This window comes from Plectropomus leopardus, chromosome 7 (genome assembly GCF_026936395.1).
Source record: "Plectropomus leopardus strain MGB_pleo_1.0 chromosome 7, ASM2693639v1, whole genome shotgun sequence".
Taxonomy (NCBI): domain Eukaryota; kingdom Metazoa; phylum Chordata; class Actinopteri; order Perciformes; family Serranidae; genus Plectropomus; species Plectropomus leopardus.
In genome coordinates, this window is record NC_142182.1 from 12649271 (window position 1) to 12772032 (window position 122762).

The 122762-nt window shown below is 40.0% G+C and overlaps 7 protein-coding genes, 2 long non-coding RNA genes and 3 other non-coding genes across 18 annotated transcripts in view; 5 read left to right on the plus strand and 7 right to left on the minus strand.

The window, feature by feature from the left end:
- The window catches only part of znf469 (zinc finger protein 469), a 225122-nt gene extending 224155 nt beyond the window's left edge, over positions 1 to 967 (minus strand). The window contains 1 exon segment of the mRNA XM_042496092.2: positions 549 to 967. The gene's annotated coding sequence lies outside the window, so the exon portion shown is untranslated.
- A 4139-nt stretch (positions 968 to 5106) lies between these two features.
- On the minus strand, positions 5107 to 47697 carry banp (BTG3 associated nuclear protein). 3 transcript variants are annotated; one of them, XM_088079966.1, is made up of 14 exons: positions 47378 to 47696; positions 45161 to 45239; positions 44618 to 44733; positions 44299 to 44498; positions 43962 to 44054; positions 43589 to 43761; positions 41944 to 42183; positions 39399 to 39557; positions 35585 to 35709; positions 33303 to 33374; positions 30431 to 30475; positions 11985 to 12125; positions 9020 to 9057; positions 5107 to 6672 (listed from the first exon to the last, which is right to left on the minus strand). In XM_088079966.1, exons 2-13 carry the CDS (start codon positions 45228 to 45230, stop codon positions 9022 to 9024), a joined length of 1470 nt encoding a protein of 489 aa, XP_087936092.1. In that variant the 5' UTR covers positions 45231 to 45239; positions 47378 to 47696; the 3' UTR covers positions 5107 to 6672; positions 9020 to 9021. The 3 variants fall into 3 exon arrangements, with proteins under 3 accessions (XP_087936092.1, XP_042352503.2, XP_042352502.2); XM_042496569.2 differs by lacking the exon at positions 9020 to 9057 and having other exon boundaries at positions 35585 to 35706; positions 47378 to 47697; XM_042496568.2 differs by lacking the exon at positions 9020 to 9057 and having other exon boundaries at positions 47378 to 47694.
- Positions 47698 to 49138: 1441 nt separating this feature from the next.
- Positions 49139 to 49211, minus strand: trnar-acg (transfer RNA arginine (anticodon ACG)). The gene has a single exon. It is a non-coding gene; the product is annotated as a tRNA-Arg (tRNA).
- Positions 49212 to 50593: 1382 nt separating this feature from the next.
- Positions 50594 to 55750, plus strand: ces2b (carboxylesterase 2b). Its single transcript, XM_042495699.2, has 13 exons — positions 50594 to 50850; positions 51780 to 51972; positions 52061 to 52202; positions 52447 to 52580; positions 52698 to 52851; positions 53484 to 53588; positions 53671 to 53769; positions 53901 to 54044; positions 54171 to 54248; positions 54337 to 54484; positions 54600 to 54752; positions 54837 to 54909; positions 54991 to 55750. Exons 1-13 carry the CDS (start codon positions 50775 to 50777, stop codon positions 55175 to 55177), a joined length of 1686 nt encoding a protein of 561 aa, XP_042351633.2. The 5' UTR covers positions 50594 to 50774; the 3' UTR covers positions 55178 to 55750.
- Positions 55751 to 56138: 388 nt separating this feature from the next.
- Positions 56139 to 65978, minus strand: fbxo31 (F-box protein 31). Of its 2 annotated transcripts, XM_042495697.2 has the most exons (10): positions 65444 to 65978; positions 62962 to 63033; positions 62399 to 62485; positions 61898 to 61974; positions 61557 to 61724; positions 61323 to 61397; positions 61057 to 61166; positions 59663 to 59816; positions 58952 to 59364; positions 56139 to 57985 (listed from the first exon to the last, which is right to left on the minus strand). In XM_042495697.2, exons 1-10 carry the CDS (start codon positions 65865 to 65867, stop codon positions 57763 to 57765), a joined length of 1803 nt encoding a protein of 600 aa, XP_042351631.2. In that variant the 5' UTR covers positions 65868 to 65978; the 3' UTR covers positions 56139 to 57762. The 2 variants fall into 2 exon arrangements, with proteins under 2 accessions (XP_042351631.2, XP_042351632.2); XM_042495698.2 differs by lacking the exon at positions 62399 to 62485 and having other exon boundaries at positions 65444 to 65974.
- Positions 65979 to 67447: 1469 nt separating this feature from the next.
- Positions 67448 to 67520, minus strand: trnar-acg (transfer RNA arginine (anticodon ACG)). The gene has a single exon. It is a non-coding gene; the product is annotated as a tRNA-Arg (tRNA).
- A 697-nt stretch (positions 67521 to 68217) lies between these two features.
- Positions 68218 to 83028, plus strand: fanci (FA complementation group I). The gene is made up of 38 exons (XM_042495720.2): positions 68218 to 68391; positions 68513 to 68612; positions 68705 to 68777; positions 70242 to 70372; positions 70937 to 71090; positions 71239 to 71296; positions 71505 to 71546; positions 71759 to 71882; positions 71985 to 72070; positions 72169 to 72301; positions 72388 to 72465; positions 72554 to 72690; positions 73422 to 73602; positions 73693 to 73780; positions 73894 to 74024; positions 74152 to 74222; positions 74379 to 74493; positions 74630 to 74752; positions 74958 to 75026; positions 75118 to 75219; positions 75305 to 75487; positions 76893 to 77014; positions 77119 to 77280; positions 78035 to 78214; positions 78305 to 78471; positions 78559 to 78635; positions 78903 to 79019; positions 79098 to 79149; positions 79232 to 79359; positions 80447 to 80512; positions 80628 to 80724; positions 80851 to 81035; positions 81131 to 81187; positions 81276 to 81335; positions 81447 to 81521; positions 81712 to 81807; positions 81978 to 82079; positions 82314 to 83028. The coding sequence occupies exons 2-38, from the start codon at positions 68520 to 68522 to the stop codon at positions 82368 to 82370; spliced, it is 3972 nt and encodes a 1323-aa protein (XP_042351654.2). The 5' UTR covers positions 68218 to 68391; positions 68513 to 68519; the 3' UTR covers positions 82371 to 83028.
- Positions 68779 to 94834, minus strand: polg (polymerase (DNA directed), gamma). 3 transcript variants are annotated; one of them, XR_015776967.1, is made up of 25 exons: positions 94565 to 94834; positions 93516 to 94113; positions 92574 to 92769; positions 91634 to 91801; positions 91343 to 91489; positions 91117 to 91196; positions 90808 to 90990; positions 90497 to 90639; positions 89882 to 90005; positions 89579 to 89803; positions 89344 to 89461; positions 88019 to 88102; positions 87688 to 87801; positions 87433 to 87593; positions 87024 to 87077; positions 86819 to 86936; positions 85930 to 86065; positions 85467 to 85713; positions 85231 to 85353; positions 84930 to 85098; positions 83932 to 84140; positions 83672 to 83832; positions 82506 to 82586; positions 69389 to 70366; positions 68779 to 69297 (listed from the first exon to the last, which is right to left on the minus strand). XR_015776967.1 is itself a non-coding variant. In XM_088079968.1 (24 exons), the coding sequence occupies exons 2-23, from the start codon at positions 94085 to 94087 to the stop codon at positions 82522 to 82524; spliced, it is 3597 nt and encodes a 1198-aa protein (XP_087936094.1). In that variant the 5' UTR covers positions 94088 to 94113; positions 94565 to 94834; the 3' UTR covers positions 68779 to 70366; positions 82506 to 82521. The 3 variants fall into 3 exon arrangements, 2 of the variants coding, with proteins under 2 accessions (XP_087936094.1, XP_042351656.2); XM_088079968.1 differs by having other exon boundaries at positions 68779 to 70366; XM_042495722.2 differs by lacking the exons at positions 68779 to 69297; positions 69389 to 70366 and having other exon boundaries at positions 82505 to 82586; positions 94565 to 94833.
- Positions 94835 to 95049: 215 nt separating this feature from the next.
- On the plus strand, positions 95050 to 95122 carry trnar-ucg (transfer RNA arginine (anticodon UCG)). The gene has a single exon. It is a non-coding gene; the product is annotated as a tRNA-Arg (tRNA).
- A 112-nt stretch (positions 95123 to 95234) lies between these two features.
- Positions 95235 to 97960, plus strand: LOC121950601 (Golgi apparatus membrane protein TVP23 homolog A-like). 2 transcript variants are annotated; one of them, XM_042496646.2, is made up of 7 exons: positions 95235 to 95395; positions 95544 to 95626; positions 96560 to 96704; positions 96845 to 96934; positions 97285 to 97413; positions 97506 to 97634; positions 97721 to 97960. In XM_042496646.2, the coding sequence occupies exons 1-7, from the start codon at positions 95393 to 95395 to the stop codon at positions 97745 to 97747; spliced, it is 606 nt and encodes a 201-aa protein (XP_042352580.1). In that variant the 5' UTR covers positions 95235 to 95392; the 3' UTR covers positions 97748 to 97960. The 2 variants fall into 2 exon arrangements, with proteins under 2 accessions (XP_042352580.1, XP_042352579.2); XM_042496645.2 differs by lacking the exon at positions 95235 to 95395 and having other exon boundaries at positions 95405 to 95626.
- A 2581-nt stretch (positions 97961 to 100541) lies between these two features.
- Positions 100542 to 111147, plus strand: LOC148189153 (uncharacterized). Its single transcript, XR_015776968.1, has 4 exons — positions 100542 to 100727; positions 102243 to 102432; positions 104883 to 105196; positions 110740 to 111147. It is a non-coding gene; the product is annotated as an uncharacterized LOC148189153 (long non-coding RNA).
- Positions 111148 to 115724: 4577 nt separating this feature from the next.
- LOC121949788 (uncharacterized) lies at positions 115725 to 118677 on the minus strand. The gene is made up of 3 exons (XR_006106298.2): positions 118553 to 118677; positions 117254 to 117322; positions 115725 to 116218 (listed from the first exon to the last, which is right to left on the minus strand). It is a non-coding gene; the product is annotated as an uncharacterized LOC121949788 (long non-coding RNA).
- Between the last annotated feature and the right edge of the window lie 4085 nt (positions 118678 to 122762).

Genomic DNA, 122762 nt, shown 5'->3' on the forward strand with positions numbered 1-122762 from the left:
TGGGTGGTGCACGGGAACGCTGAAATGAAGCGCACTCACTGTATCTGTGCCAGAATAAAGATCACATGGACATATGAGGACAGTGACGTTAACGCTTGAAAGAGACTTAGGTTTATCTATTTTCATGCATAAACAGAAAACAAATGAGCCTTAAGAGCACCCAGGGGAATGTTCTGAGTACATGGGTTCATTTTCTGTTTCATAACCGAAAACACTACAATAGAATAAAGACCATTTGTGTATAAGACAGAAAACAAACCACAAAATCAGTCTCCTATTCATCGTCTACGGAGCAGCTTCATACTTTTACTTGATGACATCACAAGTTTGAGACTTCAATCTCTGGTTTCTGTCTTTGAGAGAGAATAGCTCCTGTTTACAAGTAGGCCACTGGCTGAACTTTAATGGACCATGGGAAAAACATATTCTCTACATGGTGTTCCCCTTAAAACCACAAGACACACAAACACTGATAACATCTCTTTCAAATAAATTACATCATGTCTAGTTTTTGACGTTATGAAAAATAAAAGGGAAGCTCTCCATACCTTAGAAGCTGTGCAGTGATTCCCAAAGCAGAACCAACTTCAATTGCTGCAGGAGTTTTGCACCAAAACAGGAGACCGTTGTTAAGGAAGGTCTCACTTTTCCACCTTTAACTCATTATATGCAGGATATAAAGTGTAATCCCGTGTGCCAAATCACTTTTTTTGCAATCTTTAAACGCTTCTTTGTATGTCAGTGTAAGGTTTGGTGTCCTTGGCATTATGCACCTGCTTCATTCCTCGCATTAACACGTTTGGTAAGCTGTCAGTTGACGCACACTGTGAGCCGGAGCACCGTGAAAAGCCCACCACAACATTTGGACTGAGTTGCGTTGGTTTAAACGTTATTACCGGCGATCTAATTCAGGAGAAAGTCACAAAGAGAGCTGCAGGGATCAGGAAGCACCTCGTGAGCCCGTCAAAAGCAGTTACCCGCCTCACGTCATCACGTCTTAAGTTCACCTCACGTCTTAAGTTCACCTTCAGTTCATCGACGTAATGCGCATTTCAGTACACACGCGGCCAATAAAATTGAACTTACCTTAGACGGTGAAATCAGAGGCATTCAATCGACGATCCGAGCTGTCAACTTATACAGTTTGTTTCTAACAAAGTCGTTGACCAGGAAGCATTTTGTACCCGCTGTCTGGATGTGTTTGTACCCCTCCTCTCTCTCACATCTGGTCCTTAAACTGAAGGAGTACCTCCCATCCACGCAGCCTCAGCTGAGCTCTGCAAACCCTCTCCTCACACTTTTTACTGCTTTTCAAGAGCCAAGGAATTCCCTGCTGCATTGTAATTGAATTATCAATCGTACCTTTGAAGCTTGACCTAAACTAAAAAGATGGAAATGGATGTTCTTCAGACCTGTTTTCAGGTGACATCACCAACAGCGCGTGCACAGCTCTTTAAAAGCCTCGTGCTAGTTGGTGCATGATTAAGTAACAAAAATGTTAAAGGGACAGTTTACCCCAAAGTCAAAAATACATATTTTTACTCTTACCTGGAGGGCTATTTATCAGTGTAGATTGTTTTGGTGTGATCTGCTGATTGTTGGAGAAATCAACCATAGAGATGTGAACCTTCGCTCTGATATAATTGAAGTGGATGGCACTCTTGTGGTGCCTCAAAGTTCTGAAAAAAATATTTGTAAAGTGAGCGAACTGGAGAGCAAATCTCTCTCCAGTTACTCAAGATAATCTATAGGCCTTGTTGTTAGCAGTTTCATGCAGGAACTATTTTGTTTCTACAAAACTACACCCACATCACATCACAGAAGGAGGCATGCATCCACTCACAGATAAGAAGCTTCAGCTTGTGACAGCACAAAATGTGTTAAGCTGTAACATTAGCTAGCTCAGTGCTGCTGCGAGCTGGCAGTCGATGCATGCGTCCCTCTGTGCTGTGATTTTGCTTGGCAGGTTTAGTTCAGTAGAGAGAGAATAGCTCCTGCATGAAATGTCTGTGGATTATCTTGGGTAACTTTGACGATCATTTCTGGAAAGAGACATTGCTGTTGAGTTTTTCAAGTATTTTTTGGCATTTTGAACACCACAAGCCAAGTGCCATCTCATTCCATTGTATTAGAGAGAAGGCAGACATCTCTACATCTCTATCTCCAACACTTGACGATCTAGATCAATAAATACCACTACAGGCAAGATGAAAAATAGCCCTATGTATTTTTAAATTTGGGGTGAGCTGTCCCTTTAATAAAATACCACGCTGTAGTTTCAAAACTGTGGTTGTCATTGCGGCAGATACAGATATAGAAGTACACAATGTACCATATTTACATCTTTGTATTGGTAATAATAACTACATACATAGTTTTCAGAACCCTTTTTTTACGTGGGGTCTATAAGTTGAAGCATTTTGTCAAATTCACAAAATTACTCTCAGTTGTGAGGGGAACTCAGTAAAAAATAAATTTAAATTCTGATTTATAGATTTGGAAGAAATGCATCTTCCAGTAAAATAAACATTAAATTGTAAAGTATACTTGGAATAATAAAACCTGATTTACTGTAGGATGGAAAATGCCATATACATTTTGAAATGCTGGAAGAGTTAAGTTTTCAGATCAGTGGATTACTTCTTCCTCCCATTCTTTAAGGCCCTCCTGGATCACTCTCCTTTAGCATCTATTATGTCTATTTCTACATATGTATAGCTTACTGCTGTAAAAAGTGATCAGTCATATGCAAAGCAAAACAAAGATAATAATGGATGATTAGAAAAATATCGTTTCAGCGGCTTTTCATCTTTTATTGAGCAACCAAAAGGCCAGTTAAATTACTGACCACAGCTACAATTTTTGGACGTTCAGCTTCCCATAAACTGACATCCAGCAGCTCTTTCCATTTTATGATGCATGTAGCAACAGCCATGTTGCTAAGTTTCCCCTCACTTACTGCAATGTAATTTGGGAACAGAGCCACACATACATCCAGAATCCCCATAATTTAATGTCTATATAAAGCTAAATACTCTCTGCTCTCATGCAACAGGAAACAGACAATAGAGATGTTTCTAAGGCAAGGCAAGTTTGCATGCCTTGCTTGTGAACTTTTGGAATATTGAGCAAGTGAGAAAAAGAAATGTGCATACCCTGTGGACTATGACCACTGCTCTGGAGTAATCTGTCCGCTGGCATGAGACAGATAAATTCTGACTTTGGGGAGCTTTGTTTCCCCAAGATTAACAATTGCTGATTTATGATACTGGACACACATTCTGTTTCAACATTTTTGCTCCAACAAATATGATCACTCATCTTTACACATCCTGAGATAACCACCACCAGACTTGTAAAAAGTTTGAGCAAGGGGGACATTTTTAGGGGTCAACCATAGGCCTTTTGGTTTTTCAGAGCTGATACCGATACCAATTATTAGTAGTCAATTAGACAAAATTGCACATGCACATTGGTTCCAATATTTGGAACCAATGTGCATGTGCAATAAAAATGAAAATCTTTTTGTCAATATTTATAATTTGGAATTTAACAAACTCCAACACAAAACTTTGTTGAAATGCCTTTAGCAAATGTTTAATCAAAATTGAAACTGTCAACATCATATAAAGCAAGTTCTCAGCAACTTTTTTTATAAAGTCTAGTGAGAAAATAAAAAAAGAATGAATAAAAATAGCTCCCTGAGGTTTCTCCCATGCTGACACTTTCTTTGCCATTTTACTATAATTAAAATAAAATGCCAATACAGATAATTGTCAAAATGCCAATTATCAGCCCCAATAATTGGCCAGGTCAATAATCTGTTGATCTCAAGAAATTTTGCAGGCGAAGTGAATGCCGCAGAGGTTAGTGCCTGCATGTTGAAGCAGATTTCAGCAGAGCTGGCGTGACTGCAGGAGAGCACAGAGCTGCTGAGAGAAGGAAAGGAAAGATACACCGCCTGCTCTCTGTTCATCACTCCACTCCTTCTTCTCAAACATGCCGTCTGCTTCCAAACAATCTCATCTCTCCATCTATCATTCATTTCTGTTTTCAGCAGGTTATCTTGGAGGCAGCCAGAGAGAGGGCCAGTCGCGATGGTAACCACTCCAGCTCCTGGATGGAGCCCAGGGTTGTAAAAGTGAAGAGTAAAAGGCCGTTACGTGCAGTTCCCTTCCAAGTCCAAGATTTAATGGAGGGGTCACTGGGGGAGAGACAGTTGTCCAAGCCAACATTTTAACTCAGCTACATCAAGATTATTTTAAAGGGATGGACCACCAGTCTACCTCATTAAATTTGGACTTAAATGTACTTTAACCCTTTAAAACCTGGAACATTGTCACTTTTTTGAGCTGCATTCACGCGGCTTTCACAAGTGTTCAAACTTGTGAATCCTGAAAAAACTGGTCTGATTTCTTTCAGAAACATGGGAAAAAGAGGCAATGAGCAACTTGGCCACAAATGCCCCCCAATTTTCAAGAAATGTTAGATTTTAAAAAAATATTGTTTTTATAAGCTAGGCTAAAATGTCAAGAGAACAATACTTTAAATTGTCACAATTATATATTTAAAACTTTACAGAATTATACTTTTTAAGCACTTTTTTTCCCAGGCTATTCCCTTGCTTTTTCTTCTTTGATTTTGTTTTTTTAACATTCCCATGTTTTTTGTTTGTATGTTTGTTTTGTCTTGGTTTTTTTTAAGTAAGTAATTTTCTTGTACTTTTTTAAAAAAATAATTCCTTGCTTATTTCTAGGTCATTTCTTCTTAAATTGCTCATTGCCTTCTACCCATGTTTTTGAAAGAAATCAAGCCAGGTGTTAAAGGGTTAACACAACTCCCAAAGGAGAAAGAGGAAAACACAATTTGAGTGGGAGAAGAGGAATACGTAAGCGAGTCGGTGAGGGGAGATGCGGAGGCAGTATAAAGCGGGTCAGAGACAGCAACAACAGACTGAAAGGAAACAAGAGGAAGCAGCCAAGACCATGGATGTTGTTTTATCAAGTTCATTTTGTCGCCTGGTTCTTTCCCCCAACTCCAAAATACACTATTACATCACACCGAGCATGGGAAAACTTCCCCAAACTAACACACAGTCTCAGAGTATCTTGCTTATCTCTTTTATTGCTGACTGCAGAGATATTCATCATTAGCGGAGCATCACTCGAACACAACACAACACATTTTCTGTGTCTTGTGACAGAAAAACAAAACCATGCAGTGAGCACAGAGAGTGGATGCAGAAGAAATGTAATTACAGTTCTGCTATAATGAGGCCAACATATTAATTTTATCTTTTAACAAAAACCTTGAGACCATGTAAAAGCTTAGCTTAAAAGATCAGTATTCCTGGCAACACCGTAGCCTAATCCCATGGTTATTGAAGTTAACATGATACATATTTACTTCAAAAATAGTAAATAAATAAGCTCAACATGAAACAAGACCTCAAAACCAAACTATCATTTCACGCTTTCTTCAATTATCTGTTTGGGATGGATGAAAGCAAAGTAATGTCTTGGAAAACTTTGAAGGCATTTTGATGGCCACGGATGATGGAAATAAAGAGAAAATACAGTGAGAAACCAAAATAAAAACACACTTTTATGGCAACCACAAACATGTTTTATTCACATGAATGTATCTTTCACAGAGACAAAACGGGGGGATAAACAACTTCAAGGTTTCCTCGGTTTTCTACAAGCAACTTGTACTGTCTACCACTGGCACCATCTCTTCTATTTCATGGTCTTCTACCTCCGAAATTAAAGCTCCCCCCTTAAATTTCGGCATGTTACAATTAGATAAATCAAACAAACAAACAAAGATGTGCGGCTACAGCAGAAGGAAAAACAAGAGGAGCGAAGTAAAGGAAGGCAGGGCTCAAAGCCGGGAGACACAGTATGGACTGAATCATGGAGAGTGACAGGAAACCAAATTAATCACAACCAAGAGTAGCTGTACTCAGCTAAATCTACTTTCCACTGCAGTCCACCGTGACAAGAAATGACGAGAAAAGGAGCACAGTACTGGTTGTTTGAGGTGGGATTTAGGGGTTTTACAAACCCTCATGGGGGTTTTGGGGTTAGCCAAGCAGCTTAACTCCAAATAACTACTATTTTCCAAAGTTGATGTAAACAAGCGTGTGTGCTGATGAAGTGGCAGGGTGATGGTCTGCATAAGCAGCATCCTCCCTGGATAGACAATAATCCCACTGTGTACTCTGTGGTGGGCCAGGTCCTTCTGGTGATGAAAACAACAGAAAAACCACAGTTGATTTTGGAGCATCATGGTCTTTTCAACTTCTCTGTGAACATTTCCATATTGCGACATATGGTTGGCAACGGATTGAGTTTGCAGGGAAAAACAAAAAAAAAACATAAAAATGCTTCCTCCCTGTGTTTCATCAGTGACCTTCAGTATTTATTAAAAATGCTCTCTGACTTAATCGCTTGTCAGACTGTATGCATTTGTCGATTTCTGATGTTCCCATTGAGACTCGTCAGACCATGCTGTGGAGCAGAGTTCTGGGCTGTGTTGGACCAGATGGGGCTCTCAAGTGGCCACAGACGTTACAATCTGGACCACTTCGCCGTTCTCTCCCTGGATGGCGCCCTGGATGGCCTCTTTCACCTCCATGTCCGTCTGCAGGGCCGGGGCGAGCTCAGCAGCCTGGAACACATAAGAGAGAAGAGCGAAAAGGTGATAATTGAGAAGACTGCGAGATCTGATGTTGCATCTTGCTTGAGCCAATCAGTGCAATTATGAAAAGGCAGAGTGTGTTTCCTGTGAAGTAACAGATGGAGACCAAACCGTATAATAGCCCCTACGCCCCTGTGTCATTGGAGCAAAACACCGAATGGACCAAAGATAGAAGGAGCAGAGGAGTGACAAGAGAGATTAGAGGAGAGATATATCAGAGAGAAGAAAGAAAAAGGACCGACTGACAGGTGGAGAGAGACTTGACAAGTGATGAGCTATTTGTATTTTAATGCTCTCTGACTGTCTCTATAGTCGTGTCAGACAGAGCGAGGTATTGTGTGGGTAAAAACCCCTCAAAAGATGAGAGGTTCATGACTCAGTCCTGGATGATGACCATGAAGAGTGACTCACTCCTTCCTCAAATGCACGCCAAAGGTTCTCTCAAACACACCTGCAGCATTTAATCCTCCCTCCAGCCCAGCGTGCTGTCACTAGACAACAGTATTGAATGGAGCACAGCTGCACCACAGCAGCACTCACAATGCAACAACACATGAGGCTGACACACTGTAACCACTGGCGGCGAAGAGGCCAAGCAAAACTCATATGGATCCATGTTTTTCTCAGAATTTGAAACACTGAACACGTTGAACTGTCACAGTACGGGCCTTGTTCCCCATTTGGAAATACTCACGTATAATGGATGCACTGCTTTTTGAAGTGTATGCATCACAAATTGTTTTAGCATTTTTGACAAGAAATGTGGTTAAACAGGCTGTTGGTGCTGTTGTCTCGACTCTCTACCTGAGCTGGAGATAATCCAGGTTGCGTCAACAGACTGTCACCAGCTCGCAGACACGCCTCTTGGAAAGCAAAAATATCACTGTGCATTGCCCCCTACTTCATCTAGTTTAGGTAATGGAAACTATTGAATAAAGAGAGGGGAAAAATGCAGAGATAAATAAATACAAAAGCCTAAGTAATTTTTCAAGAACTTGTATAAATGCAACCATATGTCTGGAAACAGATGAGAGCAATTCTCTTGATTCAACACTTTACAGAAAAAGAGAAAAAAGAAAAGTGCTAACCTTCCTCTGAACTTTGAACTAAAAGCCAGCAATGTTTACACTCCGGGACATCAAAACCCAACTGTGATAATAACCTACCTCGTACCAGACAGGCCAAGCCAAGTATCTGTGCTCACACGTTGACTGCTTCACTCAATAGTTCTTTGTAATATTTCTAGCATGCAGTTTCAGTTTTTATCTGTAATTGATTAATGCGATTCAACATCTTTGTTTAGTTTCTTGTGTTTTAATTTGTTGCGATACATATGCCATGTGATCCATTAGTGGTTGGATAGATCTAGGTAAGGTTTTACCCAGTTAAGTCCTTCACGGCATGCTTAAAAAAATTAAAATTAAAAGAAAAGTCTACTTAAACATACTGGATTTATCTTATCGCCAACTCATTTTCTTGACATTTAGAATCTTTTTTCGTTTGTGCACAAAAAATTCGTTTTTTAGGACTGAAGTGTAATGAAAATCTGATTCTGACATGTTTTAAATATTGTTTGATCAATAAACAACACATTGTTAACAAGCGGTTTCATTCTATCCTTGAGCATGTCCCCCACGCCCTGACTGAACCCAAACTCCACCGAACAGAACGCTGATGACTGATCAGACCTCTGCCTACTTTGTTGATTTCTGTCAAGATCTGTGTACAATCAAACATTAGGAAAAAATTAGCCCTTTTTAGACCTAAAAATCCATTCAAACGAATCAGTTGAGTAAACAAACAGTTTGATTGCCAGCTGCGCCAAGAGTCATGGAGCACAGACTTTGGAATACAGTGTATGGGGTAGCAATCGTTTTGTATGTTTGCTGGAGTCCATCAGATTGTGTATGATCCACACCCAAAACAATTAATCAATATAGGATGCTTTAATCGCCGGGGCAAGGAACCAAATACCTAGACAACTACAGACAACAAAAGGACAACAAAACAGGGTCTTGAGAGAGCAAAGTTTGAAAGCTGACATGCAAAAATGCACTAATATGACTTCATAATCTGACAAAAAACGCCACCGCCTTTCCAAGCTAGGTGACCATCCCTGCCTACAGAGTACCTGCTGAATCTACCACACTTTACACTCAATTGTTCCATGTAATCATTATCTTCCGCCATACTTGATTAATTTGATTTTTCATCATATTTTACACTTTGTAGCTGTTTCCATAACTAGACATTTAAGGTGATGTTGTAATAAACTATAACTTTTCTTTATCATACTGTCATTCATATTTTATCTCACCTTTAACAAGGAAATCCCAAAACTTGATGCGTGGCTGTCTGCAGGGAGAGTCATATCAGGACAGGACTGGTATTTTACAAAGCCAAAAATCATTTGAAGTTGTCTCTGTTTACACTATAACAACACAACAAAGGCTCCCATCAGGGAAAGACGCAGTAAGGAGAAAATGTGATATTCAACATATTTGGGGAAAACAAAAAGCAGAGAGAACAATGGAAAAGTGTGGTTCTTTTATATGCTTTGCAGAGTTTAACTGACCACTTCAAAGGCCACTATGCCGTGTGCCTGTGCACCATCCTGATCCCACATGTGGCTGTTGCTCAAAACGCTCGATCATCAAGGGATTTTAGGCATATCTACAAATTACTACTCTTCTCCTTGTCACACTCCATCCACTTCACTTTATTATGTTAAATTACTGTTTGTCCAAATAGCCTTCATAATGACGGAAAAGCTGCATGCATTTTATTTGAGCAAAATTATGACAACAGGGGAAAAGCAGAGCCATTGTACCTGCAAGTGGTTTAGCTAAATTGCAGAAATTACACTCATATTTCCATTTCAACATTACAGTAATTATGAAAGAAATATTACAGGATATATTCTGCCTCATTATAAAACTGATCAAATCATTATAGCACAAAATATGGCAGGTGTCCGCCCCAACAACCAGAAACTTTGGCTACAAGTAAGCTCACAATTTTCTAAAAAGAAGAAAAGAAAAATTATACAAGGGAAAAGACATGTACTGATTTCTAAAAAATGAGCAAGTTTTAGGTGGATGGATATAAATGATTAAGTACAAAGACACTCCTTTAAAGGCCTGTATTTTCAGCTTTGGAAAGAAAGTATTTTTCAATTCATCACCAGTTCTATGTCATGATTTATGGAACTCTGACCTTTTTTTAGATTAAATTGTTCACACATTTTCATAACATACACTGCAGCACTTTTCTTAAGCACAACAAAAAAGTGTTTTTGGGGGTTTTGACACAAGCACAATGATCCACTGTTCCAATTGGATGGCTGTTTAGTGTTGAAAACTGGGCGACAGGCAATGTGAGGTGACTGGCCATCGAAACGTTTCCAACACTGGGATGGGCATGATATTCTACTGGTTGAGTCATCAGTACAAACAATTAGCAACTGTGATGAAAAGGTTATGGTTCACTTAAAAAAGACAAGACTGTGTGCGTGACTTTAAGCAAAGTATGAGCTCCAACTAGCACAGCGATATGAACTTAAATCACCAAACTTCACCATGAATCCAGTTTCCTGTGGCACTACCAGCAGGCTGGTGTTAGAGGCTGAACTCTGCAGGACAGTTTCCCACACATTCATTCATTCATTCATTCATTCATTCATTCATTCATTCATTCATTCATTTATTCATTTATTTATTTATTTATTTATTTATTTATTTATTTATTTATTTATTTATTTATTTATTTATGGCGGCCTGCCACAAACAAAACAACCTGCTGCCACAAATTGATTTTACATTTTGGAGCTGGACTGTTCATTAGGAGCCCTGTAGAAATATATATAAGGTTCAGCTATGCATTGCTCCACACTCTCACAGTGCAGAGCATACTCTGGGCACAGACAGAGCAGCAGAATGTCAGATGTGGTAAAAGTGAAACTTAACTGTTCATTATGCTTACTCTAAACGGTTCATTCATCGCCTCTGCAGCAGCTTCTCCCAAAACAAAACAAAACACTACATAAAACAAGGGCTGCCCCCTGAAAGTCAGTTGTCCAGCAGTTGTTTTTTTTTCTGTGGGGATGTTTTAGTCCCCAGATTTTGCTGTGGAGTGAGTGCTCTTGACTTTTACGTTACTCCTTGGTACAGGGAGCAGCAGACAAGCAGGCAGCAGCAAAGAGGCAGAGAGAAGAGAGACTTTCTGCTTTGAAATGGTAAATTTTCAGCTCACAGCAACTTAATACGATTCAGTCTCTTGCTTTTGTTTGATATCCAGTGTAGTTAAAAATGCTGTTGCACATTTACAACCTGTCGTTAGCGCAATTAGCTTGTTTACTATATTACCTGAATGTCGATATCACATTGAACGTCCCATTGAGCCTGTTTAAACTTTAAAACTTTGTACGTAGAAAAAAAAGAAAGAAAAAAAAGGATCCTCGAATATTTTCATGTTGATCACCCATAACTGAGTATACTGGCATAATCTGAGTTAGGTACAGCCATAAACAACACCATGTGACCTATCTATAATGCAATAAAAATATTTGTTTCTTGAAAAAGTAAGTCCAGTATTTTTTAATTCCATTTTATAAGTTTACACTAGTCTAACAAAAAAGTGACTATTGAGAAACAAAGCTAAAATATTTCGCACTGATGGGTTATAACATAACCCAGTAGTATCAGGATATGATCCAGAAAACTCACATATCTCAATAAAACTGAAGTTACTTTTAAAAGTAAACTTTCAGATCTAAATTTACATCACAAAGAGATACACCTTCAACTTCCTATCCTATCACCTTTTCATTTCACATATGAAGAGTGTCTTAATATAGCATGAATAGTAACAACAGAGATTTTCCTGATTGTGATCAAAGGCACTGACTGTGCTTTTTAGTATATTTATGTTACTTTTACAAATCAGAGAGTTAAAATAAGCAAAATCTTGGGACTTGTACCTCCTGGCAGAGCACTGAGTATACAACACAGATTAAAGGAATCACTGAAGGACTGATCCCTGATCTAAAGTATGTACTTCAGATTGGGGAAAAGAAGTGGAAAACAGTTATTTATTATGGATTGCTTGAAAAACAAACACGTGTAGTGTGACTGATTTAGATTAGTACTCGGGGTCTGTTTTACCTCAGACGATAGATGCATACTCCAGCACTTGGAATGCTACCCATTTACAAACAATCTGTGTCCGTGTACACGTGTACGAGAGCTTGGAAGAGGTTGTGTTTTGTGTGGGTGTTGTTTTACCTGTACGGCAGCTGTGTGATCTGCGACGGGGGCTAATTGGACGTACTGCACTTGGATGTCAGGGGGGAGAGGGGAGCCTTCTACTGCTGTGGCTCCGCCATCAGCTGATGCCACCGCGATGAGCTGAGCCCCGCGCAGCACCTAGAACAAACAAGGAGGTAAAGGACAAAAAAGTCAACCATAACTGTAGCTCTAAGTCCATTCTCAAATTATCATCTGTCAATCAATCTGCACTCATTTCCTCATAAAAGTGTAACAGATCCAATTGAAAGCCCCTCATCAGCATCATCCAGCTGAGTTTATAAACTAACAATCAGGCTGGCTCTGCAATGATCTACAGCACACAGCACTGGAAACAAGAAACAAATAAAAGCAAACAGCAGACAGTCTCATTTATGTCCTATCTGACGTGTTTATGTTCTTTTATTGATTGCAGCCATCACTGTGTACAAGCACGGTGTCACACAAACACACCAACTAACTTTGCGGCAAGGAAAGAGTCCTGCGGCTGTATCTGAGTGACGTAAATAAACATTTTAGCCTTGCTGTTCTCACTGCTTCTCATCCCTCCCTCTGTTTATACATTGAATTTGAGATAAAGTTTATGGTCCATTCAATTCAATTATATTTTTACAAGTTTCATTTTCCCTGGCTCCATAACATGATATGCTAGTTAGGAGTAGTTTTTATTTGGCTTCATTTAATTTATGTCATACTTAGACAAAGAAATAAAAGAAATTGGCAAAGAATGGGGAGTTAGACATCGCAGGGGGATCCTAATCTCCCACGGAGTTGAAAGTCAGCCAGGCGACATTAGAGCTCTGTGGTTTTGACGCACTGATTACAGAGCAGCACAGTGCAGCTGGAGTGTTGTGGGGTATTCCTATAGTTTGTTGAGGCTATTCCTATAGATAGACTGTAACCACATACACAGCATGTATGAGTGTGACCTCATGCACACACAGGCACACACACACGCTTTGGGATTAACAGAGAACTGCTGTTAATTTGGATCACATAACCCCCATGTGACAACAGACATTCAAATTAACATACAATCATCCTGTCAACACGGACACAGAAAAAGACGAATGGAGGGAAACATTCACTCAGCTTTGTGCTTGTGCATGTTCATTTTAATCAAACAGAGGTCAGAGACCACACTACCAACCTCAAGTGTGGCCCAGAGCGTTTCCATCAGAAGTTTCTCAGCAATAAAGGGCAGTCCTACATGAACTGACAACATGGTCACATTTATATTTTTCCAAGTTTAATGGCCTTGGACTGAACACAGGCCTCTTTCTGTGTCTCCTGTCTGGCAGATTTCATATGTATGTTGTCCTTGTGTGCTTTCTCTGAGATGTTATGTGAGGTCTCTGACTCCAGCTAAGTCCTCTTCCAGCTGCGCTTGGTACTGGGACATGCTCAACAGACATTAAAAGTTTAAGGGAGAATATGCAAGCCTGCAGAAAAACCCAAACCTCACAAACCTCAATTACAGATGATGTTTGTTGCCCCCTAACCCTTCCAATCCCAGAGTCCCACACTGCATCCCAACCCCCGGGTCAACCTTTGCTTTGAAGTTCTGAGTTAGTGACGGGCCCCAAAGGTTCAGTTAACCCCCCCCCAACCCGCCGGCTTGCCTTGTCATCTCAGAGACTCTGCCAGTTTCACCACAAAATCTGCCGCCTCATCACCATAATGCGCCAGGCCCGGCCGGCCCGATGGAAGCTATTAGTGTTAGAAGTCTGCTTGACTCACCCGATCAGACAACCAGGACACTTTAAGAACAGACATAGATTGAGGCAGGGTGAGCTAGACTCTGAATATAACAGAGGACTGTTAGAACTGGGTCAAATGAATCACTGTGTTTGAGGACCCATAAAACATTCCTGATCAATTAGAGCATTATCCTGGATGGTTGGTGTAAACAGTAATCAGACGGTTAAAGGAATAGTTCAGTATATTTGGAAATATTCTTTCCACTTTCCTCCAAAGAGTCAGAAGAGAAAATCGATACCACTCTCATGTCTGTGCACTAAATATGAAGCTGAAACCAGCAGCCGCTAAAGCTGAGCATACACTGTATGATTTGAACTCGTTTCTGACATGATTTCTCATTTTCAAGATGAACAGAGCTGCAGAGCGTCGTTTGCGGTACAACGTACATGAGGTATAGATGTATAATGATTACTAGATACCAGATGACAAGATGGTGCCTATTCATTCCAATGCCTGGTGGATACACCCAAAATGTTTTTAGCTTCCGAGTTTACATCTGCGATATGCAGATAACTGAACATGCGCAGTAGTGTTTCTCCTACTGGCCCCGCCCATAAGTTCCCACTCAGCTAACAGACTTCACATTGTGATGACATCACAGATTTCTAAAATAGTTTTTCTTGGCTCAAGGAAAGTTTTACAAATATTTAACCTCCAGGCATGAAAAATCCATAATAAAAGTATCATCATTGATCTTGTTAGCCGTTCGAGGTGTCCCATCAGCAATTTTACAGACGTTTCTTTTATAATAGTGGTCTACAGGGAAAATGCTTTTAGGGCCACAGGGCATTTTTTTTACTGCAATATAGTGATGGGCCACTGGGAAGAGTTGGAAGTAAGCCTGAGCCGCGATCCTGGGGGCCTGATGGGCCTGATGGTCTGCCATCATCAGGCTCTTGTACAGTTAAAGCAAAACCACAAGTTGACTCCCTGAGGTCAGTGTTTTTTTTCCCCCCAACTCAATTAATTATACCCAGCTGGTTTGTTGGTGTGGATAACTTGCAAACCTGTGTGTAAGAGAAACAGACTGAGAGATCGAATCATAACTTGTACTAACCAGTTTTTACAGAAATGGACTTATAACCTCTTTTCGGAACATCTGTCTCTACATTATTGTGAACCGTACCTCCACTAGCAAACAAACTTCTACCAGCCTGCAGCCCCAGGGCTTTCAAATGAACTTTTATTGATTATTGTCAATAGCAGAAAAGCCCACAGGGGCCAAAGGAGCGTTTCATTGTCTATTTTGTGAGCACACAGGCTGTGGCTTGATGATCAGACAGCACAGTGTGAGCACATATATGTAAGCTTTGACTTTGCATTGCAGATGATATAGTTATACAGTGGGAGCTGGAATTAAACAACAAAATTGTTAAAAAGTCTCAAATCATACGGCGTATGGCCGGCTTTAGCTTAGCTTTGCACAGAGACTGGGAGCAGGCTGGAACAGCTAGCTTAGCTCTGTCTGAGCTGGCTGTCTACTGGCACCAGTGAATGAACATATTTGCCAAAATGTCAAACTTCCTATAAGTTGTACACGCATTCTTTAAGTCCCATAGAGCCTAAATCCATTAATATATTGCTCAATCAGTCATCTCATTGAGAACAGTGGGAACCTAAATGTATAGCCAGCTGTTCAAGTGTTTCCTCATGGCAGATATGTATAAATATCCATCTTTATCCCCACACTTCATCAATCTGTTGTCTTATTGGGAATCAATTGCAGCTTTTGCCAAGTGCTCATCTGTCTCCAGTTGTATGTTTGTAAGCATATGCGTATGTGTGTGTGTGTGGATGTGTGTCTAAACCCAAGCATGATCATGTGTCCTGTACTGTAAGTGTATAATTACTGGAGTTAAAGAGATTCTGTGTTTGATACTTGAGATGGTAAATGCTTGTCTCATTCAATTAGATTCTCAACCTCCATTTGAGAGCAGTTTGCATTCTCAGCTGTGAGGAGCAGCACACAGAGGCTCACAAAAGCATTTACAGAGTTGGAACAGTGTGTGAGATCTCTACAGCGATTACACAGGAACTTCTCGGGTCCACATCCTGTCCCACGACTCGTTCTGTCAGAGCAACTCCTCTCAACTGTCTGGGCGTAATACTGTCACGCTTGGCTTTAAAGTATAACTCAGTCGTAAACAATCAAAGGCTAAATCGACGCTCAAGATATGTGCATCTACTTCAGAGAAGATGCAAGGAAAGTGTGCTTAGATGTTACATTTCAGTCTTGTAATATTTTTCTCCTAAAAGCATACATAATTGATTTGTTGTCTGTAATTACAATAAGGTTAGAGGTTCATATGAAACACTACTGAGCACCGTAATGTGATCCTGCGAATACTGATAATGATAATTACTCCTCATTCAGCTAATAGACGTAATCATCATTAAGTTGTTAGCAATGATGCAAAACAAAAATAATCAATAAATTATATCAAGGAAAGGTTTCATGAGGTATAAAGTTATTCTGCTTGAAAAACAACTCAAGATTGTGAGTAGAAACTAATGCATCGGACAACAAGGTGAGAAATGTTTGAAGGGGCTTTCTTGGAATAGACAAGTCCCCAGACTCTGGGAAAACTTTACAGTCTTGATTGATTGCCTAACTACCTCAGTTTTCTGCTAAGAGCTTGGATGACTCACTTAAAATGCAGCCCAATATATTCAATTTGACGTCGTGGGCTCAATTTGTCAGAAACAGGGGCCATCAGCAGATCTTAAGTGTATTAGTTAATGTTGACCTTAGAGTTTTAGGGATTGGGACCCTTAAATAATCAGCACCGGCTGGCTGGCCACCCCTGTGCTGAAAGTCCAAAGAGCAGAGCGGACAAGCAGGATTAAAGGGGTATGATACTGCAGCACCATACTGGAGAAAAGAGACCTGAACAATCAAGAGCATCTTAAATTCTCTGCAGGCTTTGCTAGCTGCCATGGCCTTGAGAAAAAAATAGGAAAGAAAAAAATAAATCTTTTGCTGATGCTGTAATGCTTTCAGTAATGGATCCAGGACACTAAGGAAACACAGCAATGAGAGTGAGGAAAGACTCAAAAATGAACAACAGCAGCTTAATGCAAAAAGCAATCATGATTCCAAAACTGAAAGACAATAGCCAACTAGATAAACAAGGCTTCGTTACCCAGCCCTCATCTGTGCTTGTCTGAGGATTTTAAATTACAATTTTCCTATGAAACTAGTTCAACTTGAATAGAGACTGCTTTAAGAAAATATGGGTTGTTCAGAAGTTCAACAATGGCTCTGAATTTCCATCTCTATCCTTGGTAAAAGTCTCACAGTAATGCATCAACCAGAAAATCTGCTTCCACATTGCACATAGTTTGTGCAGGCTGGCATCAATTCCCAGGCTCACAGGAGGTCTCAGTTAAACTCAGCTGTGAATCGGATGATACTATGAGTCATCCACTTAGTGTGCATGTGTGTGTTTGTGTCTGAGTATGTTTTTAAAGATTTTTATTTCACCCTCGCTGTAATCAAAGTACACCGGAATCCCCCATAACACAAGATCCTCCTTTTAGAGGAAACAAAAATCCATACACACTAGACAGGTTTTTCTGCGGTCTCTGAAAAAAAGAGCAACACAAATCTGGTTCCTATCATTCCCTAAGGAATACCGCCTCTTCTCTCAGATCTGACAAAAAAAAAAAAAAAAGCCCAAACCAAAACAGGGAAATGAGAAAAGAAACATTTGGACTCTGCAGTGGCTGGAACTTCCTCTCAGCTTCCCAGCCGTCAACAACATCTGCAACTGCCAACCGTGGACAGATGTCCAAGCAGAAACACTAGCTCCGGGTGGGTAGGTGGGGCAGAGGGAGTGGAGGGAGGGCGACTAAGACTTGGCTGCAACATGGCTGTAAAGATGCCCATAGACACAGCGGTGCGCCGAGTGCTTGTTTAGTGTAGACTGGGAAAATGAACACACTGGCCTAAATATGTCTCACTGCAGGCATTAACTCTTAGTTACATATGCCTTTTATTTTACCTCAGAGTCCAACGACTGTTCTGATTTCAGCTGGGCCTCAGCTCATAGTGTGGGCTTGTGATACAAATCAAAAGTTGAAACAGAAGCCAAAGAGTATCATGCTCTTTTCCTCTATTCTTTGTGACTTCTCTCACTTATTTGCAGCTGTATATTCAGATTTTTGACAAGTGATTTTACCACACATTACTGATAAATCCATCTCATGTCCACACAATATTCTTTCAAATGCATCCGTGTTATAAATCTATACGCCTCAAAAGACCTCTGAACTTGTAACCTGGTCCACAGCTTCCCATCCCCACCCACAGCCTGACACTGTTTCTACAACAGAGCTCAACACCTGCATCCAATCAAACCCTCCCTTGCATCCTTTGCTCCACAACTCCCACTAGCACACTGGGAGTCAGATTCAGACAGAGAGGTTTTTATGGCAAAACCAGCTCGACTTGAATTCTGATCCAGCACCAGCAAATCAAAAGGCGACTGATGACAAAAATAACAGCCGTAATTAAGAGCAAGGCCCCTTAAAAAACAAAAGGACCAACATTCCATTGAAGGTTTACTCTGTTCTCTAACTCGAATCCAAACTTGGCCTAGCTAATTGACAAAGGCATTTTTACAATGACGGTAAATTTCATGATTTAAGATGATGACTTTGTGTTTCCAATTATCCTTTTCATTTAATGGAGTCAGTGGAAATGATATACACAGGTTGTAAAATGCAACTAACAAAATACCAGAACACACTGGTCTTAACAAGTAATTTCATCTAGTATTGAGACATAATCCATAAATGCAAAATGATGAAGGCCAACGCAGTTCTTCAGATCAAACATGTCCAAATGACCAAAGACTGACTTTTAAATCAGTACATCCAAACCACCAAAAATCTCTCTTACAGACAGCTCAGTTGGTGTTGAAATCGGCACCTCTGACACACAGCAGCCAAGAATCCAAGAATTCTACTTCAAGCTTCAGATCTGCCATGACAGACATCCGTCATCTTACATCAGCATGCAGCACACAGGAGTCTTTAACTCACCGAGACATCACATCAGATACAATCACTTTAACTGCTGCCTGTACACTCGCCAGCACTGGTTAAAGAGGAAACAAAACAGACCATTCAGAGTACTCTCTACTGAGTAACATCCATCGCCACCATCTGGCTTGTGCTGGCATAATTATTTAATAGTCACGTTAATGTCCAGAAGAATGTGTAGCCTGATTTTTACACCTTTAGCTGCAGTGTTAGTTATAAGCTGTTTTTTCTATCATTTGTACGAAAAACAAGTTTTATTGTTCCCCCACTGCTAGTCATGCTGCTTTTTGCCAAATACGCGGCTTTGCAACCATTTCACTTCATTTTTATGGTGCATGTGCAGACAAAAAAATAAAAAAATAACAGAATCACACAGAAATTAGACTGTGCAGTTAACATGCCAGGAGTCTTTGTAAAGACTGAGCAGTTATCTAGCTCTGTTGATCATAATTTTGCTTATTCTAAATATGTGTCAAATATCCTTAAGTGGTTTAGATCAGTGGTTCGCAACCAGGGGTACAGGCACCTCCAGTGGTCCTCAAGGGAGTTCCAGGGGGTCCTCAGAAAAATGGAGAAGTTTATTTTAACTACTTTATTTACGACAGAAATGAACCCAATGTGAGTTAAAGTGAGAAGAGTTAATATACTGGTCACAGTTATCTCTCCAATGTAGGGTACTTTCTGAAATGCTCACTCTGTGTGACAGAGCACACCCTCGCACATACTGGGCTGCTCCTAAATTTCGGAGCGCTGTTGGAATGAACTGTTTGGTTATCCAGAGCACTGCACCTTTTGGAGTGGCAGAGTGTAATCTAGGCACTGCGTCAGAGATGGAGCAACAGAGCGCCGAACTGAGTGAATATGAGATTAACTAAAGACAGAACGATTCTTCAACAATATCTCTTTCATTTTAGTTTAGAGTATCAGATTATATTTATGAATGCACCCCTAGCTGACAATAGCACTGTCCAAATCACTTTGGGTTTTTTTTGCCCATGATCCTAATCAGTGTCATTAATATTAAGTATCTGCAGATACCGTGTACTAGATAATACAGCTGCACAGTGTACGCTTTATCAAATGGGAGTCTTTGACCTAATGTGTATCAATTTAAGGGTCCTTGACATGGAGAAGGCTGAGAACCACTGGTTTACATGACAGGAGTATAACCTTAACCAGGTTATAATCAACCTTGAGTCCACGTAAATGCACTAACAATGTACCCGTCAGCATCCTGTTGAAGCTGAAACTGATGGACGATGAGCACTGCAGGCCTGGGACTGGCGAGGCAGGGCTGCACCAGGCCTGTGCTGATGGTGAGTCACGATGAAATGCATCTAAAACATCTGGTCCCTCTTACTCACACACCCCGACGACCCGGAGCTCTGCCCACAAAGACAAAAGAAAACACCACTGGGGGCACCTCCTCTGCACTGCTCCGAAATGCTGAGTAACACACACCAACGCACGCATTCAGAACTAAGGATTCCCCCGATGTGTGGCCTTTTATCTCCAGGCCATGATACCGCAAGGACACAAAGCAGACGACTACTCCTTTGAAACACGATCCACTACCAGACCTCTAAATCCTTCACTGCTTACGTACATCCCACTTACACTAAACATTGGTCATAAAACATCTTGTTTGTATCTTTTCATCTCAATTTTACCCTCCCCCCGGACAGTGAATCACAGGAATTTCAACAACCCCTTACACATTAGAAACAACATTCTTGAGAAAAGAGCAAAAAGGACAACTGAGGAACTCGGGCCACGAGCCAGCATTTTGATTCCAGCACAAATCACACCCTGATTCTCTGAGGTTAATCTTACAGATTGTTCAAGCATCTGCTTTGAGTGTAGAAATGTCCTAGTACTGTCCTAGAACACTGGACCTTTACTGAAGCTAACTGACAACAGGCATCATGAAACTGATGTTTCTGGCACTAACCGCAGAACTGGAACAACACCAAGACTTGCACTTGAGTACAACACGCACTAATTCATCCATTTCCTCTTCATCCCTTCTTCACTACCTCACTTCATTCTCTCATTTTTCCTCAGCGTCCTCAGTGCACCATAACATAAACACAAAATGCTGCCTGTGTTTTTCCTGGTTCTGGACGGTTCTGTGTTTACATGTCCTGGCAGTACAGACAGGAGGACTAGTGCCGAGCTGGACTTTCTGTTCTGTGACCCAGTTCCCACACTGACCATGAACAATGCCGCTTGGGAGGGTCCAACAGATGCACCGCAACATGTGCTGACAGGAAGGGATGGCAGAGGTTCAACTAGGGGGAGGATGTGTGGTGAAGAGGGGGGCTGCCTTCTGACTCTTGACAATCACGTCTGAAGCCCCCGATGGGCGGCATTCAGGTCCATCATCGGTACATGACGCAGACGGATGACAGGATGAGTAAATTTGGTAAAGCTTTATAGCCGTCCCTTGAGATGTGCTGGATTTCTCAGACTGACACGGCAGTGGTTTACAGCTCTGGCAGCTAGAGTCATCTAAAATCTGTGAGCTCACTCAACTGGAAACTGCTCCTCTGTATGTTTTATTGCTGCATTATTTTCTTTTCTGCTTTACATATTTACAAAGAGAAAAATGGTATTTGAGGCTATTGGGTGCCTATTGTCTTTGCCTTTGCCATTTCAGCTAGCAGAGGACACCAGCCCTTTCATTTTTTTTATGTAGCACCTGGTATCATGCATGTGTTTTTATCGATTCACAGCTAAACTGGCCTCAGTTTTCAATCATGAACGGGACAAAACATCTCTTCCAGACGGTCTCCCTTTTTGGCTCTACTCTCCCCATCTTTTTTCTCTCTCCCCTCCTCCTCATCAGTCGCTCCTTTCATCTTCCAATCCTCCATTTGGTCTGCATCAGTGCAGGGTAAGATCACAGCGCGCAGAGTGAAGGGCACTAGATAAGAGGCTATGACAGACAGAGAGTGCAGTAAAAGACTAGTTATTTTATAGTTTCATGGGTCTGCCTTCTCTTCCGTCTGCATGAGAGGGTTTTTATAGGCTGCTGTAGAGCTTTGGATCTAGTTTTGTTCAGGCTTTGAGCTGGCACAGTTGTGTTGTGTTTAGGGCTATGTTGGCATAGACTGCCATAGAAACGGATACAGAAACATCTGCAGTTGAATTACACAGATCTGATGTGTGCATAAGCAGTTAGACAAACAAAGTGTAGTGTGAGATGTGTGAGGCACGTTGCGTTGCTCATTGCCAGCAGTAAATCTCCAGTGACAGAATAGAGCAAGATGGGTGGACAGAAGGCTGACAGAGGGGTCAGTCTGCAGCCCTTTCAAAATTTAACACAGCCTGTGTCCTCAACTACAAAGTCACCTCAGTTTCTTCAGCAGTTAAGTTGGAACAGGGGTTTGACCCCTTAGCCTTACAAAAGGCCCCAAATCCTTTCACTGATCTATTTTTTTTTAATTCTTGTTCAAATTTCATTCTGAAGCATTAAGTAACAGTAAGCAAAGCACGGTTAGTATTGGTTAACTTAGTGGACACACAAATTTATTTTAGCAATGCAGTCTTATCTGCGCAGCACTAATCATACTTAAAATGCATGACGACACTTATCAACACCCAATCTATTTCCATCATAATGCAATCTTAATGCTCAGTGTATTGCCAATAAACACAATGGATATTATTCTTAGAAATGTGATTCATGAAAAAAGGCCACACTTCAGAAAAAAGAAAAATGCATCCCAACTATGCTACAACAAGCCATTCAGATCATTATAGAGCATTTAGCACAGTGAGTGGCAGGCTTTTAAACAGAACTAAAACAACTCAAACAAAAAGGCATATACCAATTTTGATCTTTCATGATATAAAGTCTTGCTGAGAAAAAAACAGTTTGTCCACATATTTTAGGGACAGTCCTCATATGTCTGCTGACAATATTATGACAGCTTTGAGGGGAAGACTCAATATGTGTTATTTGTATAAAAAATAAAACAAAACAGAAAAACTAACCCACTGGCTATCAGTCTGACAATGATAAACCTCTGGGGGTGATGGTCAGTATTTCAGGCTGGTCCAGTGGAGCCAGCAGATATCCAGGCCAAAACATCCCTTTCCTGTCGGTCACTTTGGCTAATCTCTATAAACAGCTATCTACATACAAATGCAAAAAAAAAAAAAAGAAGTTACATCAGGCTAACTTATCGTCAGATCATAGTCAATTTTCAGTGCTTTCCGCCCCTCCAAGTGGACTGTTTTCCCTGCCGTTCAAACACAACTGGTCAATACTACTTGGGACCAGAGATACTAAATGAAAACACTTTTGATACCAAAATCTTGTCACCTAGAGATTCTGCATGCACATGCAAAATCTGTTTATATAAAAATACAAAAATACTGATTTGGCATGAAAGTAATTAAACGATCAATTATGCGTACTAACCCCTAGTGGAGAATTGAACTGTGAAGCCCTCTGAGGGAAACATTTGATAAAGGGCTTCATAAATAAAATTGCATTGAATTGAGGGGTAAAGAAATCAGTGTAGGGAATAAGTAAACCAGGGTTCCCACAGCTCAAGGCAACTGCGATACAGTAGCCAATACTAAAGAAAAAAAAACATGTACTGACATCAATCCCTTAGGTGACAGGAAATTTTATTGTATTTTTCAAGTATTTATTGATACACAAAATAAAACATGACTCTTTAGTGATGTTATTGCAAGAGGAATTTGGTAATTATTATTATTTATGTTACCAACTATTTTGTGCCTTCGCAATATGAAGTCAGAGAAAAGATTTATCAAGAACCCACCTCTAATTTGTAAGCATTTTGTAAGACTTTTGAAAGATTTATTCAAGACATTTTCATGCCAATTATGGCCTTATTTGTAGATTAGTGGATTCAATGCCTTTTAAGACTTTTTAAGGATCTGCGGGAACCCTCTAACCACTTCCATATTGAAGCCTCAGCACCCACATCTAGACTCATCTTCGCGATGCAATTTGACTTCTTAATTTGAGATTTTGATCAGTAAATGAGTGATGCTTCTTGCAGTCAGATTGTGGCCAGACACAACTCACATGACATCACACACAACAGAGATCTGATAGAAGAAGTTTGAGCCAGGCCACCTCAGAATGTGGATCTTGATAATGACTCTCAATAGGACAAATACTGCGGGGAGACACAAAATAAACAAAGTGCAGACAAGCATGAAAAACATGCAAATAAATTAAGAGACCCTGATGGAGCCACAGAGTGCAAAAACATCTGTGTGGAGCTGTTCAAAAATCACAACCAGGGAGTTTGACAACATTTCTTCATTTATGTAATGGATCTTAATGCAGCCAAGATTGGACCTGAGAGTGTGAACATCTGACAAGATAATGTGACCTGGCGTAATTGGATGCGGCAGGTGGCCTTTATAAAGCAGGTGTGACCACAGCTCCATTGCAGAGGGAAGATGGGAAGAAGAGAGAATGAGATAGGGAGGAGAGGATAATCACCCAGAGGGGAAAAAAAAGAGGAGAGAGCTCTTGTGTGATAAATTGCACATGCTAGGTTAGACTAACACAGCCTCAGCAATATTCTGCCAGATTACAAAAACAGTGATATCATGCTTTTGCCTTTTTGATGTAGTTCTCCCTGTAAACACACACATTAGACATTTAAGAAAGCACTGATCAGGATTAAGTCTGATCTGTTTTGTCTTTGTCTGAGGCTCTTAACAAATTCTGGTCCAAGATACACTACACCAATCATGATAAAGACATGTTATGTCATTTGTATGCAACCATATCTGGTCAAAGTGATTTATCTCCTTGAATAAGTGCTATCACTAATATCTTGCTGGCTTGGGCCCCGTTTCCCTCGAGTGTCTTAATGTGCTTTCTGGGGTTCATCAGATTTCAGAGCTAACCTAAAGGACGCCCGCCTTCCGCTCCATGAGAATATGAGAATATACAAGTGGAGGGGACGCTGCCACTGTAGTGTATCACTGCATGTGTGTGAAAAGCTCGACCTGCAACATGAAGTTTAAAGAATAAGTCACTGTGTGTTTGTTTTGGCCATGCACGCATATCACTTTACAGACCCAATCAAAGTATGGGCTAAAAAGAAAAGGAAAATAAAATAGCTTTTTATTGGACTAGGCTCCCAGACACTGCCAAGGGAATAGCAGCCTTTGTGCAGCTTTTTGTTCTTGCATCCTTTGGTGTCTGCAAAAAACTAATGCCTATGCATATCCCACACTGCAGTTTCATTCAAGCACCCAACCCTGTCCCCTGCTAGACGTGACAAAGCTGTTCATGTACCCTGTGAACCAACAACAACTGCAAGACATGTGTGTTGTGGTGCAAAATCTAAACCAAATTTTGGCCAAAACTTCCAAGATCCTAGAGAGAGAGACACACAAAGGAATGCTGCTGTCAAGCTCAGCAAGCGGGTCATTCGAGGACACGAGCAGGCATGTGTGTTCCTGAGTGTGTGAGAGAAAAGGAGTGTTGGGATGTGTGGTGACTACCTTAATGGATTGAAAACACACACAGAGCTCAACAGCCAATAAAACAATACAAACAACAACAAAAAAACTCATATAAAGCAGATGCATTCACACACAACAAACGTGCACGCTCACAGACAGCTAATGAGGATTTGACCCAATGAGCGAACTGGATGATTGAAATCTTTATCAGACTGTAAAAGTTAGAAATGAGCAGTGGAAAGCACACGGTTTCACACGGTGGGTGGCATGTTACTCTTTCACCCCAAATTTTGACATATTACGGAGAGGGGGTGATTATTGTCTTAGTTTGAAGCTCATGGCTGAAGCTCCAGCAATTCCTTAGAAATTAATGTTAGTGTAATTACATTAAATACTGCATTTTTGCAAAGTAAGGCATTACTTTACTGAGTGAACAAATAGGTTGTTACTTGCATTACACTCCTAAGCCTCTTAAGTCTCTTCATTGGCATAATATTGACGGAAAAATCTCCTTCGTCTTTTTCAGACTTCAGTTAATGCCAGAAATTTCTGAATTATGAGTAGAGTCATCAAACTGAGCCAACAAAGTGGCAAATATATCTCTAAAAGTCTGAATTTAAGACTGTAGATCTATTTTTGCCTATTTTCACTACAAACCTTGGAAGAATGCAGTGATGTGGTCTTCCTGGGTTTTCAAACTCAAGTTGCTGCATTGGTTGAGGCCTGTCGTTTAAGGTACCGGTGAGATGATGAAATATGGCTCTTTTGAGTAATAGTTCCATGAGTTTTGAATCTAATCAGATGCCATGGTTTATAATACTACAAGGAAGAATTTTACAACTCTGGAAAGGTATCAGAGTGACAGTCACTTCATGCTCTGTTTGGACATCACAGGGAAAACAGCTGAACGACTAATAATAACAATTAAATAATAACGATAATTATCTCAATAGAATTTTCCTCGATAGGGATATAATATGTACAGTAATCCTCCATATAATTAAACAACCCATACACCAATAGAGAGGGGGCAGTAATGCAGCATCAATGCCAGTTACCATTCATCATTAACCAGAACAAGTAGATAGAGCAGCAGCTGTGGAAGAGGAAGAAGACGGCAAGACCGAGGGACCGAATGACCGGCCACCTTTCGCCGACCACTAATGCGTATGGCAACGTTTTAAGATTACAACAACATTAAATGCACATAAAGTTATTTTTAGTAGGAGTGGTTGACCGCAGATAATGTCTCCTACAGTAGTTGTGTATTTTACTCATCTAATGCTAATGGTATATTAGCAGGTTAACGTGACTGACTAACCAGATATAATGATATGACTTAACACGACTAAAGGTAACATGGATAAAATTTTCATACATTAACACATCTGTAAACATGATTTCTGTCTCAGTCAAGTCAAACAGACTTTATTTCTACTTCATGATGTCATCAAAGTCTGTCTCTTGTTATTGTTTTGTTTAAGACAGCAGAAATTATAAACTGGGGGTGAAAAACTTGTACAGAAGTCGAAGTTTTTGTTTTGTCTATTTAGTCTGTTTCCATTGTCACTGAAACACATACAAAATGTTTTAAACCATCTGTACAGAATTAGTCGAGCTGCTGACCAGAGTTAACATTTCTTCATCTGTTTATTATTTCTTTTATTAACATTAATTTGATTATAATTGTTTTGAAACTACCACAGATTTGTGAAATGATCTGCTGTTTGTCATGTTCTGACAACAAATAATAGTTTAAACCACAATTAACCATATGATTTCTTTAACTTTCACATAGAGAAAAAAAAATCAGCCTTTTTAACTTTAATGATTTGACTTTTTTGATAGATAATTAACAATAGACCAATATGAAATTTTTATTTTGTTTCTTTTTTTAGCCATATCGCTAAGCCTTAGAACAACTATGTTCTTGTTAGAGGGGGGCCGAAGACACAGAGCACAGTGGTGGGGTTTACACAGTGCTTTTGTCTGTTTGAAATCAGCCTTAACCCTAAAACATTTAGTAACACAATTTATGCAAGTACCACGACTGTATTTGGGCATAGTGAAAAAGTAATGTAATGACTAGTGTAGCTTCTTTTCTGAGGGGGTCATGTGGAATTCATTGACTTAAAAAAAATGATGTGTAATTTTCTTGTAATGACCCCAACAGTGAATATATGTAGCCTTTATTGAAACTTTAGACAAAAGACACCTGTCCTAACAAAGTAACACAAAACAGTTTAACCACCAGATGGGCAGCATGAGAATCAACTTCCTTTCCTAAAGCCGTGCTTCTAGACAAACATGATGAAATCATGAATGTGAAATTATGTTAGTCTGCAGGCGTCCTTATGTGGCCTGCAATCGTCATACACGGGCTGGCTCTGCTTTGATCGAGGCTCACTTGGATCTCAGAGGAAAGAAAAGAGAAACAGGAAGGGCCCTCAGTTCAAAACATCCAAGACAGAGATGGGTGGGTGGGGGGGAACAAAGACATCTACACCAAGATGACACAGTGCGTGTGTGTGTGTGTTTGTGTGTGTGTGTGTGTGTGTGTGCTGCTAGTGCTGTGTGGGTGTATGTTTCTAGTTAGTATACCATTATTACATCCAACTGTACAATGTTTCCGAATGCCAAAAAAAAGATATCTGTGGATTTAACTATTATGGTTTTATTATACATGTTAGGCCGCTGCGGCTCAGGATGTAGAGCGGGTCGCCCACTAATCAGAAGATTGGTTCGATTGGCTTCTCCAGTTCACATGTCGAGGTATCCTTGGGTAAGATACTGGACCGGTTCGGCTTGTGGCCTTCATTGGGGTCAAGGGTTCATCTGGGTTCATCATGATCCTGATGAAGGCCACAAGCCGAATCACACCGGTCTTATGAAGTTGTTCTTTAAACTACAAGTGTTGCTGGAGCTCTTTGACCTCTTCAAGGCCTTCTTTATTCTCAATGAACTTTGGAAGTTGGTGAAGTTGTGCCAGAAACCTCCAAGTGATTGGCTCAAGCCGTGTCACAAAGCTGCTGACTGTTAATGGTCTTCTTCATGACCTCTAATGTAGGCCCACAGTTCAGTTAGGGTCATGTTATCAGAGGCTGCGCCCTCTGCTGTTCATTCCAGTTAGCAGGAAAAAGCTTTTTCCACATGGAGACAGAACCTGTGTTCCTAAATGTCTGTGTTTAACAAAATAAAAAAAAGTTAAACACCAAAGTAAATTTTATGGAACATTATTTTTCTTTACCAAATATTATAGTGGAACAGCTTTCTCAAGCAGTTTGTGATGCATTTTCATCATTTAGATAGATAGATATTATTTTGAATGTCTTTGGCAAAATTCAAATCTATAATTTTAATCTAGATTAATCTAGATTAACTACAGGATTGCAGTGAGATTAATCTAGATTAAAAAAATTAATCTATGCCCAGCACTAGTGTGAATGCATGTGATCGGTCACCTGTGTAGCCGGGTGGCACCTGGTATGGTAGCCTTGGTCACCAGTGTGTGAGTGTGTGAATGGGTGAATGTGACATGAAGTGTAAAAGTGCTTCAAGTGGTTGAAAGAGAGGAGCTATACAAATGCAAGTCAATTTCCCTTGAATTATTACAGTATAAGAAGTGCTGACAAGATCATGTTGAAAATGTGCTGAACTGTTTCAAGCTTCTGTATTTCGAATAAAGACGAAGACTGGATGACAACTGGGTGTTGTATCTTTTTAGGTGATAGCTCCCCAGTGTACATGGGAAAAGCTTTAACTGACCAAATGAGCAAAATTAGGGAGGGTCCAATGTCAGAATGAACAGATTTTCAGGTAAAGGTTATCTTTAGCGTTTCAGATCTCTAGTAGCACAATGAGTCTGTTTTTATATATTTGGGTCCCTGTTTTGTTAATCTTGTGTGTAGGTGCTGGAGGAAAAACGTGCACACCCTCACATACACGAGTGATGCACATTCCTGCCAATCGTTTCACGATATCCCCCAGATCTACAGGTGGTAGTAACACTGCAATGCTGCAAAGTACCAGAAAAGGGATGGCTTCTAGGTTGTAAACATAGATGTAAACAATGCTAGATTTTAAACACAATAATCTGCTTTGTAAATGTTTTATGAGGAGAAAATGCATTCAAAACATTAGTTAGAGGTCAAGGATACACACAATGCATTTTGAAGAGTACCACTGAATGTACACATAACTTTTGTTTCAAAAAACTCCACAGGACGCCCCTTTATATACCCAATACTACCAAATGTAAGTTAGAATTTCTGCCTTTCTAAACTGAACATTGATGTAATACAAGTATTAGAAAACCCTTTTCTCTATTAACTTTTGGCTTCTATTGCATTCTATTTTACCTTCTATCTTCCACTTTCAATGTAGACTAAATAAAAGAGGATAGGTGTAATATTTGTTAGCTGGATGAATATGGCCGTCATGAATGCTGCATTTAACAAACTTGTAAAAATATTCAGCAAAATATTCCTAACACACCCACATCAGGGTCGCCACACTTACAGCGGCAGCTCAATAAAAGGTATCACTGTGACATCGCTGTACACAGAAGTCACCATGGTTCACTACCTTCAGTGACAAACATTCAGCATCTGCTGGGTGCGGTCACATGGAAAAACAAACATTGAAAACACGGCTGAAATGATAAGGAGCCGCTGTGCAATCACTGCAGCAAAAGAAGTAGGACATATGTTTGTCATAACCACCACTTAAGGTTGCAATGCATGAAGAGAGACAGAGATACAGCATCACTAGTGTTTAGAGAGATAATTCAAATCCTGATACTGAAACTGGAGTGACTGTCATTGTGTGTCCAATATGTTAAATTTCTGAGAACAGGCATAATGTCATTGACGGAGAATTTTGGAAGGAACATGGTAATGCATAATCAGAGGAACAAAGTGCCTGCTCAAGCGGCCCTGTGGGTTTAGGGCTATCAGACACATGAATCACTTGTGAAAGATGGGATGAAGACTATTGTATAATGCTGACCACAAAACCACACATATCCACCATTACTGTAATCCAGCTTTTGTTTTTGAAGGATTAATACTTTACATAAAAGAAGCAGTGATGCAAACATATGGTTCATCATCTACAGCATGCGTTGATTAGTGTTAGTTTGTTCTTACCTGTCCATCCTGACCAACATGTACCTGGTGGATCTGAAGATTTCCCTGAGATAGAGAAGAAAAATGTCATGTCAAAAGCCTGATGCCATATTCTATACACACTATTATTTTGCTGTTTCAACCAGCAAACATAATGCCAAAAAAACTATTCATCTTGCTCATTTCTTTGCACTCCTATTCGCATTAAAGGTGTACTATGCAGGATTGTTGGTTACTGTTTGTTATGACGCTCGCCAGTAAAAGTAAAAGTTAAAACCAACCCCAGATCCTCTCTAGTGTGGCATTTTGTCTCACTATATATTTTTTTGTTTGTTTTGTTTTTTTGGTGTTTGTCTCCTAGATGTCTAATGCACCTGACTGCTACCTTTTTTATAAAGCCTCGACCTCACCTGAGCACTGTGGGGACACTACCATAAACGTCCTGAAAACTGAAAATAAGAAAATACAAGCAGGAGGCAGAGTTTCTGCAGAAAAATATACTGACATACACTTCTGTGGGTCAGAAGATGACTGAGAGGGATTACTTCTGTATGAGCCTATACATTGTTTTTTTGGAAAATCCTGCACAGTTTATCTTTTAGAAAATATTGTTAATATCTTTAAAATATGCATTCAGTCACACAGTGATTTAAGCCATTAAATAGAGCCAAACTTGAACTCTCTTGATCAATGTGGTAACTGACAGCATGATGGTGTCAATATCTGAGAAGAATCAGAGCTGTTTTTACAGGATGGTGAGCAGTCAGGATTTGGCAGAGGAATTTTTTTTCATACACAATGACATAAGAGTGAGAGGTGGAGGCTTTGTCCTTGTATATCAGTCATTGATTGTGTCATTTCTGGCTACATCAAGGCTCTTGTAAACAAAAACAGAAACCCATTCGCAAAGGCACAAACCCATTGCAGGCTCAGAGGGATGCAATGACCATCGTTAAGTCTCTGAACACCCACAGTGAAGTTTACAAGACCACATAAGAGAGGACATCATATAAGCCATATTTACTCAACCCCAACTTTCAGTTGTTTTCTCCTGCTAATTGTATTTCATGTATATATCAAATGCTGTCTGAGCTGCCATATGGCCAGAGAGCGGTGTAATCTCTCAAACAGCTCATTTCCTTTTCAAGCACGCTAAAACCAATGTCTTTGATGAGAGGGCCCCATTCCTAATGAAAACATATTCCATGAGTGGCAGTTGGGAGAAGTGGGATTTTGTTGCTAAGCTTTGAACTCCAAAAAACAAACAATATCATGGAATAGGAAGGAGAGGGGAGAAAAAAAATCTGGGCTCAGCCACAAAGAGCAGGAAAGGCTTTAGAGCTTTTCTGCCTCCAATTCACTCTGTCTCTCTCACTCAATCCTGCATTTCTTCCTCTGAGTGTCCTTTAGCACAACTGAACAGGAAATGAGAAAAACACTTGTTCAAGGTGTCAATTGCTTTTGCATAAATGTCAAGCTGTCATGCATGCGTGGCAAGTATCATCTACAGTATGTGATTAGATGTGTATGTGTGTACATAGACTGGCGCCTTGCAATAAATCTCTCTTCCACATCCTCGCAAAAAATCACCAACAATGATGCTGATGTGGAAATTCCTCTTCAGCAATCTGTGTGGTTTGGAGTTAAATTTTGATTTCAACTGGCAGGCGACCGCTGTGTGTGCATGCAGAGTGCATGTCTGGTGGGGGGACATGAGACATCTGGGCATTGTGTGGAAACAAAAGTTATAACTCCATGCAAAAGCAGGCGGATATATAAACATTACAGAACATCTGCTTCTGCTAAAACTCACTAATGACTTAAATGTTGTCAGGTATTACTCGGGTGCATAATTCTTGACTGGGATGGCTATTTGCACGGGCAAACAGCAACATGTGGGGAAACAAGCATATGGTCATAGTGATGTCAGCCAAATAAAAAAAGTGCAATGTGAGTATTTTGTCCTCCTTAACTTAAAGACTTGCCATGTGCTACATTTTAATTTTTTTAGAAACATACAGGGCTCAAAAGATACCAGTGTTTAATGACCTTACATGGCAGATGGAAATAGCAGTTTGCTTGATTCAATGGCTATTCCTTTGATTTCTTTCAGAAGTAGACACGCTTATAGTCTCATAAATGTGAGTTGTGCATAAGGTTTGATCAATCATCTGAAAGTGCATGTGGTTAAAAATTGGAATAATTCTTCTAACACACTTGGCTGCCTCCAGCGTGAAAGGGAGCCTCATCAAAATGAACCTGTGGCTTTATGGAGTAATGCAAAGGACATCAGTTCATCTTATTGACCCAAATACTGTAAAACTTTCTGCACAACTGTAGTTTATTCATGCAAAATTATATATCCACCAGCACCCCTATGTTTATGATTGATTACTGTACAACAAAAAAGCTTCATGAATGATTCAATTAAATGCAAATCTAGCATTTTCACTATTAACTAGCTAAATAAAACAATTACAACAAATACTTGTGCCTGTAAAGTTAATTAGAAATTTCCTTATGTCCGATGGGGATCAAGAGTGCATTTGCTGAGTCTACATGCTCACACAGATATCATGGTTCATTTTAAATAGACAGTCAAATAATGCAAGGCGTCAGCTAGCCTTAAGTGGACCAAATTAGGCTTTAGACACAATATACTGACATTCCCACACTAAAGTAGACAACTTTTTCTTTCCTGCCAGTAATCCACTTCTTTCTCAAGCATGAGTTCACTGTAACAGTTATTTACTGTCTGGAGACAAATTCTCCTGACCGACGACTTCTGCTAAGAAATTTAATATACCGGGAAAAATGACTCAAGTAAAGGAGTGGCTGATTGTTTCTCTTTTTTCTCTCTCATTCTCACACAAACACACACACACACACTTGCCTCACTGTCCTGTGTGATCTGCACCTCCTCTCCTTGTGGCACCTGGGCGATGTGCAGCTGACCCTGTGGAATCTGAGAGACACAGATGAGGGATGAAAGACAGCTGAGTTGGATCAATTACATAAATGTGATCAAGAAATCAAGAAAAGCTAAAGTGTATCTAATGCAATGGATAGGGATCAAAATCCACAGTCCTTGTTTTGTGCTTTTGTATTCAAAGGCTTTTATGCGGCTTTAGTAGTCTGAGTTAAACAAATTAACTGGATGTATTCCAGAAGTGAGACTTTTTGGTCTTATTTGTGTTTCCACTGACAGTGTTTCCCTGTTGAGCTGCAGTGGAAGAATACTAACAAAAAAATATCTTACATTGAAATAACAGGAAGTAAGGGATAGAAAGGGATTTCTTAATAGCCAGTATGAAGCTGAGGAATGATTACAGCAAGCCTTACCCTAACCCTGTATCAATATTCATGTGGGCATATGACTATTACTTTATGACAAATTTGAAAAATGGTGTCCTTTAGGGTTTAATCTAGCTACAGAATGTGATTAAAAATAATTGACAAGCAGACCTTGTGTGATACGTGTAATATGGCAACACATTGTGTTTAGCAATTATAAGGCAATTGACGCAGCGCTGAATCACAGTTTGTAAGTATACTTGATTTCCTCTGCTGTATTAGCAGCACTCATAAATTTCAGGCTCAGCTGCACCCTTTAATACTCTGCAGCGTGTTGGGAGGGTAAAAAGTGCACACTGAGCTCCTGAGAATTATTCTCTCCCACTCTTCCTCAACTTCACTTCCTGCCTGTCCGCCCTCCATCTTTTATGCCTGTTCTTTTCTTTCTCAGGCGAGTCACCTATCATCAGTGCCTCCAGACCCATGCATCATGTAGCAACCTATTAACAGCAGAAATACTCCACACTGTAAATTATAAGGTGGCTTTGTAGCACTGTTATTACATACAGTGGGTGTGCCAATGAGTAGAGGTGGAGCCTCACAGCAGAATAGAAATGATCCAAAATGTTAATGTAGTATAATCAAAATGTGTTTTATAATTACTGACATTTTTTTAGATGGTAACATAGACTTTGCAAACTCACACACTTATACACTTGTAGCACTTAGAAGAAAAACATTTTATTCAATTTCCTCATGCAAAACCCCTCATGACAAACTCACAGCTTGTGTGTATCTGTCACCAGCTGTCTGACTATACAACATGTAAACAAGACTGGGCCAAGCTGCTCTCACTCCATTAATAATTGTAACCTCAATGATAAACCTTGAACTAATACATTTGATCCATCGGATCAACTACAGACAGTGTAACTTCACAAATCTGATATCTTTAAGACCTTCAACAGGCTGTAGTGTTTAATCAAGTGGCCTGTTCCTCGCCTGTTAGACAGAAGCATTTTGTTGGATTTAAGGGCACATGGAAGATAAGATATGAGAATTGCACTCACTTTCTCCTCGTCAGCCCACCCATAACGCTGTAGTGGGCCTGACTGTGACCTTTGACCATCGCAGCTGTAAAGGGTCATCCAACGCCTTCATTGACATAAGCTGCACTATTTTTCTACAGAATGCCGTGTGTGTCATTGTGGTGGGTGGGATGATCTGCCCCCCCTGCACTATGAACCAAGCTTTGGGACCCTCACATGACAGCAGCAGGGAAGAAAATGGAGGCTAAGTGTGTGAAAAATATTTGATAATATTGTGAGAAGGGGATGAGAAAGACTCTTATCTTAAGATCTTTTCAGACAGTGAGCAACTGATGCTCCTTGTGATTCATTTTCAATGAGAAGCAAATCCGACAAGCCAAGTGCAATCTTATGAACCTGTCACAGTCATGCTCATCAAATGCACACACCTGCTTGCCGCCAAAGTTAAACTGTCTTGACTTTTTCTGACACGCAGTGCAAATCAATGTATCAATGTCTCTTGGTCTATACACTTTTTTAAGGAAAATTCTGCATAGTGTATCTTTAAGATAGACTGTCAAAAAATGCAGTTGTACGAGCAGGAAGACAGTTATGCAAAGAAGACATTTTATGGTTATCATACATATAGGGCCTAGCGTTAACAAAGGGAGCACTTGCCTGTCTGTCTGTTCACATGAGGAGTGCAGTGAGACCCCCCCCAGATTCAAGTAGGCACATGATACTGCTAACCATCTTTGCTGTTTGAGCATATTAATTGTGTACTTTTCCCATTAGTAATAATGTTTCTGTGTAGATTCAGGAAAGACTGAGTGATAAAATGTGCAACACTCACCACCTGAACTTGTCCATCCTCGCTAATCCGGTGGAACTGGACTTGTTGATTGGCCAGTGTGTAGTGCAAGGTCTGCTGGGTGGCAGTCTCAATGTGAGCCGTTTCTTCTGCCATGCTTCCCTCTGCTAAGGAGGACAAGCAGTCTGGTCATTGGTGTGCTCATGTGTACAGTGGTCAGGAATACAGTGCAAATGAGTCACACATAAGCAGTAAGGATGAGGTCTCTAAGACACATAAACCAACACACATCCACACATCATGCACAAGGCCTTTGTAACCTTTAAAAAAAAAACCTGGCTAGTTCCCAGGCCATCTGCTGGATGATGCTATGTTTATACTTTATCAAACGCCTAAATACACAACAAGGACTCTCCAGCTAGCCTTCCAAACACACTCATGGACTAGCAGCCAAACACAAACTCCGAGCCTCAGTCTAAACAGCCCCGGTCACTGCAGTAGTATGACATCCCTGCATGGACCAGTCGCACCACTCACAACAGTTCTCAACCAGCCCAAAAATATTAAGACGCCATGTCATCAATCAAAGTCAGTAGAGCTCTCAGTGACAGTGGAGTCACACAGGGCCATAAAATAAACAAAGGCACACCGTCTCATGTAAGACATCAAGAAGTGCAGCAAGATAAAGACCACTTGGGTGAAGTAAGGAGTGAAATCATGTGAGGTGATTTCTTGTAGCAGACTTTAACAGTGCTGAGAAAGGCAGCCTTTTTTATTTGAGTATGAAAAAAAGGAATGTGGCTTTGAATGATATAAAACATACAGCTCATATCACATACACCTCAAAAGCTCTGTTTTGTGTTATGTTGCTTTGAAAGGTAAGTCTGCATCCCATCTTTCGTTATTACTGCTACGTACTCTATTATGTAAATAATCCTCAGTAATTTGGTTTGCCAGATGAGGATGCAAGATCCAGGTGGCTTGTGAAAACTACAGTTTTGGTCTGAACTCTTCTTGCTGATTCACTGGTAAATAATGGTTTTAAAAGCAGAAGAACTGCCTCTTTCCGGTCCATTAACACGTAATCTGATTAAGGAAGGAATGATTGTTTGGTGTTTGTGTCTTCACATGTTTGTGCATGCACCCTCCGAACTAGTATTTTTGTTGTACACTCTGGGGTGTGTGTGGCCTGAAAAGGAAGGGCCTGGCAATCCACCCCTGGTGTGTGCTCACAGGATATTTGGGTTTCCCCTGCAGTCTTACTTTTCCCTGGTCAGAGGTGAGAGGTGATGGCTCACAGGGAGAGAAGGACAGCAGGCATTGTGTGCAGATTACAACCATCTGCAGCAATACACACTGTATCTGAGTTTGGGTTTGGGTCTTAAAATAGCTTTCATATAGCGGATGAAATAAAACCTGTATGAGTTCACTGTGTGCGACTGTGTTTGTTGACATTTTTCTGCATGAAAGTACTTAAACAGGCACTAAAAGAGAAAACTTTCAATTCAGGGTAAAGAAAAAAAAATAAATGTGGTCCAAGTTTGTCACGCAGCATAAAAATGGTTTATTAATCACCCAGTTAAATTTGGATGATTAAAAAAATCAGAAAGTATATCAAATGAAATGTAAAAGTCATGCAAAAATAAGCAATATTCTCTGCTCAGAGAAGGAGGGTGTCCGTCTTTAGTGGACACTTGTCTCGTTAGGGGATTTGGTAGGTCACTTGTCATTTATTGACCAACTGAATACTTGCATCAAGTCTTTTTGCACCAGTATAATGGTAATTACAGACAGTGTAATGCTAATGGAAAGCCTCTAGGTGGACTAACCAGTAACATTTTATAGAAGTGACTATTAATTGGTAGCTTTGCATGGTAAACTTTGGTCAAAACCTTTAGACAGCAGTGCTTTCCAGGCATAGACTTTACCTGGGCGGACAGCACAGGTACATTTATAGTCACCAAGGTGTAATTGGCAACCCTTATTATTTTATCTGTCCAAGAGAATGACCCCATTAGTGATCCATCTACTAGTGTACCATCTCCCCTCACTCTACTCCTCTCATACCTGCTCATTCTGTTACTGCAGCTACCGCTAGTTAAAATGATGTTTCCTGAAGCGCCCCCCTACCATAGTTGGTTCAAATTTAGGAAGAGGGGAAAACACACAGTGTTGTGTAAACAGTTATCAACACAACACACACAAAGCCGGCTTGCAGTCACCAGAGATAGTTTCAGCATCTGGTCTATTTTCTCCACAAGCAAATCTGGCAAGTAAACCCCCTGCTGGTCTATTATGAATCACATGAAAGAAATATATCAGTGATGTAAATATGATATATGATAAGAAATGCATCACATGTTCTATTTTTTCTGCCCCTCCCTGCTGTTCTCCTAAAGTTTTGATACCCTGTTTTCACCCCCCATATAATGAAATGTATCTCATATATTTATTAGAAATATCCTAGCACCGCTGCTGTTTGTGATTGTGTTTTTAAATTATGTATCCTCCTTTATGCCACATATTTATCCTTGTGTCTAAAGGGAGAGCAAGTGAGATGAACACACACAAAAACACCCAAGCAGACAGAGACAGAGAGATAATAAAGATAAGCTCTATGAGAAAAGTGCATAATGATGCAATACGTATGAAATTAATAGAAATACTCAAAAAAATCAAGATACTGTGTAAAAGGTCACATGTTTTTGTTATTTGTCAGATGTAGTAGACCTTTCTTGTGCTGGTAGGCAATGCCGGCCCTTTCCGCCTGCTACCACCACATTTATATTTCAGACATGCAAGAAACACTGAGAAAGCTTTCACTCTCAAGATGATGAAGAGGCCGCCTTCGCTGAGAACCTCCTCCAAGTTTGCAGAGAGAAAACAATTTTCCCGATTCCACTTAAATTGGTTGAGCATCAGTTCAAAGCTAAAAAAAACAGATTTTTAAAAAAAAGTTAATTAGTTCCATAACCAGGAACCAACTAATGTAACATGCCGTTTCACTGATAACAGTCCAAAGTGAAAACCAGTGGTGGTGTTGCTGGCCTGTAAGAAAAAAAATGCAGATGTCTCTTTTTTGGGGGGGTCAGTTGGTTCTCACAACTGTGCACCTTGTTTGATTAGGAAACAACCACAGAATCATAGCAACGCTATCAGCCGATAAAGACACATGAGAGTGGAGCCAGGTAGATATTAGTTTTCTCACGCAACAAAGATAAATGTTAATGTGCTCACTCCCAAAGCATTTCACAAGAAAGTTGTCAGAAGGTTCTGCATTATTAGGATTTCTTAAACCCAAAGATTCACAAGCTGAAAAGGTTGATTTGAATGTGATGTCTGAACGTGATCTCATGTTTGACTTGCTGGATTTTAGTCCAATCATATAAATGATTCTGTGTCATATTAGTTTAGTGTAGTTTTCTGGAGACCAAATGCAAATGTTCTGAAAAGAAGATATTTGAAACTGGAAGGTCATCTTAGATTTGAGAACTATAACATTATTTTCTTTATGGATTTAACATTATCTTTTTCTCTTTCTCTCTGACATTGTTGCTGTTTCTTTTGTTGTGTCACACTATTTTTCCATCACATAGTATGCATATTAATGCAGCAAAGTGAACAAATATTTAACTCCAGTCCTCACTGTTTAGGGGTACGTGGGATGTAAATACTAAGTTGTTATTATGTAATTTTCTTGAGTTATTGAGTTCAGCAGTGTCTGTACATATAAACTACACACACACACACACACACAAACAAGACAACATCCTACAAAGCATGTGCCATGGTACTGATGCACAAAAGTTATATAAATGTATGCTCTCCAGCCCCCTCATAATAATGTGTACTTTACCTGGGGCTGTGCTACGAGGTGTGCGTTTGGAGAAGCTCTTGACAGCCAGACTCTGACCACGCTGCTTACGTCTCCAGGCGGTGCGACACTTTGAATCGATGCTCTGCTTAATGCGATACCAGTCTGACTCAGTGATGCCAAATTTGTGGAACAAGTGGCCTGTGGGAACACAGAGAGGTCAAAGGTCATCACATTACTGTATAAATGATCAATCAAATATTTGACGGCTTGATTGCTGATAGTGAATCGTGTCTCAAAACTGATCAGTCTCTGGGCTATTTTATTTTCAGTTTCAAAATGTCCTTTTGCCACAGGAATTCCCTCCATTTATTTGCCTCCTCCCTTCTGTTTCAGTAGGGTAGGAAAATAAATAGCCTACTCTGAGCATTAGTGGAGAAAACTAGCAAGTAGTCACTTACATAAACTTGAGGGTAACATCATCAGCAATTCAAGTCATAGCAGCCAGGATATCTGCTGCAAATCGGCTGGGTGTAAGTAATAAGCTGCAGGACAAAGTGTTTGTAACAGGGCCACTTCACCTGCACTTAAAATACATATATTAAAACTGAAGTAATAAATGTCCTGATTTTGTTTACTTCTGCTCCGCTTACATGTTGACAAGCAGTGGTAACACAGGTCTGTGACTGTCCCTCATCCCTCCCTCCATGGAGACATGAGCAGGTGAGACTGGATGCAGCTGAATTTAGTGGCTGTCTACCTCAATGTTTTGAACTGTTTAAAAGGAGGTGAGCTGCTTGACAGCTCATTTCTACATAAATTAACAACGAAGCCACAGCCTGAGGGCAGAAAATGAGACAGAGGAGAGCTGAGGGGCATCTGCGGATAGTGGGATAGTGGTGTATGGCAGCCCTTTCACACCTGATGGGTCCTGTACAGGCAGGCAGGGCACTTGTTTCTTCATTCCTTTTCCTTTTTTTTTTATGCAGGCAGCATGAGTCACCCAAAAGTCACCTGGCCCTGCTCCAGCTTTTGCATACCTCTATGTCAGGCCAAATCTGCATGTAACTACACACACTCACACTGCTAAGAGGAAATACAGGTAACTAAGTAGACAAGCACTTATGTATGCCATGGGGGGTATTAACTAAAAGCTCCTGCAGGGGGCACAAGGTGAACTCTGAAGTAAAGGCTCAAGCTAACAAAGCCCCTTTTTAAACTGCAATATGACCCATATAAATATAATATATAGGCACAGGACCCTCATAAATATCTGTCTGTCTACCCTCATAGCCATTACTCTGCTTCATCAGGAATCAAAGAGTTCTCTGAATTGAGGGTGAACTTTCTAGCAGACATGTGCTTGTCATTTACAGTCTGGTATGTTTTAAAATGTGTTGCACATTAATGCGTGTGTGCAATGATGAATGCATGTTGTTGTAACTTGCCTTGGGAATACAGACTGCAGTCTATTTCTGTGTTCAATTCAGTGCCACTTTGTAATGGAACGAAGATGAAATGTGGGAAGGTCTCAGAGAGTTCATATATTGCTGTAAGGGGGCACGGATTAAAGGCCCGGCTGAGTGAGATTTATCTAACTATAAAGCCAGGAATCTCTGTCTGTAAGTGTGTGTGTGTGTGTGTGTGTGTGTGTGTGTGTGTGTGTTTGTGTGTGACATATATCTCAAGAACCGTTCGTACAATCTACTTCACACTTGGCGGGTGTATCGCTGGGGACCCAGTGACATGCAGAGTCAAAGTTGGTGCACTTTGAGCACGGGATACATTCAAAAAGAGTTGATTAAACAGAGTAGAGCATGGGCAAAATACTTCTGCTATTTAAAATCATGCTCTACTTAATAACCACCGTGGTTATGTCAAAGCAAGCAACTAATACCCCGATTGAAAATTATCGCATCTTCTAAGTTTATTTCACTGATGTTTCTGATCACAAGTAGCAGCAATCGTGTGTGTATTTGTCGGGGGCACTTTAGCGATTTGGGGCCCCAAGCAATCTCTGTCTTCTCTAACTGGGAATGTTGGGATAGGTATTGGTGGAAGAAGCAAAAATGTTAACTGTTAAGGCATTGTCAGCACAATGTAGTTAAATGTATTCGATATCTGTTTAAGGTGGAGCTTTCAATTCTGATATAATGCTGGATAGTTTCATGAATAATAATACATCATATTTTAATTGTTATAATTTGTAAATAAAATCTGAATTTCCGATGTAACTACTGACATGTCTCTGACAATTGTCATAGGACTACAATGTTTTTTTTTCCACAGTAGAAATGCACAGTAAATAAGTAATATTCCAGTGAGTTTCATATTATTTTAGGTATCTGAAGGCCTTTTGTGTGTTTTTTTTTTTTGGGGGGGGGGGGGGGCATATAATGAGTTAGGATAGCAACATAATTCAATATTTTTTCATATTTAAACATCACAATAAATCTTTAGCTTTTTGGGGCCCAGGTGTATTGCTCAAGACCTAAAGAAATATAGTGCCACAAAGTGAAGCAGGTGGCATGAAACTGAAACTACTGTCAATACTAGATGGTTGTAATAATATCACAAGATGACTCACAGCGAATGCCATAGATCATGAGGGGGTCCAGCTGTTTCTTGCCATGTATGCCCTGGCCAGAGAGGTTTGACATGGCTTGGACTTCCCGATGAAACAAGTAGTCCAATAGTGTCAGTGCCATCTTCTCTGCTGTGCGGCAGTTTGTGGTGATGTGGAGCATGTCAGCTGGGGACACTGGGCAACGAACACGCATCTCTGGGTTGTTCTCATCTCCCAACCAGGTACCCGCTGGGTAATCATCTAGAGGTAACAGGAGTAGGAACAGTTATTTAAACATGGTTACACTGCTCTCTTTCAGTAAACCTGCAGCCTGTAAATATCACTGAGATTTAAAGCAGTATGTGAATTATACCCTGCTTCCCTTTACTGAAGAAAAGCAAAATATATCCACATTATGACATGTACATGTGTTGAGTCACAGGCTGACAAATACTACACTGGTACAGAGCCACAGAGATACTTCACATAGTACAATAGCACACCCCTGTGGCAACAAATGAGAAGTAGGTGACCTATGGGCAAAACTGTGTTATTATCGAAGATATTAAAAAGCAGAGTATGTGGTTTGGCTGTTTGCTCAAAGCGTATGTTTGCTGTTAAATCTACCACACAAACAAACACACAAACACGGCACGAGACACACTGTTCTGAACACCACATGGTACCATCAAGTTCATGCTGACTAACAGTTATATCATGGTAACCCACAGCTGCATATAAATGAATAATAGTTTGCCTTTGAAGATAACTAAGAACGTCCAAGTTCATTGAAAATAACCAAACCAGCAATCCCAGAAAATACCAACACAGCAACAACAATGTGGCCCTCATTTAGATTTGCACATTTAAAAATGAACTGTTCTCTCTCTGGCTCAACAAGAACCGCTGAGCAAAGCTACTGAAAACATGAATGACCACTCAGAGCCTTAATTGGGACAGTCTGAGACAAAACCACAGGGACATGAACATGACACATCAGCACAGTTTGCTTTCCATTCAATATGGACACCATCTGAAGGGTCACATTAGCCACGTCCAAAAAAAACACCAGCTCCTTCTGTCCATCTGTCCAACAGTCACGGGCAAGACAATGAACCCCAAACCCTGATGGTCAAACCTGGCATGGTAGTTTATTGGCACACACTTAGTGTGTGTGTGTGTGTGTGTGTGTGTGTGTGTGTGTGTGTGTGTGTGTGTGTGTGTGTGTGTGTGTGTTAAGGGTACTGTATAGCATTTTGAATAAAAGTGCTATAGAAATGCAGCTGTTTACCACTCGGACATTTGATGATTGTATTTAATTTGTCTTACTGGAGACACTTAGCCAAAAGTTAAAAAAAAAAAAAAAAAAAAGTTTTTAAACCAGTAAAAGTATACTATTTCTTGCTTCTGGTCAACCTATGTTAGTACTTATCTGGATTTGTCACAGTGACAGGCTTTCAAATAAATGCAGAAAATGCTGACGAATGAATGTATGCGAAGAACAAAATCTTAAAAATCAGGGACATGGTTCTTAAAAATATAACATGGTCCTAAACATTGTCAGTATAGCCAGTGTGTTCACGTCTATACACTGACTCCAAGGTAACAATAGCAATAATGAATAAATGTGTGTTTCTGTGTCTAAATCAGCAGTGGGATGTCATACCTTCTGAATTGAGCGTAATTAATGTGACATTTGGGCCATTTTGTGCATTGCTGGATTGGCCGCTGTTAGAGACAGTGTCACTGGCCTCTGAGCCACTCTCTTGTTCTTCCTGACTCTCCTCGGGGCCTGGCACCTTTACCAGGATTGTGTTCTGACGCTTCCTGGTCACCGTGCTGGAAAGAAAAAGCAAAATTTGTAACCAGTTGAGCTAAAATACTGAGAGCATCTTGCATCTAGCATCTTGTATGAGGAATTTAGAATTGAGTCTTAACAGTCCTTAACTGCCTCGTCTGCCTCAAGTGTTGGGGAACATTTGTAAATTTCTGACCTCAGTTCACACTAGACATTTAGTGTGTCGATGTGATTAACTCACTTGCTAAGCAGATTCTCCAGAGGGGTGTCTTCTTGGCTAGATGTGCCCTTCGGGTGTTCACTGCTCACAATCACATTTGTTTGTGGAACAACACTGAAGGAGAAGATCAAAACGCATTTGTCAACCGGCACAGGTGTGCATGCTTTGCACAGTTTTAAGTAAGTATACGTAACGTGGTTCTGGTAGCTCCTGTAATCACAATACAGCTTTGTAAAATAACAAAAAGCACAATTTAGATTACACTTACTATGGCTTCAGAATTTTAACTGATCTCCAGTGACTGTGCTCCAAGCCTACATGGAGACAATATGCTAGTAGAAAAACACTTGTATCTTACCAGCGCACTTTGTTCCATGTTTGAGTGGCCCCCTGAGGAGACCCTGCAACCATAGGAACCTGGATGGGACTCTTTGCACAAGGTACCATGCTGTCCAGTTTGCGTCCAAGGGCTTTGCATGTAGCATCCAGAGCCTGTAACTTTGATTCAATTCCCTCAAGTCGATTGCTGATTGATGCAGTGAATGAGACCAAAAGGTTCTGGAAACCCAAGAGTAAGATGTGGTATTTGTAATTTAATAAACAAATCCTATTCTCATATTTTCAAATATAGATAAATATAGGAGCTTTGGACAGTGTCCATTATAGAGAGCTGGTACCTTAATAAAAGATATGTCTTGGTTGTTGTTGTTGTTGTTATTCTCCTGGCTGTTACTTAATTTCCTCTTTTTCTTTTGTGGCCTTTCTTCATCATCTTCATGATTGTCCAGCATCTCTGGCATGAATCAAATATAAAGACAACTTCAAAACAGCACATGGCAGCCTTTTGTTGGATTTCACTATAGGATGGACAGATTGGACAGATTGAAGCTGTGCACCTGCTCCAATCCGACGCAACAGTACTGAGAATCTGATGATACCATGTCCCGACCCCACACAGTGTTTAATATGCAGAGTAATAAATAATACAGTCCTACAGCACACACTTGCCCTGAAGTAATCTTGCATTAAAACTTCAATTACATTAGAATTCATGTAATTGCTATTTACTAAATATCTATGTTTGATAATGCTGCACTTGCCTAATATGGAACCAAACTATATCTGGTACAAAGGTCAGATAATGTAAATATCCAGCAATTCACTTTACACTGACAACATGTAAAACAACAAGTTTTCATATTGTTTCACAAGAATCTTACCTGTTCGATCTTCCTGGTTGAACTCCTCCACTGTTATCTGCACAATTTCACCCAACTCTTGTTCCGACATTGTTCACAACTGAAATAAGAAAGGAAAACTTGTTCAACTTAGCAAGACAGATAAATAACTTTCTAATAACATCCTACTGTAAGGCTGAGTCTGTTGCTGCCTCTGCATTACTGGCGACGATGCTCTTAAATTTGACTAGTTTGTCAAACAATTACAACATGCTATGTGTAATACTAAATACTGTTTAGCCTCTTTGTTGTGTATTATGCTTTAGTCTTGCTGCTTGATTTTTGGTTGCATCATGTGCTTTATTTGCCCTTGCTTTAGATGTTCTGTTTTTGCTATATGCATGCCTTTTCAATTTTCCAGTTAACACTTTATTATTTGCCCTTTGTAATGTTTAATCTAGTCTGTAGTTGTTTAGTTTTGATGACCATTTGATCTACACAAAACTGCTTTTCTGTCCCCTACTGATATCCTGTTTGTCTACACTTTGAAATGATATCTATCCATGATTAGACCATATTGGTTAAAGACGTGTTATGTAATTAAAATTGCTCTTTAGTTATGATCATGCAATTACTATTCATGAGTCAGCATAACTGTACTGATTTGTACAGATAGATACAAACACAAAAATGTGCAATTATTCATTTCTATGCATCACTCTACCAATTAAAGTTCAAAAGTGTAGTCATTTCTATGTATTTAAGGCTACTTTTTGAGATTTTTTCAGCTTTCATCCAAGTACATTTGCATCTTATGACATAAAAGCATGAGAGTTACGCCAGTATAGGTTTCTACCACACCCTTACATGTACTTTTAATATGTTTTATCCTCATTGTTGCTTTCTATTATGTGAAACAAATAAACAAACAAACAAGAGTGAAACTTGAATTTCAGAGCTTCTAAAGATGGAGCATGCAACACTTGTAGGCCACTGTAAAAATAAGATAAACACCCAGCTTTACTAAGGTCTGTATCTTAAATAAGGAGACTACTATAACTGATGCATGGCAGGGCAGACACCATATGGAATAATGCACTCACAATGGCAAAGCCCTTTACTTTACAGTGTATGGGAAAATGTAAGGATGCATCGTGAACTTCATCAATCACTTAAATTCTGAATCAAACAGGAATGCATCCATCGTGTATTTGTACAGCATGCACAGGGACATGTCTTCTGCAGAGAGAGAGACAGAGACAGGCACACAAACAAGCGGAGTGACAGTATCAATCACTTAAACTCCGACTCAATCAGGAATGCATTAACTCTCCTGCAGAGAGTCCGGGAATAGTGACAGACACAAGTAACAGTAACTGGGTGGGGGTGTGTGTGTGTGTGTGTGTGTGTGAGAGAGAGAGAGAGAGAGAGAGAGAGGGGTATCTGGATGCATTATGTGCCTGTCACTCCCTGGGTTTATTCCCATTTACATGCATGGGAAAAGCAGAAATACTCAAGTGCAGTTTTGAAATGTTATAGAAAATGCTGCCATTATCAGTGACACCTCATTTAAAAATGAATAGCATTAGCATTTTTATTAAGCGATATTAGCTTGAATTAGCTCTGGTAGTAGCAAGAGTATTTTTTTTTGCTATTTTGGCAAGGCCCTGACACTCTAGATATTACGTTGTAACCCATCTATTTAAATATCATCTACACTGGTAAAGTCTTGCTAGCCTGACCAACTACGTTAATATGGCTACATGAACGCTGGCTAACTGACGTAGCGGCTAACATTAGCTACCTGGGCGGGGGTCTGTTCACGATGTGAATTGGGGGTATAACAAAACAAAACAAACCGTAAAGTTGACGTGTTTCCGACTATGTGTTCCTTTAATTTCATTAAGTATATCATAGCTGATGTTTTTGCTGCTGCATTTCGGCAAAACGTTCAATGTTGCATGGACGCTAGCTAGCAGGCTAGCCTTGGCAAAAACACATATAAGCTAATGTTAGCTAGGTTAGCACTGCTACAAAATCGGATTTGCGTGCTAACGTTAAAGACGAAGCGCTGCAAATGAGTCAGTGTCTAAGCTAGCGCGGTGGTTAGCATGCTAGTTAGGCCTAAAGGCCGCCTAAATATATTGCAAGAATCGTGAACTGTTGGTAGATTTAACAATAAAATATGATTTTGAGACACCTTCTTTTCCCCACTGCTGGCACACAACACATGTACCGTGTAAGATTGGGTTATATTACCGTGTGAATGATGAATTCTCGTGTTGTTTGTAGAGATTCCGATAACGGCGTCGTTCCTCGCGAGAGATGAGCCCTCGCCTTGTTCCTCACATGCAGAGCTCTTGAGTTATTCCGGGGAACCAAAGCTTGAAAGCAGTCTGCAGCCGCTAGACACCACAGTACAAGAAACATGCACATGTATCAAAAGATGTAACAGTGATTCATTTAAAAAAAAAAGTGCTTAACTTGTTATGTCTATATCTATAAAACTACATTGAGAGAATTTACTAAAAAGAGTGATATTCCTCGATTATGGACACACGCTTAGCCATAAAAACTGATTACTGTTTCCCAGCACCCCTGTGAGTCAGATATGCTTTTTTTCTGCCAAAAATAGTAACAGAGGAAACCTAATTTATTTCAGAGAGATGTTTTGTATGTGGTTACCCATTGGAACAGCTTTACAGAGGACTTTAACTGAAAAAAAGGAATTTAACCTCCAAGTATTTGTTGACTAATAAAAGAAGGGAAGTGTTCTTAAAATTATACACAGATATTACCCTGTTAAATATAATCTCGTGAGGCTGAAAATGGTTTTATTAAGCTAAGCCATGAAAAATCAATTTGAATCTGAACCTTTTAGACAGAAGGCAGAAACCATGGCATAACCCTCTCACAAGTGTATTATAATAATATCTTTATTTTACTCTCTAATCTTTGGCAAACTGTCTTTGTATTTGTGTCATGTGTGGTGTGTTTATTACTTTTTGTTTTATATTTTTTATTATTAATATTGTGTAAAATGTAAATTCAAAAACAAGAAAAAAGGATATCAATATAAATTGTTCATCCTGTGCCTATCCCCCAAAAACACTTTCTTGCCTATTTTGGCACTAAGAGAGTGTTTTGCTTGGTTTCAATAAATGCACTGGCAGTGAAATCAAAGATTATATTATTATCCTAATAATTGTTTTTGGCAAAATATCTTATCTACAAATCTAAACACAATAACTCTAAACTCTCACTTATTGCACTTGAAAATGAAACCAAACAATACATCTTCTCCTCAAGAAAACAAGTAGGCTATCAAGACAATGAATTTGTGCACCATTTTAATGTATTTGTGTGAATGAATATGGTTCTTTGGCTTTGTATGTATAGGCCTACTGTCCCCTGGCATTTCTATTTCTGTTTTTTGTTTGATTGTTTCGTTGTAATTGATTTATATCACTTCAATATGTTTTGTACACAGACCTTTAATAAAGCTATTTGAAACTGAAAAAAAATCACATTAATTCAATAACCTAAAATGCCTTTGATGTAAATCATCATGGTGATCTTAATTTCTGAAGGGGTTGCTAACTAAGGTTATATTTATAATGTATCACAACTAAAGAAAAAAATGTGTACTGAAAGTAGTAAGTTTATTGTTATGGGTTACTTAAAAGTAATTCTATACGGATGTCCCAGAATTGTCCGTTTAATATCTTAGTTTTTTAACATTTTTTAGGATCACTTGCTTTGTGCATGTCCGCTAGGAGATCGACAGCACCGTCGGTGTGACAAAACAAAGCAGCCTCGACCACACTGGGAAGGACATTTCACTCTATCACAAGTAGAGAGACAGCATCTGACTGGTCAAATGTTGGTAGAAGTTTTGATAGTAATACGCAACGCGATTGGCCGACTGACATGTGACAGTAGCTGGCTTTATATCTGAGAAAGATGGTCATAAATATAAGTTAGACACGGTTAATCTTTGTCATGCAAGAAGAAAAATGACGAGCCAGCCAGGAGTCGAACCTAGAATCTTCTGATCCGTAGTCAGACGCGTTATCCATTGCGCCACTGGCCCACATGCTCGCTAAGTTCACTCGGAAATATTTGTTTTGATACATCTATTGACGAAAGTTTTCTCAACATTGTTTAGTTATATATTGTATGAATACGCTTTATTAACAAATGTAAACATGTATCTGTTTTCATTTATTTTAGTTAAAAATGGGGATTTCAATAAAGAAAACAAAACATAGATTCGCCACAACACCGGCTAGCGTACTGCTCTGAGTTAGGCTTTAATTAAAATGTTGATGATTACAAAGGTATTACATCAAAATACATTATTTTCAGTGGGGATGCATGATAATATGGGCGGATATTGGCGTTAAAATGAAATATAACAGTCGGCCAACATGCTGATTTTTGCCAATATCACTTTTATTTCTTCTTTTTTTTTACTGACAAAATGAACGTGAACAACCCTAACCTACCCTAACCTGCAGTATTTTTCTTACTTTGCCCAATGAGTGAATATCACACACACTGAAAAGCACTGTATTTTATGTCTCCATCTGCTGGCTGGCCATCATGATAACAGTATGCATTATATGATGATTGCCCCCACTACAGAAGAGACTTCATGATCGTATGAAAGTAGATACATTGATGTCAACCAAATGAGTTGTTATTTATTGGCATCTGGGATATCGGCAGCACAAAAAAATGGCGCATAATTATCCATTCCTAATTTTCAGTCAAAATGTTTATATAGAATATAACATTCATTCTGGTAACTTACATCTTTTCACTTTGAAGGAAAATCCTTTCTTGGCACGACCCATTTCCTGACATTTTCAGCTTTTTTTGCCCAGTTTAAAAAAATTAGAAAAGTAATCTTAAGTAATAACTTATAAGCAGTTGTTTCATTACTTTGATGAAGTAATTCAAATACATTACATTTGATCATCTTTAACAGGGTAATTAATAATTTGTAACCTACTACACTTCAAAAGTAATTTTACCAGCAATGGTAATGAAATACAGGGAATATTATGGTGTGGGCTGATGGGTGCCAATCATGTAACTGTACTCCAAACTGTATTGAGGTTCTTTTGGTTTCTTCAGTCAGGTGCAACAATAATTTTGTGCAATGATACTCTAAAAAACTACAGTTCCCAAGAGCCTGTGACAAAGCTTCTGTGTCTGTGTGGCTCATGGGAGATGTTGTTCTGTTGTGCAAACAATATTATTGTACTTCTATCTGGGTTAAACTGACAGTTTAACCATTTTACAAGCCAGTGACACAGTAGAAGGTCAATTTAGCCGAGAAAATGCACAAACAGGTCCAGTATTATGTTTAAGGCCTTCAGAACACAGTTGAGAGAGTCTCTTTAATGAGAACATGCTTTGAGCTGTGCACTATTGTGACAGGAGGCAGTTTGGAGGCGGGAAGTCTGCTTTCTGTTGCTCACCTTGCTGTGACATAAAACTCATTGAGTCACGCCTTATCTTGTACGCAATACCTAGTGCAAGAGTGGTTTGGTCAAAGTTACAACGGCAGAGCTTCGGGGGAAGCGTCGTCTTGTCTCTGCGCTGGTTCCCTTTGGAAGTCCGCAGTTACGCAATCTACACAGAGACCATGAAGATCCGTGCAAAACAGACTTTATTCCTTCTAACGTCTGTGTTATTTCTCTGTGTAGCTGCAGACCAGAATGGTAAGTATGAGAAAACCAGTTTCTTTGCACAGTGTTAATGGCGTCAGCAGTTATTGCTTGTAAACGTAAATCTGACTGCACTGTTAGTGTGAGTAACACACTCAAGTTATAGTGTGTCTTATTTAAATGTATTTTTCATTGATCTGCATGTGTTGTTGACTTCTTGTTGCATGACTGATTGACTTGCAACCCAAGTCATCTTTTACCTACATGATTGCGATGCTGACTGTGTTTAAAGGTGAAACTCCTCCCCCTAAAGAGCCAGGCAGATTGCCATTTACAAATATTCAGGTCAATCATATCTTTTGCTGATCTCATGCTGGTTCAGAATAACATGAGTGTGACTGTGGGTGTGAACAGAACTTTGCTACCAAATTCTGTGGTGTAAAACTGCCAGAATGGAGCAATGTGATACATCCTCTTCTGAAAGGAGAAATCAGTTTTTCTTCCTTCTTTTTAACAGCCATTTTTCTACAGTGATAACATGTTACTCATCAGGTTAACAGCAGAGATTAGCTTAACACAATTTAACAAAAGAGTAAACATTCAGCACACGATTTAGTAACATTATTTTAAATAACCTATTTGGGGTTAAAATGGATGTTGTATTCATAAGTTGTGCAGCAGCAGCCCATTTCATTCAGGGGTCAAAGGTGAACTAGGGCGTAGCTCTGCAACCTGACCAGCACAGTGTCAGTTTGAGTAAACGGGTAAAAGGGGTGTGTTTTCCACTGCAGATTATCTTGATCCACCAACAGGTCTGCATCAGTATTGTATTTAATAAACTGTGATACCATAGAGTAATATATAGAGGGGTTACTACAGTTACGTGACATACCTTGACATATTCCATGTATTGTACATTGAACTGATAGATTGCGTGACATGATGATTCTGATTTAGTCCCAATATGTGACATGTCCTGACAGCACCTGAAGTCCACACAAAGCTCGGGAGCCTGAGAGGTCAATATGTGACTGTAAAGGGGAAGGAGACTGGGGTCCATGCCTACCTGGGTGTCCCATTTGCCAAGCCACCTGTAGGCCCTGCTCTGAGACTGGCTGCACCTCAGCCTGTGGAGGGATGGGAAGGAGTGAGAGACGCCACCCAGCAGCCACCTATGTAAGACCTTCCAGTGCTTCAGCTTTTGCATAACACACTTAGAGTAATTAAGTCCAGTACTTGTAGTAAAAACTTGTCTCTTTTTCAGGTGTGTTCAGCACAAACAATTTAGCATAGATCTGCTTGAAAAACTCGGTGGCTTGATGGTAGATATTCCAGACATTTCAGAGGACTGCCTTTACCTCAACATTTACACTCCAGCAAACAGAGTGCACGATGCAAAGCTCCCAGTAAGTTGCTGCAGGTTTGAACTGATGCTGCTCACAGATTCAGCTTTGCATAGTGTTCATGGAAAATTGTCTTGACTGCTTTTTTAACAATCCATCATGATATTATGAGTAATAATGATGCTCAGATTTAGAAAAAGACTGTAAATGGACTGATGATCAATACTTGTATCAGTGCAGACAGAATACAATAAAAATGTGCTTTATGCTTTGTGGAAAAGATCAAGGTCTTTTATTACCTTATCAGGTCATGGTCTGGATCCATGGTGGAGGGTTTTCTATGGGGTCAGCTTCCATGTATGATGGATCTGCCCTGGCTGCTTACCAGGATGTGGTTGTGGTTCTGATCCAGTACCGCTTGGGACTTCTTGGCTTTCTCAGGTAAAACCTCAAATCACTTAGAGTTAAAACAAAAACATACAATGATTATATTCTGCTACTTTTAATCTGGAAAAAATGTGAAAAGTGTGGTAGACTATAATCGCATGTTCATTCCAGCACTGGAGATGAGCACATGTCAGGAAACTTTGGCCTGTTGGACCAGGTAGAAGCTCTGAGGTGGATCCAGAAGCACATTCATAACTTTGGAGGAAACCCAGATTTAGTTACCATATTTGGGGAGTCTGCTGGCGGAGTGAGCGTGTCCTTTCATGTAAGGATTAATTTCCATATAAAACTTCACCGTGTAGAGACAAGAATAGGAATATTTATTTTCAGAAATCTTGTGTAATATTCATAACTATGCTTTCAGGTTGTTTGTCTGTCCGTCCATCTCCCTTTTCATATCTTAAGAACGTTTGAGGAATCTCTTCAAATTTGGCACAAACATCCACCTAAAACTCTATGATGAACTATTTAGATTTTGGTGTTCAGAGGTCAAGGTGACTTTGTCCTTGCATCTGTCTTATTCTCATGAACGTTATTTTTTAAGATTAGCCTCAGGAAATTTCTTAAAATTTGGCACAAACATCCACTTTAAGTCAAGAATGAACTGATTAGAATTTGGTGGTTGAAGGTTAAAGGTCAAGGTCACTTTGACCTTCCACCTTTGTTATTCTTGTTCCCAGGGGAATTTCTTTTCTGCTCAGATTAGTCTCCTTTTACTATGCTCATAAGATTCTCATAGGCTTCTCAACTCTGAGAGCATAAAAAGTGCTGCCAGGTTAAAGATGTGTGTGAGGTAATTTTCAGTGTTCACTGACAGGGATGTAAACCTGGATAATTGGTTTGCAGAGGCATACATCCATGTGGTGGTAATTCATTTTTTTTCTGTTACTTGAACAGCTTCTCTCGCCACTGTCTAAAGGCCTGTTCCACCGTGCTATTGCTGAGAGTGGCACTGCTGCAATGGATTTGGTCCTTTCCTATGATCCTCTACCAGTGACTCAGGTTAATATCAGTGGGATTTTTCAGTGCACAATATCACAATGCATCTAAATTGTTGAAATAAATCCCACATATCTGGCCTCAGGTGATAGCAAATTCATCTGGCTGTAGCCTTGAAAGTACAGAGAAGATTGCTGATTGCATGAGAAACCTTGATATTGACACCATTGTAGCTCTTGGACAGGTGAGATATCATATGCAAAGCTTTGTTGAAAATTCTTCGGTAAAATGTAAATTAAATTTTATTTTTTATGTATTTATGTCGTTTTTGTCTAAACCTTTTCTTTTTTTTTTTACACATTTTATTCTCTTAAGGATCCAACATTGAGAATTACTACAAATATTGATGGACACTTCATGACAAAACCTGTGGATGAGCTCTACCGTTCACATGAACTTCTCACTGTACCATTCATGACTGGTGTTACTAATGATGAAGGGGGCTGGTTACTGCCTGGTGTAAGTGTAAATGCTTTTTTTATACTGAAATTTCTTTGACTGAAGAGCACACTGACTTCCACGAGACCATGAAAACATGTTGTTTTGCTTTTGTACATGTTTGAAATATTAACTTTCTTCCATTAGTTCTTTCTTCCTTCAAACTGGACAGAGGGATTGGATCGAGAGCAAATTCTGAACATACTGTTCATGTTCTTCCCTGATGTAAGGCAGACGGTGCTGGACATTATAATATTACTCTGCTTCATCATGCTCAAACTGCTCTGACAGATTTGTTTCTCATTTTCTCAAGCCCAAAGATGCAGTCTTAAGAGAAATGTTAGTTGATGAATACATTGGTACCGGTGAAGATCGTGTGAAAAACAGAGATGGGTTCACTGAGATCCTTGGAGATATGCTCTTCAATATTCCAGCTGTTCAGGCTGTTAATGCCCACAGAGGTATTTTATTTACACAATATTATACAAAATTTATTTAAGAACCACTTGTTAATAATGACTGCTAATCACCTTAAAAAACTAATAAATTAAATTACACTCATTCATCTATATCCAGATGCAGGTGCCCCTGTGTACCTGTATAAGTACCAGTATGCACCCAAACTTCTGCAAAAGAAGAGGCCTAGCTTTGTTGGGAGTGACCACGGAGATGAACTCTTCACAGTATTAGGATACTGCTTCACAACTGCCCATGTCACAATACCTAATGGTATGTGCAATAATTAAATTACTATTTATAGAGCACCAAAAATCTGGATTTGTGTGGTGTTTTTACACAAAATGTTTATTTTAGATTCATGCTCTGAAGAAGAGGAAGAGCTGAGCAGAATTATGATGAGCTACTGGGGCAACTTTGCTCACACAGGGTAGGAATTCACCTTCATTACAGGATATATATAATAAACATGGAGATAGATTTGTATCTAACTTTTTTTGTTTGTGTGTAGGTCTCCTAATGGGGCTGGCCTTGTCCACTGGCCAAAGTATGAAGCAGAAGAACACTATCTGTCAATTGATTTAAAGGAGCAGGTAGTTGCTCAGCACCTGAAGAAGGACCGGTTTGTCCTCTTGACTCAGACTCTCCCGGAGAAGATCCAACAACACAAAGAGAAGATGGGGCACAGCGAGTTATAGAATAGTCACCTCTCCTTCTCCATAACATATACACAAAAAATATATTGATTCTATCTTCAACCACAAACAAGTCAGTCAAAAAGCAGTCCACATATTGCAGTCACAATAGTAATAATACTACTAATAATACTTTTGTGGTACTTTTTGTTGCAGCTGATCAGTCTTTACAACTGCATTAACAAATACCCCAGAAGAAAATACAAAGGGAACGATTTATGATGTTTTTGTTGTCAAGCTTGAAACTGTCTGCTCAAAGCACTGTGCATTTTATGAAATTTGGAAAGGAAATCCTTTCAAAATATATATTAATAAGATGTTCAGATTACACAATTAAAAATGTGGGTGAGATGGTGGTAGCAGGTCAGATTTCAAGTTGGGAGAATACTTTTAGTAGCCAGTTTGTGAAATAAACATAAATGTGACTCCAAGGTAGATTGCTACAGGGAGTATTATGTAGCAGACGTGTACCTGTAATCATGTGTTACCCCCACTGTGTTTGCCCTCTTATTTCATAACTCCTAAATGAACTGGATTCTAATTTTAAATAAAATCATCTGGACCTGTTATGTGAAATGTTTTACTATTACGTTATGTGTTGTCTGTATCCCTGACTCGCACAAATGAACGCACGCACGCACATGCGCGCGCGCGCACACACACACACACAGAGGCTGATGGTGTGATTGACTTAACATGGACCCAGGTCAAAAGCCAAACTTGTAACCAGGGTTTCTGTACTAGTCCAACACTATTGTGTTAAAGGTGCACATGGTTTACTTGAAGGTTAACAACAGTAAGGGGGGCTTACGTAATACAGTGCTGGTGTTTAGGGCTGCAACATTTTATTACATGATAATAAAAATCCAGCTGAAAAGAGATAAGCCTTTTAGGTGATAGTTGAGAGCAGCAGTGGGAAACACATGCAAACCATCAAAAAAACAAAAAAGATAAGAAAAAAATGTTGTTTTCAGTTTTGAATATTTTATTACTGAGAAGAGCGCTTAAGCTGAAAAGCTCCCTGAAGTCTGATGTGAGCAGTTCAATAGGTCGAACTGAATTTGTTTTCAACAAAATCAGGAGTATCGCATTGAAAATGGTACAAAGCAACACTTTTCCAAGGCAAATCATTCAAACAGCTGGGTGCAGAGGGCTTACAGATAGGAGAATGTAAAAAACAATTATACTTAATTTGAGAGGAAATGAATAAAAAGTGTTAAAATTAAGTTGATGGCGTTTTAGCAGACACTTTTTTTGCAAATGTTAGTAAAGCTGCAGTCAGATATAAAAGTGCTGGCCAGTGGTTTTGAATGATTCACTATACTGCCCAGAAAAGTGCACTTGGAGGAAGAAAGCTACTGGGCAACACCTTCAGGCCGTAATGAGGCATACAGACACGTACTTGGTACTTTGAGATGCACTTTGAGCTGTTAGTTTGTATAATGTTCAGCTAGCTTAGTCTCAAGTTCGAGATGAATTGGAAAACTTTGCAGATAAAAAGCCAGGCAAACGTTATGTCGGCCGTTTAAACAAACAACAAATGGAATACATTTCAAAGGTAAGAGAAGTTTCTGTTTCAGACCATCATTATATAAGCGCATAAACCTGTATTATTCTGATATTTTGATCAGCTTATGTATAGGTATTATTATTCTATTGCGGTACGATACATTTTCCAACTTACATAATATTATGTTAGGTATGGTGACGAGCGTGTTTGATGTAGGCCAATGAGAGCACATCACTATCTCGTATGTTCAAAGGGCAAAAACTGGCTGATGTAGCTCCGGTGTTTGATAAGACAGCAAACACTCTCTTATCAATGGTTAGAAAACTGCCCAGTTGTAAAACTCAGTACTCCTATTGGACAAATTACTAAACAAATCTAACTTAATACACTTTTGTTGTACACATAAATACTTTGTCCATTTTTTCACTGACTTGTGGCAAAGAGAAAAACACCTGAGAAGCTGTCTTTTTTTTTTTAAAGCAAAAAAAACTAAAAAAGCAAGGCATGCTGCATAAGAAAAATAAAACATCATGTTCAGATAATGGTTATGAGATGTGATTAGATCTAAATAAAACGCAGCATGCAGTTCAATATGTTGGGCACTGAAATCCATATAATGCTATATAGTAGAATACATTGGACACCTTTATCATCTTCAAGCACTATCAAGTACAGACATGGTTTTAGAATCAGAGGCACGTACAGTTTGATTCATAATAAGTGTTATGAAATACCATTCCTTTTCTCCTGCAGGGAATAAATAAATAAATAAAAAAGGTTAATGTGACCTGTTATCATGCTGCACTGGAGGATTAAGGTCATACTGAGGTGAGGTGATAAACGGTGACTTGGGAGGCCTTTCAAAGTGCTTGCATGGGAACAGCAACACGAGTGTACTTGGTCAGGGTGATCTAAGTAGCTTAATAAGTCAGTAAAACCCAATGCTTGTTTAACAGATAAAGAACGTGGAGAGTTACAGCTATTGTAATTGTAGCGTTCAGTCAGCGGAGGACAGAGGTGATTCGTGTAAAATGGTTGTTATTATGCATTGTATTGTGTGGGGGTCAAACTTGGTGCATCAGGATGTCCAGGACTGCATGTTGCACAGCATGGCCTCAAATCTCTCCATATTTGGGGCATGAGCGTGAGCTAGGTGGTCCGTCAGGCGACTGTACAGACTGAAAGACTTCAACTCCAGCCAGATGAAACCAAAACGGTCCTCGTCAAACAGCACAAAGAGCCCCGGGGTGCGCTCTGGACTTGTGAAGCCGTGCCCAGCGATCAGGCCTGTCCCATAGAAGCTGAAATGCAGGAACACCAATTTATCAATCAATCAGTGTTTCTGATGAATATACATTTCAGTGAGTTTTACAATTTGTTCTAACAAACAGTGAATACAGAAACTATTCACGCGTCATGCTTACGACTGCAGTATTTTTACCAATTAACAACTGATAATAATAGATGATTTCTTTCTTTTTTTTTCAATAAAGATCTACAGTGACTTTCTTATGGATTAATCCTGAAAAACTGATTGGACATGAGAAATGTTTGAGTGAAATCAGTGTGTTTGATGATAATGTCATCACAGCATGCAACCATGTCATATACATACTTACATTGGCCTGTATACACATATATGTAAATATCCTTATTCACATCCTTTAAATGTATGCTGTCATATTATTGTGCAATTTCCTGTAGTGCAGCATTTAGCCACTTACTTTGCCAAAATACAGCAAACCGTGTGTTTTAAAATTATCCTGTGCAACTATCAATCATGGATATATAGTGTCTGTGTAAGTGAGAGGTGTATGGTGTAAATAGTTTTTATATTATTCTATTTTTATTTGATCTTATTTGTATTTTCGTCACATTTATGTCCTTATTTTTTCACTTGCGCCTCACTGTTGAGCTGCTGTAACGTGTGAATTTCCCCGGTGTGGAATTAATAAAGTCTTAACTAAATAAAAACCATATATGCAGTTCTCTTTCCTCTTGCAGGTTGCAATTAATTGTCAAAAGCAAAAATCACCATAGTATATTTGATATTGTAAATTACATATCCTTATCTATAAAACATGAAGTTTCAGGTTTTCTCACAACAGTTGTTAAGCCAACGTTCACCACAACATTCATTAGAGGCCGATATGATGTCAGCCTATCAGCACACTGCATCTTAATTGCATCAGACACTGGAGCAAAGTCATTTCAGTTGTACACTGGAATTAGTACTGAATGACTTTTCACTACAGATGAGTTCTTACCATTTCCTACATGTGCGAGGGTAGACCTCGTTGCGAGCCATAACCCCGAGGGGCAGGACGAAGGGCTGGGCTTCAGGTGGACAGCTGCTGCTGCTGCTGGGGCCAGGCTCGCAGCCGTCTGAACTGGCAGCATGGTCTGCCTCCTCCTCTTCTGCTTCTGCTGCTGCTGCTGCTGCTGCTGCTGCTGCTGCTGCTGCGCTGGTACCACCGCAGGCCCCCTCTGCTGCACCTCTCACTGTGGCCGAAGTGTCCCTGGCCTGTTGTGGATCTTCTCTCTGAACTTCCTCGTGTACTCCCAGTACCAGCCGGGAAAGCTCCTCTATGTTGCGCTGGTGCTCCAAGTCTGGGAGGACCACGGGCCGGTTCAGGTCAACATTCAGAGTAAGCTGCCCGGCAGGAACATTTGGGTCTCCCTGCAGGACAGAGTAAAATTACAGGCTGCTCCATTAGCTGATTAATTTTGAGGTTTAATGTTTAACCTTGTGTGCAGGATTGCCCATTAAAAGAACTTTGGCTGAATAGTTTGTTGTTGTAGAGAAGGACGATGACCTTGGGGACATTTAAGGGTCATTAAATGATTCACAGGAAAGCAGTCTTTCTGTAGAAAGCAGTCTTTGGTGTATCAACATGCATGTGAGACATTTCTGTTAGTTAGAAAAATTTATTTTAAAGGCAAGCATGTCATCTGACAATAATTATTCACCAACTTACAGTGAGCTTGGTGGCTCTCGCATAAGTACCATTGAAACTGAGCATGACGATCTCCAAGCCATGACTGCCGTATGTGCCTTTGAAGAGGCCCGGGGCCAGCAGGTCAGAGGGCCTCACAGGAGGCAGGTAGATCCGCCGATACGTCAAGCAGTTACTGTCAAAAGATGGCAGACAACATTAGTTGGAATTGATCTGATTTTTGCCACTATTTAGTGCTTTCGATGTAGATCTAATCTCACATTATGAACTAGATATATATGAAGATAACTGATCACAGTGTTAAGCCACAACATTATCTAAGCTTCTGCTAAAGCCATCAGAGCTACATGAACATGTTACACACACATGTAAAAATTAAAACTCTCTTAAAGGGACAGTTCACCCCAAGATCACATTTTATTTATCGGGCAATTCTACGGATGATTATTAAACATTTAGCAACTCACACCAAAACAATCTAGATAAAAAATAGCACTACATGTAGGAGGAAATATATGTATTTTTCGTGTGAACTGTCCCTTTTAAAGGTATACGATGAAGGCTTTTCCTAAAAAAACAAAAAAACATTGTGTAAAGACTCATACAGATGTAATCCCTCTCAATAATCGCTTATGACTTATTACCTTGAGGTAATAAGAGACCCTGCTCAGCACCTGTATTTTCTTTATATTTTGCAGGAGATGTTCCTAGCACAGTGCAAGGTTGAGGCTGGGATTTTATAAAAAGGTAATGACCAGGTGCCAGACTGTAAGCAGCACGCACCAAAGAGGAAGCTCCAAAATCGCAGGTAGAGTGCAGAGAACACGTAAATGCCAGAAATGACAGTGAATCTGTGGTTTCATTTCACTGTTATTTACAAACAATAACTGACAATAATTACAAGTTGAACTTGTTATCTTAAAGTTTAATATGCAGATATTAAACTTTATGATAACAAATTCAACTTGTAGTTATTGTTGAAACAACAAGGGCCTCTGAGGACGTTAAATTCATTAAGACTTGATTTCACCAATACAGAAAGTGTGAAGATGCTTTCTGCCCTGTGGAATGAGGCTGCCATGCCCAAGAATTGCGCTGTTACCTCTATAACCAAAGTGCATGGATTCAGTCAAAAAACAAGATCGTTTACATTGTATTTTTCTGGGTATGTGAGTGCATTGTGAGCAACTCAATTTCACTGTAGTGTCTGCTGAATGTGACAGTGAATCCACCTAGAATCCTTGAGTTTATCCTAATCAGTTTGTCCAAATACCATTACTTTACAACTGCAGCAAGCACAGTAACACAGCGCGATACTTAAGACATAGGGGCCCCTTTCAAAAAATTTTACACACCATGAAGTTAACTTCACATTCTCTATAGCAAAAAGTGATAGATAAGAAAGAAAGTCGTACTCATATTGACTGGTATAAATGAACTTCATCAGAATAAGCTCCTGCATGTGCTCATGAAAGATTTCTTCCAGTGTTCGGCCCCATTCTTCCTCCAACCATGTCCTGAACTCCTAAACACACACACACACACACACACACACACACACACACACACACACAAATATAACAAAATCAGTCTTTGTATTTTGTCATTATCAAAGCACATGGGTTTTAAAAATAACACAAGATAAGTGAACAGGTGCTAACAGTTCCCTGATTTGACCCACCTCCTGTCTGCCTCCAGGCATTCGGTGATGATCAGTCTGGTTACACTTTGTTGAAAATTCATCCTTCTTCACAGTCTAAAAATAATGAATATGACACATATTGAAAGGATGACATACTTTAACTAATTTCTAACCTCAAATAAAAGTGGAATCAGTAATGTGTGTCAACAATGATCTAAATTATGTAGAGCTGCTCATTTTTTTTGGTGCACAGAGACGCTTTCGTGCTCTCACCTGTATGTCTCCTTTGTGGGGACCCTTGTGTCCGTACATACACTCCACAGTGGCCTTCTTGCTCTCCCACATGTGAATACGAAAGAGCGGCCGTCTTCTCATTGGATCCTCCACACGGGGGTCATGAGGTGGCAAATACATCCAGCCTATGATGAACAGCCCATCCACCTGAATGAAAGAATGCCTTTAATAATTTATTAACCATTGAAATTGTCCTAAAATGATGGCGGGTTTCCTGCAGAAGCATCATTAATAACTTCATGCAAACAAGATCAACAAACATGACACAATGATTGTTCCTTATCTTCATGCAAATGTCTTGTTTGAGGAACACTACTTACCACAACGTTGAGCAATCCACCATAAGGCCCTATGTCAGGCTGCCATAAGCCCAATATATGTCTGTATGGGTGAAGCACTGCAACACAAGAGCACAACATCACACCATACTTGTCGGTTTCTGTAATGCAACACCCATGCTTTACTGAGAGCAGCAGTGTGCATGGTTACAAACGCAAGAGATGTTAAAGCCTGCAGATGCAACTCTCTGTTTAATGTCTGCCAGGATGGAGTCTGTGAGATGTAAACCCAAGAGGAGAAAGTGTAAACTGACCTCGCTCCTGTCAGCCGGTCTACACAACACACACAGCACACCAAATAACCCGGCCTCTCATATTCACGCTTAATATGAAAGCAAACAGCGCTGTTGAAAAATATTAACACATTTCACACAGGATGTGTAACACTGCTGCAGCTGTTTGCTTACAAATTAAAATCATCATCAGTCCCACTCACACAACCCCTCATGCTGCAGCAATCCATGTTCAGGCCCATGTACATACAGTGTGTGTACACGTCTCTATAGTCCATGTGCTCGTAGTCCGGGAGGAGCTTCATAAAGCGCCCAGACTTCACCCGGGGGTTGACACCTGGACAGGCACAACACAGGCATGTGTACAGCAGCCAAGGACCAAGGCAGGCTCAGCCCAACGTAGCCTTCTAGTGATCGCAGCAATGTGCCAAATAATCTATTCAAAGAGCCAACAGGTGTTACCACTTTGCCTGGCATGTTTTGCGGCAACTGGTATTTCAAAATAAGCTCTATATTTCTTGCTGTTAAATAAATGAGTAACAGATGGGAAAAATGAAATTAAAAAGGAGAAAACATCAACAGTTTGGGTTCAAGTGTTGCAGAGAAACAATATTCATATCAGAAAAGCAATTGCCGGCTCTTGTTTTCCATCTGCTGCAAATCACAGTCATTAAGGAGATCTATCTGGACATACACTGAGAAAATACAAGGGTGCAAATGCTAAATGACCCACTGGAGAAGGAATTAACCAAATACTTCAGTGGGTCGATTCATGGGTGACAAGAGAGCTGTTTAATCAGCAGCCAAACTCACGTTTAACATAGAGGTCCCGGCTAGATACTCCTCCAACTTCCATCTTCCTCAGATCATCCTTCATACCAAACTCTGCAGAGAGAACACATGAGAGAAAAAGGAGAGGGATTAATATTTCTATTGATTCGTTAAGGCTATTCATACAAAATATCTGTATTAGTATTAGTGGTGTTAGAATTGGTCAGTCGGAGTTTTAAACATTGCAATCAATTATCACAAAATGTACCTAATTCATAATGTGCATTGAGGTGTTTCCACATTATGACAAATCTATAGTGAAATAAAAACATTACAAAGATTTTAAGCAGGGCACTGCAGTGAAAACTGCTCTTTTATTCTGCTACATTTTTTTTTTTTTGCTCATGGTTTTTACTGTCACTGCTTTTTTTAGTTAATTTCTCTGACTTTCAGTGATTTTAAACATACTTGATTGTTTTTCTGCAACACACGTATAAGTGGCTTCCTAGCTAACTATAAATGTCTGGTATGCTGGTTATTGTGCAACTTTTCAGAGCACAATATTCCTAAGGTCACTACTATTATCTCACACGCAGTCTGCGGTTTCCTCACTTCCTACAAATCCCTGCCAGCCAGTTGTTAATGTTTTGAAACTGTAACATCAAGCTGCAAGTGAGGTTTATTTTTTTTATTGACACGTATCTTCTGAATATTCTTCCAATTACTAGATTAATCATTTACTCAATAAAATGACATAAAATCAAATGACAAATGCCCATTACACAAGCCTCATATAGTGTCTCGATACTACCTACTTAGTTTGGCACTCAAAAACAATATTCAAATTTTAATGTAATGTCATGAAACAAAAAAAAAACAGTAAATTCTTACACTTGAGAAGCTAAATTACGCAAATATTTATCATGTCTCTGTATAAATGATTTCTAATAAGGCTGGGCCATATCACAATATGAATTTGTCTACTGTCAGAGATTTTCAAATACTATTTATACTGTAGTATCTATCTTTAATATCTCAGAGTGTATCTGGCTATAAAGTGCTGCAGGAATGAGTCCTAAAACCTGAAAATGAGTTAACATTTCAGCACTCCCAGTTCCCTCCTCTCAGAGTCAATGGGTTTTTTCAATTGGATTTTTTTATTAGATGCATGAAATAAAGTCTGTGGTTAACAGCCTACTTGTGGTGATGTTGTTGAAGTCATGCAACCAAAGTGTACCTTAGTTATGGCCTAACTGCCAATTGCATTTAAAAAGCCCGGAAGTGGTGTTTATATGAAGATTATCTTGCTGAACAAAACATGTAAGTTTTATAAACCTGTTTGCCACAGAGCCTATTTTCTGCAATAATCCAAAATTCAATTAAAAATTCCACCATGCTTTTAGACAGAGAACTAGGGTGATGCTGACTTCTGCGTTGGCCTACACAAAAATGTCATCCCTGGGACACTCTACTGCAGGTAATTTTGCACATTGATGAGTTAACGGCTTTGTGGCAGTGATGTATCTTTGTTTAAGTGTTTTATCCAACTTTGCTTTTGATTTACCAGAAAAATGATTATATCAGAATGTATATCATAATATAAAATTAAATATACTGCTCACTCTTTTGTTTTCAATAAGTAATACATTTTGGCAATATAGATAAAAAACAACAACTTTTTGCCCAGTTGTCTTAGCAATGTATCTTCATATATTTACATAGTATTTGTGTCTAATTCTGTAGATGTTATGGGACATACAGTTCTGTGCAAAAGTCAAAAGTTAGGCCACCATAGAGTTGTTGGTTGACACACACACACACACACACACACACACACAAACAAACAACATGTTGTACAATGCATTAAAAATACCAAAATATCATAACAAAATGGCTTTTTTTAAAGACAGAAGTTCATACTTAGTGTGAAACATGCAATCGTACAATCATAACAAAAGGTAGCTTGAACAATCAATATTGTGCTTTTGACATGTCTTCAATACAACCTGGTTATGTTTTAATAAAGAAACTCCTGATAAATAATAAACATATGATCATTATAACCTTGCTAAAATAAAGTTAAAGATAGCCTAAAACTTTTGCACAGTACTGTATTTACTCAAATATGCATAGCACAGTCTCCAGACAAACAAAATGGGGTGGCGGTGGTGAACGAAATAGAGCCCAAGGCCCCCAAAATGTTAGGTCCGCCCCTGCATCAGCAGTCTTATCAGCTGCACAGAATGGCTGACATGGGCCTAATAACAGTGAGAGGCCTTCTGTGTTTCACAGCAGTGACTGAAGACGCAGAGACTGGGTTAACAGTAATTTCCTTCAGGGTTCCCGTACTAATCAATAAAAATGCTTTTAAGGAAACGCATTTCCGAGGAACCAGAGCTGAGCACTGAGCCACACACAAATAACCTGTCGACAAGAGGGAATCTCACATACAGTCTGATCTACACATGACCCAACGCGTTATTTGACGTTTTTATTATCTATGCACATTCATCGGTTTACATACCTTCCATGCACCGCCTTCTCCAGATGGTTTCAGTGTTTAAGATTTGTCTGAATTTCTTGCAGACCAGGGCAACGTTTGGTAATGCTGTTCCTGGTAGCAAGGAGAATATTTCCACTAAAAGCTCCGGCGGTAGCTCCGATAATGACTGCGGGTGTGGAGGTCCCGTGCTTGTGCAATCCAGAGAGCCTCCTCTGTTGACATGACTGCTGCCATATTCACAAGCGTCACTCGGCCCTGCAGTGGCGACGCCGCTCTCCGGGCCTCCGCCGCCGCCGCCGACGTCGCCTTGCCTCTGACCCACGATCCGCTCCTCTTCTTCCTCGTCCATGTCGGAATCGCTGCCCTGATCTTGCTGATTATGCCGCTGTCGCCTCCGGCACCTCCGCGACTGACCCACTCCGCAGAGCCTGGCACAGACAGCCATCCGTAGTCACCAAACAGGCAACATTACATCACTACAACACATCTATCAGCTGCAGTCTGGCTGATCTCCTCCTGTCCTTGTGAGCATGGGCAGAAACATCTCTCCTGACGTCACAAAAGCGCACGTAGAGAGCGTGGCAGCTTTCCTCCCCTCTGCCGTCCTTATACCCTAACATGTTCGTATGTGCAGTGTGTTGTTATTAATCATCATCATCAAATCATTGTTTATTCGGGGAAAACTGACTGTGCATTAAGCTCTTGGCAATGCCCTGAATTCATATTAGTTGGCAAAGATGATATACCGTAAACCCTCAATTAAAAGCCCGGGCTACTTTATGCTTCAGTCACTGAACTCAACAGGCTTATACAGTATTTGGGACAGGCGTCTATATTGGATAAAGCAGGCGCCCCATAAATAAAGACATGTCCTTGCCGCGGCCCTTTGCTGAATGTCGTCCCCTCTCTCTTCTCCTGTCACGGAATTGATCTTCTGTCCTGTTTAATAAAGGCAAAAATGCCAAAAAAAAAAAAGTATTTAATGTGCTGTGACCTGGGCAAATTAATGACCCAAAGGTGAGCAATAAGGACGAGAAAATTATCTGAAAATTTGCCACAAAAACGAGTAAAACGAACAAAAAATGACCTGAAAAAAAAAGCTTAAAAACTATAATAAATCTGTAAAACAATTTTAAATATATAATAATGATAACTGTGAATACAGTTCCCCTAGCTTATTTAACCTTTAAAACCTTAGCAAATTGGTTTGCTTTCTTTCAAAAACATGGAGAGAAGGCAGTAAGCAACTTGGCAAGAAATGTCCTAAAAACTGCAAGAAATTAGGTTATAGGTGACAAGTCCGGAATATTAGTTTGTTTTTTGCATTAAAAAAAAACAAAAACGAACCTAACTAATCCTTAACTAAACTAAATTTGCAACTGTTTTCAAATTGTCTGAATGAAATACGGATATTCTCAATAATTTGTTATATGGAAGCTGTTTACAGTTTAAATCTTTTCAACAGTAACACCCATTTTATGCATTTCCTTTAGCCATTCTCAGAAGCTTTGCTCATGTTACATCTGTGTAAGTTTCACTTCCTATGTACAGTGGCTAAATTAGCATACTCTTTTAGCATACTCTAATCTCAGATATCAGCCGGTTTTAAATTAATGGAGAATTGCTCGTGACAACGTGCATTTGAAATTCTCTAATTACCCTGCACGTGTGTTGTCGCTTTTCCACTTTAGTTGAACCATGTATTTTCTATAATTAAACTTAATATTATGATATTAAAACTCAGAGAAAACAGAATGGCACTAAACTTACCAAAAAAAATACAGCAGAAGTCAGTCTAAACAAACTTGACGTGTCGAAGACCTCCACCAATTCTTGGTACTTCTGCCGGTTATGATTGGTCAAATCGTGGAAGGAGCAGCGAAAGGTGATTGGTTTTTTACATTCTTGGTAGCAGGGCGGTAAAACATCGGTAACAGGTTTGGTAGTCTTTGTCTTTGCTCTACCGACAGGTTACAGTAGCTGATTATGAATATAGAAATTGTCAACTATGCAAGAAAAAAACATCGAGCCAGCCAGGAGTCGAACCTAGAATCTTCTGATCCGTAGTCAGACGCGTTATCCATTGCGCCACTGGCCCGTGGTACTACATAATGTCACCGCAGCCATAATTAAAGGGTCGTTCCGGCGAGTGAACGTTTTGTTGACATCGTGTGGATATCACAGTATGTTATCTCACGGTAGTTATTAAACATAGTGGGAAAGCGGTGGATTGATAAATATATCATAACATGCACTCAGACTATCGAAAGGAGCTTTGCAATTGCAAAATACGCAAATAAATTAGATTTTTTATTTACTTAAGGTATTATGATAAAATAGAGACTTTAAGGACACAGAGAAGGGTCCGTAGCGTACTAAATAAAAACAAACAATAGTCCATGTACAAAAAAATAGTGAGACAATAAAAGCAGGAAATTCACTATACAACATGCGACTACGTATAGATACTTAGGATAAACAATAACTTACGTGCCTTTCTTCCATCAGCCCGGACAAACACACTAAAGACCACAAAAATTAAATAAACAAGCCTAAAACTGGCAACCCAGAAAAGGCTACACTGGTGGGCGTGTCTTGTAAGCGGGGTTGACAGATCTGTTGAAATTACGTTTTTGCAAAAAATGTTTTATCTTAAGTGGCAGTTATATTGATGTTGCATTACTTAAGAATTTCGCGTTATACTTAATATGTGTCTATATACGCGTTTTACGGCATACCGGAATATAATGTCGACTGATATAATAAAAACTATAATTGTAGGATGCTGTGAACCGAACGTGGCAACCCAAAAGCAAAAGAGGAAGTGTTCGCCGGCGGGAAATTTGTTATGTATGCGAGCGTTACCAAAGATGCAGCCGGCTTGACTTTGCCTTTTCATTGATTAGCTAGTTTAACTAAATCAAATATCCATTATAACATTAAGCGATTTGAACGATCGATAGTCAGAGGTAAACATATTTTTCCGTTTTTTTTATCAAACGTTTCACATCTAGCTACAATAACAATCGGCAACAAACGGGGATTTCTTGTTATTTCTTGCCTTTATCAGTCGCTTTTGACCGTTTTCAGGTTGATCATGAAGGCTGAAATGGATAAAATCGTCACACTGTCAGATGGCGATAGTACCGTCGAGCTCCAGAAATACCTCTCCTCCCTTACAAATGACCAGGTAATAAGTTTGTCAACCTAGCCCATCACATTTATTTTTTTTCCTGCCGAATGGCTTATTAAATATTTTTCTATTTATTATTTGCCTTCAAGCTAATCACTGTGATTACCAATGGCGCACTAAAGGGTAAGAAGGTCGGTACCATGATTAAAGGCATATTCAAAGGTAAGTTCAAGTAGCTTTATTGTTATTATATTGAGGGTTAGACAACAATATAACAATATTCAGGTAGCACTGCTGAGTCATCAAAGTGTATTAAAAAAATCAATGCAGTGAAGTGCAATATGCAATGTTAATTGCATGTTATATGCACTTTACTGCACACAGTACACATTGACAACTGCTTTTTTATGTTGAGCTTTGGTTAAAAATAAACAGGGCACATTTCAAGGATAGATCTTTCAATAATATTTGTCTAAGGTTGAGCAAACAGATATAAAACTCAAGATACAAAGGAATAGAAAGATCAAAATAAAAGTTACAAAAAATAATAATATAATATAATAATAATAATAAAATACATAGAATTAAAACGGATGTCGGATTCTAAATCTGATGGTTAAATGATGTGTTGGAGTGTCCTGGAGACGAGAGTTGAAGCAGATTTTATTTGCAAAGCATTTTTATTTCCTTTTCATTTCTTGGTAAGTTTCTTGTGCGTTTTCAGTTTTGTGTGATTTTAGCTCTGCAAAGAGAAACAAATTATAAAATTTAAAAAAAAAACCCTCAACATAAATATTGGAATTGGAATATTAGAAAATCAAAATTCAACCTACAGGACACACACAGCATGGCTGGGCTGGAAAAGACTGAACAAAGTGAGGAAGGCAGTATTTAATGCCTCTGATTAGGCTGAAGCGTTTCCACCTGAGAGGGGCCTTTCCTTCCCAGGCAGGAGCGCTTGATCTGTTTTCCCCTTCTCAGGTGAAGCCTTGTGATCCCTGGATGGAGACTTCTGATAACAGAGCCTTCTCAAATCAACACATTTACTAATGAAAACAGCGTTAAGAGCTTTCTTGACTTTAAGGAGTTTCAGTGACTTACTCAAGAGTTTTCACTCATTCTTCCAAAGTTTCAGGCTGGGTTTAGTCTTAAAGTACCAACACCTATGTATAACACAATAAAATATTAAAAACAAAGTCCACATTCTTGTCCCCAACACAAAGACCAAATATGACTGTCTTATCTGTCAGTGGTGACAACACAATTTCTCTGGACTGTAATCAGACCTGCAAATCACTCCAGAAGGACTGCACTAAATCACAATTAAAAAAAACATGCTGCAAATTTTCATTTTCACAAAATGCACAATTATTTGCATCAAACTTAAATCTCAGTCTTAAAAATGTGTTTGTTGGATAAATCTCATTTAAAAGTTCATCTCTTAAACTTTAGGAGGAAGTGCAAATGAAATATATATTTTCCTTATTTTCTTAACCTCTTCAACATCAAACACAATAGAAAGTTTCTAGTAACCACTGTTAGTGGTGTCGAAGATTATACTTCAGCTGTGAGGCTTTCACGATTACATCTCCAGTCAGAATTGTTTCAAAAAAGTAAATTACCTGCATTGGCTTTAACGTCACATACGGTACTCTGTGCAGTAAATGTGTGTGTGCTCCTTTTTAGGCTCTCCACCCAATTCCACCGAAGGGTCAAACCGCAGACTTCTTGTTTATCAACACTGCATCCCACTGTGTGAGTCTGGGGATCTTCAGACTGAGGTGGCTGCTGATATCATCGGACTTCTGATGCTGGAGGTAAAAAAAACAAAACAACAGAATTTTGATGATGATTAAGAGTGTTTTTCTTTCTGTAAGACACATACCAGGTGGTTTCGATTAGAACAGCTGTTTTGTCAAAGTGCAGCATCAAGTAATGACATATAAAAATTTAAATAATGTTTTGTAACTGGGAGGATTGTGGCTGTTGAGGCTTAAGAGTATTAGTGTTTGAATGAGAAATTGAAAATAATAAGCTGTCACTGCTAACAGCTGTTTTGAGCTCTCTTGAGGCTATGAGACACGGGTTTATACATCATCAGTGAAATACAAAAATATTGAAATGTAGAAATTGTGACAAACTTACGCATTCCTGCATTGCTCAGGTCTAAAACTCTCATCTATTGTAAACTTCTTTGACTTTATAATCCAAAATACTTATTTTTACAGCATCCTGTATTGAGTCACATCAGTTTAGTACTGTTTGAATTGTAGACATATTAACAAATTGTGTGTCCCTGTCCCTTTCCTTTGTTCACATGTCGAGTATGGCACAGACACACCTGTCTAATTACCATTTTTCCTCCTGAATGTTGCACACAGACTCATACACTGTCTGGACCCTGTCTTGCAAAACTGGCGTCTCTTTTTGTTGAAGCCATTAAGGTGGGGAAAATGGGCAGTGGGAAATCCCTGGAGCTATTTCCTACTGTGCTTACTGCCCTTTCAGCCTGTGAAGCCTTGTCTTATGGCAAAGGTAAGTGCAAATCACCAGATTTTGTAGCTTTGTCATTTTATGTTAAATCAAAAACATCAGTGCGTCACTTAGCGATGTAAAGGTGCAAGTTGTAAAGTGTGTTGAATCTCTGTCTCTCCTGGTTGCTTATATTTTACCATAACTGCAGGTGAACTCAGTGGCGAGGAATACAAGAAACAACTGATCAACAGCCTCTGCTCAAGCAGGTGAGGACATCTCAGATTTTAAACTATATGCAAAGTACATGCGCAGTTTTAGTTTTTATAGAGATATTGACAGTATTTTCACAAGCTTATAAGACGAGGGATAAGAGTTCTGGTCCCATCACAGAGAATAAATATTTAAACACAAACCATTTCATATGGGTTTAAAACAAACAGCAGCTGGTGTAATAGGGTGTTTGTTTTCATGCAGATGGGACCCTCAGTGTGTCATCCACCTGACGACCATGTTCAGGTAACTCCTTTGACTATCACACCATCACATGTTCAAACACTCTGCGGTCTCCCACAGAATAATACGTTTATGAAAGTACCTTATATTTTCTCTTTTTTGTTTTCATAGTGTTTTACCGTAATATTACAAAGTTTTATCTGGTTGTGACTTATGCTGCATCTCAGGGCGTACAACATTTACATTTACAGTTTTTTGTGTCTGCTTCATTTTAGAGATGTGCCCTTGTCAACAGAGGAGCTTCAGTTTGTGGTGGAGAAAGTACTGAGGATGTTCGCCAAGCTGGATCTGCAGGAGATCCCACCACTGGTTTATCAGCTTCTACTTTTATCTGCAAAGGTGTGTGTGTGTGTGTGTGTGTGTTTAACAATAGCTATAGGAAATCACATCTTCCTCTTTGTTTTAATTATCTAAAGGCCTGCCCTGCTCTCTGTCTGTTAGGGTTGTAAGAAACAGGTCCTGGATGGAATCATCAGTTACTTTAAGGAGCAAGATGTTCGCCAGGAAGAGGAGCAGAAAAATGGAGAGTGCGTGGCTTGTACTTTGCAAGTGAAATATATTGTACTGCCTCAAAACTGCCAACTTTCCATTTGCTGATTTTTGTTTCCCACTGTTTCTTCCGTAGGAGCCTGGATCTAGAGGTCCAGTCTATTCCACAGGACCAGTTGCGGCATGTGGAGGGCACTGCTATCCTCCACATAGTCTTTGCTATACGACTTGACCATGAACTCGGGAGAGAATTCCTTAAAAGCTTTAAGGTTGTGTATAACTGTTATTTAAGTTATTTCTGAAGGTTTGATTAAATTTGTTACATGGAGAATACACTAAAATTCCATTCCTGCAGACATCCTATGGGGATCTGTGCCCTTTCAGTGTTGCTCTGTTGCTCTCAGTGGCACGCATCCAGCGTTATGAAGAGCAGGTGAGAAATTTATACTAGGTTGTTTTATAGTTTTTTTATATTTAATCTTTTCTGTTCACTTATTTTTTTTGTTCTCTGATTTGGTCAGGTGTTTGACCTTTTAAAGGGGGCAATTATCAAGAGCTTTAAGGATGAGCAGCTGCAGCAGGGGTCAAAGTTCCTGCAGGACCTCTTGCCTGGGCACTGCAGCGTGGATCACATGATTCTGGACACAGTCAAGAACAGGTCAGAGCATCAAAACAATCAATCCGTTAACCCTTTGAAACCTTAGCAAACTGGCTTGATTTCTTCTTTTTTTAAGATTTTTTTCAGGCTTTTATTGCCTTTAATGTACAGGACAGCTTGAGCATGAAAGGGGGAGAGAGAGGGGACGACATGCAGCAAATGGCCGAGACCGGAATCGAACCCGCAGCCGCTGCGGCGAGGATACAACCTCTGTATATGGTCTCTCTATCCACTGAAGCCACCAGGCGCCCCCCACTGATTTTTTTTTCAAAAGCATGGGAAAAAGCTACAAGTTACAAGAAACCTGGAAATTTAGCAAAAAAAAGAAAAGAAAAACATTAAATAAAAAAAGATTACAAAAACAAAATAATACATAACTACGGAGATACAACTGTTAACAATAATAACAATGACAGATATAGAATTCTATTTTTTCTTAGTTTAAAAAAAATCTTGAAAAAAATTGTCTCTCGATCTTTTCTTTAAACAAATAATTTTAAAGTCATTTTGTTTTCCTAATTTTTCGCAATTTGTTTGATGTCTCTTGCCAAGTTGTTCATTGCTTTTTCAGCCTAAAGAAATAAAATTTTCTGCACGTAAAAGGTGTCTGAATGCAGCACAACAAATCTGATGTTGTTCCAGGTTTCAAAGAGTTAACACAAGAACTAGGCATGTCTTGATAATAATTTTTTTGCCAAAATTATTACAATATGCGATATTTTCCACTGCAGTGTGTTTGGTTGGGATCATGTGACCCAGGGGCTGGTGCAGCTGGGCTTCTTCCTTATGGACGCATTTGGACCCAAACCTGGACCGTTCGGCAAGACCACAGAAGGGTCTGCAACTACAGCGCGGACCCCTGCTCAGCAGGCGTGTAAGCTCGGAGGACAGGTGCTCTTGCAGGGCTTTAAGGTAACAATAAGTTTTCATTTTACAGAATGACAGATAATTGACAACATCATCACACTGCATTTTCTCACTGGAGGATGTGTGTGTATTCAGATACACGAGCCCATCAGAGGCGAGATACTGGAGCAGGTCTTGAATCGACTGGTCACAAAGACAGCCTCACCTGTCAGTCATTACTTAGGTAATGCAACCTTTAGATATTAATCCAAGCTTTTCGTTGTATGCCAAAGTCTCATCAGTCTAAGTGGGGACTAAATTTTGACCTTTCTTATTTCTTTGTTTCTGCATCATCAGACCTTTTCTCTGACATTGTGATCTCTGCTCCCATGATCCTCCTGGAGTCATCTAGCAAGGTCACAGAGACATTTGACCACCTGTCATACCTGCCCTTGGCCACTGTTCAGGGTCTACTAAAGGCTGTCCAGGTTTCTCACCACACACACACACACACACACACACACACACACACACACACACACACACACACACACACACACACACACATTGTAGAGGTTGCCATTGTTTAATCTTTCATCTCTGTTAAATTTCCAGCCCCTGCTCAAAGTCAGCATGTCCTTGAAAGATGCTTTGATTCTAGTTCTCCGCAAGGCCATGTTTTCCAGGTGTGTACTGCTTTATAACGTCATCATCAGTTCAGTTAATTAACCAAACTTCAGTTAACACACACATGACAGCTTAACAGTAATAAATTTGAGGGGTAGGCTAACACCTCACATAAAGATAATTTCTCAAACTGTTCTTCCATGACCCTGTACTAGCCAACTGGACGGCAGAAAGTCTGCAGTGACTGGCTTCTTGTTGCTGCTGAAGAACTTCAAAGTTTTGGGCAGTTTGGCCTCAAGCCAATGCAGCCAGGCAATCTCATCAAGCCAGGTACAGTTAGACTGCATGTGGTCATCCTGTATGTGCATGTGCAACAAAACACCTGCAGCTCTGACAATATGCGCATTTTGAATTTTTATTGTTGACCTCTGTCGTCTTATCACTGTCTGCCTGAACCCTTGAAAAGATCCAAGTGGACGTTCACTCTCGCTACAACTCTGCTGCCAATGAAGCGTTCTGTCTGGAGATCCTCAGCAGCCTGCGACGCTGCCTCGGTCAGCAGGCTGACGTGCGCCTAATGCTCTATGAGGTTAGTGATCTCTTTTCTATGCCCTGTTTATTAGTTGTTTTTAATTTTGTTCATGTTGTTACAATTACTTAACATGATTTATAGCCTGTTAACTTTTACTCCACCTTAAGCATCATGCATACATATCTGTCAACTGCAGACAGCAGATAACATTTAGGGTGTGGACATTTTTTATACTTAGAAAGCAAATTCTTGCCTTTTTCAGGGATTCTATGATGTTCTCCGCCGCAACTCTCAACTTGCAAGCTCCATCATGCAGACCCTCTTCTCGCAGGTATGTGTGTATTAAGTGCATAATGTGTTAGACATGTTTGTGATGTTATCTATATCATGGAGAGCCGTATGTCATATTTTTGAATTCTTAGCTGAGGCGGTACTACGAGCCTGAACAAGACCTCTTGCCCCCGGTTAAACTGGAGCCATGCATCACAGCGCTCGGAGATAAAGTCTACCTGCAGGAGCCACTGGTACTCTGTCTGCTTTGTATCATCTCTGTGACTGTTTCTTTGCTGCGTCTATGTCTTACTGTGAATAGCATTTGCTTCATTTCAGGCCCATCTGCTGAGCTGTACTGTGCACTGCCTGCTGTGGCTGCAGAACATGCGCCGATCAGCCAATGCTGATGACAGCGATGATGAGGAGGAGGAGGAGGAGGGATACCAGTCTGAACTACAGACAATTCTAGAGAGCATGACAAGACGTATGATCAAGAGTGAACTGGAGGACTTTGAACTGGTAAGCATTAAAGACTGGAGAATAAGCTATAAAGTAAAATATGTGCAATGAACCAAGGCACAAGGTAGAAATTAAAATTTGCCCTTAAATCCTGCTACATCTTTTGGAGTCGAAGGAGGAGTTGATGAGTCTCTTAGCCCGGGAAATGCAGCTGCTCCACAGTCCTGTGGTACGGCAGTGGATACCACTTTATCTTTTCCCAGATGGCAGCAGGGTGAACAGACTGTGGCTGGGGTGGCTGCTGTCTCACGGTATCATCTGGGCTCTTCAGACACCTCACTTCACTGAGGTCACTGATGCTCTGTAGATGGGAACCAGTGATGTTCTGGGTAGTTTTAATCACCCGCTGTAGAGACTTCCTGTCCTGGGCCGTGCACGAACCATGCCAGTTCGTGATGTTTCCAGTCAGTGTGCTTCCTATTGCTTCTCTGTAGAAGTTAACCAGGATTTTGCTCTGGAATTTAGCCTTCCTAAGTTTTCGTAGGTCTTTTCTGTGCTTTTTTAACCCGGGTGGTGATGTGAGATGACCAAGATAGGTTCTCAGTGATAGTGATTCCAAGGAACCTAAAACTGTTCACCTGCTCCACCTCAGCTCCACTGATGTAGACAGGGGCGTGTCTCCTTATTTCTAAAATCAACAATCAGCTCCTTGGTTTTGCCGATGTTGAGCAGCAGGTTGTTCTCTGTGCACCACTTTGCAAGATTAATGATTTCCTCCAGGTATGAACTCTCATTGTTGTTTGTAATACGGCCGATGATGGTGGTTTTGTCCGCATACTTCACAATAGAGTTCTCCTGATGTCTGGGAGTGCAGTCATGGGTGTACAGTGTGAACAGAAGGGGGCTGAGCACACAGCCCTGGGGGGCTCCGGTGTTGAGCACTAATGTAGAGGAGGTTTGATTGCCAATCCAAACACTCTGAGGTCTGCATTTGAGGAAGTCCAGTATCCAGTTGGAGTGTTGTACTGAAGCCCAGAGTGTTAAGTTTTCCAATCAGCTTCATGGGTGAGAATGTGTTGAATACTGAGCTGAAGCCAACAAACAGCATCCATCACTACATTGTAGTTTTCAAAAGTTACGCTCAGTCTTTAGCTCCTCCATGTTCTGGTAAACAGTAAGAGTAACTTTCTCGGGATTGGCATCAATAATGTTTTTTGGTCTGATTATTTTTACCAGTGTCCTGCACACTGCAGGAAGATGGGAACCACAAACAAGAACATATAGGAATCCTTGTGACATGTTCAGGGAGGATACATGAAAGCATTTATCCCTAAGAATGAAATGATCATTTTGTTTTCCAATTGTACATCATTTTTCCTCAGTTTCTTCCATGCTACCCTTAAAAACTATTAATGTGGCCCTGGAAGCATCATTAATCCATATACACTGTCTGTGTGTTGATCAGGACAAGTCAGCTGAGTTCTCCACAGGATCCAGTGTTGGGGTGAAGAATAATATCTACGCTTTGCTGGTGATGGGAGTGTATGAGGTCCTTATGGAGTACAACTTCATCCAAGCCAACTACAAGTAATACGCACGTCTCTTTGTGTGGTCAGGACGTTGTGAGCATAACTGCTATTGAAGTGATTTTTTGTTTTTTGTATTCATGTGCTTGCCTCTGCGTTTTGCAGTAAAAGTGGCTTTGAGGAGCTAATTGAGCTGTTCAACCGCTACCACAAGCTGTCCGAAATCCTGAGGGAAAAATCAGGAAAGAGTCGAGCTCCATCAAACAAGACCTTACGCAGTTTACTCTCTTTGGGCTTCGTATCAACTCTCCTCACTGCGCTCTTCAGGTAAATGCTTCTGCTGGCTACATGGATTACTGTTACCTGCATGTCTTTAACAATTCTCGTTATAAATACTAGGTCTTAAAAGGCATCAAATAGTCTTAATTGTTACAAAAAATGTCTAATTTCATTTATCCACCTTTTAACCTACCTTTTACTTTATACTTGCACTTAGCTATTGGCAAAATATAGATTAACCTAACTCGAATAGGAACAGGAATAACCACATTCCTACGTAAAACCTACCCCTGCACAGGACCACATACTAACATGCTTTGCTTGAAAAAAAAAAAGAAGACATTTCAAATTATTACCAGATTTGGTTAAAACTATCTTAAAGAGTTCTTAAAAAGCATTGAAATATAAGTGTCTGATACCTGTAGACACCCTGGTTATACTTATTAGTTCACATTTTACAAAATTAAATCATAGTATATAGGCCTGCAAAATACCTGGAAAATGTTTAGAAACTCTGTATTAATTTGGAATTGCACTTATTTTAGTTTTTACTCTTACATGTTCTGACTGGATTTTACACTTATTACAGCATTTATCAGAATGACAGTTATAGGTATAAAGCAAACTTGCCGAGCAAAAACGTAAAAACACTATATAAGTAAAATTTGCATTGAATCAAGAGCAGTATTGGCAAAAACAAATTGTTAAAAATATTTTCGGGAATAAATCTGTACTGAATTATTTGCCGAAAATGTAAAAAGTTAGACGAATGTTTAAAAATGCATCTCCTTTTGTTTTTTAGAGACAGTGCTCAGAGCAGAGAGGAGGCTCTCTCAGTGCTTCGCTCGAATGGAGAATTTGTGCGTTACGCAGTAAGTGTGGCTGTAAACAAGATCCAGCAGCTGGAGGAAAGTGGACACACAGACGGTCCAGATGGACAGAACACAGACAGAGCTTTCCGTTTCCTCTGTGACATGACAAGGTCAAATAGCAGCATCTAGTTGGACTGAGTTCATGGGTTTGTCTTCTGTTCTGTGACATTGTTTAACCAATGAGAGATCTGTCCCTCCAGTGTGCTGATGTGGCGTTACACCAACATCCCCAGCGTGGTGGAGGACGCAGGGAAGAAGGAAAAGCGCTCCAGCCTGTCCTTGTTGTGTCTGGAAGGTCTGCTCAGGATCTTCACAACGTGCCAGCAGCGCTATCCGGAAAAGATGGCCCAGCTTCTCTCCACCATGGGTCAGACAGGCACAGTGAAAGCAGTGAATTTTAGGTTTTACTCTTGAAAGGTGCACAAGAAGTCATCACAGTTTGTGTTTCTTGTAGAAACCTCAGGGGGCGACGCCGAGCCTGACGATGGCAACATGACAGAGATGAACTACTTTTACATCCGACAGTTTCAGGTGCACCTATACAGAATTTAGTCATTCTTTGCTTATTTTAAAGGTCAGCATGCAAATATTTGTTTTCTGATGGCAATGTGTAAGCCATACCTATCCATTGAAAGACTGTGTCAGATTAAAACAAAATTTTGTACCGGGAGACTTTTAATATGTTATATACAGGCCTTTTTGAGTTTTTTTGAACAGCAGTGTTTTAGATTTAGGGCGCACAGCTCCACCACATCTGTTCATCTACACTAAAATCCAGTTTTCTTTGTCCATCATCAGAGGGTGCTGTTCACACAGTTAAGTGGAGGTGAGGAAGAATTTAACAGCAAAGAGGCTCAGCTGCTGGTCAGCATCTTGAGCGTGCTCTCCCGTCAGCTGAAACCCTCCTCCCAGCAGGTAGGTGTGCTCTCTCTGAGCACTTCATACAACAACCTCTGCATCACCTGTTCCACTAACACACACCTACATCTACAGTTTGTTCAGATGATCACGTGGACTGTGAAAATCTGCAAGGAGACCAGTTTTGGTGAGTGGAAGTTTCGTTCATTTTTATCCCATGTGCGGTCCAGTAAGGCGTGTTCTGAGGTGAGTTTATTTCTCTCTTTTAGAGGATTCTGCGTTCTCCAAGGGCCTGCTTTCTCTTCTCTTCAGCCTGCACGCTCTCTATAAGAGTCCTGTGAGCCTCCTGCTGGAACTCTGCCAAGACATCCACAGCCAACTGGGAGATATCGATCAGGTACACACAGTTATACTGTGCTCTTTGTTCATATTAAGTATCATACCTTTAAAAACAGTTGCAGGGCAGCAGGTGGTATCAGTTGATAGTACCAATAATTCATTGTTACTTTATTATGGCAAATTTGACTGCACGGTTAGCAACAGTTTGTGTTACTGTTGTGCCGAATAAAGCTTCTGATGAGGTTTTTGAATGAAGTTTTAAATGGCTGTTGTCACATTTTATGACATCAACGCATAAAAAGAAAAACAACCCCAACCAAAATGCTCAATTTGAATAAAGCCATTTATTTGCTTGAATGCATTAGGTCTTATTTTGAAAAAACAATCACCTTTCTTTAATGAACAAATGTAATTTATGGTGCTGTTAGACTGCTGCTAAGCCACCTTGTTTTAATACAGGCGCGTGCCTCCCTTTGTGTGTGGCAAACAGAAGAGAGAACTATTTTTTTAATTTTGGATTTTGCAACTCTCTGAAGTTACTGAAAATGTCTGGATCACTTGAGTCTAAAACAATCCCATGCAGCTGCCACAGGAATCTAATTCTATAAATAGTAAAATAATGATAGATATCTTCATCATTATGGTACAAGTACAGCAAAATTACGTTTGCGACTAAATACATGATGCAGTAAAAAGACAGTAGAAAGTAGGACACTAACAAGAGTAGTAACAGTACGGCTTTGACCAGTGTACTCATATATGCAAACTATCTTTAAACACTTAAAAAACAGTCTAAAAATTAAACATTAATCTAAAAAATTCTAATATGGGAACAACTGTCTTTGCTGTCGTGATATATAACTAACAGATAAATGTATAGCTCCTGAAAAATGAGCAACTACGTATTAGCGGAGCCTAATCTTTATCTGTAACTATGCAAAAATACCAGGTTTAATCCAAAAAAATAGACATGAAAAAGAAAGAAAAGCTGCGCAACATTCACATTTAAAACTGAATGTCACCTATGAATGAAGCTTTAAACTATTCGGTACAGCCCTATGTTCTTGTATATCTCAATTTTTGCAAAATGAATACCCCACGTTTTGTATAACTTTATATTCTGCCTTTTCTTCTTGTATGATCAGGATGTGGAGGTGGAAAAACAGTCTCACTTTGCCATTATCAACATGAAGACTGCAACAACGGGAGCGGTGAGTGTTGGCTGCTTTCACCGGAAGATTCTGGTTTGCTGTGACATCAATATCTCAGAATGTGTTTGCGCAGTGTGCTCACCATCTTCATCATTTTAATCTCTTCTTGCCCCAGCTGCTGGTCCTGTCCCAGGTTGACAGAGTGCTTGATGAAGTGGACTGGCTCATTGCCAGAAAGAAAAGCCAGGCGGCCTCTGACAAATCAGGTTCTGGTAAGAAGCCTTGCAAACTGATGCTCAGTTGGATTTATAGTGAGAGTTGAGAGGAGACAAGGCAAGAAATGTATCTCTGTCAGGAAATGGTACTAAAACATCTGATGTTACCACTCTGATATGAAGGTGAGGCGACCCAGACTGCAGGCCAGCAGGATCCGATAGAGAAAGCAGTGACTCTGCAGCTCGGGACTCTTCTGACAGCATTAAATGAGCTGGTCCAGACCGCCCTGCTGCCCGGCACCTGTACCATCACACTGCTGAGAGAACTGAGTCGCACATACACCATCCTCACCACCCTGGCCAAATATGTGCGTTATCTTTAAACTCTATAATCTCAGTATGAACGCAGAGTTTGTGAAGTTTGTCCAGTGTGACATTTTTTTTTCTCCACGTGTTGTTTCAGTACATCCAGGTGTGTTCCAGCCAGCACGGTGCACTGCCAGCTCGCTTTGAGAAGCTGGTGAGTCTGAGGTGTTGTTTCTCTGTTTGAATCCTGCAGTGCTTCTGACGTCACGCTAATTGATTTTTTTTTTTTTTTTTTTATCCAGGTCAAACTGTCGGGCTCCCACCTGACACCACAGTGCTACTCTTTCATCACATATGCACAGGTACCGCTCAGTCCAGTTCAGTCGTCCTTGCCAAAACTCCAGATTTTCAGACAAATTATAATCTTTCATTATGGTTATGCCATTTGGAAAACAATGCGTTTTCTCTTTTAGAGTGGAGAATTCAGTGGCGGAGGCGCAGATGACAAGAAGAAAAAGAAAAGGAATGAAGTGAACACCGCTGCCTCTGTAAGACTTCTTATCTCCTATAACTATGCAATGATTGTGACTGATTTGCACTGTACACTCACATTTTCTGTTTATTAATACTAAATCAAATTAAATGTATGGCTACACCGTACAACTAAAAACTTTTGAGCCTCAAATAATTCAGATTTTGAATAAATGCAATCAAGAATCTTTTTTGCTCTCTTGACAGGCAAAACTTTTGCGAGAGACAAAAGCCATCCCTAACTTGATCTTCAGTGTTGAGCAGTATGAAAAATACCTGATCACACTCTCAAAGAAGTCAAAGGTTTGTGCGAAATTAGATTACTTGTGGTAGTTGACAAAATACATAGAGACTTGTAAACCAAACCATTGTGCAAAATACAGAAAGCTCCCTGGACATCATCAGTGCTGTCATCAGTTGGGCCTCTCACGCAGTGTTTCACTCACTCAACACCTGTGTGTCTGTCTGTCCAGGTAAATCTGATGCAGTACATGAAGCTGAGCACGTCAAGAGATTTCCGTATCAATGCTGCAACTCTGGATGCGGCCATGCAGGAGCAGGACGACAGTCAAGAGGCGAGTGCAATCTCATACTGTAATCAGCAGCTCTGAACGTCCATTCAAAAACATCAAAACATTTTTACCGTGCAGATTGAGCAAATGGTTCAAATGTTTTCCAGCGTGTTTTGAAAGAATCTGTTTAGTTTTTATGTGCTTTGAACATTTAACTCCCTTAAACAGTCTCTCGTCCTGCACGCTTCTGCTGGATGAGATCTAAGTGTCTGTTTCTTTTTTTTTTCTTCCTTTCAGGAGTCACAGGATGCAGAGGAGACACAAGAACCCAAACAGAAGAAGAGAAAACAGTGAGCTGACACTCTGCTCCATTTGTTTGATACACAAATCCAGATTCCTCTCTCATCTAGAACTCGAACGGCTGCTAAACAGCCTCCTGGCGGTGTTGGTGTGTTTGTGTGGTTGAACTGCTGTTCTGCGTAACAGTACCTCGGCCCAGAAGCTGCTATCTTCCTTTGTTCAGAGAGCCTTTGGTGATGTTGATGATTTGGTACACGTCCAAGGCCTCACCTGTGGAAAGATTGCACACACTGTTTAAAGCTCTGGTTGTCCTACTGTTCACTTAATTCAACAGAAAATGTTTTTTGTATGACATGTATTTCTAATGCTGATAGATGTCAACCGTAATGGTTCTTCTTGACTATCAAAACTGTAATTTTTATTTTACATTATTTAAACATTTGTTGAGGACCTATTTGAGTTCATCAGGATGAATAAGCTGCTGATTGTTTAGAGGACGACTTTTTTTAAAAAACAGTTTTTTTTTTGTTTTAAGGCAGTGCAGTTGTAACCACATGTAGTGGTTCTTAAGATGGCCCAGCTTTATCAGTCCTTGGCTACACAAAGGGAATAGGTGGATCTAATACACATAAATGCACCCTGAAGAGATTTTCAGCGTAGTCCTCTGTTAATTGCTGTTTTGTTATTAAAATAAATAATTTTTCTTATTGTTTATTGTTTTGTTTTATTGTGTCTTGCATGGAATTTTATCAAGCCCGGCAGTATTGGGAGTAAAACTGTTGGCATGTTTGATATTCGTGTGTCCCTTAAATTTATAATTATATTGTACGGTATGTTCTTTTCTGGACCGGTCACACAAGGCTGTGTGCAAGTAAACAATGTAAAATGGCCCCTTACCTTTGATTTAGATTTTGGATTGAGACACATGGATAAACTTTAAGAAATATTTTATGGATAAATTCATGTTACCCAAGGTACCCTCAAAGTAGTAATTTGTGTACATAAAAAAAAATATTTCCACAAAACTATTTCTGCAGGGATTAGATCCTTAATTTACCTTTCTTTCTTTTTATGCACACTTTTTTTAGGGCTGGGTAATGCATCAATTTTATCTCTATATCAAGATACGAGACTAGGTATCGTTTTTTTCTGGTTTGAAAAGCTGCATTACAGTAAAGTGATGTTATTTTCTGAACTTGAGCAACTGCTCTAGCTTTTTTATTATTTGCCTCTACCCACTAAGCAATTATCTCCATGTTACTGATGATTATCAAAAATCTCATCGTGTAGATATTGTGAGAAAACACCATAAGTCAGCCCTACAATAAAGACTGATGCTGGTGTGCAGAACTCACCAGGCGGTAGGCCGTATTTTCTTTCCAGCCCTGTGGGGTTGGAGGGGGTCACGCAGTCCATGTTGACCTCCTTCCTCAGACACTGGTCAATGTCCACTGCACTGAAGAAAGCTACTGATTGGGGAAGGTCCTGCATGCCTAATGCATGGGCGAACACACTCCTGCAGGAGAGACAAACACACAATTAGACAAACTGTTGAGTTTATTGTCCGTTTTCTAGTGAATATTATGACGGAGAAGAACAAACACTGCGAGCAAACCTCGTAAGCACATTTGTGATCTGAAGTGCCAGCGCTGCTCTGTAACGGTCCTCGCTGCGGACGAGGTACCGCACCTCGTCGTGGATGCTGATGCAGAAACGGCCGTCAATGTCGTACTGCTCAAAGAGCCACTTCATAGCCACCAGCATCAGATGTAGGTAGTCCACTGCAGAGCTCTGGACCACCCAGTTCACTCTGCTCGTGATAAACTGACAAAAGAAACGTGGCACCATCATCATTAGCAAAAACAATGAACTTCATCCAGTTGGGGCTCTGTAGTGCTGTATGTAGAATTCATTATTTAGCAAAAAGCCATTTCTGTGCTAAAAATTTCTTTTTTAGCCACTTAATGATGAGATTTTAGGACTTACTGACACTTGGCTATGGGCAGTAAAAATAATATAAGGGCTAAGATTATCAGCCTGGCTGATTATTAGGGCTGATATTCTGCATTTGCGGATTATCTGTATTGGCATTTTATTTTAACGATCATCAATAAAATAAATGAACTAAAAAGTGTAAAGAAAGTGTCAGCATGGGCAGAACTTACACTTTTTTACACTCAGGGAGCTACTTTATTTATGCATTTCATATTTAAATTTTTCACTTGAGTTGCTGGGAACTTGCTGTATGTGATGTTGAACATTTCAGTTTTGATTCAACATTTGCTGAAGGCTTTTAAACAAAGTTTTATGTTGGAGTTTGTCATCTTCCAAATTCTAAATATTGACAAAGACTTTCATTTTTATTGTAAATGCATACTGGTTCCAAATATCGTTCATTGATATTATTAATTCCTAATAATCGGTATCAGTGTTGGCCCTGAAAAACTAACTTCGGTCGACCCCAATCTCTTACAACAAATCTCCAAAATTATACTTTAAAAAAAAAAAAAAAAAAAACAGTTTTTGGCTGCTCATGCTAGTTGAATTCCAGCATGTTGATTAAACTGGGACCGACCAGTTTAATCAGTTAATCACTGATCAGCTTCGCCTCACCTCATCCTTAACCGCCTCTGGCTCCAGCGCTCTGCTAATCCTGCAGCCAAGAACAGGAGTGGCTGGCTGGGCTGAATGAGCGATACTTTCCAGCTTGTTGAACATGTCCGACTCTGTACCTCCAGTCCACAGACGTTTGCTAACCATATCCCACTTCTTCCGTCGAGAGCTGAGTGATGTAAGAAACACAGAGAGACAGAGAGGTGAAAGAACAGATTAACTCAGAGGATGTGGGGGGATATGATACATTAAATACAAGTGTTTGTGTGATGTTTGTCTGATGTGTTCCTTGCTCGCTCACCACTGTGACGCCAGTTTGCTGATCCTCCGCAGCTCCTGCAGGGTGACACTTCCATAGTCCTCCCTCTCCACTTCAATACCCAGCTCACTGACCAGCCACTCAGCCTCCTCTGACAACTGGTATCTGACAAAACAAGCAAACATGTAGCACTAGAGATTTCAACTCCACAATAATAACTAAACCAAATGAAAAATAAACTCTTTATCTAAAAGCAGAGCTACTAAACTTGAGCGTACCTGCGTGTGCCCTTTGTTAAAGCGTACATCTGCTTGGCCTTACTGGCTGCATTGGCCTGACTGAGGCGGTGGTTGAACTGCATTAGCAGCCTCTCAGCGAAAGGTTGTCCCGCACCGTAAATACGTCCATAGTTGAACACCTTGGCATGCTCCCGGCTGATGCCCACAGAGTCGGCAGTGCGGCTGTGCAGGTCAGTGCCTTGACTCTTCTTTCCCTGAAGGGTCATCCAGCCAAACGCTGTACAACCTGAACCCAGCAGAGACACAAGATGAACACAGTTAACATCACATGCTGTTTGTTGAAACTGTTATGGCTTAAAAAAAAACAGGGTTCCAAAGAAGTATGGAAAAGTCTGAAATTTCTTTCTAGTAACTTCCAGGCGTGGATAAGTATAGAAAAAAAGACAGTACAGCTGTAATAATATAGAAGAGCTATGCAAGATTTCAAATGAACACATCTCACCGTGCATGCCAGCAAAGTGAGCCTCTCCCAGCACAGCAGCAATCCACAACTCTTGAGAGTCTACATCTGCTCCCACCAGGTGATATCCAGGCGGTACCTGCACCATGGCCTTCAGCTCACTGCCTACACGATCCCGCTGTGGACACAAAAAAAGCAACATTTCTCTATGGGCTAATAAATGCAAGTCAGCTTATTTATTTATTTAAATTATTTTAAATGATCCCCATTAGCTAATGCCAATGACACCAGCTAATCTTCCTGGGGTCCAAAATTCAGTACATCCTATTCATATTATATACACAGGCGTGTACGTGATGTACATTAGCTTTATCATAAACGCTGTATACAACATCAGATCTGCTCTACCTTATTCCATCGCATATCCATGTCAGTTTATGTTACATGAAGTGGTCGTAGAAGCTCAGTGAAGCATCTTTAGTGGTACACATTCAATAACATTCACATAATTCATCTCACGATCAGTCCATGAATTGGCCTCAAAGGCCTTCACCGGAGAACAAGAGCCAACGCTGCATCATTGATCAGCTGCTTAAGTAACATGTAAAGGATGTCTAAATTATTATTGGACTGGCGTATGTAAAGGGCTATTCTAATACTTGATGGTACGATAAATGACTCTCCTTTTAAAAGCATTAGATTTCCTAAGTTTGGTAACTTGACTGTAAAAACATTTGCAGAATAAATGCCGTTACTGAAGAGAGCGGTTACGTTTAGGGCAAACCTTTTCTCTGCTAGTAGCCATAAGAGTTTACAATGTATGCTATCCGTGTTTGTTCTTATGAGACAATATTGGAGTCAGTTCAAATTCTGAGTTAATGTGAGTCTGTGACGTGTGATGTTTTTCTTTGTCGACTCTGCTTCTTCTTACCCGTGCATTACTGGCAGTCAGCCACGTTGGCTCCACAGCCCTACGCGTTACCGTTCCAGCGGTGATAACCTGAGGTAATATGGCACCATACTGCCCCTCTTCATCAAACTCTTTGTGTCTTTGGGAGACAGAAAGGTTGTTATAAACAGCAATGACTTTCCCCTTATAGAATAAATACAGGAAAGCTATTAATATAACGGCAAACCTGCTGACAGTATGAGGAAGCTCTCCCTTTCGCAGCATCAGCGCCATCTGAGAGCTATAAAGCCATAATGAGGGCAGAAATGTAAATAAAAGAGAAAAAAAAAGGTAAACATAAAAAAACACACATGTTGGGCTATCGTTGTAGGAGGATATTTTTCACCGATTTTTAAAATGATAAAGGAGAAAGTTTAACAAGGTGAGGAGGAAATGAATTCCATATCTTGAAACCTCTGTATGTGATTCTAAATTGTGATGAAAAGGTTCGTGATTGGGGGAGCTGAAGCTGGAGTGCTTTTTGGGTGGAGTAATTATGAAATTTATTGTTAGTGATAAAGAGATTATGAAAACAGGGGGGGAGTGTTTTATGACCAAAAAAATGAATAACTTTATGGTGAAAACTAGACAGTTACTTTATGCGTTTATGGGCATTCCTCCAGAAGGACATCATTTTATTGATCTCCAGAGCTCGTGTCGCGTTGGTGCCACCGTGTCCTGCCCTGAGAGTACCGTCCTCCATCTTGGACAGGAAGTCTTTTGAAAAAGGACTGCCAACATTGTTGTGATTGCCATCCTGAAACACACATATTCAGTGAGACGAATGAATAAAAAGACCATACGCCAACGGTTCGTACTAAAGACACTTTATGTAAACAGTGAAGCTTCACCTTGTGAGGTAATTTGAAAAACCAGCACCCTGGGATATTGACATCGTTGTACGGGCCGTTTCCATGGTGATAATGGCACTGACTCTCCTCTGGGACAATATGTGAATCTTGAGACTGAATGCATGCAACAAAATCACAGGAAATTACAATAAGTAACGTTCACTTTCAGCACAATGAAACAACAACATGCAGAATAAAACCCCCAAACACTGTGTGCAAGACCAGAAAGGGCTGTTCCATATTAAAAAGTCCATAAAAGATGTTGAAATATAGAAAACTTTATGACACAAAGTCATTAAGCACCTGTAACTATCACTAGCATTTCACTCACCCCGCTTTTCTTCTTCACCACATTTTTGGTTAATCGGACTTCATTTTCCTCGGTCACACTCTCAAGGGATCCTAACTCCTCCATCTTGAGGAGAGTAAGAAACACACTTGTGTCATGATACATATTCTATCATTACAGAGCCTCTGGGCCTGATCAGTGATCCAGCACTGAATATACTCTGACACTTGGATGTATAAATGATGCAAAGGCATAAAAAACAAGCACTTTCTCACAAATCAACTGGTATTTATAAAGAAAGATGTGCAAACCGTGCATGTACTTCAAACCAGGTGTATGCACAGTTTTAGCTAAGATGGCTGCAGGTGTTATGATAAGAATAGAGTAAATAATAATTGAGACACAGGAAACGCTATTTTAAGGTTGCCAATTTGACAGATTGTGTTCTTAATTTCACAGATTACACAGTGTTCTGTAAAACGTTAACTAAAGGTGCATGTAATTTCAAATAATTAATGCGATGAATTTCATGATTTTTCCTTACATTTGAGCTACTACATTTGATCATCTCCCTACTAATGATCACGTCATTTGATCCTGAAGCACTTTGTAAAATCAGTTTCCATTGATAATCCTTCTGATGATTGAGATTTTACTGTGATGATTTACATAAATATGTGATAAATTAGTGGTATGGGCACTACAAACAGCCACAGGTGAACGTAACGACGGCTGCTTTGACACCACTGCAAAACCTCGCTGATGCCACACAGTGGTTAAAACTTAATTTTGTTTACCCCATTTCTCATTGACAGGTCTAATAAATGGTGGAGAAGGCTCAGCCACTGTTTAAAGAAATTTCTACATGTATTTATGGCAAACCTGGGGTGTGCAATCACGCACTTGCTCCAAGTTCCACAAAGACTGAGATTTCTAAAAAAAACTTAGGTGAATGTTCAGCTTTTAATTCTAGTAAACATAATGCATATGCACATTTATGTTCGAATCGTGAATATACACAATTTTATGCATCTGGCCCAAGGTCAACATAATGCAAATTTCAGACGATTCAACATTTAAACCATTTTATAAACCATAAACTTAAAGAATTGAATTTTGCTGAATCCACACCATGAAAAGTTATGCTGCATCAGCTACTAGCTGTTCCTGTTTGTCTATAATAGTGTATTTAAAAACAGTAACCTTAATAACTTCACTGTCCTAAGACAAGACAAGATTGATGTGAAGCTATAGGTGACGTCTTTATTATATTATTTCAAAACAGTGGATTTACGGATGTTTATGAAAGAGATGACTTCTTGTAAACACTAAAAGAAAAAAGTAAATCACATTCTCAGCATATGCACCTTTTCCCACACTGTGCTGTCTGTCCACACAAGGTCATCTGAAGGGCTGCAGTCCACATATTCAGGCCGCTCTTTGCTGTTCTGTTCACAATACTCTTTGTAAATACGCTCAATAGCTCTGTGGGACAAAACAATACTTAAATAAATGCACACACACCCCATTCTGTAAATATCTAAGATTAAATATTAATTAATAGCTCATGTCTTGGTGAGGTTATCACGGTGTATTAAGTACCTGTGTGGGCACACGGGCCCCGTACTTTCCTCCTCAGGTACCAGGTTATCCCTGCGTCCAGGTACCAGATAGCCCCACCCGTGTTTCTCTGTGTAATGCAGGGGAAAACCATCCCACGTCAGACCCATCAGCTTAGGAGTCACTCTCATCTGAAGACTGATGAGGCTGGCTCCAGGTGACCAGCTGTCGTCCTCTGACATCTTCTCACACAGCTTACGATACCACCTAAAGGACAAAGGCAAGACTGTCAGGAGAAAGTAAAGGATAATTATTAAATGGCTCTGTGGTGCTGAGTGACGTTACCCTGGGTGTCCAGGCAGATGTTGCCTTCGCTTTGGAAGTCGATTCACTGTTTCCTTCAGCTTCTCCACAGCCAGTCTGCCGGGGCAAGGACCTGCCATCTCCTTTTCAGAGGGCGGACCTGGGTCTAACAACAACTCAACTGAATCATCTCATAAGTTATTTCTATGCTTTTTTTAATTGTTGTTATACTATTTAAACTAAAAACATTAACATTTAAATCTATTTTTTAAATTATTTTTGATTAATTGTATTACTTTTATTGTATTACTTACTATTCTATTTTTTATTTTATTTATTTATTATAAATTTCTCATAATTCATAATTTTATCAATTATTTCTAGTCTAATTAATTTATGTATTTCAGTTAATTTGTAATCTGTTATTATTATTTCATTTTTATTATTATTATTATTATTGTCATTGTTCATTTTATTTTATTTTCTGTGAGAGTTTGACTGTGTGAGGAGATGTATATTTATTTACTGATGTAAATTTTTTGATGCGCAGTTGAAACTTCAATAAAAATATTGTAAAACAAAAAAAAAACAGCCTTCTTGAAAAAAGATAGGTATGACTGTGGCTTTATAAGTGTGGCCCAGGATCTGAGTTTATACCTTCTTCCCATTCTGGAAGAGGAGTAGCAACTTGTGTTTCGGATGCTTTTTTGGCCTGTTTCTTCTTGCTGGCTGCTACTTTCTTTATCTTGAACTCCTGCACGTCCCACTCAAGATCCCAAAGCCAGGGGTCTTCTTTGAATCTTAAAAGAAAATCACAAAACATACACACAATGTGGATGTTTTTATACAAAGCACTTCAACACTTACTGGAAGATACATGGAACAACAAATTATGCATAAATCTAGTAGGCTAAAATGAAATAATGTGCTACAGTCACAATACGGTGATCAATATGTGCTCTTCTCACCTGTCATCCTGCAACAGCTGGCATGCATCATCCGCTAGAGTCATCAGAGACTTCTTCATCTCTCTCTGGAGCTCTTCATAAATGTCCTGAGAATCTTCCAGGTAACGCCCCCAGTTCTGATTGACAGGAAGGTAGCTGACGCCCATCTCCAACATCCCTGCAAACGTCACTGGATGAGGACACCTTTTAAAAAAGATAAAAGATAAAAGAATTTGCAAAAACATTGGGGAAAGCAATATAATTTATTGGCCAGAAAATCAATATATTAAAAAGTTAGAAGAAAAATTTTATTGGTCGGGATTTACTGACCTCTCCATGAAGAGCGGAAGCTGCTCTGTAAAGATTTGATGTGTGGCCTGGACATCCATGGCGCAATACTGCATTAACTCCTGCAGAGGTCAGCAAAGCCACATATATTTGTCCGTACTGCATGATGAATGCCAGTCATTTAGGGGACTTTAATAGAGTGTAATTTAAATAAATCTGGCCTATGGTTACTGAAAATGTGACACAGTATTTGTCATGAAGCTCTGACCTGAAAGTTGCTCCTGACATCCGTCATGCTGCCCTTCACAAATGTCTCTCTGACCTCTTTCTTCAGCGGCGGCCCTCCCACATACAGTGCATGGACATCAGCCAGGTTATTAATGCTGCTAATATTAACCCAGTCCCAGGAGCCAATCTATACACACAAAGACATCATGTCACATTCAGCTTTCAAAGCGACTAACCACACTTATAGATCCTGACTCTTTCAGCAAAAGAAAAGCTGCAACATTATCACAAATGATGCATGTTGAAATATTGTGCATTGAAGAACACAAACCATTGGCCCATCTCTTTTCTGTTCAGTTTTTTTCATGTGTGCCTTGACCTCCTGAAGACCTCTCTTTTTGCCCAGCTTATTGGCCATCCACAGTGTGCGCTGGAACCCCGTCAGCCCAGAGATGGCCATGTGAAGGCTCATGGTGTCCATGAAGCGTACCTTAGAACCCTTTATGGAAGAAACAGAGAACTATAAGTGAACTTTTATGTCATACACAGAGAGGTGCCTGCTTAATTGCACATTTTTACATCATACACTAAAGATGCAACACAAAAAGAAGGAAAGGACAGAGTGCTAGAAAGCTAAGTTTGCAAAGAGCCAAATGAGAAATGAGAAAAAACACACATTTTCATTGATAAAATTTCCTCAGACATTTCCATGACATTCAAGGGCACATGAAAATTCTTTTTGTTTTCTCTGTCCACTAGCCTTGTGTTTTTCAGACATATCAGATTCAAAATAATATAATCTCTTTTCAAACAGTATTTAACCTTCTGAAAACTGAAGCATCTCTTTTCTTGTGCTGCCTTCAGACGCCTTTTACAACCTATTTAAACCTTTGAATGCTGAGCAAATTGGTAACTTGGTAAGAAATGTTTCGCAAATGCAAGACATTAAAAATGTAGAAAATAATTTTTAAAAATCCAGAGAAAAATGTGTGTGTGTGTGTGTGTGTGTGTGTGTCTTTTTTTTGTTTTTATAATTTTCAGGTCTTTTACATCTTTGTTGCTCACTACCTTCTGACAAAAATGACACCAAAGTGCTCCAGTTTTAAAGGGTTAGGCTAGTAGGCAAACAGGAAGGAAGACACAAACCAAAGGGGAAAATGACTGATTCAGATGACTTTTCCAGGCTTGGAAAATGTGACTGTGGAAATCCATGACTTATCCAGGTATTTCATGACCGTGGGAACTCTGCACATTATCATCTGAATACTGACCTTTAGTAAGTATTGCTCCTTGATGTAAGATCGGTCAAAACTGACATTATGGCCTACAATGAGCTTCTCCATCCAATCACCTCTTGGCGGGCGGGCAGAGTTTCTAGGTGTCTCCAGGGGAATGAGGTCAGCCAGGGTCAACTGGTTTGACCAGGAGTACCGCTCCTCAATCAGACGCTTACTGCACCAGGAGTACCTTGCAGAGAGATGTGCACATTGTGGGAAATTAAAATCTAACTAATAAAGAATCAAATATGTACGTTTAAGCAATTTTGGTAATGTTAGTAGAAGGGCTTGGCTGATATTGGTTTTTCAGGGCCAATACCAATACTGATTATTAGTACTTAATGAGACCGATAACCAACATTGGGAACTGAAGTGCATTTACAATAACAATAAAAATATTTGTCAAAATTTAAAATTTGGAATATAACAAAGTCCAACAAAAAACTTTGTTTAAATGCCGTTAGCGAATGTTTAATCAAAACTGAAACTTTCAACATCATGTAACAGCAAGTTCCCAGCAACCTTTTTTTTTTTTTTATAAATTTCAGTGAAAATTTAAATTAATAATGAATAAATGAAAATAGCTCCCTGAGGTTTAACAAAGTAAAAGTTCCTCCAACACTGATACTTTTTTTGAATGTATTTCGGACTGCCCTGGTGTCGGTTCAGTGTAATATGTACACTTTTTCATTAATTAAATTTGTCGGCAATCATTACAATAAAATGCTAATACAGAAAATCGTCAAAATGCCAAATATCGGCTCCAATAACCGTCCAGGCTGATAATCTGTCAACCCCTAACTAGTAGGGCGATGGAAATCCATCCTCCACCAATCAAACAAAACTCGACCCATCACACAACACCTCAGTGAAACTAATCAATCCTTCCAATAAACAGTTTAATGCCATTCAGTGCATTTCTTGCTTGTTCCTCACCAGTTAGTGGGAGACACAGCAACAGCCAGTGTGGGACACCGTCCCTCTGTCATGCACACCTCCACATCAAACACCAGGGCCGACTCCTCTGGGAAATGAACCTTTTGACTCTCCCCATTAGGCCCATAGCGTGTCCAGCCAACCTCCCAGCTCCATTCCTGTGGCATGGGAGGGAGCTCAGCCAGGTGCAGCTTGGTGGCAGCCTCAAGGTAGGGAAGACTCTGCTTCTGGGCCAACATACGAAAGTGCTCATCAATATCTTTGCCATACATTTGGGGAAGCTTCAGTTCCACTTCCGGCAACAGTGAAGTTTCCTTCCCCCACAGTTCATGTTTCTGCAGGTGCATAATGCTGCGCTTCACATCCTCCTCTCTGTACTGTGGTTCCAGCCCTCGAAAGATCTGGTCATGGAGGTTCTTTGACAGCATCTGGATGTTAAGGGGGTTCAGGCGGGTCTCTGTGGAGTCCTTGCCCTGGAGAGAGACAGGCTTGGTGGAGTAGAGGGAGCGCAGACACCTCCATTGTAGAGAGATGAGAGTCCTCTGCAGTGGATGGCGCACCACATGCAGCATCACCTCATTTGGACTTCACACTAGAGCTGGAAGATATTGATGCAACATCTATTTTATGACACATGATACAGCTTACCCCCAGTTTCTATCATGCAATATTATTATAGGCACAAAGACTAGATATTGCTATATCTAGGTACTAAAAGGACTCAATACACAGATAATATTGTTTGAGATTATGTTATGATGTGTAACTGTGTATACATTGTATTGTGTTCAAAAACAAAATGTGCAACATTGGCTGTTAAATTGCACAGTGATTGGAAATATCTTGGAGAAAGAACTCAGCTACACATGTTCACTCAGTAAAGTTAACTTTATTTAAAAATGTATTCTCAACTTTAACGTTAACGCTAAACAACTGCTGGACTAGATGTTAGCTAGCTTAACCTACCGTAGCACACTACAGTAACGTACATTGCAAATTGAGAAAAACAGTCACCTTATTTGTTAAAATTAATATAAGACACCACCAACCTGATAATGTAACGTATGCTGGCCCATGCCCCAAGAGGACTGTTGCTAACTTGTGAGCAACCAAACAAAAAGCAAGCTGTTTAATCCCGCACTTGCTAAATTTGTTAGCTAGAATGTCGCTTAGAGCCAAAAAAGACAACACACCTGATTCGTGTTATGAGGTTTCACGTTAACTAATCAGCCCAAAAATGTTTAAACCAGCTCCACAACAACTTAGCATGTTAAGTTAGCATATCAGCCCATGGGGTGTTAGGACCAAACGAGACGAAGCGTGAGCGACCCCATGCGGTCCGGATGACCGCTTCGGTTTTTACCGATACAAACAAACGGGCGGACTCGCTACAGTATCGTCGAAAAAGCCAAAGTGGTTCATCCACAATCTCTGACAATAGAAGAACCACACTTATTGAAGTTATCCATGTAAAATTGAACAGGTGTAGATTTTGGTATATATATGTAATAATGCAATGTTTGCTACATAACGGGGCCGCGTGGCCTAATGGATAAGGCGTCTGACTTCGGATCAGAAGATTGCAGGTTCGAGTCCTGCCGCGGTCGCTCTTTTCTCATGTTTTTTACGAAAGCGATTGTATATCACTGCACTGTGTCCTTCAGGACCGTTTAGGCATTATCAACATATAGCCTGCCATGCTAAATATGGCAAGTAATATCATTATGGTGTTAATCGAAGGGAATCGTTACCATGAAATAATTTTAAACTCAGCTTCCTGATGTGGATGTGAATATACTGACCGAGGCAGTGTCGGTCTTATTTCACTGCAACACCTGGTTTATTCCAGCCTTACAATACAGCTACGCGTTGTCGAGATGGTACTTCGCTACGCAAATACACACATATATGAACGTAGAGGACATGAGTATTTTCTGTCTGCTTCTACATGTAATGTCTGTGTCTTTTGTATTGTCCGGGATGCTCTGTTATGATTTAATCCTGTTGTGTTTTATTATTGCATGTCAGACGATGGCGGATGACACGGAGGATGTTGAGCTGGACTTTGCTGATGATGAGCAGGAGAGGGCGCGGAGAAGCGCAGTCATAAGGTGCACTGCAGGAGACGTTTGTTATCACATAAACGATTTTTTCTTGTCTGATTTTTTTGCTTGTGTAAATATAAATCAGTGGGGATGTTGGTTAGTTGTGAGATTGTTTCCAATTTGTTAGTTCGTGTCATTTAGGCTATATCACATGAAGCGCCTTACACAAAACTCAATAAGTAAATTGGACAAGTTATGATGTCTAATATAGGTCCACATGGGGCAGATTTTTTTTCTCTTAGCTTAGGCCTATAGAAAATATGATTTTATTATTAGGGGAGAACGGGGTTTGTCGTCACACTTTTTTTCAGCTTTTCTAAAGAAACTGTATCTTTAATATATTCCTAAACTTAGTCTATTAAAAAGATATCTATCACACACGTCATGCACACTTGTGGCAAACTGTTTCCATTATGCTGCTGGTAGTCATGGTTTATGAGTTTGGTTGTCTCAATTTTATTTTAATGGTGAAAATAATAATAAACAATCACATCTTGTAGCCTAGCAAAGAAAAAACTTATTCAAACCATATTTTGTCTTGCGCGGTTTTTAATGGTAATAATTATTCTATTATAAACCTGATGTGTAAAAGCAAATAAAGAAAACAGAGATGTGTTTTTTTATGTTTACATTTTGACATGAAAACACTAAAAGACCTCTAACTTCAATGTCAATTGTCTTACTCCTGAAAAGACCTTGACCTCTGGCCCCAGTTGTGAAAATTTCAGTACCAACATCTTTTTTTACGATCGCCCTCTGAGGAGCAAGAACTAATGAATGTGACAACCAGCCCCGTCCTCCCCTACATCATGCTCACCTTTTTTCTGAAATGTGTAGTCGTGCTGTACAACAGAGTTATCTCTGTATGCTTTAATCTGTTGTGCCTCACTGACATTTTTAGGCCCTTCATCATAACTAATCCTGTGCCTTTAATTTCAGACACCCCCTTGCCTCTTTTTTCCACCTGTTCTTCCGGGTTGTTGCCATCGTTGCCTATTTGCTCTGTGACTGGATCAGCGAGAACTTTGCATCATGCTTTGTCCTGATCATCACTCTGCTCTCTTTTGACTTCTGGTCTGTCAAGGTGAGAGGTCATTTAGGTCCGCTGCCTATTCCCCCTGACTTCCCTATGCCTCACATCTTTCTTGCCTTCTTGTGTGCCTCAGTACTGTTTAATTCCTTCCCTTTTACCTTTCAATCACTCACATTTGTCCTGTGTTTCAGAATGTGACTGGCAGGCTGTTGGTGGGGCTGCGCTGGTGGAATCAGATCGACGAGGATGGAAAGAGCCTCTGGGTGTTTGAGGCCAAAAAAGTAAGCCATTGTGTGACATTTTGAGTGTGGAGGAGCATTTGGAGGGTGTTCAACTTTGGGGCATTGCTATGTGTGCAGAGGTGTCTACTCGATGACTTGGCCTCAAGTCAGACTCGTGTCACAAATTTGATGACTTTAGACTCAAATTGACAAAATCAAAAATGGCTTGGACTTGAAAACCAATGACTTGTGACCTTACTTGTGATAAATTAATCATGACCAGTTATCAGTATCACCTCTCTTCTCTTCATTTTTTTAGCGTGTTAATAACATTTTGCAAGCAGATGCAAAAACATGACAATGTATAATGTGCATTTATCACACCTGTGAATACTCATGTGTGCGCGCAGTCCTCCCGGGGCAACAGCATTGGGACAGAGGCTGAGGCAAGGATATTTTGGCTGGGTCTCATCATCTGTCCTCTCATATGGACATTCTTCTTCTTCACCTCCCTCTTCTCCCTGAAGATTAAATGGCTGGTGAGACACATGTTGTTGGTGTGCATGCTCTGCAGGGGCCACGTGAAAAAATGTAGTTCATAAATGCATCATTTAATTTGTCTGCCTTGCAGTCCCTTGTGGTAGCTAGTATTTCCCTCCAAGTGGCTAATCTCTATGGCTACCTACGCTGTAAGGCAGTGGGCGAGGACGGCCAGCCTGCAGACACCCGCTCTTTCACGGGACAGCACCTCCTGCAGCGTGTGAGTGACTGACTGCAGCTTTTAGCATGTACACATGTCCTGTTAACATGTGAGTGTGAGCTCACCGATAATTTATCGTCCTCCAGCCAGACATCATCTTTGGAATACTATGAAGATGACCTCCTCCTGAACAGCCACTCTGCTGTGTCTCTTTGTGAGCGAGACAGAGGAAGATAGATGAGAGCCGCCTCATCTCCAAAGTTCCCACAAACTGCATCTACTTGAATGGCTGTGTGCCTTGTGCATGCCTTATGCTGCTGACTGTTCACTTCACTGTGTTGCCCGTAGATGAGTCTGGCTATTGTATCAATAAAAGATAAGTGCATTTTAAATTTTGTTCTACTCTGTTGTTGTTTTGGAATAGCTGAAAATTAACTTATTATGAAAAGAGGTAAAAAAAACCCCCATAATTTATAAACCAGGTGTATAGATTGTGACATGCATGTTTTTTCTTTTGCTTTCAGTAACCATCTACCATAAATAACACAGCTAAATCTGATTCAAGGACCCACAAATGAACATTATTGTCTGTGAAAGAAATTTGGCTTAATTTAAGAAAAAACAGGGAGTTTGAAATGAAGTTAAATGCCACACCCTGTCTCTATTGTCTGATTGAAATTGTTCTGATATACCTCCAAAGGTTTTAAAAGGAATTGCTGATTGCACCTCAGATACAATGTTAAGCATTAATTAAGCTATATATAAATTTAAGTTTTGTGACAATGTAGACAGTTGTATGTGATGCATGCTTTAGTGCACCATATAATAAATAAATGAGCAAACGAGCAGGAATGGTAGAAAAGAATAGGAACCACCTAGTCTTAAAAACTAAAAAAAAAATAAAGGAAAAGAAAAAACTATTATTCAAACACAATTTCAAGTCCTATGAGACCAGATAATTTAAAACGTTTTTCGATTATAAATCATTTGCTATGGATTTTTCCTCCATGGGAAATTAATTAATCTGTGCACTGTGGATGACATTTTAACACACATGTATTTTTCATTCCTCTGTAATTCCAAACATAATCTGTGGGGGAAATTGGTAATTTTAAACTGAGCTAATCCAATTTTATTACCTCCAGAAATATTCCTGTTTAGTAGTCAAACCATTCGTTTTGAGGATACATTTTAGTCAATGTATTCTGCAGTCTATCCCTAAACTAGAATGCAGTGCCAAAAACCATCAGACCATAAGCTCAGTTCGCTCAATCAAAATGAAAAAATCAGAGATGATGAGCTATTGTGTTATATTCTGCCATCATTTGCTGTCTTAAAAACATGATGTGAATGACTCCACTGTATTTTCATTTGATTCCGGTGAAGTTTACACACTATAAAGCGCTCCTGGTCGTACAGATTTGGAGGGAACGGTTCAGTCTTGGCTGTGGCCCCTGAGCTCCCCAGCCATCACTTACCAAACGGGTGAGATCCCAAAGATCCTTTATTGATGAAGAGTGCTCACACCTGCTCCCAGACTGTGAAACACTGAGCAGCATACGGGGCTGGAAATCATTTTCTTGTTCTGCTTGTCCAAACTTACAATAGCCCGCTGGTATGCTGGAGATGAAATTAAATATGAACCCAAAGGTAGCAGACTGTGCCTGCATAATATTTATTTCAATACTGGTTTGAGCCACAGTGGCAGTAGCCTTGGTGTTGCATATCTTATTTTATGGCAGTGGAGCAATAGTAGGACTATGCTTTTGCTAGTGTCAGTCAGAAGATTTGGGTTTGATTTTCTGAGAAAACATTATGGGAATTAAAATGGAAGAGCTGTACAGGCATTTGCAGTGGAGCTGGAAATACCTTTGAAATTCAGATGAAACCATTTGTGTTTAATGTTTTTAATAGACAAGTGGCATAGTTTATTAAAAGAAACTATAAAGCTGTGTTGATATAGCCTACAACAATCGGCTTAGTTTCCAAGGTAAGGCAAGGCAACTTTTTTGTACAACATTAATTCAAAGTGCTTTACGCAAAATAATAAAAACATAATAAGGATACATATTTACAATAAAGGAGTAAACAGAAAAGATATAAACGGCAAAATTCCTTACTTAATGATTTTCATTCCAGGGGGATGCAGGGGACACATCCCCGACAATATTTGAAACATGTGCATTTGTCCACTCAAATAAAAACATGAAAGTAACAAAAGACTTTTACTTAAAATATAAAAATTTAAGACAGCTTACACCATACATTGATGCAGAGAAGGCACAAATTGATGCAGAAAAAATCAACACAAGGAGGAAATTAAGAGCAAAGTTTTCTGTCAGAGGTCCATATGTTTCCCTCCCATGATTAAAATGAAACATGTACCCATGTATAGGCTAAAGATTACAGGCTATACAATAAATAAATATTGTATCAGTGATGATAATTTGAAAGCTAAAATATGGACCTTGAGGTGATGCTGGTTTTTTTTCTCCTCCTGCTGTTTTCAAGGTCAAGGATAAACTTTCAATTTCAACTTTGAAGCCATAAACTTGAATGAATGAAAACATGGATGAAAATTCCTCAGAGTACTCAGAAAAAAAAGAAATTTTGACATGTAGCTTACAATTTTCAGGATATCTGGATAAACTCCATGTGATGGATAGAACCAGAAAAGTTACTACATTGTCAGGGCTTGCAAAAAAAATGGTTTTGTCTTGTGCATTGTTTGGGAATGTCCATATAAACCGATTAGACTTGGTTAGTGGTGGTAGCATGGATCTATTATAGTGAAATCGAGTGGTAGCCTGGTAGTATAAGTGGGAGTAGTGGAGGTAATTGTGAAGCAAGCAAAGTGTAAGGAGTGAGATGTCGTGCTGAACTTGAGCAGTCTTTGGAGCCGGCGGGCTCTGTGATTGGTCAACACGCTGCCCTGGTCCTGGTATGACGTCAGTGCGGAGCGAGTAGAGGAAGCGCGCAGACTGGAGGAGAGGCAGAAGCTGGAGGACTGAGGATGCAACTGGACTCACCTAAGAGCAGCTGACTCTCTACAACTGGGCCCGATGTAAACGCAGAGAAAATCATCTGGAAAATTCGTTGCGAGTTAAAGTTGAGGACATTTCTCTCCAGAGTCTTGCTTTGCTTCTGAAACAGGTAAGAGACATGTCTGAAAATACTCACTATTTGCACGCATAACGCTAGTCCTTTCACCATGTTCTCATGTCCATGTCCATGTGTCTTATGCAGATAATTAAGGGACCCATAAGATGCATGTGCACTTCATTTTTTTAATGGGCTGTAACATATTATTCAACCACCTGAAACGCCCTTGCGTTTCATGTAAAACGAGCTCAGGTCCCTAAACAGACAAAAAGCCCTTGTTCTTTAAAGTGCCTGAGTATTACACCACGCTCCTCGGCCCATAATTATGATCAGTAACAAATGGGTTTCTGTAATAGCTTATGCGGATAATCCTTATGATGTGAAATAGTCTAGTTTCAGCAGAAGTAGGCCAATCGCAACTCTCATTAAAAGTAGGGATTGGTTGCCCCCAGGAGCACTAAAGAGCCCAGAGCGAATTAAAGCATCTTAAAACCCAGATCAGTTCACGTTGAGTAGATTTTTTTTTAAGAGTCAGCTGTTGATCTCAGAGAATCATTGAATCTGCTGCATAAAGGAGACCTTTCTTTACCAAACAGTGTGTCAGGGTCATGGTCATGCGTTCAGGCCGCCCTGTAGTTTGGTCATATTGACTTTTCATCTTTCATCTTCCATTGAGACAAACAGGTTGAACATTTTTCTTCTCATATTAACTTAGATGTGTGGCTACAGAGTTTAAGCTCTGAAGCTTTTATGATTTTACAACAAATATCTAGTGAAATACCACCAGTCATTCATTGTGAAAGTTAAAATGCATTAGTTGTGTAAACCAGCAGTGGCGAGTCTTAATGTTGCCTTAAAATGCAAAATACTCCTGAAATTTAACACGATAGCTCTGCAGACTAATTTAATTTTTTATTTGTATTTAATCAAGTGTAAAGTGGATATTTTCTTTTTTTAATGCAATTTGTGAGTTATTGTTTTTCCACATCTGTAAGATAGATTATTAAAGTCTCTCCGGAGTTTATAAGAATAAACATTTGCCACTTTGTTGCCTGAATGCTCTTATATTAAGTCCGATTTCTTATACAAATATAGTCGGGTGTTAATCGCAAAACACACCACCACACCACACACACACACACACACACACACACACACACACACATATTTATGAAGGCTATAAATTCAAAATAATGTTTTTATTTTCTTACAAAAGCCTCAATAATCATATAGTATTTTTGAAGGAGGCTTTTCCAATAAAACTACAATATAATATGAAAAATGTAAAGTAGAATTAGGTTACTAACAGTGAGCAGGCCTTAATCCAGACATCTTATATATCACGTCAGTAATATCTGACGGCTGCTTTACTTTGCTTCTTTGACCAACACGTGTTGGCCTAAATGTTAAAATGTAATACATCACATCTGTTCCATTCCCTATTGTTACTGTTATTCTCAGGTGTTCATAATTTTAAAAAGTATGTTAATTGTGAGTGTGTGTTTTTTTAATTATTTTATTTTTATTTTATGGGCCTACTCATGCATCTTCATCCTCCCTGTGCAGATCACGTCAGCATCATGTCGGGCTACAGTGCGACAGTGTGAGAGGGGGTGTGTTTCTGTCTTTGGTTATCTAGCTGTATGAGTGTTAAATACCTGTCATAAAGCTAGATAACCGAAAGTAGAAATGACTTCCGTAACGTTGTGTTCACTCCCGAAAGTGAGGGGGCTCATCAGGCTTTAAACTCGACAAGGTAAGAAATAGTTTTGCTTTGTGATTTTTGATTTTCTTGGTCTGAGGAAACCCCCCCCCCCAAACCGTTAAATAGATAGCCTACTTTTTTCTTTTTTTAAGTAGCACAATGAGAGAGTTTTTCATTTTATAATAAGCACAAACTTTTAGTATATAGCATATTTATGGGCATTTTAATAGTTTGCAGAGCACCGTCTCAAAGAAAAAAATATTTATCTGTTAATTGTACCTTGTATACATCATGTTACCCTGATATCAGTCATGCTATAAGGGGTCTTTTTAAGAAGCAAAACAAAAAAACAACCTTTGAGACATAATATGTTGAGACAAAATGCAAAGGTAACCCAGCTTCTCATTTATGTGACAGATTTGGATATAGTTTTTTTCCCACTCAGTTTACTTTTTTGATTCAGTATGAATGAACTGACTAAGGGCCCTCAGTTAATAACTGGCCCTGTCTTCAGGTGGTTAGTGTTGCTGTACATCCTCTGCAACATGGTGCAGAAAATGAAACAGGTCGCTCCTGTGGGTGGACTGGAAAAGCAGAGAATAAGGACTCAAAAAGTTTCTCTGAGGGCTCTCAGATTTAGTTATATTTAGAAATATTTAGTATTCAGTAAGATTTAGTATCATCTGAGAAGAAATTTGTTTTTATTGTGTGAAAAAAATCTAATATTATAATGAGCAGAGAGGTAATATTTTGTCATAATGGGCCTTTCTTTTCAACAGCAGACATTTTGATCTATCATTGTAGGAAACAGGGGTGTAGCACCGAATTCTGGTCACTATGCATACCTAGTCTCCGCAGGCCCCCTGCCCTTCCTCTCTTGCATGTCTCTCTTACACACCTTTTATTTATTTTTTTATGTATTCTTTATAAGTCAGTTTGCTTCTCTTTCTTTTCTGTCTTTTCTTTTTTTGAACGCGACTTCCCTGTCTTGGGAAAGACATGGCAGAATACGTTGGTAGACACTCACTATGCTCTAGATGCGTTTAGAGACAAATCCAGGGGGGTGAGAGGGGTCTCAGAACACTTTCGTTTTTTAAACAAAGTTTATTCTTTCAACGAATTTTCTCAGCCATTTTTAATTTAATTATAGCAAAAATAAATAAATGAATAAATAAATCAAATAAAAGATGCAAACTAAACTCTTCATTTTAGGCTTTTTTTAGGGTCCCCTTCCATAATCAGTCACACTTTTTTTTAACATTAACAGTGGCTCTGTTCTATTTAAATGTCCCATAAGTCATGACAGTGTGACAGTGAGCAAATGCACAAAACCAGGAACCCTGAAACTGAAGCAGCTAAATGGAATTCAGCCATCAGTCATTGTATTATATTTACACCTGTGCTTTTCCTACTGTGACATGTCAAAGTGTCCTCTGTGAAAAAGGCACATGACACCTCAGAGTGTTTAAGCTGATCGCTCCTGCTCACCTGCAGGATGTAACTGTAAAGCTCAATTCCTCCAGGATTTCTCTCCCTGGAGGTTCGTGCTTTGGCACACACTGGTGTCAGTGCTCACACTGTACCAAAGCAGACCCACTTTATTTATCTTTTGCATTTTGCAGCACACAGTTTAATTCATTTAGTTTTGAAAGAATAATTTCCATGTATTATTTATGTAAATTTTATCTAAGAGACTTTGTTTATAGAAGAAAGAAAAGGGAAGCTCCTTCTTTGTTGAGGCACTAATGTCTCCAGGTCTGCTAATAATGCAGTTGAGTGGTGTAGCACCCTACACACAGGATTTTAAAAAAAAAACACTTGGCGTCTTCATTTAAAGCTGTAGCTACTCTTGGAGCCTTTGGGATACATTGTGTCTCGCCTCAATGAGAAGGCCAAGGCCATCCTGTAGATAGGAGCTGAACTTTTTAACTTGGTACTTCAGCGCTATGCGGTGCATACGCTCAGCCTGGAGAATGCCACTAAAGCCTAAAGAGCACCAAAGTGAGATGAGTTTTCATTCACTCTGTTAACTACCTATTGCGGTAGAGCTTGCTGTCAAACCAGGCTAATTGCTGCGTTTCACAGCGAGGTATTGGATATGTGAAAAGGCCGTGGTCCAAAGCTTTTTCTGAGCTTGGTCTGTTATAGGTAGCGTGTCAGCATGGCGCGCCTCCTTAATGAATGGGAGTAAAAACACTTGAGGCTTTATTTATGGGATGGTCCGAGGCATTCTTCGCTCAACCTGTAATGCAAATGATTCTTTTTGTACTTTTACTGTGGCAAAATATACACACTCATGCGTACAAAAAACGCAAGGGAACTGCAATTTGAATGAGCGAAGCTGGACAGAAATTTAAAAGTTTTAACCTCAGCTCAGTACACATGCTGGTTTAAAGAAAAAAACTGAAGCAAATGTACAATCAATAGGCTGTGTTTGGCTATTTTGGTAACTAAAATGTGCTTTTCATGTCTGTTTTCTCTTCCATCTGCTGTTGTTTCAGGCTTCCGATTAACAACATTGAATGATCGGGGATTTCTGAAAAGAGGGTCGAACCATCGTTAAAAGAAAACGAGGAGAGAGGGGGGAATAAACGGTTGGTCCGGAATTGCCACCTCCTCCTCTCCCCTCCCCCCACTCCTCACCCTTTTTACCCAAGAGCCCCTAATGCCATCTGCACTGCCAACGGGGGACACTTTGCCCGTGCCAGGAGGCGGACAAAGACCCCGCTGGATCCCTGGAGTATGGGCGCGCTCAGAGGAGCCATCTTGGGAGATGTTGCCGCGACACCTAAAATGGCTGGGGCTGGCACACGAGGTGAGCTGCATCATGGTTTTCTGTTGGGTACCAGTGGTGGGCAGGAGGGTGGGGGAGTGTGTGTGATTGTATGATGGGGGATGGGGGCAGGAGGAAGGACGAGGGAAAGAAGAAGAGTTTCCCATTTCCTCCCCAGTCACACATGGCCTCTCCCTTTTCTCTTCTATCTCCTGCTCCTGCTAATTAGCAGTTAAGGGGTGATGTGAGGGGGGTGGTGGGTGAGAATGGGTGGTGGTGGTTGGTGGTGGGGGGGGGGCTGGGTAGCAAACAAAATTAATGAGCTGGCACTGGTTGAAGGAAACCTGCCATCCTCTCTTGTCATGGTGCTTCTTTACTCCCCGATGCACACCAGGCAGCGGTGTATGCCGTGTTTCCACTCGACAAACCTCATGGATGAATTCATGCAAAACTGCTTTTATTATGAGATTCACATTATGATATTTGGTACAGTGTCTGAACTATCTTAATGTGCTAAACCCCTCAGGTGAAATCTGTTGAGGAGCTCGGATAATTGCTATTTGGGGAATTGCATTATTGTTTTTCAAAGTAGAACGATTATAATCTTAGATTTAATTTACTATATGAACAAAGAGACTTTGGCTCACAAAGCAGTTCTTTATCTGTAATAATATCAGCGCTGAACATCAGCAGTGTGTAATATTTTTATAATGACGTTCATCACAACATTTGAAGTGTAGCATTTTTGAAACACTTCAAAGAATGATCACGTTACTTTCTTAAGCATTTCATCCCAAACATTTGATACTGATTACTACTCATATACTATGTTTGCAATATAAGTCTGCTACTACAGTGCTGCACTCATACTTTATTTGACACTCAAAAATGTCAAACATCACTGATGTAAAAATGTCACACACTATTCCAAAATCTGACAGGGGCAAATATCAGCGACCACCAAATATCAGAGCCCCAAATCTTTACCACTACCATCCCTGTAACCTCTCACTCACACACACACTACACACACACGTACATATCCTGTGAACACTCCTTATCATGGCGTTGAGCTGCTCTGTAACCCTGGTGGCAACCTGAAGCAGAAAAGAGAGACACGTGAGCATGTGTGTCCAGGGCCAACATGTGCAGCTGCAGTGCTTGTGTGTTAATGAACAGCGCCGTGCGTATTCACATTATCATTCAGCACCGCTCTCTCCCCTCTCAATAGCTGTTTAGTCCCCCCCACACACACACACCCCCACACCCCCGCCCTCCGTAAAGGCCTGCTTTCCCACCATTGTGGGAGCTGGTGCTGCGGCGGGCCTAGGCTGGGGGGCAGGGTGGGAAAGACCCTCCAGACTAGACATGAGCAGATGCCTGAGACATTAGACCGTCGTGTGGATCACTGGGGTCGGGCAAGCCGCTGAGTTTTAATGTGTGAGCAAGTGTATGTGTGTTTGATATGTGTGTGATGGGGGGCCCTGGAGTACCACCTGACAGTTCATTAGTCTATTCAGCCTCTTCTGCATGTCTGAAAGGCATGGAGATGCTGTTTTGAGAGGGATTTCACTGGCATTAGAGATGCATTCATACATGATATGCATATAGACACTCAGTCCTGCACCCTGTCACACACTAGATCACGGGTCCCCATTAGCTTGTATCAAAGGCGTAATGCAACGACGTCTCAACAATACAAAGATGCTTTTATTTTTTTTTTACATTGAGAATCTGATTTTATTCATGCAGTGTGCCTTTCATCAACTGTGCACCCCTTTATCTTTGCTCAATTTACCAGCTGGATATGATTTATCCGTCATGCAAACAGAATATTTATATCGCTCTCAGGTGGTAAAACAGACAGACATCGTGAAAATCTCACAGCGTATCACCGAGAATGACTCAGCTTAGGTGCTGGGTGTGCCTAACAAGCTGAATGATGTAACCCAGCAGATAATGGTTATTAATGAGCCTCACACTGTACATGTGCCTCCACAAAATATGTAAGGCATGCACAGCCCACATGTCAAAAGATTATTCCCTCTCTTTATTCATATAAAAGACTCAGAGCTGTCATTATAATTGCATTTGCTCTGTTCATCTGTGATATACGGCGCATTGCTTCGGGCACATTTGACAGAAGGGAGAAAGCAAGGTAAAGGCGAGAAATTAATCTTGGAGATACTGTAGCTTGCTCCATGCTACGTCTCTGATGCAGATCTTAATGGTGCGTAAGGCAAAACAGAGCAGCAGAGGGGGGACAAGATGTGGCTTTGGTAAACTCAAACTAAAGACTGGCTTATGGAGAAAGGGTTAAAGACAGGAGACAAATGTATACGCACATGTAAAGGAGGCAGGTGGAGCACATGGGCAGCCATGTTTGAGCCACCAGTGTTGCCTCTACATTTGCTGATGATGTTAGCTTGTGTTAGCTCGGCATGCTAAAGCAATCTGCAGCTTGCGAGGAGCTTGGCATGGACGACTGGTGTGTGCATGCGTGTTTGTGTGAATGTGTGTGTGTGTGTGTGTGTGTGTGTGAAGAGTAAGAGGGGGAGGTCGATGTGCAACTGTATGTGATAGCTGCAGCAGTCGACAGAGATAGCATGGTCAAAGAGAGGCAGTGGCTGAAGCAAATTTGTCAAGAAAATGTATTCGTTCTTACTATTCAGGAAGAGCAATCGCTATTTCTCGTATCTGCAGGATGAAAAATGAGTGATAAACACATGCAGAATATTAATTTAATGATTACTGTCTAGTTCTGACTAGTTGCATCTTGACATGACATGAAATGGGCATTAGGGAGAATTAAAACATGCTATCAAGGTGAGCTTATCTTGATTTTACAAGCATGTGATGTCTTCTAAACACTTTGACGCAACTGCTTAAGAGTCTGGTTTTAATCTGCTCTGAAACAAATAGACTTTTCAATCAAGATTGTCTGAATCCAGAGCGGCTGAGCAGCGAGGTCAGTGGCTTTGACACCGTGTCAGGAGGATTTAGGGTGTGAACGTGCCTGAATCTTCCTCCGTGCTGCACTGTAGACTTAAATATTCATTCTTCAATTCCTCTTTTACCTAAAAAACTGACAGGAAAATGTATTTCCCCTCCAGAAAATGACAGAATATAGATGATTACCTTTCCTTTCTTTCCTCTGTTATTCATTATTAACTATGTATTGCTTTTGCTATGTGGGATTTTCAGTGCAAGGAAATTATAATGTGTGACATGATGAAGTGACAGTAGCCGGTGCCCACTTCCAATTCTGTGTGGGTGAAGCGGCGTAGCCATAGTAGCGATAAAATGTTAATACCATATAGCTCCTGGGTTACCTCTTCGGATTCTCCTCACTGTGTTAGGACACTATTAATGTTTTAACGGCTCTTCTGTGATATATAAAGCCTGGGCTCAGGGGCCGCCCCACAGTCTTGGATGAGGTCCAATGTGGGTCAAGCGAGGCTCATCTGGGGTTTTTTAATGCAACTTTGGCCGAGACTAATCTAGCACAAAGCCTGACATTAAGTATCTTAGAGGAAGATGGAGAGAAGTTTCTACATCCCAGGCTTTTCAGATTACGATTGTTGGCTGCGGCGTCCCTGAGTAGGGGTCCTGTATGCTCCAATGAAAGTAGCAGAGAATTAGGTGACTGAGCCTTTAATACAGCGGCCCTTTGTAATCATATCAGGACGAGATGAGGCTCTAGGGTGGGGAGAATTAGGGGGAATCCTTGGTGTGACCTCATTTTTAATTTTTTTTTTTTTTTTTACTAGTACTGTACGCGAGTTTGATACCAGAGAAAACAGAGAAAAAGGAAAACTCCTGATGTCGCTTTTATAGCATCAGATGAATTTGCGAGTCCATCGCTGTGTCAGGAATCGAGTCAAGTTCAAGTTCATGAGTGCAGCCGCTTCGTCTGTGGCCAGTCGGGGAGTTAGGAGCGCCTGTGGCCACCATGGAGTACAGGAGGAGGAAAAGGAGGGTGGGTGGATGGATGGGGGGTACCTAGCCTTTGACCTCTGTTAGGGTTGCTATGGGGAAGAGGCCGGCCGGCTCAGTAATGTACGACTGAAAAGGCCGAACTGTCAGAGCTGTCCAGAAGACGTCAACCCCCCACCATACACACACACACACACACACACACACACTCTGACTCTAACCCATTCACACATACTCACAGATGGCACGGGCCAGCTTGGGAATGTTAGCTGCGAGAGAACGCTTTATGTTCATCAGACACCATTATAATTCATCCAGCCGTTAGAGTTACACATTACCAGTCTACACCTCTTCCTCTGTGCAGACCCACTATTGTGTTGGACCACTTGTGTCTCATTTTTCAGCCTCATCCTACACATCTGAACACCCATTGTGTGTGTGCTGTGGACTTATGGGCTTAAAAGACACCAGATATACCATCAGTGTGGTGAAACAACACTTGTCAGAGAATAAAAGAAGTTCTCTCGTTGAAAAGAAAGAGCTTTGTCTCAGTCTCCAAGTCTTATAAATTAAATCAGCCTCTAAAAAGGCTTCCCAACTAAAACATAAGTCAACCAGAATCCATCCTCTGTGGACCACAACTCCACTCAAACTAAACGTATAGACATATAGATAAAATAATCTGCAGCATCAGTTGTACTTCTTTCCCGATTTTAAAAATTGCCAAGTTTAAAGTGGCTACTTGTCAGACGGCATACAAATCCACTGATTGTAATATGTGCATGTTTCTAATGCCCCCGCTCTGTAAAATGCGCGCAAGTGTGTCCTCATTTAAGGTTGCATTCATTCAGGGGAGGGGTCTCTGGAATAAAAGAGTGCGTATTTGCATACGCTGCATGCTGTCTGCAGAGAGGGAGCAGTCAAAAAAAGATATCAGAGGTGGACAAAGAGAACGAGGACAAATCCTTCATTGTGGGGTAGGTGGGAGAAAAGGCTCGTCTGAATTGGGGAGTGGGTGAAAATTGACAGAGAAAGAGTTCAGGCTGGTTCCCTGTGGGGATAAAAGCCTTAAGATCGCTCCATGCATACAGCCTGAAAATGGGAGAGAAGAACAACATGCAGAGCGCAGGGGCCTGTTTTTAAAGGGCATGAAAAGGATGTTTGTTTTTCTGAAACACTGCCTACAATTTCTGATGCAGAAAAGTAAAAAATTGTGCACAACAAGAAATTCCGTATTGTCAAAACAAACTTGTCAGCGATTCGAATAACCAAAGAGCTTAGGTTTGCAGAATCATTATTGCCTTTTATACTTTTAACAGATCTCCATAGACTGGCTTTTATATGACAGTACTTTAATGCGTTGTTTTACCCTGTGGCCCTTTGTTATTTTGTTGGTGTTTTAATCTCTTTTATTACAAATGTTGCAAGCACTTTGCAAGCTTTGTAAAATGCTTTACAAACAAATCATTTAATTATTATTATGAATGCATTATGTAGTTCTTGACAAAACTAATTTACTTTGATCCACTTCTTTCTTCCTTTTTTCTGCCCAAAATATGAAATATTATTATTGTCCATGCAGAGTGGAAGACTTTTTGGGACAAAGTTTTATTTTCATGTTAATGATTCCCTCCATCATTTATCCTCAGGACGAGGATCTGCAAGTCTCTCTGCACTCTGTGGGAACCTGCTCAGGCACAAGATGTCATCAGAGACTCAACTCAATGTGATTTCAAGAGATTTTTAAGTGATATTCTGTATGTTAAAGGATTTAAGGAACTATAGAAACATTCTCTAAGCCTGAAATGTAAAACTCATGATATGTCTGTCATCCAAACAAGTTTAATTTATAATACTGTATTTAGGATAAAAATGTGTGTGATTTGACATGTTTATGCAAATTTACCATTTCCAAAATTGCAAATAATAAAGCCTGTATCATTGTTGTCATATATCTAACTTGAAATAGTAATTAATAGGATGTAAATGCATTACTGATTAAATGTATTACTCTCCTCCACTGCTATCAGTGACACCTCTTTGAAATAAAAGAATGGAAATAATATCTCTGTGTTAGAGTCTTGTTTATGAGCAAAAGTGCGTTTCATTTTGGGGATCAATTAGGCAGAGAAACATGGATTTTATACACTGACATGCTGTAATCTACAAAAAAGTGAAGGAAATGAAAATGCATCTAAAGCAGACTGTATTTAGGAGTCAAGCCTGCAGGACCTTTTCAGTGTCTCTTTTTTTTATATTCACATGATAGTGTGTGTGTGTGTGTGAGAGAGAGAGAGAGAGAGAGAGAAAGTGTGTGAGTGACCCCGCATTAAGTTTTAATTAGGAGCAGCAGACAGAGGGACGTGTGTTGAATCAGTGTGGGAAAGAAAAGTTCATCAGCCACAAAACTCAGTGGACAAAAATGACCCTGCTCGCTATTAAAATATATAATAAGCATTTCTCCATTCTCCTCATATTTTATGTGTCAGAAAAAAATGTAAACGGCTGATTTTTATGGCATGTTACAATCTCAATATGCGAAAAATGGGCACGAAAAAGACTGGATAAAAAATTATGGATTTTATTCATTAATTAATTTTTGTTTGTTTTAAATCCAAATCCATTTCTGCTCACCAAGGCCCAGTTGGGACGATTAATCAGGTTTGGGGATTACAGGCCTTCCTGGTGTCAGTCGGACCTCAATCAGTGTCCGACTGGTCTGTGTCCGGAGTCAAACAACAGATGGACACGCGCAGGGTCAACAGGGGATTATTTCCGTCTCTTTAGGCTGTGTGATGTAAAAACATGCAAAACACTCAGAAACAGACATGTTGTCCATTAGTTAAAACTGAGTCCAGAATTTAGCCATCAGCTTTCGTTAAAAATGAACATTTTCGCGAACGGGTGGACAGAAAAATAATGTGACAGGTGACAGCATTGTGTTTTAGTTTTAAGTTACATTGTTTTTCATTTGCTATATTTCAGAGGTATTCTCTCCAAAACAATGAAACTAAATCACTTCAATAATAGCCAATACGAAGGGCTATTATTCTATTCAATGTAATGATATTCAAAACATAAAATAGGCTTAAATAGAAAAATTAGTAGCCGCCTAAAGTGCATGCCTGCTGATTGTATGGTATTGTAGGCTGTGTGCAAATATTTATTTTTAATTTGAAATCAGTGATGCAATTTACAGGAACTTTTTTCACGTTTGAATTTAAATGGAATAATGTGCAAAACACAATTCCTTATGTAAAAAAAAAACTTTAATTAAAAAAAACTTTACTGAACTTAATTGCAGCACCACAAGAACAAATGCATATTGTGATTTTAAAGAACTACTATGAGCATATATAGTCTGCTAAAGGAAACGGGGAAAATATCAGGCCTACACAAAACAAAAATATTAACTCTTTCAAAGACAAAAATCGGCACAAATAACGCGAGGACACGTGGGAGTTGCAATAAAGCACTGAATTGAATACGTGAAGAGACTAAAAAACCGCCGTGTTTTCACCTCAGGTCTAAACTCACACTCATGAAGCGGTGGAGATTTCACTCATTGAGGGCCATGCGAGAGTCAGCATGTTTTCAATCCACCCAAAAGCTGCAGCGGCTGATTTCGGTGATTAGTTCCCCCCCTCTGCATGACTGAAAACCAATTAGTGAAATCATCCTCTGTGGAGTGTGGATGAAACGAAAGCCCAGAGGTTTCAAATGATTTTGTAAAAACGGTTACACTGGTGTGATTTTCATCATTTTAAAAAGGTTGTTTTTTTATTCTGTTGACTTGAAATGCGTGTTTTTCTGTTTTCTTGCTGCAAACAAATGTTAGAGAGCTCCAGAGATGATCACGTCAGCCTCAGTGTCCTGTCCTCCTCCTGCAGAAGTAATTGCTCGAATCGGCTGCTCGGGTTAAATATTGCTTTTTGATGAGTGTCTTGCAAGGCGGGGACCTGTTGGTGAAGTCTCTGCAGGTCAGCAAGGGGTCAGGGGTCATGATCTGGACAGTCCCCCAGAGGACATTAAACAGGCTGGAGAGATGCTGAGGTCAGGAGCCCTCTGAGCCACAGCCAAAGGTCAAGGGCTGCTAATTAAGTGGCTATTTCCTGCTATTCCCCATTGACCACTGGACTCAGAGACAGGCAGGAAAATGTCTGAAGAGGTCTATTTAAGGAAGTTAATAAAAGCTGGTTGGCAGGGAAAAAAAATATTGACTGGAACAACATATTATATAAGTGGGGAAACAGCAGGCACACCTTTTACAGAGAAAATAAAAATAAAACCAATTTTAAATTAGCTCTGATTTGAAGAGGAACAATTTACAAATCTAACAATATTTACATACCCGTTTCAAGACAACTGGTTTCCTATATTTTGTCAGATTTTAGTGTGTACAAAGTTTGATGTTTTTGCCATCATTCAGACTTCCATACAAGATGCAAATAAACATCGATGGGTGCTTTCCAGCTCAATAATCTCACATTAAAACCAATTTCCACTTCAGAAGCAACCAGAGAGGGAAACAGAGAGGCAGGATCTCAGAGCTCAAGTTGAGGAATCCAAACATTTTGGAGGGAAAGTCGGTGGAGACTGTTTATGCCTTTCCAGCCTCTGAATGAGCCTATGTGTATGATGCTTTAGCATAAGAAAGGAGATGGGGCCTGTGAACTCCTCTGACACTGACCTTCTCCCAGAATGTGAATAGTATCACTCAAGGGCTGCCTGGCAGCCTTTCAGCCAGACATGAGCCTTGCCCTCGCCTAAAACTCCTAATCAGGCTGATTTAATGTATCCTACAAGTCCTTCCTCAACACCACCCACCCCACTGCTGCTTCAGAGGAGTCGCTCTGCAGCCATTTACTGAAGTCTCTCCTCACAGCCCTGCCTCTGGGCCCCTGCACTTTGGGAAGTTAGAGGAGCTGGTTTGAAACAACAGGGGGCCCTTTCTCCTCCCAAAGAGTCTGGGTCTCTTTATAATCAATTGGTTCCTCCCCTAAGGAGCTAATCCAAACTGTGTTGGATTTCTCGAATAGTTTAAAAATGGAAAAAGAACATTTTTTTTTAAAGGATCTAGCTTTATTCTGCATTTCAGCTGATTTCGAAAGCAACAATCAAACATGAGTAGGATTAAGAAATATGAAGACAAATAAAGTTCTAGCTTTAGATAAAAAAATACAAACATGTACATCTAGAGTGGAGAATAATAAGTAATTACGTACAGAAAAAAGTGTAGTGCTGAAAGGACAGCGCCAAGCAGGAACAGATGAATACACCCAATCACCTATAAACTCATCTCTAAATGAAATCTCATGCAAAAGGAAGCCTATTTGTCAAAGTGAAATAAGGTCTTAAACATAAAAAAACGGTCTAGTATTTCTACTGTAATCTTTTCAAAGTTTTAGTGATTGCCCGATTTGGGGTTCAGTCTGTATAAAACTTATTTTAAGAAAATGAAAACGTGTATTTTTTAAGGTACATTTAAGATACGTCTACAAAAGCTTTAGGTATAACCAATTTACTAATTTTCTCATTATTTCGTCTTTTTTTAAAATGTATATTTAAATGATCAAATATATTTCTGTTCTCTTTTTTAGGAGGAACTATGACTTTATTTAATGCTTTTGTTTTTTAAAGAAACGTTTTTTTCCCGGTCTTCTGATTGATTGTTTTAGTTGCCTGGATATTAATTTACACCGTTTCATTTACGACCTTACATCGGTGTTTGCAGTCAAAGTGCCTCCATTGATTGGTGCATAACAGCATCAGTGCCTCGTGCACCGCCTCTTGTTGCAGCTCGTGCTCGGCCTGTAATACAGTTAATGGACAGCCGGTGTGATGTACTGTAGTTCCTCTGAGGACCATGTGTACTCTGTGTGTCTGTTATTATATGCCAAATGGCCCATGAATGATTGTCTGCTGTGTTTTTAAATAGTAGATAAGAAAATAAATTCACAAGAACAATATGATTTTTTAAAAAGTTTCTTTATGTTGACAGCTATATATTCCTTGCCTCAAATTCGGGATTTTAGTGACTAATAATGCAAGGACAATGAGGCATAAACACGTGTGTATGTAGCCTTTCAGCTGAGATCGGATGATACTAAAAAGGCAGTACCTTTTTACGTTATTGAGGCCTGTGTGCAGTAAAATATATTTGTCTTCATATATAACCGAGCAACAACACGCCACATGCAGGTTGCCGCCCCTGATTTTCGTTCTGACCGTTTGAACAAAAAATAAAGATAAGATTTGTTGTCATTCACGGCATTTCTGGATAGATTTTCGCGAGGCGTTATAACGAAAATGAACTTAATCCATATGTTGCCTTGTAGCGTGCAAAATGCTGTTAAATCCAATGCCGATTTTACACACAACTTCTTTAATTACTCAAAAATAGGCAAATTAAAAGAAAAAAGGTTCTAACCTAAATAATGAAAGTAACTCAACCTTACTTTATTATTATTTTTTAATAAACTTTACTTATACATAACTATTTGTGCTTATTGCTCTATATTAACATCTATTTCAACTCACTGAAAGTGAAATCTACACACCTTAAACACACACCTTGCATTTTAAAATGGGGAGCAGGAATCAGTTGATGCAGGTTGATAGATGAACTTTATTGTCCACCTCAGCAGAAATTTTTCTTTGGCTTCTCTCAAACACAGCAAAGATATTACACCAAAAACGTTTTTTTAATGCACAATAACACAGTGCAAAGAGGCAGGTAAGAGCAATAAGTTATATACATAATGAAAGAGGGCACATCTTATGGAATAGCTGCACTCCCTTCTGTGTGAAATGTCCACAGGGAATATAGGAGTTCTTATATATGTTGAGGTTTTGTGACAAAAACTAAAGAGAGGTTGGTGCTGCAGAGGCAAAGGAACTTGGCATCCTAAAGACATTTGCTTGTTTGGTCTTGAAGTAACCCTCCTAAGCATGGGGAGGAGAGGAAGCTATGTGTGTGTCTGATGCTTTATGTCCTGTTTTTTGTCACTGTGCTGCACGTCTGCATGTCTACTGCATGTGGGGACAACATTCAATGTGAGTTTTGACTGCTGGCTTTGTCCCGTCCTGTGGTCTTGCACTCCTCAGGCTGTGGGATGTAAATCCAGACTGTCGGAGGAAACACTGCATCAGTTGGCATGCTAGAATTTAAAATGTCTACAAAAGAAATTAACTGTTTTATACATGTGCATCTGAGCAGAGGGAGAATAATGGACAATCTCAGTTTGACAAAAATTTTATCATGATGACAAAAATATAAACGCTACCAAGTGGAAAAAAGAAAAATGGTTAAGAGACAGGATGGAGAAAAAAGAGTAACAGTGTGTGAGGGAAACAGAGATGAGCCCATAGTGAGACACAATCAGCAGAGTGCGCATGCTCGCACGAGGCTCATCAGAGCCTCACACTGTGTGGGTTGGCATTTTTCAAACAGCCACGTGAGGATGCAGCCGTTCCCTTTTCTCACAAATCTGTCATGACATGCTGATTAGCTTGGCTGTGATTGGCTGAGGATGATGTGAATCAGCAGTCAGAGGTGAAAGGGAAAATGTAGCATGGCTGCTTGGAGATGATGCTCACTGCGGCTGAAAACTCTTAAAGTAAAAATAGAGACGTGCATTGTGAACAAAATATGAATTTATCTGGAAAACAAATATATAATTTTTTTAGTTTCAAATATTCCTGCAGGCCGAGATAAAGAGAAATGGAATAAAATCGACACATTTTTTTAAAATGATCTTCATATCTTATCAGAATAATTTCTAACGGTCTCCCTGAGGTCTTTGGGTCCATCTCTGCAGGAATTCAAAGCCACATTCCAACAGGCTGATTTTAAGGGTGATTTACCATTCAGCATTCATATGGACACAGGGGACTTGAACCGTGTCTGATGTGTGGCTGCTGTGTGGCTGCTGTGTTAACCTTTGACCCCAGACTGTCTGGAGGGCCGCGGTGACAGAGAGTCAAGGTCAAGGGGAAGGGGGATGGGGATGGAGATGGGCGTGGGCAGCATCTGACGGGTGGAAGGGCTCCCTGTCTGGGAGTGCAGAACCCAGACAGTCCCAGACGTCTATCTGAGGGGAGACAGTGTTGTGTGTGAACCCCTTTAGATCCCCACATCCTACCCTGTCTGTTCCCACTCACCTCCGTGGCCCTGCAGGGGGAAACGGGGACCGGTGGTGTCTAGAGACCGGCGGGGTAAAGGTTCCCAGGCTGAGGAGACACACACATCTGAACATCACTAATCCTTTTAATTCATACAAACACAAACCCACAATCTTAATCCAGCCTTTTAAATAGCAATCTGCTCTATCTCACTTATACAAAAGCTTTTATCTTTAACTCTGACAGTGAAGTTTAGGTACGTTTACCTAAACGAGAATAAACTGCACATCTCTGTTCATTCAGCAATGTTTATTATCTACTTTTACTTTCAAACCATAATGACAACCAGTTTAGTTTTTTATTTTGTTTTTGTTCTTGAAAGTCTCAATATGTATGCATATCCATATAACATAGGCTTCTTGTACACGCATTAGTGTGTATATTTACATACAAGACAACATACAGTATAAGGGCCTAGATTTTGTTACAATGTGGGGGACACATATGAAATGTTTTTTTGGGGGGTCCTCTAACGGAATATTTTCTGGCATCTATTGATTAACTGATATTTGTTTAAATATCAAAAATATCAAATAGTCTGTACATTTTTTAGAAAATATTGTAATTATTTATATAAAAAAGGTGCTTGTCATATTTCAGATATCCATAAACTGTTAAAAGTTCCACCAAAGTCATTTCCACTTTAAACTCCTCAGATAGTTTCATTTCAATAACAGCTCAGAGACTGTCCTGATCTAGACTTTTGAATCCACCCCACTGAGCTAAAGTTGACTGATTCTGGAAACAGAGATGAAGTTGGGTGTGACTAGTTGACAATTCTGGTATCAGGTTGAGAGACCAAAAGAGGTAAAATTATCCATTAAGGAACACTTGCATAAAGAGCTGTGAAGCAAAACTTTGTTTTTTTTTCTTGTTTTCTGCCACATTAATGACATCATGACCCCTCAGAGTTATCATGACCTTTTGGAGGGGCCCAATTGCTATGTTGGGAACCAGTGGACCAAAATACCAATCTGTACATAAAGTTAAAACTATCTCAACCACGACCAGCTACAGCAGTAATAAGCTGCTCATGTACCGATACGTCAGGATTCAGAACCTCATTTGGTCAATTTTTCTGTTGAAGTGCTTCTACTTTTGATACACAAGTAAACTTTGCTCATAAAAGGCCAAATGTTTACTTAAAGATCCCCTCTTGACATGTTTGAAGACGTATGCTGTGTTCACACCGAATCAAACGGCAAATGGAAAACACCTTCTGGACAACAAACAGTCTAAAGGAACAGCCTGGACCCAAATGCAGAAACAGGAACTCACAAAGATCACTCTCTACTCAAAGGACACAGTAACAGAACATGACACGAACAAATCATGAATCCAAAAGACACTGATGTGAAAACCAGGACTTAAATACAAAGTAGACTGACGGGATGATGAAGTGCAGGTGGAGAAAAAAGGCAGAGAAGCTCAGGTGAGGGGAATAAGATGATTAGGCAGAAGAAAAGGCAGAGAGCTGACTGACTGGGAGAAACTGAGGAGCAGAGAAGGACTAACGAGGCTGATGCAGGGCAGATGTGTAGCTGGTAAACGAGAGAGCAGCGCATAATAGTTTTTTTTGTATTTATTATTTTATGTAGTTTTTAGAGTTTTGTCCTTGTGTGAGGGAGCTACGTAACATCTGGTTGTAAATTATGTTCCGAGGGACAGCAAATAAGCAAATATTTTAACCTTTAACGGCAATGACATCTACCATTATCATTACCAGCACCTCTGCCGGGCTCACCTCACTTTACTGTCCTACTTTATCCCATTAATATGATATCTAGTTTATCATCTGCCATCTCCAGGATCCACGTGAATGCAGCATTAAAAGTACTCTGCCAGAAATTATAATTTGTATTTCCTTTAAAACAGTACAATTACCTGTAATTTGGACCATTATTAGCATCAAAACTGGTTATTATGCCAAAGTCCTGCTTGTACATAAACCTCTAAAACTCATTTTTTTGGTCTTTTTCAATTTAAGGAGAGTGCAGAGACATTTTCTCTCTTCAGCGTCTGAATGTGAAAACAACCTTTACGTGTCAAACTCGTTAAATCATGTTAAATCATTCTGCAGTCAAGCTCAAACACTGAAAGTACAAAAGGCCGCTGCTTGTATCCAACTCTACAACATAAGTTTGATTTAACTTGAGGCTTGACTGAGCAACATGATGGAAAACATATTTTGGACTGGAGAGGGGCGTTAAGAACGGTTTAGATGCAGGATTTTTTACCTGCAGTAAAAATATTTTTTTACACTGTTGCAGGATGCTGTTAGCGCCACTGTCAACCTGGCTCACAGGTGAGGACACCAACACACAGCAGATGATTACAGGATGATTGAGCTTCTATTTGAAGAAGAGGCAGCTCCCTCTACAGGTAATAAATGGTGCCATTTTCATAGCAGCATTTACACACAATATGCCCCCAACCCCCTTTTCACTCTGCCAACTAACACAGCCTGCCATAGACACACACACACACATATAAACACACACACACACACGGTCACAGATATAAGGCCCCCCAGACCTCCCGGGTGATCTGCAGTGGAGCGTGTAGCCACCTGTCAATCACCAGATCTCGGCCGCCTTAAGAGAGACATTTCGTCTGGGACAACGGCAGCCCGTCCCTCCCCATACATTCTGCCTCCCCTAGCAACCACGGCCGGATGACTGAGAGGCTTTGTCCCCTCGCAACGGGAGTCCACCATTGAACCCAGGAGCCCGTAGCAACCAGAATTAGAGGGTGCCAGAAAGGGGTCTTTTCTGTGAAATGGGGGTGAAAGCTCTGTTCTTGTCCCTTCGTCTGGGATTCATATCAGGGGAGTGAATGGCGTCCACCCCCCTTCTTTTTAAATGCTGGTGTAACGGAGCGTATGAAGGGGCTAGCAGTGAGCGGATAGGATCATGGTTAATCTGCTGTTCCTCTCCACTGTGGTCCGATAGGGACACTTAAGCAGCCTCTGTGGACAGTTAGTGGCGTGGGGAGGCCTGTGGATACCTGGGGAGGCCTGAGCTGGATGGGGAAAGAGTGATGGTGGAAGGAGTGCTCAGATCATTCGCTAAAGTAAATGTGCAACAAAATATAGTATATGTACCCCACTACAAGTACAAGTAAACAGTTCACTGCCACTAGGCGGGTTTCCATTACAGATTTGTGCAGAGCTGATGTTATGTGATTTCTCCTCTCGCGATAACATTCCAGGAAGCATCGTGATGAATGTTCAAAACAGTTATGTCTTTTGCAGCCACCGCACTAGCTGTCATGATTTCCAATCAAAGGCGATGTAGGAGTGTTATGCAGGCAATAACGGAAAGACAAGGCCCTTATTTGTGGGAGTAACCAGTATGAGGGATTTCTGGGAGGTGATAGTTCATGATTTCACAGAGATATTGTGGATTCAAAACTTCCAGATGATCCACTCAACTTTTAAAGAGTTATGTGATGCAATAACACCTCAGCGCCTGCTGCGTCATGCCCAAGGGAGACAGTTCTGTGCATAGCCATCGCATCATGTGACCTATAAAAGGGAAAAATGCTTTCCCACTGCAGTTTTGCAAAATATGACTTTTTTGAATTGCCTGTAATACCACCTCATGCAAGTGCAAAACCATTTTGGGGATAAATGGGTGTTTTTTCAAACTTTTCCAGTAGGCATATTTTATATTTGCAATTTGGGGGTTGATGGAAATCCGCCTACTGTCACAAGCAACAGCCTCTTGTCTATGAATAGATGCACACTTGCTTCCCATATGAACCAGTTAGCAGTCTCAGATCCTCAGGTGGGCCCTTCTGGCCATTCACAAGTCAAGGCGTAAAACTAAAGGTGACCGTGCTTTTGCCGAAAGAGCCTGAGGAGATAAGGCAGACATATCTACGGCTGATATGTACAGATGATATCTCCAACAGTCAGCAATTCACACAAAAACAATCTTCACTGACAAATGACACAGGTAAGAGAAAACATGTAATTTTAATTTTTATTTTCACAAAATTTCACAAAATTAATTTAATAATAATAATAATTTAATAATAAGGATAAGAAAGAAAAACAATGCTTTGCTACACAAATTTGTATTCTTTTTGTTTTTAATTTTCTCTAATAGTTGCTGTTTGTGAAAATAGAAAAAAATACCTCTTAAGGCATCAAACAATTATTTCAATGAAACAGTCTAAGAAGTTTGGAGGTGAATTCACTCTGGCTGAACTGCTCACAGACATCTGAAATGTAACGAGGGGCCCCAACACTGCTTTTTTTGCAAAGGGCCACAAGCCAAAAAAGTTGGGAGCCACATTCTTTTTTAAAAGCTTGTCTATTTTTGTTAAACTGAACCCCCTCTGAAAGTATGTGAATACAAGTATCTCAATTTTTGAATAAATGAACTTTGTAACTTTCCAGCACTGGTAATGAAGAAAGGATCGATGTTGAGAAATTGCAGCACTCAATAAGTTCCAGTATCAGGAATCAAAAAGACAGTCCAGATCTAAATGGTCAGAGAGGTTTTGGAAGTCAGATGCACCTGCTGCGAAGCAACCTTTAGGTGACACAGAAGCTGCACAAAACGTGAGCAGATTAAGTATGGGGAGGAAAGAGTACAGGCTTGAATAGTTTATGACCAGTTCTATGGACTTGTGGTTTCTTTCAATGGGGGCTTTTACTGCTCTCTTTATGAGGGAGTGAACATGGATCCCTGAATGCTTCTCTAACCGCTGCAGATCCTCGTAACCGTAAAGTGAATTCAGTGGAGTTTTACCACAGAGTGACTGACACGTATGTGTAAACTGGGCCACAATTGGATGAATACGTTGCCAACATATTCACCATTGGGCATATTACGTTGTTTTCTCAGAAGAATGTTGAAAAATAAAAAAAACAAAAAGCCAAATAGCCACAAGCAGGTGCTCTAACACGACCTCCCACGTTGCACTTTAGCCCTGTAGTGTTCTGTGCGTTTTACACCATCACGTATAGAAGATTACAAACTAATCTCAACCTACAAACAACATCGCTGGCATGCAGAGAAAACATGCTCTTCCTGGTATGTTCTTTATCATTAATGAGCGTCCTCGCGGCCCCCTGTATGGGAGCGTGTTTTGTGCTGCTTCCATTCTAAGCTCTCGTCCTGCACCCCTTTTCCCACCCTCTCCTTTCCCCCCAGACCTGTCAATCAAAGATCATGATTGAGCCCGGATGGCAGGCAGTCAGTCATCAGCAATGAAAAAGTGAGGCCTCACGCTCTGTCTGTTCCTCCCCCTTTTCATGCCCCCTTGCCTCCTTGAGTTCTTCCATCTCACCTTCTCTGTGGCCCCACTCTGCTGTCCACATACAGTTTGTGGAAGTCACATCTGTGGACAGTTTCTGTCCAACAGAGCGCCTTCAAATATGGCTGTCATGATGCCATAAGTCTCGCCTTGCTCGACCTCAGAGGGGGAAGGCCTGGCATCATTTATAAATAACTCTGATTTAGTTTTAACAGGCTTC

Excerpts from the sequence above, each read along its gene's own strand:
- banp (XM_042496568.2), bottom strand. The coding sequence starts at position 45,230 with ATGTCGGAACAAGAGTTGGGTGAAATTGTGCAGATAACAGTGGAGGAG. Across the intron at positions 39,558-41,943 it reads CATGATCTATGGCATTCGCT|GCCACTTGTTCCACAAATTT; the intron begins GTGAGTCATCTT and ends GTGTTCCCACAG. Across the intron at positions 33,375-35,584 it reads AGGATGGACAAGTTCAGGTG|ATTCCACAGGGTCAGCTGCA; the intron begins GTGAGTGTTGCA and ends TGTGTCTCTCAG.
- ces2b (XM_042495699.2), top strand. The coding sequence starts at position 50,775 with ATGAAGATCCGTGCAAAACAGACTTTATTCCTTCTAACGTCTGTGTTA. Across the intron at positions 54,249-54,336 it reads TGTTCATGTTCTTCCCTGAT|CCCAAAGATGCAGTCTTAAG; the intron begins GTAAGGCAGACG and ends CATTTTCTCAAG. Across the intron at positions 54,753-54,836 it reads CCATGTCACAATACCTAATG|ATTCATGCTCTGAAGAAGAG; the intron begins GTATGTGCAATA and ends TGTTTATTTTAG.
- fbxo31 (XM_042495697.2), bottom strand. The coding sequence starts at position 65,867 with ATGGCTGTCTGTGCCAGGCTCTGCGGAGTGGGTCAGTCGCGGAGGTGC. Across the intron at positions 61,398-61,556 it reads CCCACAAAGGAGACATACAG|ACTGTGAAGAAGGATGAATT; the intron begins GTGAGAGCACGA and ends CATTATTTTTAG. Across the intron at positions 59,817-61,056 it reads ATTTATACCAGTCAATATGA|TAACTGCTTGACGTATCGGC; the intron begins GTACGACTTTCT and ends ATCTTTTGACAG.
- fanci (XM_042495720.2), top strand. The coding sequence starts at position 68,520 with ATGAAGGCTGAAATGGATAAAATCGTCACACTGTCAGATGGCGATAGT. Across the intron at positions 74,025-74,151 it reads GTCTACTAAAGGCTGTCCAG|CCCCTGCTCAAAGTCAGCAT; the intron begins GTTTCTCACCAC and ends TTAAATTTCCAG. Across the intron at positions 79,020-79,097 it reads TGAAACCCTCCTCCCAGCAG|TTTGTTCAGATGATCACGTG; the intron begins GTAGGTGTGCTC and ends CTACATCTACAG.
- polg (XM_088079968.1), bottom strand. The coding sequence starts at position 94,087 with ATGCTGCATGTGGTGCGCCATCCACTGCAGAGGACTCTCATCTCTCTA. Across the intron at positions 91,802-92,573 it reads AGGAGCAATACTTACTAAAG|GGTTCTAAGGTACGCTTCAT; the intron begins GTCAGTATTCAG and ends TCTTCCATAAAG. Across the intron at positions 86,066-86,818 it reads TGACTGCCAGTAATGCACGG|CGGGATCGTGTAGGCAGTGA; the intron begins GTAAGAAGAAGC and ends TTGTGTCCACAG.
- LOC121950601 (XM_042496645.2), top strand. The coding sequence starts at position 95,424 with ATGAACGTAGAGGACATGAGTATTTTCTGTCTGCTTCTACATGTAATG. Across the intron at positions 97,414-97,505 it reads CCCTGAAGATTAAATGGCTG|TCCCTTGTGGTAGCTAGTAT; the intron begins GTGAGACACATG and ends TCTGCCTTGCAG. Across the intron at positions 97,635-97,720 it reads GACAGCACCTCCTGCAGCGT|CCAGACATCATCTTTGGAAT; the intron begins GTGAGTGACTGA and ends ATCGTCCTCCAG.